At 48.1% G+C, this 142367-nt stretch overlaps 1 protein-coding gene across 1 annotated transcript; it reads left to right on the plus strand.

Annotated features, from left to right (window-relative positions):
* The first annotated feature begins 6135 nt into the window (after positions 1–6135).
* LOC149327111 (uncharacterized) lies at positions 6136–116313 on the plus strand. Its single transcript, XM_089565070.1, has 2 exons — positions 6136–7633; positions 116155–116313. Exons 1-2 carry the CDS (start codon positions 6479–6481, stop codon positions 116263–116265), a joined length of 1266 nt encoding a protein of 421 aa, XP_089421196.1. The 5' UTR covers positions 6136–6478; the 3' UTR covers positions 116266–116313.
* The last annotated feature ends 26054 nt before the right edge of the window (positions 116314–142367 follow it).

A 142367-nucleotide genomic window follows, 5' to 3' on the forward strand; every position in this document is an offset into this window, starting at 1 on the left:
TAAAAACTGGGTGGTCGCAGGAGCCTTACTCTGCAACAAGAGCGCTTGTCTCTCACATTCTTTTTCCTAGCTGCTGCTTATTTATCGAAACCCGGGGCTGAGGCATCCGCCGAAAGGGAGGAAGCTTCTGCGCCTCCAATTTTTTTTTTCATACGAATACTGCCAGCTGTCACTGAAAATTATTTGAATCGTCGCAGACTGCAGCGTCGCAGGCTGTTGGTTGCAGGTTGTGAGCACTTAAGCCCTTAGTTGCGTGCCAACATGTGCAAGGTATTTTTTTCTTTATCCTGCGTCATAGTGCCCCCTTTGTATGCTCTAGCTTTTAAAAGGAACGATTATTAGTTTAAAAATCCGTTTGCACCTGTAAAATTAAGAAAAAAAAACATGCGCTGGCACAGTGAAAAACTGATTATCCCAGTAAATGCCTGCATTAAGTAAAGCAAACTAAACATTTTGAAGACGATTACGATAATAAATAAAGCAAAGTTTGAGCCCGGCTGTGTAAAGTTTTGATCTTGCAATATACTCAGCTCCCCTTTAGACGCACCCTTTAGAAGCACGTGTAGGAGTTTACAGTTCCAAAAGTTTCTTTATTTTCAGCACAAACTCTTTTGGTAAAAAGGCAAAGGTCCTCTGTTTGGGATGCTTTTATTGCTGATTATTTTTAACACGAACAGCCAGAAGATGGAATTCAGAATGATTTTCAGGTGGCAGCTGTTTCTTACCTAAATCGAAACTCAATGACGGAGGACACAACACGCAGCTTGTATCTCCTGTGCAGTGTGGTTATTTCAAGCAGTATAATATGCGTTCGTGACATAATTACAGGTTACTACACCTACGACGTGAACTCCGGTGCACTTCTGAACGCAGGGTCACAGCAAGTGCAGGCTTGGCGTAGCTGGAAAATAGTTGAAAAGGAAGCGCTGCGCAACATGTGTGATGGACAGTATCCAACGCCAGTATACGCTTCTGTAATATGGGAACGATAAATGTTTTTATGTCAAATTGATAAACAATGGTGCGTAAATATGGCGCGTGGTTCCCGTGAAAAAACAAATTAAGTACGGGAGGGCAGAATAAACTGATTATTATTTACTTCTCTGTTTCGGTGTAGAGGCTATGCAATGATTCTCGGCATGAAGATCTCGATAGGCGTTGTCCAGCAAGAGCTGCAGCTGATAATGCGCAGCCGAGCACATACAATACAAAGTAGAAGACAAACAGTTCATGCTCATCGTTGTTGCCTGCTTCCTGCGGCATGGACGTGATACAATGAGGAACAGCTAGTCCATGTTCAGCGATAGCAAGCAGTAGGTGGCGGTGTTGCTCTCTGTCAGGAAAATGACGATAAATATTGATAGGAGCAAAGTATAGAGAAACCATTTCAATTCGCAGTAATAGAAATTCTGGTCACGAATGATTCACACAGTTCTTGCGTTTGAATTCCTATGCTGCATTCATAACGGCTTCATTTGTTGTCTCTAAATTAGGCAGAAATTTACGATTTTATTTCCTGCAGTGTGAAGCCCATCGTCCCGTTAGGAACGGCCAGTCATAGGGAGAAAACAGCTGACTTCTTATGTATGGCTGCGTCGGCCCCTTCGTAGGGTGCTAAATGAATTTGGAAAAATAGATTGACATGCTCCACCGACAGTAAACCCTGCCGCTTGCTCGAGCAGCAGATACGAGGGCACAACTAGACAAGGAGAAGTACTTACCACAGTGGGTTCAAAACATGCATAGCTGGTACTTGATGCCCTGTGGTGAAATTATCGCCCGGAGCCAAATTCCACTGCGCAGCCGCACGCACTTCCTCCTCGTTACACGTCAAAAATGCGACACATAAACTCTCCCATACCTTCTTGTAGCACACGGACATCTCGGTTTCATAGGTGCAACTGCTAATGCACTGATGTATAGCCTTAAAAATGACTTGAAAGAAATCTTTCAGATTATTATCTTCGAATTCTTCTTTATTGAACCCAATCCAGTGCATGCACAAGCAAGGCCAAGTGTAGCCTGCCTTAATTCGAGACTGAATTGCCCGGAAGGATTTCACACTGCCTGAAACAATCGGAACGCTTCGGGTGGCTGTAATGCTGGACTGTATGTTATTGTTGAGAACGAGCATGCCTAGGGCCCAGAAAGCAGTTGCCAGGCGTCGATGTATTAAAGAGTCAGCCGCAGACGTCGGAGGACTCCTTCCCAGAAGTGCGCATGAAAGCAGCAACAAACAGCTTCCCGCGTGGAAGGTTCGTTGCGTTCCAAAAAGCAGGTGACAGCGGGTAAATGAAAAGACGCCTATTGTACACGCGGCTTCAACTAAAGCGAAGCATAAGTAGGCGCATGATGTCGAGGTATCCATAAAGGTGATCCTGTTCTTTACCCTACGCCTGCTGAAGAAGCACAGCGGAACAGGGGAATATTGCGCGTATGGGTAAACGTCTCCACTTGATAAAATGGTGCTACTAGTAGGAAGGAGGACTAAATCAATAACCTTGTATTTGAAATCTCGCCAAAGCCCCATTTTCTCTATGTTCAAGGTATTGTTCAGGCTTCCGTATCCTTCAATCAAAGCCAAAGCTTCAGATATTTTCTTAACGTCTCCATGCACCTTGCCATAAATTGCCTTTACAGCGCGGATCGTCTCTCGTCTTGGGAACCTGGTTATGCTTGCCGAATTGCGATAAAAGACCTCAGACTCACTCACTCTCCGGTAATTCTTACACCTTTGGTAGCGGTGTTCATGAACGTTAATGTCGCTTTCACTAACGCTGATAACTTCGCAGAGGGGAGAATTTAAATATTCATATAGCTCACTGTTGAGATCAGTGTCGATCACCCACCGATGTCTCACCTCCGTGAATATTAGGCCATAAAAGTCTATATTAGTCATATCTGGTTTACTGCTGAAAAACGGTAGAAAGATTTTCCTTCCCTGAATTCTAAGCAGTAGACGCGTTTTTGATAAATGACCACAACCTGCTACAAATCCCTTCGTACTGATCTTTAAATTCAAAATATACCTGTGAAGTTGTAGCTTTCACAAACTTAACCGCAACGGGAAGCTGCTTCGCTGTTTGGTAAAGCCTTTCTGTATCTGACGAGAAATAAAGGAGGACGGGTCTCACCGGGAATCCACGCGAAACTTCCGTGATATCAATCCTGGGAGGGCATAGCTCAGAAGAGGACCAGTAAAACAGGAGGGAGTGGGGAATAAATACGTAAATCCAAAGAAATTTCCTCACACAATAATTAGTCATGTCTTTCGGAACCTTCCGCAGGAATGCCTAGCGTATACTACAAAACTTTAAAGGTATTCTGCACCCAACTCACGTGCTAGGTGCACATCAATATATTTTATACAAGACGTGAAACTATAGACTAAGCTTATATCAATTAGTAGAAAAAGTATCTCTCGTGGAGCACGTCTTGCTGTGACAACGTGGCGACCTGCGCGCGCGTCTGGAAGGCCAAACCTTTGTGGCTGCATTGCGCCCACTCGGGAGTGATGCACATTGGGCTGAGAATTCAAGTGCAGATATACAACATTGGAAGCAGAGACTTCGGTGGTAATGAGTTCACTCCTTAAAAAGAGATCAGTTCTGCTCTCGCAGCCAATTCACGCCAATGTATACCTGATTTCATCGACAGCAGAGCCTAGACGCGAGTTACCCGTTGAACTTCATGGGAGGCAGTATATGCGCGATAAACCTCAGCAAAGGAGAAAGTTCAGCAGGGAAGCCATTCGCCCAAGTCATGCCCCTCACGAACTTGTTGCTAGGCGACCAGTAAGAAACAAAACAATCTAGCTTTGCTGTTTCTGCAGTGGCATGGTACCGCCGTCGCTTACAAAATGTTAATTGGCTTGAATTATTCCATGACCGACGGTGTGGTAATTTACTGACAAAAACTGTAGGTGCGCAAAAATAAAAACAATGCGAATGTGGAATTGCGTCCAGTGCACTTCCGCCGGTGTTGCCTCCTATCGCACTACCTCCAGTTCTGGAAGAATTTGTTTTTTTTTTAATTCAAAGAAGGACTAAGGTGTTTCAAGAATGCCTTGATAGCCTACTCCTGATTGACTTCGACCCTATAGCGTACACGAAGAACCGCAAACATTCAGCGCACAGCACTTTTCGCATTCAACCCGATCGATATCCGGCCCTCATGTCGTAGATCAAAATCAGGAAAACTTTTATTTATGTGTGCGTCCATAAGCTATGTATTCTAAAAATAGAAATATACTGAAATTAAAAAAAAAGTGAGCTGCTTCTTTTCGGACGCGACCAGTCAAATTTTTGTACCTGAAAAAATAAGGGTGTTCATTACTTTTTATTCATTCTTTTAATTCCAAGATAGCAAACATCTCCCTTCGGTCAGAAGAATTAACCGAACAATCTTTTTTAATGATATTTGTAGAGAAATCTCTGGGAATGGTTTTCTCTCTGAAGCAGATCTGATCATTAATGATGTCAGCTGTTGCGACCAAAACAGGGCGCCATTCACAATTATCTGATTAGTGCATTTTATTCATTAAAAACACATTCGAATAAAAATTCTTTTAAGCCAGCTTATTCAAAATCATTTGTTCGAGTTTATATTTGGGGTGGAGTCAGAGGCCCGGAGAAAATTCCTTATGAAAACAAACTTGCGAGCCACACCATGTGCGCGGATAATGAAGGAGGACGGATTTTTTGGTGGAGCTATTATATACTGCGAAAGCATTATTCCAAAGTATAAACCTTGGCGTCTTGCAATGCTGCAGGGTCTTGCGATATAAGACCTGGGAGGACTGGGAGACCATACTGCGCTCCGAGGACCCGTCCGTGCAGACCATCGCCACCGGCCGGGCTTCCAGTGCCTTAGGAACATAAACACTTGAGTGCAGTGCCGTCGTGAAGGGACTAACGGGAGTACCCCGAACTCCTTCAATTTTTTCTCTCTCCGTTTTTCTCTCTGTGTGTGGGTTCGTGCTGTTTCTGCATTCGTTCCAAGTGAAATAAGTAAATAAATTATAAATGGCGGGCGATTTAGCATTGCCAGGCACAAAAACTTCTGCGGAAGCACAGTTCTTGCAGGTGTACAGTACCGCCACGTACTTGAAAGCTCAAATGAGTGGTCCACTGACCCAGATAGACAGTATGCGTGTCTTCAACACGTTCATCGTCAATTTCACCGCACCTAATTTACGACGGCGGCCTGTGCTCGAATGCCGCGTTTCTCCAGCAATGTTGTCAACGCCAACGCGTTTTCTCCATTGAGATATTTCCGCCACGACGTTCGCGGTTCGAATCGGTGGAGGAGGCCGGAGGCGTAGATTTTATGTGCAAATGCTGCATAATAGGTGCGCGCCTGGACTGTGCTGAACAGGCGAACAGCAAACCAGTGCTGTGTATGGATGCTCTAGAAAGAGAGTTACAGGTAGAAAGGGCAGAGAAGCGCAAAATTCAAGAACAGCTTGGTCAGTTGGGGTAAAAAATGGCTGACACCGCCACTGGAAGCCACATTATCGGACATTCCGGCGCCAGCCACGTGGATGGAGCACCCCGGTCCCCGGAGTGCGAGTCGAGCACGCTGCCACTCCGCCATGCCAGCTCGATGGTTTGGAATGAACAAAGGTGCGTCTAGTGAATACGGTGTCTTCGTTCACTCCCATCTTCCTCCCTTCCCGTTACGGCGAGGTTCAGGTGTGCACCGAGACATGCGAGACAGAGGCATTTCCTTTCCTCAAAAACCAATTTACTGATGAGCAAGGCGTATTTGTCCACGTTTCAGATTGGTCCAAATTGTCGTGATGTCACCACGCGCGAAGTTTGACGGGTGTCCACCGAAATATGTGAGACAGTTACTGCGCAACTTTCTTTCGTCAAATACAATCTTCGACTAGTGTCTACTGAGATATGCGAGACAGTTAATGCGTAATTTCCTTTCCTCAAATACAATTTTCATTTTCTTCATTACGGCCCCTCTTTCTTCTTTCACTCCACTTCCTCCCTTTCTGTACAGTGCGGCTCAGGTGTCCACCGAGATGACAGAGAATTACTGCTCCATTTCCTTTCCTCAAAAAGCGTCACGTTCAAAGGGCAAGGCATCGCGCCGAACGGGTGATGGCGTTCAATGGACTCCGTGGCAGCGCTACAACACGCTGTCGCGTTCCAGAGGAACGCGGCAGCGTATCGCGTCTGTCAGACGGGTGGCGCTTCGGCTCCGTCATTTTTTGACAGGAGCCACGACTCAAGTCGTTGGACCTCATCAATTTTGCTCACTTTGGATTCGGCAAGCTGATCGGCATCCGTGGACACCAATTTCATTCAGGTGGGCCCAGGTTTTCAAATTTTAAAGCGGGTTTTCCTTTCCGCCTCCGACGCCGACGCTAAGCCTAACGGCTGCGCCGGCGTTCGGCTGCGAGGGAACTCCTGCTTTCAGCAAGTTGACGGAGACGCCCGTTCAACGCGGTTATGACCCGGACGCCATGTCTTGGTCGACCGTTCCCGTCAGTGTGGAACCCAAATCGGCACCCGCGGGCCCGATCCGCAATGAATCTCTCCTCCGTCCACTTGAGTGTCGCTCCAGACGAGAGGCCAAAATAGCGGCGGACGCCTCGGCAACCGCCGAAAATGCTACCCACCAAGCTCCCGCCTCGCAAGCGGCGAAGGACTCCGGCCGTAAGGGCCGCAACCCAGTGACCAAGTGGAGGCCCAAGCCTTTACCAAAGTTTCAAAAGAACGACTTTGTCATCGTGATCAAGCCCCGGAAATCGTTGGCCATCCGGGACGCCTTTCAACACGGCGAGCTCGGTGCCGCGTTCGGCGCTTTCCTCGGGGCGCCTCAGGCAGCCGAGTTAAGCCTCCTTTTAAGCAAGGAACAAAATTTTATCCTCGCCAGCACCCGGAAAGCTCACGTCGCAGACCGTCTGCTAGTCGACTTTTCTATCAAATCGACCATAGGAGATGTGCCTCTCGCCGGCCATCTCAAAGAACACGAAGCGGACGTCTGCTATGGGGTCATTACGGTGGCCAACCAAGAGACGTCTGAGTCTCTCCAACCTTGCGTGCAGTGGAGGAGCGGCACTTTACTCGATATCCGCAAATTCGGCTCCTCAAACAAGGCTCGGCTCGCTTTTGCCGGCACGGTGAGGCCTCGATACGTACACTACAACTACGAGTTTGTCACAGTGCACCAATATTTGCGCACTATTCCGGCCTGCAGTTTGTGTGGAACTGTCGGCCATCGGGCGGACTCTTGCCCCAACCCAACACAAGACAAGTGTGGCCTGTGTGGACAGCAGGCACCCATAAAAGAGGGGGTGCGGGTCTCTCACCAGTGTATGCCAAAATGTGAGGTTTGTGGTGGTGGCCATGCCACGAACTCGCGGGACTGTAGTGCTAAATATCGGCATACCAAGCCAGCCGCCCCTAAGGGCGGGAAATCCAGCGGGACGGGCAGGCAGCCACGTCACCCAAGCAGCGATGCTTCAAAACGAGAGACGCCTACTAGCGGGAAGGACGTCAAGAGCTGTCCAGTGCAACCACCGCCTCCACACGGCGGCCAGGAGAAGCAAGCCCGCTCTCAGGACAAGAATGGCGCGGCCGGTTCCTGGACCAGCGTCGTCAAAAATGGCAAACAGGTGAGCGGTTCAGGCAGGGTTGCCTCCTCCTCCCACCCCCTCTCCCCTCCCCCTCGCTCGGCGGCTGACGCTGAGCTCCACAACCTTGTAGCTTCTCTCCGGGCATAAAACGAGATGCTACTTGCCAAAATTGAAGCCTTAGAAGCTAAAACAACTCCCCCTCCCCCTAGTACCCCCGGCGCGGACGCTATGGAGAGCGAGACGGTGGTGGCGCCGGCTCTGGAACCTTCCCTTGCCGAACTCGAAGCCCGTCTTAATGCGAAATTTGACACCCTGTTGGAAACTGCGATGGAACGCCTCATCGCTAGAGTCATGGAGGCCATCCCCTCTATGATCGCTCAACACGTCGCGACTAATACCCGCCTTTCTCGCAGAACCGGTCCTCTTAAGGACGTATCTGGTCGGCCCTCCAGATTGTCCCGCCGAGTAAATGACCTTGACGATGACGAAGACAGCTGCCTCCTTCCAGTTGCTGAGCTTCAGCCCCTGGTATCTGGCTCGGGGGCAACCTCACTTCATCCTCTCACCTCTAAATCTGATCATGGCGGGACACCACCGGTGTAGGCGCTCCCCTCTTTCCAAATCGGCTTCCCCCATTACGATTACTCAATGGAACTGTCGGGGGCTCTGGTCCCATTCCAATCGGGCCGACCTCTGACTTTTCCTTTCAACCTTTCAGCATTTGCCTGCCGTAGTTGCCCTCCAAGAGCCAGGGAAAGGCGCCGTACTAACAAATTATACGACGTTCCAGCAGGATCCCTCGTCTTGTCTATTAGTCCATAGAAATTATACACCCAACCAGGTCGACTTAGACATGCAACTTGAATACTCCTATGTAATGGTGACCCTCCTCCCACTCCGCAAACAGGACCCACCGCTACACATACTCAATGTATACTGCAATCAGAAATTGCCGATTGTATCATTTGCGGACCTCTTTAGCCGCGCACTGAGAGTTGCGGGTCGGGAGCCCCTCCTGATTGTGGGCGATTTCAACGCTCCCGCTCGGATGTGGGGTTACTACCGTGAAGAGAAGCGGGGACGCAAGTTGGCGGAGCTTGTGTCAACGCTGGGCCTCACTCTTCACACTGACGCAGTCCACCCAACTCGTATAGGCAACTCCGTGACTAGGGATACATGTCCGGACTTGAACTTCACCCGCAACATTCAATATGCAGACTGGGTCAACACCGAGGAAACCCTCGGCAGCCACCACTGCCTCCTGAATACTACGATTAGGACCCTTCCTTTCGCGCGACCAACAACACAAGCCCGACTCCCAGATTGGACCAAGTTCAGGCAGAATTATAACAATGTCACACCCATACATGAGCAGAGCTACCAGTCTTTGTCACAACAATTGGTCTCTGGCCTTCGCTCCTCCGAAACTCAAATTCAGCTCTCAGAGGCGGTCTCGGACGTGGACAACCACCTGCTCCATCTCTGGGAGGCCCGGCATTGCCTCGTCCGTCGGTGGCGCCGGCAGAAGCACAACCGGAAACTTAAAGCTCGCATCGCCGAGCTCACTCAACGAGCGGCTGAGTATGCGGCCCAACTCGCCGACTCCAACTGGGTGGCCCGATGCAATACGGCCGCGCGGCAAATGTCCAGCCGGAACACATGGCGACTCTTTCGCGCCCTAATTGACCCAACGCAAACACGCACGGAAACTCAAAAACACCTCCAAAGAGCAATACACAGCTTTCAGGGCAACACAAATCAATTAGCGCACAAGCTCCGGGACCAGTACTTGTGCACCACCCAGGACTCCCGCGGGCCGGCGTACTCTTATGCAGGTTCTGAGAACGTTGAGCTGGATCAACCGTTCCAGCTCCATGACCTGAGGGCGGCCCTGGCAAAAATGAAACGTGGCACCGCTCCGGGTCGGGAAAAATTACAGTCAAATTGTTAGCTAACCTCCCCGACCCAGCATACCTGTCTTTATTGAATTACATTAACTCAATCTGGCTTGGGGAAGTGCCACTACCCATCCAGTGGAAGACCGCCCTGGTCACCTTCATTCCTAAAGCTGGGAAGGCCATCAACACGGACAACCTCCGCCCCATCTCTCTGACTTCCTGTGTGGGCAAACTCATGGAGACGATGGTACTTGACAGGTTGTCCGAGTTCATGGAATCCAAACACCTTTTCGCAGACACCATGTTCGGGTTTCGCCCACACAGATCTGCACAAGATGTCCTGCTACAACTCAATCGGGCTGTCCTCGACCCCGTGGAATACCCTCACAATGACAAGGTCGTACTCGCCTTGGATTTGAAGGGTGCATTCGACAACGTTACCCACGAGATCATTCTCACCCACCTCTCTCAAACTAACTGCCGCAGAAATGCCTTTCAACACATTCAGCAATTTTTAACCGACAGACAATCTTACATTCGGATCCAGGACAAAGAACATGGCCCTTTTCATTTAGGAACTCGGGGTACACCCCTGGGCGTGGTGCTCTCTCCCCTCTTATTCAATTTGGCTATGATACGCCTACCGGCCCAGCTAGACGCTGTCGCCGGTGTGCAGCATGCGCTGTATGCTGATGAAATCACCCTGTGGGCCACGCAGGGTTCCCTTGCAGACATTGAGGCTAACCTGCAGGAGGCGGCGACCATAGTGGACCGTTATGCTCGCCGCTGCGGCCTCCAATGCTCCACCCAAAAGTCTGAATTTGTGCACATACGCCCCTCCCCAAAGTGGACAGCCAAAATTTCATTGTCTCTCGAGACAGGTCCAATCCCTGAAAATATCGAAGTCCGGGTACTGGGGCTCTTTATACATCAAGACAGACGGTCAGAAACAACATTGGCCAAACTCCGTCAGGTGGGGGACCAGGTGGGCCGCTTGGTCCGCCGGGTTTCTAACAAGCGCGGGGGGTAACGATGTAAGGACGCCTTGCGGCTGGCGCATGCATTTGTAACCAGTCGAATTCTATATTCGACTCCATACCTCCACCTGCGGAAGCAAGACGAGGATTCACTCGAAGTCATCCTCCGCAAAATTATTAAGCGGGCTCTAGGCCTCCCCGTGACCACCTCCAACAAGCGCCTCCTGGGGCTAGGCATGGTGAACACATTTCGGGAGCTCCGGGAAGCCCACTTGACTAACCAATACACACGTCTCTCGAAGACATCGTCGGGTCGCCGCCTCCTTGCCCGACTACACATCCAAAATACCACTCTCATGGAAGAGCGCGTACGTATTCCATCCCAGTGGAGATGCGCCCTCCACGTGCGCCCTCTTCCCGCGAACATGAACCGTGAGGACCATAATGGCCGGCGCCTGGCGCGAGCGGCAGCCCTGGCCCGCCACTATGGATCGAAACCCGGCGTATTCTACGTGGATGCCTCCGGCCCCAGCCACGTGGGATGGTACACAGCCGCAGTCATCCACCAATCCAAAACAGTGAACGGCCTTACTTTCCGAGCCCGTGACATAACACACGCGGAGGAGGTCGCCATTGCGTTGGCTGCATCTGATTCCAATTCAAAAACAATTATTTCCGACTCGCGAGGGGCATGTCGGAACGTCGAGCAGGGCTGGGTACCGTATCTAGCCTACCGCATTCTTCAAAACAGCGTCTACACCGGTGACCCCGCGCACCGGCGTATTGTTTGGGCTCCCGCTCATATGGGCCTTGAGGGAAATGAGGCAGCTGACGCCGCCGCCCGCGTACTCTCTCACCGGACATTCCCCTCCGACCCTGACGATCAGGCACTCGAATTTATTCCAGCTTACACCTTCAAAGACATCCTTTTACTCTATCAATCTGGCCATGGTCTTTATCCCTGCCCGTGTAAAGGTCGGTCAAAGGCGGAGGAGCGGCTTCTGCTCCGCCTGTATACTAATACTTTGCTGTGCCCGGCAGCTCTGAAACACTTCGACCCTTCTTTCTCGGGCAGCTGTCCGCACTGTGCGGAGAAGTCTTCGGACATCTACCACATGGTGTGGGCCTGCCCCTCCAACCCTGCTATCCTTCCTCACCCCAACCCAACCCGGGAGGACTGGGAGGCGACCCTGCTCGGCTGCTCTGACCTGCAGGCCCAACGGGCCTTGGTCGGGCGAGCCTGGGCGGCGGCCGATGCCACTGGGGTCCCGAACTAGGGACCTCCACCTAGTATTTGTAAGGGCTGGCCCCCTCTGGGTCACCTCATGCATAACCTCCTGTATTATACCTGTACATAAATGTTTTCCACGACCACCACCATCGCGTTCCACTTCTAAAAGCTAAGCTTAAGCGTCATTAATTGGCAGTTAATTAATGCACCGAGAAAATGTGAAGTGAACAATCGCGTAGCAGAATGCAGCACTCAGGCTTTCGCCTTTCTGTCCTTTAGCCGGTAAAGTTCCTCGTAATTTTTTTTAACCACCCAGGTAAAAGCGCCATGAAAGGAAATTCAAAGCGCGGAAAGCGTAGGCGTCGCGTTATCCGCATCTCTTTCTGTCGCGATAGTACACACAGCGTAATTGCGGACTGGGGCACACACATTTTTTTGCTTCCATGCGCGGAAATTTCCTGCCGTGTAATAAATACATTTTTGTAGATAGAATTTCATTCCTCATGGTTGTACTGTCGAATACGTCGGACACCGTTTTTAAGGGCACAAGGTTTTAAGGGCACAAGCGCCATTACCGTCAGCCTAAATATCACTAACATATGTTATTGCGCTTGAGCCTTGTAAAGGTGACCTGCGTAGGTTGGAAAATGAATCCATGAACTCATATCGGCGTACTGTTAGGTCTTTTTTTTTCTTTCTTTTTATTTTACAAATGATCGCTTGGAAAAAGACATCAGCACAGAAGACTTTACACGTGTCGGTTTCTGACTCACGTTTTGTTGAATACGAACGAGTCACTGCCTCGTTAATTTTAACATAAAACCAATTGACCCTGATCATGCCCTTACATGCTCATGCTGTTGTTTTGAACGCTATAGTTATTAAGCAATCTTGGCGGAGGCTTTAACAAATTTCAAAGGCTGTGAAAAACTATTCACAAATACAAAGATAAACGGGAAAAAAGAGCGAAGGCAACGAAGGGCAGGTGGCGCAAGAAAAACGTTTCGAGCAAGAGTTACTATCAAGCGATCAATTTTCGACCCGAGAAAAGGGGAGTGTCGTGTGAAAGCTAAAAGCTATGCAGATAATTTACTGCGTTTAAAGTGTCAGCGCAAGGAAAACTTACGTTGAGCTTGCATTTATTGCTCAAAATTACTTGCACGGCAAAAATGAAAAAAAAAAAAGAACAGTACGCGCGCTACATCATTTTATAAATGCCGGAAAGAAAAGAACTTCACCTACCGGAGCCCTCCTAGGAAAACGGTCGGTGCTGCCAGTTCATGCTCTTGGTATGTAGGAATGCGCAGGATAAAACTGATACACAGACAAACAAAAATCGCAAGACGCAAACAGCTCTGCACTGCAGCTAGACCAAGCCGCAAGCCGTGCATTCAGGCCATTCAGGCCAAGAGACTCGTTCGCCAAGTGCGGCAGCCAGTGACTCAGCTTCGCTTAGAAAGCAAGACAGCAGTAGACGGGCGGGACACAGTAAGCCACGTGACTGCCCCTTGAGTGACGCGAGCATGTGGGTGCGGCTGTAGGCCCGCATCGGTCCCGTAGTTTCGATTTCACGCGCCCCGAAGACCCAGGATATCTTGCCGCGTAGCAACAAGCAGATTCACATTTTCGAAATACTAAAAATGGATATGGATATTGCTAACGGTCGGCTACTAATCAGTAAATGCAAGCGGCCGCCTATCGACAATAGTTAATCGGTTAACTATCAAAATTCAATTAAAACGTTACTAATTAACATGACTCGCCAGTTTTCTGACGTCCGTCAGCACTGCAATTGCTATGCCGCAAATAGCTTCCCTTTACCTCAAAAACCCTATTTTGAAAATTACTGATCGCCTTCCCTGAAACACGTGGTATATTGCGCATAGCTGTTTAAGACAGAACACGAGCCACATCAGTGCTTTCATGGCTTAACGAAGAAGGGCTCAGGGGTGTACTCGCATAGGACTTTTCAATTTCTTTTTATACATAATTGCGGGAGAAGCGGAAGTTCTCTGTTCGATCCTGAATGATGGTAGACCCTTTAAGACACACAGTTCTATGTCCTACACATGCTGACAAGTTATCCAGGTCATGAAGTATCGGTAAAAGAAAAATAACAAATTTTGTTCCAAGGAAGCTCTTGCTGTTGAAGCTTTTCAAATTGTTTGCCCGGCCATTCTGTTTCGCCGTTGTCGACGCAGTTTCGTCTCTTCGGGGAAAAGGAGATTCCGGCAAAAATACTTCCAGAAGAATACGGAGGCCATGCATCCCCTGTCGACTTTGATGGCTTCTGGAGTAACCTGGAGGCCTACGACGACGAGTACAGAGAAAACAACAGCTACGGCTATGTCAGGACTAACAATGGAGACTTCGCTACCGATGCCGAAATCGAAAAGGGGCTCAGTTTTCTGTAACTATGAAAAAAAAACTATAGCCTTTCCTTTAGTCTTAAAAAAGAACTAACCGAAATTTTCTAAATCGTATGAACTGTATTTGCAGTGGTGACAAAGTTCCGTGTTTGCCCAATGCCATTTTCTGCTTCGGCATAGCTCCGAATTTCGGGACGGTCCTTTGTCCCGCCGACTCTGCCTTATGAAGGCAGCAGCGGTCTGTCTATTCTGAAATGCCCGCTCGCAACACAGGGAGCCACCACTCGGTCATGACCATTGTCAGCACGACGTAGAAGCCAACCAAATGGGACGCGATTAGAGCAAATAAAGCCCCCCAATCTTCGTAAAGTAGTGGACCACTGCTCCAGCGCAAATCTACTCTCCTAGCGCATCTTGTCGTTGACTGGCTGTGGTTTTGGTTGCCGCAGTGTTTCAAGACTGCATGATTAATTAAAAAACCCTTCCCTCTAAGATTAAATGTTTTCACTTTGTGGGTTTCTAAGTGGACACAGGCCACTACCCACCGCGGGTTCGAGCTTCGCGCGAGCCAAGGGCCCCGATCAGCCGTCACCACACACACACTGGGACACCGTTGCAGCGCACTCAACCTCCGCTGGGAGGAGAGCGATTCGCCGCAAAGAAATGGCCTCCAAGTTCACAAAGGCGACGTTTATTCACGTCGTCCTCCAGCTGATACACACACACTCAATAGTCACCCCGTCCCGGGGGCGCGCGAGGAGCAAGGCTCCGCTGCGCGCACGAAGCGACTCGAGTAATGCGCACCGCTAGCACGCCGCTGCAGGAGAATGTCCCCGCGGCAATGCTGTGATCTGTCTCTCGTGTCGACCGTTGGGCCGTTTGCGAGAGAGAGTGGGCATTCAACGCAAGGTACGCCTGTCAGAGGTCGCTGGACCCCGCTGGACAGGCTCGAGCCGCTGCAGGTCAGAGGACACGTGCGGGCGAGCTCGAGTAAGCACTGGTCCGAACGGCAAAGGCCGGCACGGACAAACAGTAACGTACGCACCTTACGCTGTCTCGGAGGGATCTCTCTCTCTGGGCCCCGCTCGGACGGTCGCGCGGCGCGCGGCCGCCCAAAGCGGGGTCCCGAATTCCCGCCAAAAGGCGCCAATGGCAAAGGCCCTTGGGGAGCCGGGGCGGAGCTGTGGCTAAATGACAGTGATTAGTCACCCAGCCGCCTCTCCACCGCCTGAGGCGGGGGCAAGGGAAAGAGGAGAAGCAACGCGGGAGGCCGGCTAGCCGCGCAAAGGCGACGGCGGAAAGCCAGATTCCCACAACTTTATGCTTAATCAACGTTTCAAGAACAACAGTCTTAAGAACTCGGCAACCAGCGCGCGACCAGAAGTTATTCTGAGTTGGTAGTGTTCGGTGTCTAAGATTCGGAGGTAATTATAAATGGCCATAGAAGCGAACATAATGAGTAGCACAGTTAAATCCTCGAGAAAAACGGCACCTGGATGCAAAGCAGCGTTTTTAGTGACCATCGAAAGCCTATTCAAACCGGTCTAGCCCGACTGACGCTGCTGAAGACTGTGGACTATTTGAACTGCGGAGCAGAAGGCAGTCTATAAACTCATACACTTTGTAATAATATCATTGGCCTGACATTTATCTGCCTAATCTGTCGTCGACTCTTCCGCCCAAAACGAGCGTGCGTTGTAACAGGCATTCTAAATGTGTATTCATGTCACTCTTAGTGCTGTGCAGCGGAAAATGTTTTCTGAAACACCGAGGAGCATCTCAGTCTTAACACGAATACGCCTATATGGGTGTATAGGCGCAAGCGTCGCAAGAATAGTGACCGCTGCCAAAGATGCTGGCTGCTGCTGCTGCTGGGTTGCAACACGTAGCGTAACTGGTAGCAGTGAAGTCATATAACTCGGACAGAGGAGGCACGATCGCTGGCTGGCGTCTTTAGAGGCTCATTCTTGATTAGTGGCCGCTCATGAGTACACATATGGCGAATTTCACACGCCCGGCACGCAACAGTTACCCACCGCTGCCGCGGTATTGACTTGGGGAAGTGAGACAGCGGCTGCTTGTAGTCCCCCTGATATCCGGAGGTGCACGATAGGTGCTTAATCGAACTTTCCTCCGCACATGACAGCGCGCTGCGTATCACGCTTTCTAGGCGGCGATAAGCTAAGGCGATACGAGCAGGTTCCAGTACAGGGGCGGCGCGCTTCACGACACACGGTGCATGTATTGGTGCTGCGTCGGCGCATCGCAGAGAAAAAGGCGAATCATTCAGTGATAACTACAGTAAATTAACCCGAAACTCCGGTAGCGCGTAGTATTTCGAGCACATTTGGTTGCTAGCAAGACGCAGATGAGTCCCAGGCTCAACAAAAGCTTGAAACACGTGGGTTATTCGCGGCGTAAACGCACCTCCAGCTGTCTCATCGAGACGAAGAGGCTTAATGGCACAGCCGTCCCCGCGGACTCTGCCTTATGAAGGCAGCAGCGGTCTGTCTATTCTGAAATGCCCGCTCGCAACACAGGGAGCCACCAGCCGGTCATGAACATTGTGAGCACGACGTAGAAGCCAACCGAATGCGCCGCAATTAGAGCAAATAAAGCCCCAATCTTCGTAAAGTCATCATCATCATCAGCCTGACTACACCCACTGCAGGGAAAAGGCCTCTCCCATGTCTCTCCAATAGACGATATGCGAAATTGCTTGGCGGTCTGGCAACACCGCGCCCGCAACTTCCGGTTTCCATCTTGGCGCGGTCGAGCTCGTCGAGCTGGTGCATCGTTTGCTGTGCGTACTTTCTTCTTGCGAGTGGAATTTCAACAGGCAAGCTTCAGCTGCTGCGTTGTTTTTACAGCTGATCTTCGACCAAATGTAGGTGCTTTCAATAAGCGCCAGCTTACTCCTGCCGCATCCTCAGCTTCGCTTGAAGTCTGGCGCTGATGATCGCAATAATCCGCACTCGAAAGTGGGTTGGAAAGTCGAACCGTGACCGTGTGCTGTTGTCGTTTTAATGCTCGCATTAAAGCACCAGTTCAAGCATCACGCATTATCATGGCTATTTTATTCCCAGGTGGACGCGAATCATCTGGTAGGGTAGCGAGCGGTTATTTTGCGGTGAGTGCGCACGTGTGTTGACAAACTTCTGTGACAGTGCAAACTTTCGTTCGCGCCGACGCCAGGAGCTTCGTGCATTGCAGTATAATCACACAAGACCCTCGACCAGCTGCGTAATTCGATTCCTTTACTGTAATGTGCAATGCGCATCCGCGGTTTTCAACGTCACCGTTTCAGAGCCCGGCGTCGGTTGATTTTCGCCACAATTCGTTGAAACCGCGTCCTGCTTAAGACGCAGTCAGTCGACATTAACAAGAAGAAAGTAGGCATGCACATATAATTCAAAATATTGTAAGCAAAGACGCAGCTTTTTTTTTTTTCAGATAAGCACTGAGCCACCACGGCGGTTTGATTAGAGAAAGATGTTACAGCTGTAGGTGCATGCACGGACTCGATACGCTGGTCAAGTTGTGTGTACAGGGGCGAAATTAGCATGTTCGGTTGCTTCCGAAACTTAATTAGCTTACTCCCAAACTTGGACAAATGGCTTTGTTGCGAAGCAAGCTGTTGGAGCTTGCCACAACGATAATAAAATCTGATGGCCTGAAGCGTTTTCAGAACACTATTGCACATACTTTCTAGCTTAGACATGCATCCCTCCTTCATAATAAAGTAGCTATATTATTCGCTTCTTTTTTTTAGATTTTCGTCGCCGCAGATATCGAAGGTATAGGAATCCTCAAGAAATAAACCATTAGCACCTCAGTTTTTATACGTAGGGTGTATTGCTTCACAAAGACTCCTTAACGCGCATAACATATGCGTATATGGTCCAGAGAGTTTGCTCGCCCTTCTAAAACTAATTGAACACGGGAAAAACTTAACTGAACACGTAGCAAACTAAGCAGTAATCGGCATATGGTTCTTCGAGTGAACTTATTTCGCCACGGCACAAGCGATTGGCCCGCTCAAAAAAATTACCTTCTCTATTACGTTGTTCAAGTATGCGTCTGTATATATTCACGCCCGACCGGAGAGTTGATAAATGCAAGAAATCGGCTTCTAATTTTGATCAGAGACAACAAAGGCTGTGGTCCTTATTTTAATTTAAACGCGAATCACCTCGAGAGATTTGTCAAAAATCAGCGCAGAAAGCGAAAGCTGCGCACTGATCCGCGTGCTGACACATGATACCTCCCATGGCGTTTTGTGTTACTAAAACGTTGGGACGGAGTAAAAAAATAGAAAAGTGAAAAGCTTGAACGCACCTAGTTCTGGCACGCATCGTAGTGTCTTTTCACAGTGGAGAGGGTAGCACAACACTGCATCGACATTTTACTTTTCAAACGAAGCGCAGCCGTTTTAACCCAACGCTGGGCAGCGGTTTCGTTTTCTATACCGTGCCAACATGGAGGACTTAGTTCTCGGAGCGCCGAGAGATGGCGCTGCGCATTTCGCATATCGTCTATTAACCCTGTCCTTTGTCAGTTGCCGCCACTGTATCCCCGCAGACTTGTTAATCTCATCCGCCCACATTACTTTCTGCCGTCCCCTGCTACGCTTGCTTTCTCTTGGAATCCACTCCGTTACCCTTAAGGACCAGCGGTTATCTTGCCTTCGCATTACAGAAAACTACGAAAAAGAAATTTTACGCCAGAATCAGTTACATCAACATTCCAGGGGGTAGAAACAGAGCGCAATGGCTAGAAATAGAACAGCAGTTAAAGGAAGAAAAAATAGATATGTACGCTTTATGCGAGACATATCTGAGGGATCTAGAAGATCCACCTTTAATCGATGGCTATGTCTGGGAAGGCTGCAACAGAACAGCAACGTAGAAGAAGGGAGGAGGAGTAGGTATGCTGATACACACACCACAGAAACACGCACAGGCAATGAGTAATCTTGGCGCCTAGCAGTCGCGGACTGCGTGGTTTCTCGCGCGCCGACCAGGTTCAAGGGCCGTTGGCTTCTGTGCGGCAATCCTGCCGTTGGAAACACGAGATGTGATGGCTCGCACCGGAGGACTCTTCAGGAGGGAGGGACAAATTCGCCGCGTCGTTGCTCAGGGGCAAGCGGGCGATGGGTTGGCGCCGCCGCCACTCGCAGTCTCCCCCGCGACCACGGGAGAGCACAGTTCGGGAGGAACGTCGCATTCCACATCACAGACGAGGAGGATTGATGCCTTTGTTCATGGCGACGCCATCGCCAGAAGCCGCCCCCGGGCCAGTTTATCTTTGCTTTTTCTTCGAAAAACAGCGTCTTTGATCAGCGTAGCCCGAAGGCGCCAGCCCGGCTCGCCTGTCTCCGCTGGCTGGGCCCCCGATCACAACAGTCCGTCTGCCGCCAAGAAGACGCCACGAAGTTGTTGGAGCTGATCGGTGCACCACGAATGTGCGTCAGTGTCCGAGTCCTTCTGCTCGGCAGGTCTGCCAGGAAGCCCTGCACAGCGTGCAATGGTCCTCGAAACAGAGCATTAGTGATCACGCCTACGCTAAGCCCATACCTCAAGCCGGGCAGCACACGGCCAACCTCAAAGAACTGCCAGGTTTTAGGATAAGGTTAAACAAATGCTGTAAATTTTGATACCCAACACAGCCTTCGCCTCGAAGCGCATGCCTGGAAAGCTGGCCTACCGGACCAGTTGAGCAAATTTTTGTTTACTTCTGTACTGGAAGCCACTCGCTTCCGAATTTTGGCCACAGAAAACCGCTCAAACTAGACGACAAAGAGAACAAAACGGTGACGCTTCATAGATGCAAATGAAAAGGATAAAAACCAAATAGTTTCCCTCGGGTACCGTAAGCACTCCCCACGGGGCCACTCAGAAAAACATGTTTTCAGGTCGTTACCTTTTCAATTTTCTCGCCCTTTTGTAGAGGAGTTCAGATCGTAATGATCACGAGAAGTACGAGCGTGCTTGGTTCCCTTCACTTAGAATGACCGCATACTGCCGTCACCTTTGCACAACCTGCCAAAGCTTCGCTCAATATCGAAGCCGAAGTCATTAATCTCTTTAATGCCTTACAAGAAAGCTACCCAAGGCACTGGTGCTAGTGACGTACAATGACCTATCTTGCTAACACTTCCGCGAGTCAGCGTACGCTGCTAGACATAGGCACCTCCAGTGAATGGTGCAAAACACGCTATACCACTGCTGCCAAAGTTAGCAAAGGTCATCCAAAGACTATACAATGCTCAAAACTTTTTTCCTTTTCTGCAGGAGCAAAAAAAAGAAAAAGAAAACAGCAGACACTTTTTCTCGGAATCTCCTAACTACCCTCGTCGCGACCCGAAGGGGTTGCCCATTCCTCGGCCTAGACCTGCGGGGTCGCAGACCGACAGTGGCTTCAGCCGCCGAGACCGGACAAAAGACGAAGGGCTTAAGTGCGCGTTGACAACTTCGAGCTCCAGACGTCACGCGACAATGATTTGTTCCGCACCCAGACAGTGCCACTTTAACGCCTGAGCAGGACTGGAAAAGAATGCGGGAGGGGAACGATCTATGAAAGCAATGCCTACGAGCATTGCCCCCTCGATTCAAGAATGGCTTTAGTCTGAAACGCGTTCTGCTGCGTTCTTTTGCGTGGTAGCTATGCATGCGTCTTTGTGTCCTGCTGCAAGTTTTATCGGACGATTACACTGTTGGCCAGACTTTAAGCTTACAATATACTCGGCCCGTACTTTCTCGGTTCTCTCGATACCACACCTTGGCTTGGCTCTCCTTTCGCGCGGCCGCCCTCTGAAAACTGCCTAGCAGATCGGCCCTGCGCGCCTCCCTTTCGCGCGGTGTCCTCACTCTCCGCATGTGCTCTCTGACGGAGCACCGAGCCGCATTTCCCACTTGAATCCACACTATCGGCTCGTGCCTTTGGTGAGTCACTGCACATCGCAGTGTCTAACTGTCCCGATTGCAGTTTACTTCGTGCTGAGCATAACTGGCTCTTCCCAGGCTTGCTATTGGATCCTACGACTTTAACGCTCTGGCCCGCAACTTGACCTGAAGCACACTCTGTAGCTAACGCTGCGTTCTGGCTTGGGGTTCCTGAGGCGCACTCAGGTGGCTCATTGACACTATGATTACAGTCAAGCGTCTGTGCAACTTGGCTACTACGGTTCGCCAGCCCCATCGAAGGAGAGGCCCCTTTGATGCCCTCACTGCGCTGGCCTGCGAGCTCACTACTGTCTTCCTGAGGGAAAGCATCAGCCTCAGTTATCAAAGCAGCCTCTGTCTCAGAGCTGGAGACGGTCGCTTCTCCTTTGTTAGCGCTGTCAGTGCTCGCTAACGAAGCAGGTCGCTCTGCGTTGTTATCGGCGGGGTTGCTGCCACCTCGGCCGCAGAAATCCGCCTCCTTCCCGGAAAGTGCATGCTCTTCTGGGCTCAAAACCACAGTTTTGCACCTTTCCTCATTCCTCGCTGTAGTGCCTACACCATCCCCCGAGCCCTTATGGCTTCCGGATCTGCACTGTTCGCTAGATTTTTGACGTAAATGATCGGTCCTTGCTGCCGAAGTGGCCTTTCTTTCTGCGACCAAATCTGCCCGATCCCGGCACTTCTTAGCAGCCGTCGTGTCTTCCGGCGACTGAGCGGAGCTCCTAAGTCGGTTTCTGAAACTCTGATGGTATACCTGACCACAGTCAATTTGGCTTTCGAAATTGGCCTCTGCGGAAACTCGAAATTGTCGGAGGAGCGCACTTTTAGCCTTAGCGTAGTTTTTCGCAGGCGCGCTAATATGTTCGCGACTTCATACGGGAGGATATTCAGCAGCATAATTGACCAGTAACCCCGGTCTAGCTGCTCCTCCGTACAAATTCTCTCAAAAGTTTGAAGAAAAGTTCTGAAATTTTCGCCTGTCCGGAAAACACTTAACCCAGATCGCGTTGCTTGCATTCTGATCAAGTTATGTTCACGCGTGAGTTCCCGCAGCTCTCTTTCGAGGTCCATCTCCCGCTCTTTCATAGCTGTTTCATCCCACTTTGGCGTGTTTTGATCGAGCCGTTTTTTCTCGATCTCTCTTTTTGGCACCTCTCGCACTTCTTCCGTTCCCTGTTTAGCGACTCTTGAATGTCCTCCCAACACTCGACCAACTCCTCCGCGTCTGAACCGCTTGCCTCAATTGCCTCAATTAAGAGCGGTTTCCTACGGATCGACCCACAATCCATGCCCTATTTCCTGCATATCAGACCCAGATCCGGTTTGCGCAGCTTTTTCCAGTCCATGCCTGCTCCCAAGCGACGGCTATTCTCTACACTACGTGGTCAGAGAAGATTCCCAAGCAATCTCTAGAGCCACATTACATTACCTAGGTTTGCAAATCCCAAAGATGTACAACCTGGCAAAACTCAAAGACGAGGCCGTGCACTTACCCATTCCAGAGCCTGGACGCCGCGCGGACCATCCCACCGCTGCCACCAGTTGATGTGCTCGGTGATCGGGACCGTGGGGTTCACCGCATTGCGATGAGGTGGGCAGACTGCGGAGGGAAGCCTTCAGGAGGAGCAGTAAACTTGACGGGTTTATTTACATTATTTACAATATAAACCGAGAGACCCAAGAATCAGGGAAGACGCTCTCGACAAACGACAGTTCGCGGATTCAATACAGTTTATACTCCCCAGGCCCTCAGCTAGGGAATCCGAACACTGGTCGAGTGTCCAATGGGCCTTGAGCCTCCACATAAGCTCCGCCCTACCCACGTGACCACGCACACACGACAGAAACACGCACAGGCAAGGAGTAATATTGGCGCCTTGCAGTCGCGGACTGCGTGGTTTCTCGCGGGCTGACCAGGCCCAAGGGTCGTTGGCTTCTGTGCGGCGATCCTGCCGTTGGAAACACGAGATGTGAAGGCTCGCACCGGAGGACTCTTCAGGAGGGAGGGACAAATTCGCCGTGTCGTTGCTCAGGGGCAAACGGGCGTTGGGTTGGCGCCGCCGCCGCTCGCAGTCTCCCTCGAGACCACGGGAGAGCACAGTTCGGGAGGAACGTCGCATTCCACATCACAGACGAGGAGGATTGATGCCTTTCTTCACGGCGACGCCGTCGCCAGAAGCCGCCCCCAGGCCAGTTTTTATGCGAAGCATATTACTAGAGGTACACTACAGCCCTTCGCCGTGGTTACGCGCCGTGCACACCACGTGGTACAGTGACGTCACACCACGTGAAATACCACGTGACACATGACGTCACGACAGAGGAAGACGGAGGTACACTACAGCCCTTCGCCGTGGTTATGTGCCGTGCACACCACGTGGTACAGTGACGCTACACCACCTGACATACCACGTGACACATGACGTCACGACAGAGGAAGACGTAGGTACACTACAGCCCTTCGCCGTGGTTACACGCCGTGCACACCTCGTGGTACAGTGACGTCACACCACGTGACATACCACGTGACACATGACGTCACGACAGAGGAAGATGAGGGTCCACCTCGCGCCGTCGCTGTGGTTGCACTCCGTGCAGACCACGTGGTACAGTGACGACACACCACGTGACACATGACGTCACGACAGATCGCCGTCACGCGCTGGGAGAGGGAGAACGATGCCATCGCACAGACACCGGAATGTCCTCGAGCGGCATTCCCGCGCATTTCGAACGGGCGATGAAGAGCGTGATGAACGGCAACCAAGGGAAGCCATGTATTACCAAGCCTAGCCGTCAATATGCTTCGCATCTGACTAGGCTTAACCTTAGCTAAGCCTCAGCCATTATTTCCTTGCTTTTTCTCCGAAAAACAGCGTCTTTGATCAGCGTAGCCCGAAGGCGCCAGCCCGGCTCGCCTGTCTCCGCTGGCTGGGCCCGCGACCACAACAGCCTCCAGGAACGCATAGACCGGAATGCTGTTTAGCTCCCTCGTCATGGCCTGTTGAACCACCTCTACCGGTCCGTGACGTTTCCCCTTGAGCGTTGATTTGTTCTCAATAACAGAAAAAAGTATTATGAGGCCAAGTCTCGATTGTATGGGGCCTGAGGCAGCGTTGCCGCCTCGTGCTGGGCAAAAAACTGGGGTCCTCATTCACTTGATGAAGATCCTGGCAGATTTCCGGTTGGCCTTTTGCTCCCCTGACCGGTCTCTCGGCACCAACTTCGCGAACACTTTCCTCATGGCTAAGCTTTCTGTGAGGATCTCAAAAACTTGGGTTTGAGGAACGCTCATGTCATCAGCAATCATTCTGATACTCCTCCTACGATCACTGTTCAGTAAATTTCTCACTCGCTACATATTTTCGTTGGTCTTGCTAGTCGAAGGGCGTCCAAACCATCCTTCAGTTTTTTTTTTTTTTCTCTCTCTCTCTCTGGTTTTCTCTCTGTGCGTGGGTTCACGATGCTTCTAGATTTGTGCCTGAAAAATTCTGCGGAAGCACAGTTTTTGCAGGTGTACACTACCGCCACGTTCTTGAAAGGTCAAATGAGTGGTCCACTGACCCATATAGACAGTATGCGTGTCTTCAACATTTTCATCGTCAATTTCACCGTACCTAATTTACGACGGCGGCCTATGCTCGAGTGCCGCGTTTCTCCAGAAATGTTGTCAACGCGAACGCGTTTTGCTCCAGGGAGATGTTTCTCAAAGCATTCAAGGCGGAAAGCAGGGCTAGTTGGTGTGTCATCATTAATTAAAAGACTACCGCATAAAACAAGGACACAGACATAGAAGGAGATAGGACGAGCGCTAAACATCAACTGAGGATTTGCTGCGACAAACGGGTACATAAGAGCGCTTCGGTGGCACACGCGCGCACTGAATCAGAAGGAGCGCAAACTAATAAATTGGGTAAACTGCTCTGAGAAATATTTCTTCCTTGCCCACTTGCCCACATCATCCTTGCCCACATCACTTGCCCTGTTCAAGAAGGAAGAAATGTATTTCATGAGCAGTTTGCACATTTTTATCAGTTTGTGCTCGTTCTGACTCAGTGTGCGCATGTGTCGCCGATGTGCTTTTATGTGCCCGTTTGTCGCAGTAAATCCTCAGTTGATGTTTAGGGCTCGTCCAGTCTCCTTCTGTGTCTGTGTTCTTGTAACGACACGTTTCTGACGCAGCCTTGTCCATTGCAACACATGGAGCACTTACCTCACGGTCACTACCACCACATAGCTCAAAGCGGGCTTATTAGTTTGGTACTATTGTTAGCTGACGAAGATTAACATGTGCAATACACCGCGCGAGAGTCTCTCGCAGATTACCAAGTGGCGTGTTCCGCTTCTGCGGTAGCCTAGTGCTCTCAAGCGGTGGCCAGCGAAGCAGATCTGATCATGCCGTCGCGGGTTCGAATCTCATTAACGGATACTCGATTTATTTTTATTCTTTCTTTCAATTTACCCAAACCCAAAACATTGCGAGGTCCTGCTCAGGATTAACCAATCGGAATATTACCTCCGCACTAAAAGAAATGAAATAAATATCCACGACTGGGTTTCGAACCCGCGGCGGCGCCCAGAGATAAGCTTCCTTGGTCACTGTGCGAGAGCACCAGGTTATCGTCGCAACCGAAGTCACCTGAGGTTAAGCTGCAACACACTCTCGCGCTGTGCATAGCACATAGACTTTGTCGTTAAATAATACTACTATAAAACTAATTATCACGGTTTGAGTTCTGTGGTAGTAGCGACAGACAGATGTACGCTGCATGCGTTGGCGGGAAGCGCTGTGACAGAAACACGGCACTTCAGCAAAAATTCCGGGGGGCATTTTGTTGATTTAAAGTGTGGTGAGGCGAAAGCTTTTAGCGCGGTGTTGCTGCTTGTGTCACTGATGTGTGGTTAAGATGTTAATTAAGCAAACAAGTCTTTGTGGATCTTAAATGCTGGAGAAACTGGAGGGCGTTTGGGAGGCATCCGTCTGATCCGTCTGCGGAACGGAAGTGTGGTGGTTCGAATCCCATCTTGCACAAAGATTTTTTTCCTGGTCTGACTAGAAAAGCCTGGCACTTCTGCTGACAACCTTCTGTGGACAATGATGAGGCATTAAAGGCTTTAGCCTTATTGTGTGTTGGCATCGACAACACTACTGCAGAAACGCAGCAGTGGACCATAGTCGCGACGAAAAAAGAAAGATCAGCACTGTGACCTGCCAAGGGAGCGGCACATGCCAACGCTCGGCGCTGCGAATAGGAACACGCCGATAACAAAAGTTCCAGGCTTGTTCGCGAAGTTCAGCGTCGTGCCAGCCGAACGGCGAGGTTTTGTTCGCTGCGGTGACGTCATTGTGCTAATCTTTATCGCCCCTGTACACTGGCACTGACGTTGAAAAGTTTAAGACGTGCATAGCTGGCTTCCTCGTCCTGTGGTTCTCAATTGCGATTTCAGGTACGCGTAGGTGGTGTCTCTCTCCAACAAACAGTGCTTCCGCACAATATTTCGTGCTTGTAGGTGCTAAATCGGCAGCCGCTTTTTTTTTCCGTGCACAGTATTAGTCAGTAGGACAGGCTGATTTCGCCACTTCCAACTTTTCTAACGAATGACGCAATATAGTTTTATTTCGCTAATGAGATGCGAAACCGCAGCCGTGGCCATGTGTTTGAGCGCTCGCCTCGGCTTCGGGAGGTCGGGGGTTCCATCCCCGCGGCCGCCGGTCTACCCAGCCGGTCAAAACCAATGGGAACAGGCGGTGCCCCGGCCATAGCGCTCGGCCTTCCAGGGGTGCACCGCATGGGAAAGGTAGCCTGCGCCTCAAAATCCCGTCGAACGTGGGCAAGTAACGACTGAAGTGGTGGAACCCCACAGTCGGAGCTCAAATCCCGTCGGTTTTACTGAAAGGCTGAGAGTTCCGGACATAGCATAATTGCTGGTTATTTCCTCAAAGTTTGTTATTGCCAGCTTTTCTGTTCTGTGAAATACAGCTGGCTTAGTGCTTACGGCAATTCTCTCTTTGCGCATTTTAGTTGTGGACTCTAACAGAATTATTCTTCTTTGTCCGAACTTAATTTGCAGTACCTGTTATTTGCATCCCTTTTCGCTAGTATTTTTAAGGATACAAGTTCTGTCACTACAGTTCCCAATTTAGCCTGGAATTAAGATAAGTGAAGAAATAAAACTGCAGCTTCTGTCCTTGAAAAAATTGTACGCAAAGACATTCAGTTTTCAATTCAATTCAATTTATTTATTTCGGATGTACACATGGAGAGGGTCAAGGGAAAAAAGCCAGATAAAGCCAGAAACGCCAGAAAAGACCAGAAAGGGCCTTTAAGCAAATAAAACTAAACTTAGCTGTACAGAAATAAAATTTTATAATAAAAACCTTCATTAGATCCGACTGGCTTTGATTAACCTGAGCAATAGTTGAGGGGAACAATTAGAGCGCATTGAGCCGCAACTTGAAGTTTTTAAAAAAGTTGGTGTATAATTCGAGATAAATTGTGACCCCGAATAGACCGCTTCCTAACAAGGCAGTCAGATTGGTGCCGACTAAGATGTTCGTTTTTGATACCTCTCTGCAAACTTTTAGGAACCTGGCATATAAAAGGGCGTCACCATCTGGAAGATATTGAAGTGACAAGTGTTAGCTGTTTTTTTAGTAGAATTTATATGAATGAGATTAAAGGCAGGTACACCAATAGAAATACGAATTTGTACGTTTATTTCCCGATGTGATGAACACACTCAAAAACATTTCACTTGTACATATTCCAACCAACTTTCGCAGAAATCACTGCTTAACGTCTTCACTGACACCTTCATCAAATTCTTCATTTAATTGGTTAGACGAACTGTCTTCTTCCATAACACTTCCGTAGTCAGCCATGGATTCACATTCTTCTTCTCGGCTCTTCTTAATTAGCACAAACACAATCGTATGATCTGCGAAGTAGTTAGCTACGGAACACATCCAGCCCACGACGAATTCCGCCCTCCTTCCAACGAAGTCACAGAAAACCAAGTCCAACCCAATTCCCCACTGCGTGGTCGGTTCGTTACCGTTTTATACTGGTTTCAGCCCAAATGAGTCTTCCATTCTTGCGTAAAACTTTGTGATTGAAATGAGCCACGAGTATCGCGGGCAAACTTTCATTCGTGGAAACACACCTGGATACCACGGCGACGGTATCTTGAATGCTCGTGATCATCATTGCATGCGGCAGCTGGTTGTTTCTACAATGCTATTGTAGACGGCGCTACAAGTCTCAACGCGAGATGTGCTGTTTTCTAGATGGTGCCACAGATGGTGCTGCAGTCTCAGGGTGCTAGCAGTCCCCACAAAATCTCGAAACGTGATGATTAAGAGATAGTGCTCTTAAAATCGCCCTCTGTCAACTTCTGACGTTTAACAGTCACTGTTCCAACCTGCGATACTGCGGACACAGTAGTTACCCTACGGCCTTAAAGGCTAATCCGTCCTCAAAACCGCTCCGTCGCGGTTAACAAATCGTCAAAGAATTCCTCAAATTCCACCAGCCGTTCAAGCATTAAACACATATCAACGTCCACAGTGTCGGCCAATGCAAAGTGTCCACTTTCAAAGGACAGCTGGGAAGGAGGATCGCTGCTACTGCTGACACAACGTCCCTGCAATGCTGACACTGATGCATTGCAATTGCATTGCAATGCAGGCTTGTGTTCACTTTTGAAACACTATGCATCCATCCCTGCTGATACTTTATAAAGACTGAAACGAAAAGAACGGGTAATTTGGGGATAAGTATTCTGCAGTAAAGATGCTAGAACGACCGTTTGGTTGAGATTTACTTTGAGACGCACCATAAAACGTTAATTTACTAAAAATCCAAACTTTAATGCTTATAGAAGTATTGGCGTACTGAAAGCTCGCAAGTTAAAGGCCCCAACCCTTCAGCGATGTTCATGTAGAGAAGAATAGCGTGAGGAGACCACTGGCTTTGATGGTTTTTACGTTGTGAACTATTTACCGGAGCCCTTCCTTGCTGGTGCACCAGTGAAGAACGTCCGTTGCGGGTCCCACGAGTCGCGCTAACTTCGCGGTTGTCAAGTGGGGCTTGCTGTCGAAAAAAGACACCACAAAAATGCCGTGAAACGCAATCATATGCTCCTCCAGTCCACTTAGCCTGACCCTGGCTCCTCACGGGAACCCCGCGTAATTAGCTGAAAAGAACAGCGCCTAACGCCTTGAAACGGTTGTCATGAAAGCATCCTGCAATGACTTGATGGCGTGGCGTGCTGCATGTGAGCCTGAGTAGCACTAGTACTCGCACTTATTACCGCCATCGATGACGAGGAATGAAAATGGTTTTAAGGAATATGTTTCCCGACAGGCGCTGTCTCTGCATTGACAGACGCTCTCACGGTACCTACGGCATCAAGACTGCCAGAAACGCGGCCTTCGTTAAGCTATTCAGCCCACAAGGGAACGAACTTCGGGGCACCGCTTCCTTGGGGCACCCTCGGGGGTGCCCCAAGGAAGCGTCTTGGGGCCTTTGCTTTTTCAGATCTACATCAATGATATTGTTAATGTGGTTACTCCAGGAACTCATATTTGCTTGTTTGCTGATGATTGTGTCGTTGTCCGTCAAATTACGTGTACTAACGATCACAATGAACTTTACCAGTTCCTTCGGAATGTTCTTGATTGGTGCAGTGAGTTTTCCATGGTTCTTAACACTGAAAAAACAGTTTCGATGCAAATAACACATAAAAAGAACCCGATTAACCACGTGTACACCCTCGGATCATCATCACTAAAGCAGGTTAATAGCTACAAAATCTAGGTGTAACAATCTCAAGCAATCTTTCCTGGAACTTACATATAGATAACATACTCTCCTCTGCATTTAAAAGCTGTGTTTTCTGAGGCACTAAGACATTCACCTTCTCACGTAAAACTGCTGACCTATAAAGCTGACATCAAGCCAAAGCTTGAGTATTGTTCGGTTGTTTGGGACCCATTTACTAAACTTAACATATATAAATTAGAAAGGGTTCAGAGAAAAGCTGTTAGGTTTATCTATTCCAAATTTAAAATCGTCGGCTCCCCCACTGACCTCATGGCAGCTAACAATATTGAAACACTTGAAACGCGAAGAGGAAAATATCGCCTTGAGTTTCTTTATTTTTTACTTAACCATAAGTTTGCTTTGAATCATTCACAGTACATATCCCCTCTAACCACACGTTATATCCGACATCATCACATTCACTCATTGACACCGAATTTTGCGAAAACTGACTGTTTTAAATATTCGTTTTTTCCGCGGACAATATCCGATTGGAACCATGCTATGCCATCGTAATAGTTTCGCAAAATTTGTCTGCTCATTTTTTGTTTATTTCTTTTTATTGCGTTCTGTATCTTTTGAGTTTTAACAATATATGCCTGTCCTGCTTGGATCCTGAAAATGGTCTGCAGCATGTACTAAATAAAAAATTTAAAAATAGAAAAGAGGGGCTCGTTATCACATGGCTGAAGGAAGCAAACAGTTACCGAAAACGACGAAACATAGTGTTCCTTTCAAATTATTTTCATTCTACAGTGTTGATGAATAGGAATTAAATATAATGATTATTCTATCACCAAAAGGTAATTGATTGGAACGCAAACGACAATGCACCATATGCTTTGGTTGGGATGCGAACCCATGCTTGTAAAATTTCTTTTTCCAATATTTCATTTTCAAAGGGGGAGGGAAGCGCGAGGAACTTCCGTCTCTTCTAATTAGACAAACACTCGATTAAGCAGTAACTGTGCCTCCACCGCTGTGATATTAGCTCAAGAAGTAATTGGCTTTAGTGCCTATAATAAAAGACAAGATCGAACCGCAAGAAGTTCCTGAAAAGAGAAAATATCTCTCTCCCTCTGTACCTTTTAATTTCTGAAACGCGCAGCGCTTTCAACCGTCCCGCATCCTTTTCGTGTTTCGCGAACTTCTTCAGCCGTTTTATCTCGGGCGCTGTTGCCTGCTTTCCGGCGCTGGTCACAAACAATGGCGTCGTGCTCCTCCCTGTGTTAACAATATCGGTGCTGCGACAGCTACGGCCGTTTTCTGTTTTTGAAATTGCAAAGGGCGCAGTGATGCCCTCTCGGATAAGAAGCGAACGTCTGCCTGCGCTCGCCTACTCGGAAGCCACCGCTAATTTCGGCTCTGTGGATCATTAACTATACCTTATTCACTACTGCTGACGAAACCGTCATCGTGCTTGCTCCGCAGAAGAGTTGGCAAACTGTAGGAACCTATTATGCGCTTGTATGTTAATATAATACTATTCACATCTGTCAGCACTTCGCGCACTTAAGTGTGCGTTCCCAGACAGCCTTATAGCGTGGGGGGTAGCGGTCTCCGTCACAATGCGGATGGCCACTGCTGAGCGTAGCAGTCTCAACCAGAGAACAGCAACCGAGTGACGAGTTGATTGGCCGTTTGGTGCCCAGCTGTCGCCGGCCGCAAGACAGAGAATGGGTTGGAGCCAAAGGTTCACAAACAAAACATACTTTATACAGCAAAGAGATGATACAGAGGATTTCGATATCGCTCGTTCGAGCACATACAAAGTAATTGACAGAACAGTGCAACTCGTGCAAAGGAACACTCGAGAGAGAACACACAAATGAATTATTGCACTTAGAGTGCATGAACACAAGAGATAGACAAACAAACGAACAAAATTTGTTCACCGGGCACTGCGACATAGCCTTATTTGCTTTGCGACGTTAAAACCCATAAACTAACCAACCAACCAGTCCGACGAACAGAGTTTCACGACGGTGCGTCCCGCAGACTGGCGCGCGCTGCCTCGTAGGGCCGTGGCTGTGCGAGTGGTGTTGTCCCGGGAGTCGAGCGGGCGCGCTTCTAAGAAGCTATTAGGCGCATCTCCATGGGCCTATCAGAGGCACAAGAGCGCAACGCCTACGCGAAAAAACGTACGCCGTAGCTGGTCTGCGCATGGGCCACGCGCAGACGCGAGCTGGCACTAGCCCTTGGCAAATATCTGTCTATGTTAGATATTTGCGCCTCGCTCGCGCCGGCGCCGGAAGTGGCTCGCTGGTTTGCGGTCGGTGTAACCGATCAGAGAACGCATTCTCTTGGCATCCGGTACGGCACTTCGCGTCGTTTTCTTCGCTCAGCTGAGCTGAGCGCGAGTACCAGCAACAGGAGATGACAGGCCATGCAGTTGCGTATGTTTCCCGACGCTTGTCGCGGCGTGACGCTGGGCGCGTAGGCGCTGCGCTCGTGCGCCTCAGATGTGTCCATAGAGACGAGAATTTATTAAACGGCGGCATGGGCTGATAGACAGCCATCAACGTCCTTCATATATAGGTAAGCTCCCTGTCTGTTCGTTCTTCGCTCCGAGACAGGCGCGCACATATACACAGTATCATCTGTGCAATTACCTTCCTCTCTCGCGCCGAGCGCGCGACCCCAATGGTCAGGCGCGAAGACTGGCTTCAATATGCTTCGAGATCATTCTTGTGTGCCGCCGCCGTAGGGGCGCCAGTGAAGCGAGATAGGGCATCGTTTAGCACACTCAAGGCTGAGCCATCTCCGTCAGCATTGAGTAGAAACTACTCCGACATTCTGGAAGAATCGCCGATATGCGCTGACGTAATTCCTTGGAGCCGCCCTGGCGAGCGATGGTGTAGAGGGCAGCAACACACACAAGGCTAGGCATTCTCCGAAGTTTTTCTCCGCTGTTCTAGCTGCGCGGGCTGTCGAGATCGCTTTCGCGCTGCTCTGTTTTTTTTTTTTTTCATAAATTCAGCGTCGTAGTGGTTTGCTTTCACGCGTTTACGTAAGTATTAAACAATTTTTTTTTGCAATTGTCTAAGACTGCAAGGTACATCGTGCATCCATTAAATTGCGTGAACTCACTGAGCACAGAATTATCGTTCTGAATTGAGTGAACAGTATGCGCGCAATGACTGCAGATGTACTACATGAATGATGCCCAAACTGATGTGCTTAGAATGTCAGGTGCGCCGTTTGCGATAAACTTAACACAGCTGGTTTGTCAACACGGAATATCTGTATTGTGTGGAATGCTGTAACCGAGACATAGTGTATTTTGAGAAATATCTCTTTCAGATTGAATGTACCGACAAGGATATATGTGTAAATAAAATCATGAAGGAATGTGTTCTCTGCCCTTTCCTACATTAGGCGAAAGCCCCGGTGTCTAGGGTCGACTAGCAGTGTATTCAATTTTAGCATGCCACGGCAGCAAAGAAGCGATGTTGAAAAACCCATGTAAAGCGCGGCACACGGCCACGCGCAGAGCAGGCGGACTATACATCCACCAACCTCCCTTAGCAGGCCCGATTTTTACCACTCCGTGCCTAAAGCAGATGCCTTGCCAGCAACTCCCCCCGATCACGTGTTCCGGCCGTCCGTTGCCAGATTTCGGCCTCCAACGGCTATGAACGCAAGTGAAAGAGTAATTGGCGCAGCGTCTGTAATTCGTGGCTGCTGCTGCTGCTGGGGGATATAGGAACTTTCACCTTCATGGTTGCAATGCCTTGCATAACAACCCCTGATTTCCCTTTTCTTGTCTGCTTACTCACAACACGAAAGCTTTACAGAAATCCTTAACAAGCAGGTGCGTCGGGGCCAAGGCGAAAGAGCAGTTTGATGTGCCGAAGTTGCAACGTATTCCTTCCAGGGCCTTCTGATGTCACGACAACTAACTTGCGGTGCGGTTTAGTTTCCTATGTGCGCAAAGAAAAATATACGCTTCGCCGTTGCCGAATGGCATTTACATTAACTTGCTCTCATAACACACGGCTGTTATATTGGTCCCGTGCCTGTATTCGCAAGAAAAAAAATTTACAACAGTCTCAGGAATTTTTAAGATGGCAAATAACTGCTTGAGGATATTCAAGAGGGTTGAGAAAAAAGTAAATTCTAATCGTCCACCCAATGTTGATTCTTGAAGAAATAACACTAATATCAGCCCTCCTCGTTAAGGTACTCCAGCAGGAATTTCATTGCGCCTAGGAACACTGATAGCTGTGCCACGGCCGGTCCTCATTCCTTCGACTAGCATTCTGAGGCTACGATCGGGCACAATGAGGCCGCGGCGCTATGACAGACCATGTTCGTTCGCTGCACGCACTTTTTATGTTCGCATGCTGCTGGCGCCACTTGCGTCCATCGCTTCGCGGGCGGGAGAATGCGTGAAGATACGGCTGCACGAAGAGCCAGCGATTTTCAGCGGTGGTCAGTTTAGTGATGACTGACTCGGCGCCACGGCTCCCTAAATACGAGGAAGCGACTGACTTCTCGGGCGTTCAACAAATGACTCTTGCCCTTAGTTGATCTGTGTTATCACCAGAATCTACGCAGGTGTCCGCAATAGTTTACTGCAGGTTAAGTGTCAGTGCAGTAATGCAGAGCGCTGCGGTATCGAATAAAAGTTAATAGGAGGGGTTCACAACCTGCCACAACAGGAGAGAACACGCCCGGAGAACCTGCAATATGTGTGCGCTTACAAAGCTTACGACGTGCAAATTGCGAGAGCGCACAACTGCGAATCGGTTGAGTTCATGGTAAGCGTAGCGGGGGGCGCCAGAAAAGTAGTTGGGCGGATAAAATTAAGAAGTTTGCGGAGACATGGCTCTGGGCTGTTTTGATTGAAGAGATATGGGAGAAGTCTTTGCCCTGCAATGTGCGTAGCCAGGCTGATGATGATCATGATGACAACTGTGAAGTCGACTACGGCTGACGCATTTCTACATAAGAACGTGCCTTGTGGTCGTACTCACACACTTGCAGTCAATCAACGCATTATATACTACGGACTTTATAGACTCGGGCACGGCTGCACAATAGCGGTACGTGCCCCACTGAAGCTCTGGAGTGGTAGGTTTTTGCGTGTTTAGCACACCGAGGCTGTACGTAAGGTATGGACTGTACTGTATTGAAGGGCTCTCGGTTAAGCGTGATTAAATGTCTTGGCCATAATAAATACGATATCAGCGTTAACTACGACTGTACAGGCGTAGCGCCTGGTTAAGCACGGCAGTGCAAGGCTGTGTTGTATTAAACGCACCAGCCCTACGCCCATGCTAACCCATATTTTTTATGCACCTGGGCTACATTAGTGTTACGTTCTACCGGCCAAAGGCCGGCAGCAACGTGATGAAAACAGGCCGGTTCGCAGAGCAGAAAAGACGCCCCTTTATTTCCAGCTCGGAAATATATAGAGAAAAGAAAAGAGAGAAAGAAGGAAAGAAGGACCATCGACGCATGCGCGGAAAGGCGCATGTGGTCCCGATTGTGTTATCTGCAGCATTCCTTTCTCCTAGTAGCCGTAGCGCTCCACTGGCTTTTTGGTTCTTGTGGACCGACGTAGCTCAGGAACAGACGCCCCGGGAAGGTCTTGAGGCTCGTAATTCGGTGTTCCTAAGGTCGTAGGAGGAGATTCTTCAGGACTCGACGTTTCCCTGCTTCCGTCTGTGTCTGATGAGCGTTTTCGGATCTGGTCGACATGGCGTCGAACGACTCCGTCCTCAGTTGCTACAGTGACTAGACGGGCACCACTCGTAGATTTCACTTTTCCTGGTGTCCACTTTTCTCCTACGCCGTAGTTGCGCACATAAACGGCATCTCCCGGGACGAAGTACCAACTGGCGGAATCAGCCGCTGGATTTTTGGGCATTTCGTGGCTCCTAGGAGGAAAACACATGTCTAGTCTTGTACGCAAACGGTACCCAAGAAGAAGTTCGGACGGTGCAAACCCTGAAGCCTGTGGCGAATTCCTGTAGTTACAAAGAATTCTCGCCAGAGCAGTTGCCAACTCCACACCAGGCATTCTCTTCAAACCGTCCTTGATAGTTCTCACGGCCCGTTCTGCGAAACCATTGCTTTGAGGGTGATAAGGTGGGGTCCGGATATGCTCGATTCCATTTTTCTGCAGAAATACAGCAAACTCGGACCCGGTAAAGGGGGTACCGTTATCCGTAACTATGGTACGGGGCAATCCAAACCTGCTAAACAAGGTTCGCATGCAGTCGGCAGTGGCAGTAGCGGTTGCTCGAGATACTGGAATGGCTTCTATCCAATTGCTGTGAGCGTCGACGATTACCAACAACATCTTGTTACCAATAGGCCCTGCGTAGTCGGCATGCAGCCGTGACCACCTCTCGTGCGAAATCGGCCAGCTGACGGGGTTCCGTGCAGGTGGCATGGGCTGCGCCTGCACACAAGTTCGACACTTTGAGACCATCCTACAAATGTCTTGATCTAGCCCGGGCCACCAAAAACTAGCCCTCGCCTTTATCTTCATGGTAGACGCACCCTGATGAGACTCGTGTAGCATCTTCAACAGTTTCTCACGCGCAGCACTTGGTATCACGACACGATGGCCCCAGTACAACAGCCCCTTCTCCACAGACAACTCATGTCGCCTTTTCCGGAATTCCACCATTTCCCGGTTGTCACCGTCCACGACGGAGGGCCATCCTTCTGTCACGTACCTGCATATCGCTTGCAAAATCCCGTCAGCTGCTGCAAGTGCTTGAATCTCTTGGTGGGAAACGGCTGGCTGGTCCCATTCGTCCATGATAAGCACCATTTCCAACAAATCTTCGGTTTCCGCTTGCGGCTCCTGCAGCGATTGAGGCAAACGGCTTAAAGCGTCAAAAATTAGCATCTGTTTGCCAGGTTTGCAGACGAGCTTGTACTTGTATGCCCCGAGCAAAAGCGCCCAGCGCTGAATTCGGGCGGCAGCCATGACAGAAGTTTGACGATCCTGTCCGAGAAGACCCAACAAGGGGCGGTGGTCCGTTACAAGCGTGAACTCACGTCCCAACAGGTAATCGCGGAACCGTGTCACGCCAAACACCAGGGCTAAAGCTTCTCGCTCAATTTGGGAGTATTTTCTCTCAGCTGAGGTAAGGATCCGTGATCGGAAACCAATTGGCCTGTCTTCTCCATTTACTCGGTGGAAAAGGGCAGCTCCGACACCGTAAGGCGAAGCGTCGCATTCCAACATCAACTCCAGCTGCGGATTAAAGTACGTTAGCACTGTGGCTGAACACAAAGCTTCCTTAGCCTTCTGAAATGCCGAGTCTTCTTTTTCTTGCCAAGCCCATTTTGCACCTTTTTCAAGACGGCTGTACAACGGTGCCAGCATAGTGGAAAGATTTGGCAAAAACTTGTTGTAAAATGTAACCAGTCCCAAAAAGGACCGCAACTCGGCAACATTTCGCGGTAAAGGGGCTAGCCTGATTGCATCCACGTGCTTCTCGAGCGGGTGTAATCCTTCAGCATCAATAAGATGGCCAAGATACGTCACTGATTGTTGACCGAACTTGCACTTGTCGCAACGAAGTTTGATACCGTTCTCGCGGAAACGCTGTAGCACCGCTTGCAGGTTTACATTTTCAGCCTCGCTGCTCTCGGCTATCAGGACATCGTCTAGATAAGCCTGAGTCCCTTTTAGTCCTTGCAACACCGATTCAATTTTCCGTTGAAATATCGCTGGCGCTGATGCGATGCCAAACGGTAACCTGTTGTAGCAAAAGAGCCCCTTTTGTGTGCTTACCACCGCTAATTTCCGCGAGTCTTCATCTAGCTCGACCTGATTGTAAGCATCGCGAAGATCTAGCACACTGAATTTTTTTCCTCCACATAGGTTTGCAAAAATGTCGTCGGTGACAGGCAAGGGGTACTGCTCAACATCGCACACAGGGTTTAGTGTCACCTTGAAGTCCCGACAAATGCGCACTGTTCCGTCCTTCTTCAAAACTGGCACGATGGGCGTTGCCCATTCAGAATGAGAGACTGGCGATATTATTCCTGCTGAGACTAATCTGTCAAGCTCCTTAGACACTTGATCACGCAGCGCAAAAGGAACTTTCCTTGCCTTGAAGAACTTTGGGTTTGCTCCAGCCTTGATGTGCAGTCGGGCTGGCGGGCCTTTCATGAGACCAACGCCCTCAGTGAAGAGGTCGGAGTGTTGCTGGAGCAGCGTCGGCACGTCCTCCAAGGATTGTCTTGCCACGGGAGCCTTCGAATAGACGCTCAGCACTTGAATGCGTTCGTCTGTTAATTTTTTCAGCAGGTCCCGACCGCAAAGACTGGGGCCATTGCAGTCTAAAACAGTCAGACTGCACTGCACTGTTGCACCTTCATATGAAACTAGCATTGTCAATGCACCCAGGAGCGGCAACTTTCCCAGATAGCATGAAAGCTGTACTTCAGACTTCTGTAGCTGCGGCCATCAATGAGAGTGCATTTCGTAAATGCTCTTGGGAATTACGCAAACAGGGGAGCCGGTATCGATGTCCATCATTATTTCGATGCCATTCCACGCAAACGGTTTCCTGATGGGGGGTATGAGAGAGCGCTGAGTGGTCAAGGACCAAATTTGTGACGCGCTGCTATCACTCTCATCGGTTTCTGTCGTCTGTGCCGTTACTGCTAGCATTCTACTTCGCTCATTTGCCGGACACATTTTAGCTAAATGCCCTGGCCGTGCACACTTGTAACATTTGCGCTTGATTAGGCGACAAGCCTTGGTCTTATGACCGTGCTTACCGCAACATTTGCATTGTTGTACGCCCTGCGACTTCGCGCGCGACTCGTATTGACCAGAGAGCTTTAGCAATCTCGCTTGTTCTTGGTCTATAACAATACCTTGCGAATCGCGCTCAGCGCTCTCTGAGGCAAGGACAAGAGCCTCGGCTTCCTCAAGAGTCAGATTTTTCGTCGCTAGCAGCTGCTTCTGCACATTCTTGGACCGGACGCCGCACACAATACGGTCCCTTATCATTCTGTCCAGCGCAGTTCCAAAATTGCAATTGTGTGCCAACTGCCGTATTGCCACTATGAATGCATGTACAGATTCTCCTTCTTGCTGGCAGCGATGGAAGAACTTGAAACTTTCAGAAATTTCATTCGGTACCGGGTCGTAGTAGCTGTTTAGGGCCTGCACAACTTCTTTGTAGGTCAGGGCGCTAGGCTTTCGCGGTGCTACCTTCCCGTTCAAAATTTCTATCGTTCTTGTTGCAAGCGCAGCTACCAGCAAGGCTCTTTTCTTAGCATCGTCCTTCACATCATTCGCTTCGAAATAGGCTTCCACCTTGACTAGGTACGCCTGCCACTTATCTTTTTCGTCTTCAAATTCCGGTAGCCTGTGTGCCATGGCTGGTGGTGGGCTCCTTCTGCTTCGCTGTCGTGCTTGGGCGTATATGCTGGCTTCCTTGCTGCAGCAGAATCCTCGTCGCCACTGTTACGTTCTACCGGCCAAAGGCCGGCAGCAACGTGATGAAAACAGGCCGGTTCGCAGAGCAGAAAAGACGCCCCTTTATTTCCAGCTCGGAAATATATAGAGAAAAGAAAAGAGAGAAAGAAGGAAAGAAGGACCATCGACGCATGCGCGGAGAGGCGCATGTGGTCCCGATTGTGTTATCTGCAGCAATTAGCGAACACATACAATGCGAAACGGGTTTCCATAATTTGCCTGAATCGAAATGGGTGAAGATTCGACCCGCGACCATGGAGTCAGAACCGTAACCCTAAATCCGCTGAAAAGCCGCGGAAAGAGAAAAGAAAAAAGTATGAGAAAGAGCTGAGAAAGTACAGTACGGTGAGACGAAGCAAACCTGAAGCGCATTTGTGCCGCAGTTGCGTTTGAAGACAGCTTTTAATTTGAGTTTTTATTTGAGACACCGCGTGGTTATTTCATCTCGATAAAAAAAATAGGCTTAGCAAAAATAGCGCGCTTTTGCACTCTTTTATGGAAGCAGCGAACACGAGCTGCACTTTCTCTAACGAAATAACGCGCAGAAAGCAAGACATTTACGACTAGCACGAAAGTTAGTCGTCCATCCCGATAAAATGTGTAGAGTCTCCCAGAGAAGGCGCTGTTCAATGCCGTCCGCAGCGTCCTCTAGCGTGGTTCTCTGCCGCCTACATTTCCTGAAGTGGGCAAGGCCTAGAAGACAACCACATGACGTTACTCGTTAAGTGTGGCGCCAATTTTATCGGGGTAGTGTGATGGTTCGTTCCGAATCTAACTGATATTGCCATGTGCGCCTGTGCCAGCGCCACAACCGTGTAGATACGACGCCCTAGATATCAAAGGAAATTTCTTGGTCCGGCCAAGCTGCTGTTGGCTACCTCCAGTACGATTGTGTGATATGGTCCGTAAATTCTATACATTATTCAAAGACGAAATACGCATGGATGGTGCAGTAAATAAAAATCTTGTGGAAATCATTTGTGGTGGAGCCGATTTGCGGGGAGGCAATAATTGTGATTGGTATCTACACAAATGGAGCCTGGCGGCTTGAAAGGAAAGTAATACAAATGCTCCAGAATCACCATAATCGAAGGCAACGTCGTCCTCTTCGAGCGACAAAACCTAGGGCAATCGCTGTACCGACTGAGATAACCTGGGCGCCTAAAGGCGTTACGACGGAGGGAGTTGATCGAAAATTGGAAGCGGGAAAAGTCCTTGTTCAAATCGACGGGGGGCCGCATGCAAGGTGGAGTACAGTATTGTAAAGCAAGTTTCATCATCGATTTCATTTTGACGCCCTCATTGGCAGCATTATCCTAAATATTTCTTTTTGCAGCCCTCCTTTGTCAGGATGGTTTAAAATTAGATATAAAACCGCAGAGACAAGCGTGAACAGGCGGTGGAAGAAAGGGACTGCAAATTTGTGTCTGTTAATTATCCGATTTGCGCTCGTTTCTTTTTTGGAATGAAGTATGTAGTGTAATTTAAGCCGATTATTTCCCACCTTTCTGAGTCAGCGTTCATTCCGCATTGCTGCTCAGCGTTGCTATCGTGTTGTATTGCAAGTGTGGCGTGTGCCTAAGTGTAATGGCCTCTCCAAAGCTGCGCGGTGGACGAGCAGACGGGAAGAATGTGGCGAGGGGGTTTGACGAGTGGATTATTTTATAATTTACGATCAATAATTATTGCTATCACTGCCGTGGTACTACACATCGCTAGGTGCGACCCTGTCTGCACTGCAGCGTAGAAATAGCCACGGCGATCCACGCATCGGTGATGACACTCTTGAAGGGCACTTTGGCGTTTTGCATGCATGGCATGCCCTTTGTTTAATACGCGAAAGGTGCTCTGTATGAGGTTCCCTTAACACGTGGGAAGGCCTATATTGGCCAGACATGACGCTGCGTGATCGTGCAGGGGAGTATGAGTGCACGTTGAGGTATAAGGAATGTTCCACGAATTTGACCGAACATTGCCGAAAATTATAATTCTGGTCGCGACAGAATGAGATCAAGATTCTTGGCCAGGGCAGCAACGCCATGTCGCGAGAAATAAAGGAATCTTTCTTAATAAAAAATGCACACAATTGCGTTAGCGATACGTTTCTTACATTGCACGGAAGCCAGTCAGCTTTGTTAAGATCTGTCTTGCACGGTATGATGGTGTTATCACGTTTGCCACGCATGCTCTGGGTGCATCCGCAGCGCGTGCACCTGCTTTTCTTATATTTAAAGTTGTCAGCGTTTGAATAAACTAGTAGTAAGTTTGCGCTCTTTCTGTCGTGTCTTCTGGCTTCGTGTAGTCTTTTTTGCGCATGACCTTTCATGGCATTACAAGATAACTTTGACTTCTTTGCTCCCCTGTGTTCCCTTGAAGCCAAACGTCGTTGTTCGATGGCCACCTTAATTTCCATATTCTCGCCAGCTTTGACTTCTTTGCTCCCCTGTGTTCCCTTGAAGCCAAACGTCGTTGTTCGATGGCCACCTTAATTTCCATATTCTCGCCAGCTTTGACTTCTTTGCTCCCCTGTGTTTCCTTGAAGCCAAACGTCGTTGTTCGATGGCCACCTTAATTTCCATATTCTCGCCAGCTTTGACTTCTTTGCTCCCCTGTGTTTCCTTGAAGCCAAACGTCGTTGTTCGATGGCCACCTTAATTTCCATATTCTCGCCAGCTTTGACTTCTTTGCTCCCCTGTGTTTCCTTGAAGCCAAACGTCGTTGTTCGATGGCCACCTTAATTTCCATATTCTCGCCAGCTTTGACTTCTTTGCTCCCCTGTGTTCCCTTGAAGCCAAGCGTCGTTGTTCGATGGTCACCTTAATTTCCATATTCTCGCCAGCTTTGACTTCTTTGCTCCCCTGTGTTCCCTTGAAGCCAAACGTCGTTGTTCGATGGCCACCTTAATTTCCATATTCTCGCCAGCTTTGACTTTGCTCCCCTGTGTTCCCTTGAAGCCAGACGTCGTTGTTCGATGGCCACCTTAATTTCCATATTCTCGCCAGCTTTGACTTCTTTGCTCCCCTGTGTTCCCTTGAAGCCAGACGTCGTTGTTCGATGGCCACCTTAATTTCCATATTCTCGCCAGCTTTGACTTCTTTGCTCCCCTGTGTTCCCTTGAAGCCAAACGTCGTTGTTCGATGGCCACCTTAATTTCCATATTCTCGCCAGCTTTGACTTCTTTGCTCCCCTGTGTTCCCTTGAAGCCAAACGTCGTTGTTCGATGGCCACCTTAATTTCCATATTCTCGCCAGCTTTGACTTCTTTGCTCCCCTGTGTTCCCTTGAAGCCAAACGTCGTTGTTCGATGGCCACCTTAATTTCCATATTCTCGCCAGCTTTGACTTCTTTGCTCCCCTGTGTTCCCTTGAAGCCAAACGTCGTTGTTCGATGGCCACCTTAATTTCCATATTCTCGCCAGCTTTGACTTCTTTGCTCCCCTGTGTTCCCTTGAAGCCAAACGTCGTTGTTCGATGGCCACCTTAATTTCCATATTCTCGCCAGCTTTGACTTCTTTGCTCCCCTGTGTTCCCTTGAAGCCAAACGTCGTTGTTCGATGGCCACCTTAATTTCCATATTCTCGCCAGCTTTGACTTCTTTGCTCCCCTGTGTTCCCTTGAAGCCAAACGTCGTTGTTCGATGGCCACCTTAATTTCCATATTCTCGCCAGCTTTGACTTCTTTGCTCCCCTGTGTTCCCTTGAAGCCAAACGTCGTTGTTCGATGGCCACCTTAACTTCCATATTCTCGCCAGCTTCGTGGCTTCTTCTTTCCTCTCCAGTGCTTTACTCCTTTTACTTGATTCATTTTTGAACTGATGGGTAATTCTAACTGATTATAATCCCATTTTTTCATTCCACTTTTTACCACCGGAAGGCCAAGTTTCTTCAACCTCACTACCACCTTAACCTATCTGTTGTGATAGTGAAACGAACAGGGGCAGCTAACGCGTATCCAGCCAAGGAATTATGTAACCTGCAACTAACTTGTAGACTGATTTATGTCATCCACAGGCGTTCGTGGATAGCTTAAGTCCACTTTTACTGGTAGTGGGTGCCGAATGCCTCGCTAAACATTCTTGAGGCCGTGCTTATTTGCAATTCTGAAGACATAAAACTACGCAGGAGACAGGACACAGAAAAGATGCAGACAAGACGAGCGTAGTTTTATGTCTTCAGAATGTCTTACCAACTAGCCTCTCATCACACACTTCTAGAATCCAATTTGCACGCCCGTTTCTGGGCAGATGGCATGATATTGTCCTCAAGTCATTTACTTTATTCGCCTCAAAATCATGGCCAAAACATCTGATGTATGCTGATTTCCGTTATCGATTACTTTATTTAGGCGAAAGCCTTTAATGCCTCATACTGTCGTGACAAAGGAATGTTAGCAAATGTGTCCGCGTTTCGGTGTCACTACTTAAAACTCTGTCGAGGCTGGGAATCGAACCAGGGCCCTTGGCATATGAAATGATGACGCTACCACTCCTCCACGAAGACTACGGGTTTGAGCATGAATTAAGGCGCATGTAGTGAATGCTTGGGTTTCATAAATAAAATAAAAAATACAAAAAATAAATAAATAACAAAATGAAAAAAAAATAATAAAAAAAATAAAAATTGGAAAAGAAACGAAAATAAAAATAAGATAAAAATATTGAAAAATATACAGTGCGCCAGGAAACGCTTTCGCCTTGCAGCACTTTAGAAAGACAAAGTGCCCCCTGAATTTTTCAGGACGTGCCTAGTCCGGAAACAAAATAGCTGGGGTGTAACCGTTGTTGAACCTGGTAACAGAGCGAAAGCTGTGGTGTATCGGGCAACTAGACGAGGCTTGGCGTCTGTCACATTGACTGCGTTCCGAACAATTTGGCTGCTGGCCTAATTGGAGTATCTGTAATGTGTGCGCTAATATTTAAGTTGTTCAGGCCTTCTCCACGACGTCGATGCCATCAGCTGCCAATCAACCTTTTAAGGCGGAAGCCTTTAATGTCTCATCGTTGTAAGCAGCAGTTGTCGACAGAAATGTCACGCTATTTAAAAAAATTGGTCGAAACGGTCATGACGTCACAGTGCGCGAATTTTAAAACGGGGCCAATTGTACTTTGGCTAGTAACCATGCAACCAATTGAAGGGATCGTATAGTAATGCTCCAAGTAAGTGGGACTGAGTTTAGTGAATTTCTTAATTACCCATTTAGCCTAATTAACTTCTCTAGTCAGGCCATATAAATAAATAAAACCGAGTAGGAAATTGGTCGAGCTCGGGAATCGAACCCCGGTCTTCGGTGTGCGAGACGAGCATGCTATCCACTCCGCCATGCCACCCTTTTTTTTTCTTTATTGCCTGACTTTTACACAGAAAATTGGACAAACCAAACAATTAACAAAACACAATAAACGCTATGTACATACTCGTGGTCAGCCAGCATGAATCTGGCTTCATCTAATTAAAATTCAGGCAATGTACAGAGCGGCTCTAGTTTTGAGAGCCACTCCGGAGGGTCCGCAGCGGCCTTCTGAATGGCCAGAAATATGTCCATATTTTCGCGAAAGTAAATCCTGGCAGGTCTTGCGTCTCGGTCACAATGGTAGCCTGCCATTCTGGAGCGCCATATACAGTGGAGGCCTGTCAGCATTATTAAGTCGAAAGGCACCCCATCCTCATTTTCAACAGATAAGTACCGAATGCCGTACGGGTCTAGCGGAAATTCTTTCTTTGAGGTTCGCTGCAACACATCCCAAAAATAAACCCCTTCCCAGCAGTGTAAAAAAACATGGTCTATTGTTTCCGGCTTCCTGCAAATTAAACAGTGAGATCCCCAGGGTAAAAATAATTCCTTTCCCTCTAAAAATTGTTTAACCGGTAAGGTTCCGGTGTGCAGCTTGAAAAAGAATGTTTTTGTTCCTGGCGGCACCTGCATTTTTTCACTCTCTTTAAAACATCTTTGCCTGGGCCTCCACTGTACAAGGCCCTGTACAATGGCACGGGGAAAACTACATCGCACAAAGCACGGTACAGTTTCTTTCTTTTCACAGTGGACAGAAAGTCATTCGAAAACCGCGCGGAAAGAAACCTTACACTGGCAACGATTTCCCGGTAAAAACCGCTGACCCTACTGTAAACCTCAGCAGTCGCCTGGACCCGACGGTTCAGCGCGGCTTTCTACAAAGAATTTAAACAGGTAATCTCCCCGGTCTTGAAGGTTATCTTTAATGAAGCCTTTAAAATAAAAGCATTGCCTCCATCCTATAGTTCGTCCCATACTGTGCTGATTCCCAAAACGGACGACATTGACAGATTACGATTGGCAACAGCATACCGACCAATAGCACTCACGAACGTCGAGTACAAAATTTACATGAAGGTTCTGGTGCGAAGGTTGCAGACCGTGATTCATTACTTAGTTGGTCCGCATCAGACCTGCGGGATTAAAGGGCGGTCTACTTTTACAAATATTCACGTGGCGCGCAGTGTCTTAGAATGCTGTGATGACACTAGTGGCCAGGTGGCATTTCTCCAGATCGATTTAGAAAAGGCATTTGACTGCGTCGCCCACGAACTTTTGTTTGCAATATTGGGCAATGTTAATATTGGTTCTGTTATTCGCGAGGGTGTGGCCCTGGCGTACCAGAACTGCACGACGAGATTGATCGTTAACAAGAGTCTGGGGGCCCCCATTAGCGTGCAGCGTTCGGTGCGCCAGGGCTGTCCCCTCAGCCCCCTTTTATTTTGTATTTATGTGGAGACCCTTTGCTTGAAGATACTGAAAAACAGGAGTATAAACGGATTCAGTTTGCAAGCAACCGAAGTTAAGCTCTTAGCGTACGCTGATGACATTGCAGTGTTTGCCGTGGACGAGGGAGGCATAAGCGAGGCAGTTAAATGTGTACGCGATTTCAGCCAAGCTACGGGAAGCGGGGTTAACTGGTCAAAGTGCCTCGGGCTGAGGCATGGCGGGTGGGCGTCTACGCCTGAACGGTTCGCCAGTGTGCCTTGAACGACGACACCATGCAAGTACTTGGGCGTTCCGCTCGATGCGTACCGTGACAGCGAACAGTATTGGACAGGGCAGGTCAAAGAGATACGGGAGAGAGCGGATAAGTGGAAAGGGACGACCTTGTCAATTTTTGCCAGAGCCACTGTTTGCAACCTGTTCTTCATCAGCAGGCTCTGGTATGTCATGCAGGTGTTGCACTGTTCACGGTTAAGCATTCAAAAGCTGCACAGGATTTTCGCCGTCTTCATCTGGTCGTCTCACTGGGAGCGCTGCAGCCGGACCCACCTGTTCAGGCGGGTACAGGAAGGTGGGCTGGGACTGGGCCATTTGTTTCTTCGGCAGCTGGTGAATCGTTTCTTGTTTTTTCGGGACACAAGAGACCCGTTTTTGCGCACCGTATGCCAGTTCGGCTGCGGCGCCTGCTGCCGGAGTACGTAGTCGGGTCCGCCATGCCACCTCGATAGTTTGGAATGAACAAAGGCGCGTCTAGTCAACACGGTGTCTTCGCTCACTCCCATCTTCCTCCCTTCCCTTCCGGCGAGGTTTAGGTGTCCGCCGAGCCCACTTCTTCAGTGGGCTTGGCGGGACCACGGGGATCATGTCGCCAACCGAGAAATTCCTATTTTCTGTCCAGGTTGGTGATGTTTTGTCATGCAGAAATGATGAAAGGTTTCTCATCCATCCATCTCCATCTATCCATCCATCTCCATCCATCCATCTCCATCCATCCATCCACCCACCCACCCACCCTTCCATCCACACATCCACCCATCCACCCACCCATCCATCCATCCATCCATCCACCCTTCCACCCACCCTTCCATCCATCCATCCTTCCACCCTTCCACCCACCCACCCATCCATCCATCCATTCATCCATTCATCCATCCATCCACCCACCCACCCACCCAACCCACCCACCCACCCATCCACCCACCCACCCACCCACCCACCCATCCATCCATCCATCCATCCATCCATCCATCCGTCCATCCGTCCGTCCGTCCGTCCGTACGTCCACCCATCCATCCATCCATCCATGCATCCACGCATCCACGCATCCACCCACCCACCCACCCATCCGTACGTCCGTCCGTCCGTCAGTCCGTCCGTCCATTTATGCACGACGCTTTGAAACAGTTGTCATGAAATCATCCTGCAGTGACTTGATGGCGTGGCATCCTGCATGTGAGCTTGAGTAGCACTAGTACCCGCACTTATAGCCGCCAAGGATGACGTGGAACGGAAGTGGTTTTAAGGTATCTGTCGCCCGATAAACGCAGCCTCTGCATCGACAGATGCTCTTATGGTACGTACGGCATCAAGACTGCCAGAACCGAGGCCTTCGTTAAGCTATTGAGCCCACAAGGGAAGGAAAAAGAGGGGCTCGTTATTACATGCCTGAAAGAAGGGAACCGTTACCAAAAACGACGAAACATAGTGGACCTTTCTATTTCTTTTCATTCTATGGTGTTGATGAATGGGAATTTAATAGTGCAATTATTCTATCACCAAAATGTAATTGATTGGAACGCAAACGGCAATACCCCACATGGTTGCGTTGGGATGCGAAACCATGGCGCTTAAATTTCCTTTCCCAATACTTCACTTTGAGATGTATATATGTTGCACGTAACCTAATCCTGAAATAATTCACACAGGGCGACGAAAGCGCGAGGAACTCCAGATTCGGCTAATTCGACAAACATTCGCTTAAGCAGAAACTGTGCCTCCAGCCGCCGTGATCCTAACTCAAGAAGTAATTGGCTCTAACGGTTATACCTTATTCACTACTGCTGACGAAACAATCATCGTGCTTGCTCTGCAGAAGGGTTGGCAAATTGTGGGAACCAATTATGCGCCAGTATGTTAATATAATCCTATTCACATCTGTAAGCACTTCGCGCACTTCAGCGTGCGTTCCCGACACCCTTATTTATTTATTTATTTTACCCTCAGGGCTTACAAAAGCATTGTAGAGGGGAGGGGCAGGAATACAAGGGACACTATGCAATTTGGTTAATAAAAGGAAACAGAAAAAAAATATAAAGGCAACAACAACAACAACGACGAAAAAAGAACAAAAACGGCACGTATTGAAAGCACACGGGTCGGTTACAAATGTGCAAAAGTTTGGTTGAACAGAATGCAGCAGAGTACAGCATCAACGTAAAAAAAAAATACAATGAAGGAACAGTCATACAGATCATGATAAGCGCTAGCGCAAGTTTTAAAAAGAAAATAAAAAGGGCTTCAAAATATGTTCGTAAGCCAAGTACGAAATCGGTGGTTGTCGGTGATAGCGACCAGGTCACTAGGTAGATGGTTCCAGTCACGGGATGTTTTTGGTAGAAATGAATGTGCATATGTCATGGTGTTGTGGCGAGGTATGGCAACTTTGTAGCAGTGATCTACACGGGCAGAAACATGCGCAGCATCTGTGATCAGGCGCGTCCTGAGTTGCTGGTTATGATGATAAATTTTATGGAAGAGGCAAATACGTGAAATCTTACGACAGACAGTGAGAGGGGGCAAATTTAGACTTAGTTTCTTGTTAGTGACGCTTGCTGTGCGGTGGTAATTATTGAGAATAAAACGAGCAGAGCGATTTTGTACGTTCTCCAAGGTTTTATTCAGTGATACATGGCCAGGGTCCCATATGGATGATGCGTACTCGAGATTGGGTCGTACGTAGGTAGTATATAGCTGTTTTTTAAGTGAAGACGGAGCTAGTGAAAAGTTACGTTTCAAATACCCAAGCATGCGATTGGCTTTGGCTGTTGTGTAGTTAATATGAAACTTCAAGGAAAGGTTATTCGCAATGTGTACTCCAAGGTACTTATAAGTTGAAACGGAGTCGAGTGGAGAATCATTAATACAGTAGCTTGGACAGGATGATTGACTGCGGGAAATTCGCATTGTTTTGCATTTTGCAGCATTCAGTTTCATCTGCCAAAGGGAGCACCAAGAAGCGATATTATTTAAGTCAGTCTGGAGTAATGTCACATCAGAAGCGTTAGTTATTTTACGGTAAGTTAAGCAGTCATCAGCGAAAAGACAAATAGAGCTAGATACGCAGTTGGGTAAGTCATTAATATAAATAAGAAAAAGCAATGCAGCCAAGACAGATCCCTGAGGCACTCCTGATTGGACGGGTACCTCAAGGGAGTCAGTCTCGTTAGCTGTGACATACTGGGTGCGGGGTGCGGTTTGAAAGAAATGAAATTATCCAGTCAAGTACTACAGGATCGATGTTAAGGTGACTAAGTTTTAGTATAAGAAGTTGATGATTAATCTTATCAAAGGCCTTGGAAAAATCTAGAAACGCACAATCAGTAATAGACCCCGAGTCTAAAAATGAATGTAGATCATTGGTGAACATAAGTAACTGTGTTTCGCATGAGTATAATTTACAGAATCCATGCTGGGAGGGATGAAAAAACTGGTTTGATTCGAGAAAGTTGACTACGTTGGTGAAGATTATGTGCTATAGTTAGACGGTTTGTGTGAATGGCCAAATTTGTAAATAGGAACAACTTTCCCTGTTTTCCAGTCTTTGGGTAGACAGCTCTCGCTAAGTGATTTGGTAAAAATAAAGCTTAATAAAATAGAGCAGTATTCAGTAGCGTTCTGAAGGAGTTTTGATGTGATTCCATCGACACCACAAGACGATGATCGTTTCAGTTTACTAATGATGGTTCTGATTCCGGCGGGATCAAAAACAATGGGGTCCTTTGGATAAAAATGAACATGAGGGAAAAGCGGGAATTGAGTGACTGAGGGGCTAGTGAACGAGAGAGAAAAGGTGTTATTCAATAAGGCAGCACATACATTTTCAGGGACCTGTTTGCCAGATTCGTCAACCAGGGTGATTGTTCGATCGTTGGAGCTCTTTACAATGTTCCAAAATTGTTTCGGATTCATACTTATTATGGAAGGAAGTGTGGTGTTAAAGAAATTGAATTTAGCTGTTTTCAGAGCGTTTATGTAGTTTTGTGCTGCCTGATTGTATATTGACCATCGGTTAAGGCTACATCTCATTTTTGCTTTTGCGAAAGAGCCTTTCTTTCTTACTGGATAAGCGTTTTAGATAGGTGTTATACCAGGGGGCACTAGATGAGTGATGGATCGTTCTTAGTGGAATATACTTGTCACTGAGATGGAGAAGTTTACTTCTAAAAGATGACCAGAGTTCGGAAACCGAAAGCCTCGAGTGGATTAGTAAAATGTCATCGAGAAATGAGGAGAGCTCCATATTAATAGCGTCAAAGTTGCCTTTGTTGTAATCTCAGATACGTTCTTTTTGTCGCTTTGCTCGCGTAGATGGCACTGAAAAAGAGAAGTGTAATATGTCATGGTCGCTGAGGCCTGGTACGTGTAACACTGCAGAACTGATGTCAGGAGCTGATGTAAGTATTAGATCAATCAAAGAAGATGACGAAGGTGTTACACGTGTTGGTAGATTGACAAGCTGAGATAAACTGAAGCCAGAACAAACAGTTACAGTTAGAAGCTTCAGCGGTAGTAGAACTAGCGCAAAGATTGGACCAGTCAATGCTTGGGAAGTTAAAATCCCAAGCAAAAAAATAGGTATCGTGTGGTCTCGGCTGTCTCGGTCACAAAGCGGATGGCCACAGCGTAGCAGGCTCAGTCAGTGACCAGCTACCAAGTGACAAGAGGTTTTAAGGCGAAAGCCTTTAATGTCTCATCGTTGTAAGCAGCAGTTGTCGACAGAAATGTCACGCTTTTCAATTGGTCGAAACGGCCGTGACGTAGCAGTGCGCGAATTTCAAACGGGGCCAATTGTACTTTGGCTATAGTCGGATACAACTTAAGTCTGCAGTGAAGCTCCACCCACATTCAGTCTCAGCGCACAGAATTCCTCCACGACGAAAAAGTAGTCCGCTGCCTAAACGTTTCTTGTTACCTAAACAAGGAGCTTATCATGAGGAAAAAATTATCAGCTCTATAATTTTGATACGTGGTTTGTGTGGTATAGTCAAACATTAAAAAGGTGATTTCGTTTACTGTTGCAATTGGCCAGCGGAGTAATACAAAACGCCGCGGACCGCGGCCCAGTGTTAACAACTGCTGTTTTTTTAAGTTGTATTCTACTATAGTAAGCATGCAACCAACTGAGGGGTTCGTATAATGATGCTTTAAGTAAGTGGGACTGCGCTTAGTTAATTGCTTAATTACCCAATTAGCCTACTTAACTTTTCTAGTCAGACCATATAAATAAATAAAACCGAGTAGGAATTTAGTCGAGCGCGGGAAACGAACCCCGGTCTTCGGCGTGCGAGACGAGCATGCTATCCACTCCGCCATGCCAGCTTTTTTTTCTTTATTGTACTCCGCCATGCCAGCTCGATGGTTTCGAATGAACAAAGGCGCGTCTAGTGAATACGGTGTCTTCGCTCAATCCCATCCTCCTCCCTTCCCTTCCGGTGAGATTTAGGTGTCCACCGATATATGAGAGACAGATACATCTCCTTTCCTCAAAAACCAATTTACCGACGAGCGAGGTGTAGAACCGAATGGGCGATGGCGTTCTATGGTCCCTGGCAGCGTTGCAAGATGTCGCGTTCCACTCTTAGAGGCGAGGCTTAACATCTTAACTACACATCAGTGACCACACTTTAGGTCAAAAAAGTGCCCCCCTGAATCTTGACGGGTGTTCACCGAGATATGTGAGACAGTTACAGCGTAATTTCCTTTCCTGAAATATAATTCTCATTTTCTTCATTACGGGCCCTCTTTGTATTCTTTCACTCCCACTTCCTCCCTTCCTCTGCGGTGCGGTTCAGGTGTCCACCGAGATGACAGAGAATTACTGCGCCATTTCCTTTCCTAAAAAAGCGTTGCGTTCAAAGGGCAAGGCATCGCGCCGAACGGGTGGTGGCGTTCCGTGGACACCCTGGCAGCGCTACAACACGCTGTCGCGTTCCACTCCTATAGGCGAAGCTTAAGCGTCATTAATTAGCAGTTAACTAGTATTCAGGCATTAATCAGTAATTAACCATTAATTAGTGATTTGTCATCACTTAGTAATTAGTACTCAATTATATGTGAGGCCACCAGTGCCACAGAAGCAGCGAAAGTGGTTCGGAAAACGCTTTCGTCTCTACGCACTTTAGAGAGTCAAAGTGCACCCTGAATTTTTTGGCCGTTTGGTGCCCAGCTTGGCCGGCCGCAAGCCATAGAATGGGCCCAGCTTGGCCGGCCGCAAGCCATAGAATGGGTCCGAGCCAAAGGTTCAAAAACAAAATATTGTCACGTTGTAGTGACGGCAGTCCAGCGGGCAATAGGACACTAACAAGACTTGGAAACGAAGCTCTTTATTTGGGCTGACTTGCGCCCGCAAAAGAACTGAATCACTCGGCGGCGGCGTAAGCAACAAACGTGTTCGTCAGTCGTCGAACTACGAATGCCCGCCGCTCGCGGCATCGCTCAAATTAAAGCCAGCAAGGAAATTTCGAGATAATCGGTCAAGATCATCTACAGTAATCTAGAAAAACGTAGATGAAGCTCTTCATGGCTGTAATCAATCGAGGTTAGTCCGGTCGCTTCTCGCGTCACAATCAAAAATGATAACACCCCCTTTCCTGCGGCCTTGAGCCCGAACGAACGGACAATAAAATGATACGTGGCATTACCCCGCTCTCAAAGAAGCATCGCCTCGATGCTTTAAAATGAAAATAAACACGGAGAATGTAATCTTCGAATCCTTTAGCGTTCATAATAGGGCTTGAGGCGTACTACATGTACGACTTCCGGGAGTGTGCGTCGTCGCTGAGATGTTGCCGTGCCGTCAGGGATGACTTGATAGTCTAGGTCACCAATGCGGCACAGGACCCTATACGGGCTAAAGTAGCGTCACAGCAACTTTTCGCTCAATCTATGGCGGCGAATTGGTGTACGTATCCAAACACGATCACCTGGCTTGAAATGCGTGTCTCGTCGGCGCAGATTGCAGCGTCGGGCGTCGGTGTGCTGCTGGTCTTTAATGCGAAGCCGCGCAAGTCTTCGTGCTTCCTCGGCGCGATTAAGGTAGGCGGCGACGTCGAGGTTGTCTTCGTCTGAAACGTGCGGCAGCATTGCGTCGAGTGTTGTCGTGGGCTTCCTGCCGTATAAAAGCTCGAATGGGGCAGACCTGTTTATCTCCTGGACGGCAGTGTTATAGGCGAAGATCACGTAGGGCAGAATGGCGTCCCACGACTTGTGTTCGGCATCGATGTACATGGAGAGCATGTCTGCAATTGTTTTGTTCAAACGCTCTGTGAGTCCGTCGGTTTGCGGATCATAGGCAGTTGTTCTCCGGTGGCTTGTCTGACTGTAGTGTAAGATGGCTTCTGTCAGCTCCGCTGTGAACGCCGTTCCTCCGTCTGTGATGAGCACTACGGGGGCGCCGCGTCGCAGGAGAATTCGTTCCACGAAAATTTTGCGACTTCTGCTGCGGTACCATTAGGCAATGCTTTTGCTTCGGCGTAGCGGGTCATGTAGTCGGTGGCCACGATGATCCACTTGTTACCTGATGATGAAGTCGGAAAGGGGCCGAGGCGGTCAATCCCTATTTGCTGGAAGGGCTTAGTTGGAGGTGGTATGGGGTTCAGGAGCCCGGCTGGTCTAATCGGAGGCGTTTTGCGTCGCTGACACTCACGGCACATTTTCACGTAATGAGAAACGTCGGCAGCTAGCCGTGGCCAATAGTTATTCACCTGGATGCGGTGCAACGTGCGAGCAATGCCGAGATGCCCTGCAGTCGGCTCATCATGACATGCTTGCATAATTTCTTGCCTGAGATTTTTGAGCACGACAAGAAGATGCACTGTCCTGTTGGGCGCAAAGTTCTTCTTCAGGAGGACATTACTCTGAAAGACGAAGGACGACAGTTGGCGCTTGAACCCTCGGGGAGGCGACGCGGTCTTGCCTTTCAAATAATCAACTAAGCTTTGCAACTCAGGATCCGAGCGCTGCTGCCGCGCGAAACTGCTGGCATTTACTGGTCCTAAGAAAGCGTCACCGTCTTCATCTTCCGGTGCTGTGTCTACGGGGGCTCGCGACAATCAGTCTGCGTCGGAATGCTTGCGGCCACATTTGTAGACCACAGTTATGTCGAACTCTTGAAGACGAAGGCTTCAACGAGCAACGCGGACGGAGGGATCTTTCAAATTGGCCAGTCAGCACAGAGCATGGTGATCGCTCACAACTTTGAATGGTCGTCCGTATAGGTAGGGGCGAAATTTGGACGTGGCCCAAATAATGGCGAGACATTCCTTCTCTGTCGTCGAATAGTTGGCTTCGGCTCTCGACAGTGAACGGATAGCGTACGCGATAACTTTCTCCTGTGTGCCATTTTTCTGAACGTTGACCGCTCCTAAGCCCACACTACTTGCATCGGTAGGAATTTCGGTTTCGGCGTTTTCATCAAAGTGCCCGAGCACAGGAGGGGACCGCAAGTGGTGCTTCAGCTCTTTGAAAGCTTCTACTTGCGGCGTTTCCCATTTAAAAGGCACGTCAGCCTTGGTAAGTTGGGTCAAAGATTCAGCGATGCGCGTAAAGTTCTTGACGAATCGCCGGTAATAAGAGCACAATCCAAGGAATCTGCGTATAGCTTTCTTGTCATTAGGCTGGGGAAACTCTGCGATCGCAGCCGTCTTCGGAGGGTCTGGGCGAACTCCATCCTTGCTTACGACCTGACCAAGGAACAGCAGCTCCTCGTAGGCGAAGTGGCACTTCTCTGGTTTCAGTGTTAGGTCTGAAGACTTTATTCTTTCCAGCACTCTCCGAAGCCTTCTGAGGTGGTCTTCGAATCTTGAGGAGAAGACAACGTCGTCTAAGTAGACTAGGCAAATTTGCCACTTAAAGCCTGCGAGCACCGTATCCATTACACGCTGGAACGTCGCTGGGGCAGAGCAGAGGCCGAATGCCATCACCTTGAACTCGAAGAGTCCGTCTGGTGTGATGAACGCAGTCTTCTCGCGATCTCTTTCGTCGACTTCAATTTTTCAGTAGCCGCTCTTCAGGTCCATCGATGAGAAGTACTTAGCGTTGCGCAGCCGATAAAATGAGTCGTCGATGCGGGGGACGGGGTAGACATCCTTATTCGTAATGCTGTTCAGGCGGCGGTAATCGACGCAAAAGCGACGGGTGCCTTCTTTCTTTTTCACTAGGAAGACTGGTGCTGCCCAGGGGCTTCTCGATGGCAGGATGACGTCGTCACGAAGCATTTCCTCAACTTGCTTGCGGATAGCTTGGCGTTCTAGCGGCGATATGCGGTGGGGGCTTTGTCGCAGTGGTCGGGCGCGTTCGTCTGTGGCAATGTGGTGCTCGGCAAGTCCGGTTCGTCGCACATTCGATGCTGATGAGAAGCAGTCGCTGTACCGGTTGAGACATGCACTGCACAAATTCTCAGGTGTTCAAACTGCAACGGTCCCCATGACGCCTCATCTAGAGACTGCCCGCGGCAAAAGAAGAGCGTGCTGTCCTAAGAAAAATGGTCCGATACAATTCGACGCATCGCGAAGCCGCCGCGATCGTTCGCAAGAGACGTGCCCGACGCAAGAGGAAATCCAGACAGGCTGCTGCCAATGACAGCCGCAACGACGCGCTGTTGGCGCCTCCTGCTCACCCTCCTCCACCTCCTGTTCCACCTCGCCCCAGTGTGCAACGTCCACCCTCTGTCGACAAGGGTGGCCAGATGTCATCTGGTTCCGATCCTTGGCCAGCGCTTCCGCCATTATGTCTTCCTGAGGCCCCTCCACGTAAGCTCCCATCGCTGAACACGTCGGCCGCTGCAGACTGACTCCCGGAGCTGCAGACGGAACAGGGACGTGAACAATGCGACGAAGCAAACTCACAGTTTCGATGCGTCGATCCGCATTGCCAGCTCTTTGGTGTCGGAGTCCACCGTCACTTTCACCGCAGGCTGCGATGAGCTGGTGCACGCCGCTCGTCCTGTGCACGTTGAAGTCACTTGCTTCGACTCGCAGGTGACCGTCCAGTTTCCGTCTCGACGTGTTGCTTCCCCTGGCTGAATGCACTCACGCGTCGCTCGACTACGGCCGTCGCCCTTGTTGCCGTCCCTCCGCAAGTCTTTTCTCGAACGCTGATATGTTGCCTGGTCGTCGCCTTTTTCCCTGCCTTCAGTCTTCTTACTGCGCCGTCTTCCGATGGCCGCAGGATCCTGTCGACTGCGCCAGTAAATTTCAGGTTCTCCTCCTTCCTTGCACCAGGGGTGCCCCGTCAGAGACGGTTTGTTTAACAGGAAGACTGAAGCTTTTCCTCGCACTAGGGGTGCAGCGTCAGAGACGGTCTTGCGATGAGTTGGGATACACGGATAAAGGGAGTACTTGAAGTTTATGTACAGAAATTTACATCCCATACAAGTTTAGGCACTGGAGACACGGCAGAAAGAGAAAACAACAAAAGGCGAAACTGGCTAACACTAGGGGAGGCCCCTACTCGGCATAGCCGAAGATGCATAGCATTTGACCACAGCTCAGAACCCTTTTTCCGGCTCCGGAGATGGTTTTAAAGACCTAAGGCCCGGCCCACATTCGGTAGCATCCAATCATGTTGCGGTACTAACATGATTGGCTCATCAAGGACATGTCCGGCCCTCCAGCTTCCGTATGTCAGATCACCCTCTCCACCGGAAAATAAAAGTAAAAACAAACACAAACACAAAGTCGTGCCAGCACGTGCCAGGAGAAACAACCTTTCTTTCACAAAGATAACAGAAAAACCAAATGCAAACACACAGTGGTGCCACCACGTGAGATCGGTTTCCTCCGATGACCCTCGACTTTGGCGTCGTCCCAGAATTCGGGATTATCGAGCTTAAACGGGCAGTTACCGCTGTACCTGTCACTGCGAGCTTGGACGCGCTATCCAAGGCTACTTAGCTTTCCCAAGGCTGTTAGCTATCCGGCGCCTCACCGACACCCGGTCAGTCGGGCCACCAAACTCAGGCCTTCGCTGTTCCCGGCTGGCCGCGCTGTCGCCAGCTGTCCGTCATTTTTATTTCCCCTCCCTCCCCCCCCCCCCCTCTCGTCAAAAGCGCCCTGACACCGTTCCGTCCGGCAGTGCTTAAACTTCAGAAGGCCTGCAACTTTTCGAACCAGACTTACGTCGCGAGTTTTTGTCCCATACCTGGTGTGCGCCAAGACAAGGAGGCGATCAGCGGGCGGCGGGCGGCGGCTCTCACCGCTCCCTGAACAGCAGGTGCGAATCGACCCAAAGGGCGATGGACACCCGCCTGGCCCGGCGCCTTCGTGCGCAGTCGGATCGTTCCGAGAAAGGTGACACAAAGGTCAAGCGCACCGAGCCGCCCCCTCCCGCCTGGAGGGGGGCATTGAAGACGGCAGCGGCGGGCCGCTGAGAAAGAATTAGCGGTACTAATGACCCAATGACCCCGCACGCACTACCGATCCCTTACAGTTTCCTTCCCCCCTGTTCTAACTGCGCGCGCTGTCGAGATCGTTTTCGCACGGCTCTGTTTTTTTTTTCTTAAATGCGCCGCATTTTTTGACAATGTTACATATATTAGAATGGACACTGAAGGCCTTAGCGGAATAGTGGTTTTCTTTCACGTGTTTACGGAAGTACTAACAATCTTTTGCAATAATATACGATTGCAAGGTACATCGTGCATGCATTAAATTGCGTGAACTCACTGTGCACAGAATGATCCTTCTCAATTGAGTGAACAGTATGCGCGAAATGACTGCAGATGTACTGCATGAATGATGCCCAAACTGATGTACTTAGAGTGTCAGGTGCGCCGTTTGCGATAAACTAACAGCTCTGGTCTGTGGACACGGAATATCTCTATTGTGTGGAATGCTGTAACCGAGACATAGTGTATTTTGAGAAATTTCTCTTTCATACTGAATGTACCGACAAGGATCATACGTGCCAATAAAACCATGGAGGAATATGTTCTCTGCTCTTCGTACATTAGGCCAGAGGCCCCGTTACTATGGTCGACTAGCAGCGCATCCAATTTTACCATGCCAAAGCAGCGAAAAAACGGCGCAGAAAAACCCATGTACAGCGCGGCGCACGGCCACGCGCCGAGCCGGCGGTCAACTATACATGCGGCGACCTCCCTTAGCAGGCCCGATTTTTATATCTCCGTGCCTAAAGCAGATGCCTTGCCAGCAACTACCCCGCCCACGTGCTTCGGGCGTCCGTTGCCAGATTTCGGCCTCCAACGGCGATGAACACAAGTGAAAGAGGATTGGCGTAGCGTCAGTAATTCGTAGCTGCTGGCTCATAGAGGAAGTTCCACCCCCTTGGTTGCAATGCCTTACATAACACACTCCTGATTTACCTTTTCTTGCCTGCTTACACATAAGACGCAAGCTTCACAGAAATTCCTAACAAGCACGTACATCGGGACCAAGGCAAAACAGCAGTTTGATGTGGCGAAGTTGCAACGTATTCCTTCCCGGGCCTTCTGATGTCACGACGACTAACTTGCGGGGTTGCACAAGGTATGGTTTAGTTTCTAAGGTGCGCAAAGAAAAATATACGCTTCGCCATTGCCTAACGCCATTTAAATTTACTTGCTCTCAGAGCACACGGGTGTTATATGAGACTCGTGCCTGTATTCGCAAGGAAGAAAACATTAGAATAGTCTCAGTAATTTTTAAGAAGGCAAATAACTGCTTGAGGATATTCAAGAAGGTTCAGAAGAAAGTAAATTCTAATCGTCCACCCAATGTTGATTCTTCAAGAAATAACACTAATATCAGGCCTCCACATAAGGAACTCGAGCAGGAATTTCAGTGCGCCTAGAAACACTGATAGCTGTGCCACGGGCGGTCCCCTTTCCTTCGACTAGCATTCTGAGGCTTCGATCGGGCACGATGACACCGCGGCGCTGTGACTGACCACGTTCGTTAGCTGGACGCACTTTCTATGTTCGCATGCTGCTGGCGCATCTTGCGTCCGTCTCTTCGCGGGCGCGAGAATGCGTGAAGATATGGCTGCGCGAAGAGCCAGTGATTTCCAGCGGTGGTCAGTTTAGTGATGAATGACCCGGCGTCACGGCTCCATAAAGACGAGGAAGTGACTGACTTCTTGGGCGATCAACAAATGACACTCGCGTTTAGTTTATCTGTGTTATCACCTAAATCTACGCAGGTGGCCACAGTCATTTACAGCAGGTGAAGTGTCAGTGCAGTAATGCAGAGCGCTGCGGTATCGAATAAAAATCAATAGGAGTGGTTCACAACCTGCCACAACAGGAGGGAGCACGCCGGAGAGCCTCCAATATGTGTGCGCTCACTAAGCTTACGACGTGTAAATTGCGAGCACGCACAACTGCGAATCGGTTGAGTTCATGGTAAGCGTAGCGGGGGGGGGGGGGGGGGGGGGGGGGGGGGGGCGCCAGAAAAGTAGTTGGGCGGATAAGATTAAGAAGTTTGCGGAGACATCGCTCTGGGCTGTCTTGATTGGAGAGATATGGGAGAAGTGTTTGCCCTGCAATGTGCGTAGCCAGGCTGATGATGATCATGATGACAACTGTGAAGTCGACTACGGCTGACGCATTTCTACGTAAGAACGTGCCTTGTGGTCGTACTCACGCACTTGCAGTCAATCACCGCATTATATACTATGGACTTTCTAGACTCGGGCACGGCTGCACAATAGCGGTACGTGCCCCACTGAAGCGCATCGAAGCTCTGGAGTGGTAGGTTTTTGCGTGTTTAGCACACCGAGGCTGTTCGTAAGGTGTGGACTGTACTGTATTGAAGGGCTCTCGGTTAAGCGTGATTAAATTTATTTGCCATAATAAATACAATATCAGTGTTAACTACGACTGTACAGGCGTAGCGCCTGGTTAATCACGGCAGTGCAAGGCCGTGTTATCGTACTGAACGCACCAGCCCTACGCCCATGCTAACCCATATTTTTTATGCACCTGGGCTCCATTAGCGAACACATACAATGCGAAACGGGTTTTCATAATTTGCCTCAATCGAAATGGGTGAAGATTCGACCCGCGACCATGGAGTCAGAACCGTGGCCCTAAATCGGCTGAAAAGCTGCGGAAAGAGAAAAGAAATAAGTATGAGAACGAGCTGAGAGAGTACAGTACGGTGAGACGAAGCAAACCTGAAGCGCATTTGTGCCGCAGTTGCGTTTGAAGACAGCTTTTAATTTGAGTTTTTATTTGAGACACCGCGTGGTTATTTCATCTCGATAAAAAGAATGGGTTGAGCAAAAATAGCGCGCTTTTGCACTCTTTTATGGAAGCAGCGAACACGAGCTGCACTTTCTCTAACGAAATAACGCGCACAAAGCAAGACATTTACGACTAGCACGAAAGTTAGTCGTCCTTCGCGATAAAATGTGTAGAGTCGCTCAGAGAAGGCGCTGTTCAATGCCGTCCGCAGCGTCCTTTAGCGTGGTTCTCTGCCGCCTACATTTCCTGAAGTGGGCAAGGCCTAGAAGACAACCACATTACGTTACTCGTTAAGTGTAGCGCCAATTTTATCGGGGTAGTGTGATGGTTCGTTCCGAATCTAACTGATATTGCCATGTGCGCCTGTGCCACCGCCAAATCCGTATAGATACGACGCCCTAGATATCAAAGCAAATTTCTTGGTCCGGCCAAGATGCTGTTGGCTACCTCCAGTACGATCTGATGCACAAGCTATCACGAGTAATACGGGGAAAAGTTAATACATGGATAGCCGTTGGTGCTTTGAGAGATGTTATCAGGAATCTATAGATACGAGCCAAAAATATATAGTCGTCAGCATTGCGACCCATTATATTCTATGGGATCAACTTGTGGACAGCAATGCAGGAACAGGCGAAAACTGGGTCGCTTTTCGATGCATTGTAGATGTAAATCAAATCAAATCAAATCTTTATTTCAGCACCGCAAAAATGCTGAGGGTCGTGGACAAAAAGCCTCTTTATGGGCTTGACTAGGCCCACGGCCCCTTTCTACATGGCAGCATGGCATACAGCAAGAGAAAACTGTTCTAAGTTAATTGTACACAGCTCTCAGAAAAAAAGAGAAAAAAGAGAAAAGAAAGAAAAGGAACACAAATGAAAGTTCACAGAAGGTAAGCGACTTGGTACAGTTGTTAGGAATATAAATACAGGCATGTATGAAACAAATCTACTATGAAGGCAGTTCTTAATAGCATAGAATATTGCATGAAATGTCAACAAGAGAATGACTGCAATAAAAACTAAACAATGACTAAAGAAATAGAAAATTCGTAACAAAAAGAAAACCAAAAAAAAAGAAACTTCTACCTACATTTGTTTAAGTATGAGGGAAGGAGATGACGCAACATTTGAAGTCCATAATTTGTTCGTGAGTATGGAATTTCCCTGGTTTCAGCTTGTCGTGTAGTACGAATACTAGTTTTTTAGCTTTAGGTTTGCAATCTTAACTAATGCGGTATTATTCTTTTTTATGCCAGCTTCATAGCGCCTGAACAAGTGATCATCGTACATGTCCGGGATAGGAAGCAAGTTTAATTCAGCAAAAAGTGGTTGTGTGTGACTGTCAAATGGATTGTTCATGATGGCGCGAATTGCTTTCTTTTGAGGAATGTAGAGTTTATTTTTATTTGAAACAGTAGTAGTGCCCCATACCAGGTGACAGTAGTTTAGACTTGATAGAAATAATGAATTATATATTAGAAGTTTAATGCATTTTGGTAAATATGATCGTAATTTTAAAAGAATACCAGACACGAGAGAGACCTTTGTAGCAACTGATTCCACTTGCAAGTTCCATGACATGTGTTCATCGAAGAATACTCCTAGACACTTGACTGCAGGCACGATGTCAATTACTGAATCATTAAGCTTTAAAGCAGGTAACTTGCCCAATATACGGTTTTTTGATCTGTTGAAGACAGCTTTAGTTTTTTTTGTATTTATATTTAGTGTATTTGAACAACTCCAGGATGATAATTCTACGAGTGCTTGGTTGGCGTCTTTAATTATGTCAGCGGGGTTTGATCCGGTAAGAAGCATGGTGGTGTCGTCAGCATACATGACAAACTTTACTACACTGCTAATGTTGATGAGGTCATTAATGTAAATGCAAAATAATAGAGGCCCCAGGATACTTCCTTGTGGTACACCTGCAGTAATTAACTTCAAATCAGAATTTTTATTATTAATGACCACCATCTGTTTACGGTTCTGCAGGTAAGACTTCAACAGTTGTAGAAAAGTGCCACGAAAGCCATAATGACCTAGTTTTTCCAAGAGAGTGATATGATTAATATGGTCAAATGCTTTAGAGTAATCAATAAATACGCCTAATGTGCACAATTGTTTGTCAAATGAATCTAGAATAATTTCCTTTTGTGTTAAAAGAGCAGTTTCTGTCGACAAGCCTTTTATAAAACCAAACTGAGCGCTAGTAATGATATTATGTTTTGTCACGAAAGATGTCATCCGGCAATGTATTAGTTTTTCTAAGCCCTTTGAGAAAACCGGGAGTATTGAGATCGGCCTGTAATTCGAAAGATCATTTAGATCCACACCTTTGTATAAAACTGTGACTTTTGCAATTTTAAGTTTCGTTGGAAAGGTCCCGCAGCTGATGATAAGATTAAACAGATGTTCTAGTACAGAGGAAATTATATCTAACACGTGTTTTACTGGCGCAATCTGCAGACCGTATGCATCGCAACAGTTGCTGTTTTTTATAGATGCAAAAATGCTGATTACTTCGTTTGCCGTAGTGGGAGAACAAAACGCGCTTTTGGATGTAGTTTCATGTATCAAGTAACGCATGCAGTTTTGATTATGAGTGCTATTTGTTAGGGACACAAAGTGTTCATTGAAGCAGTTTGCTAATTTTGTATCGGAAATGATTTCGCCTGCCACAGTTATTTCATTTATTCGAGACTGGTCATTTAGCCCCCGACCCAAAATGAAATTTATACGCTTCCAAGTTAATTCTGATTTCTTAATAACACTGTCATTGAACAATTGCTGCAGATACCGCTTTTTTTCATACCGCATGAGGCTATTAACTTTGTTTCTTTGTGTTTTAAATTGTTTGTGTTTTAAATAGACGAATCTATCCTGGCGCCCAGCTCAAATGCAGGATTACTGTCTAATCGGGGGAGTCGCTCTGTTGTCTGCCTTGAAAAAGATGTCTCGTATGTTCTACACGCAGCTAGAGACGAGCACGGGACTGAAGCGAAATAATATTATTCTGAATCAGTGGAAGAACCAGCCAGGATGGAGTGAAATCGATATACAGGAGTAAATATTCCTTCGGACAAATATTTCGCCCTGTTACAAAAAGTACTGCTTAACTGCTCTATCATTATTAACTACTGTGTGTGACAGAACAGAGGCTGAATCTAAAAGTACTTTTAAAATAGAGGTGTTTATACATGCACAAAACTCATTTATCATCCACTAGAAATACAGTTTCGTCGCAGGCACTCCGTTTGCTTCAGGTGCATCATCTGCCTGTGACTTCCATCATGGTGACAGCATAGCGTTGATCTGATTTCTAATGAGTGGGATCTCGCTTACATCCAGTCGTGCATCGACGACCGCAAGCAGGCACAAGTTCTCTAGTGTCGGTTCCAAGTGCAACACGTGAAGATCGGTCAGAGCCGCTTCCTCCTCCTCCTCCTCTCCTTCCTCCGGGTCCTGTACCGGACCATAACCGCCAAACACAAACACTCTTTCGCCAGTAATGCAGCAGCCTGCTAACCACCTGGCAGACGGGCCTAAGCCCCGCGGCCTCACCTCACTCCAGCACGATGTCTCAGGGTCGTACTTGTGCATGTCTGCACAGTAAGTGTCCCGAAGTTGGTTGAACCCACCAAAGATGTACAGCTCGCCCCTGTAGACAAAGGCTGAATGCCCGTACCGAGCCACGGGGGGAACGCCCTGTACGTGTGGACGCACCCAGGTCGAGGTGGTTGTTTCCAGGTAGAATAATGAGTTCACGTTTTTAAAGCGACCTGCGCGAAAAGTCGAAGCTAAGCCGCCACCCCACACGTACATGCGCGTCCCGATTGCAGAGGCCGTGTGGAAGGATCGCGGAGGAGGGACGTCTCCACTGGTGGGGACGCGATGCCACTTCATGGTATCCAGGTCAAGCGCGCTGACGTCTTGGGAAACATGTGGGTCACCAAAAATATACATGCGATGACCGACCATGCAAGCTGAGGCGCCGTAATGCGGTGTCGGCGCCTCACCGTTCACTTGAGGGCAGCTCCATGACATGGTGTTGGTGTCGAAACGGTAAAGAACGCTGTCCAACTCCCAGCCGTTCCATAAGCCCCAAAGGTACGCGCAGTGACCGTAGGCGACAACGGTGCGACGGCATATGTTATTCGGCTGGCCATTGGACGGTGAATGTGTTAGCACAATATCCCACCGCAACGTTGCAGGGTCGAAGATGGACACGACGACGAGGTTCCTTAAGGGGTGAGGCCCGTCCTCGTGAAAGGAGCCGAACGAGTATACCTTGCAGTTGATGGAAACGGCACCGTGGTTGACTTGCTCTGGAACACCACTCAGTCGCACCGTCCACATCTTGACGGGGCAGCTAGTGCTCTGAGAAACACGGCGCGATCGTTCCAGCGATTCTGCCGACCTCACGTGGCCTTTCCTGAAACAGCGATATGGTGGCCGGTTTCCGCAGCGCGTGCGGCAGCGAGGATTTCAAGGGTGACTATGTTTGCCATATATTAGAATATTTAGGTTATTTCATGATGCGCAAGTGTATTAACGTTGCACGAAGAAACTGCATACTGTAAAGTTGCTGCCGCCGAGAAAAAGAACGAAAACCGTAAGAGCTATCACAAAGGCGCTTCAACGATTTTTCCAGCCTGTTCCTGACCGAAAACTTTCTGGACGCTACGACCCACGTCGTTAATGCTCCCCAGTTGATTCTTTATTAGACACTTTTAGCTGAGCTGACCGGTTTTGCGGCCCGCTACCCAGCTGAGCGGGGCGGACGCTGAAGTGCCCATGCGCAGTACGCTCACACGCTAGCGGGTCAGCGGAGCGGCGCCTCCGTTCTGCAAGCGCGCCGGTTTAGTGCAGCGTCGTATCGTATGGAAATGCCTCCAGTTTACCGGTTAGTTCAAGATGTTTGCTTTTGGCTCGACGGTCGCGTCTGAGAGCGCTTTCCAGTTTCACTGTCTCATGGGCTCATTTTCTACTCTACACTCGTTTAAAGCGCTTCAAAATTGATAAAGATCGCTCTTTGCACTGCGGCTTAGTCAGGGTCAATCCTTGCGAGCGACTGTGAGCGCATGTGTTAGCGGGTGTCTGAAAATGCCGCAGTCGGAACCCAGCGCGATTGGACGTTGCGAGCTGCGAAAAACGGTGTGGACCTCCGTACGGGCTACACCAGCAAAATGCAGAGCAAATATGGGAAAGTCGCCCTCTTCACGCACGTCTCAATTTATTTTGCTAATGAGCAGACGTTCCTGCAATCATATCCAGAAGTGTTCACCCCGGCAAACTGCAAACGTTTCCAAATGAAGTGATCGTCTATTTACCTCCAGTTTAGTAGTGCCAAAGGGAACATGCACTGCCGCAGTCTGAATTCTTGTTTTGCGCAGCGTAGAAAAAAGGAAAAACACTAATATAGCGGTTCACAGCGGCGCCTCGCATGAACAGTGTGGCATTGGTTGGTGTGGATCAAACTACCAATGCAAGTCGCGTTTTCTTTCACTGACCTGCCCGATCAGGTGCTCTTTAAGTACGCTTGTTCACCTAACACTTGTTAAGTTTCAGGCAAACAAAAATAAAGAGATATGAACTGATCATCATCACCACTCTGACTACTCCCATTGCAGGGCAAAGGCCTCTCCCATGTCTCTCCAATTAACCCTGTCCTTTGCCAGTTGCGGCCACCGTATCCCCGCAAACCTCTTTATCTCATCCGCCCACCTAACTTTCTGCCGCCCCCTGATACGTTTGCCTCTTCTTGGAATCCACAGAGTGGATATGAACTAGAAGCACAAGTTTCGATTTTGTTCATCAAATCGGTTCTATTTATCACCGCTAGATGGCGTCACAAGCCAAACTATTCTGCTTAGCCTTACCAGCGGAACAATTTGCTTTTATAAACTTGCTCGCCGCACGTCCGCTATGCTTATGTTGGGCGGGGCAGCGTAATCGGAGGGGACCGTAAAATCGGTCAGCTAAAACTGCCTTATGGAATCCTTCATAGCGAGCGCAAGTTATAGGGGCTAAATTTTAGGCGACCTTGTAAAATTATGTGAACGATATATTGGTGATATTGTGCTGCCAATGGTTTCAGAAATAACGCTTCCTTTTTTAGTTTCGCATCCTAACCATGAAGCAACCTTACTATGTACCAGTCCCTATTACAGTTCTCATAAAGCGCCAGCCCAAACACATTGTGATCAACAACCCACCTGTCCGGCTCTGCCACAATAAAAGAATGGACGTGAATGGCGGCTAATAAAGAATTGCGTTTCTGCTTCTTGCATGCAGAGCCCGAATGGCTGAATAACCGCGCATGTTTCTTGAAAAATAACGTCGTGTCTCTCAATCGCTGTGCTTCTCATTGTACTGCTAGTGAAATAAAAAAAAGCATATCAATGCAAACTATTGCTTTACCGTGAAGCTCGCGTGCAGTTCTTTAGCAGCTGCTTCGAACAGTAAGACATATTTCCTTTTTTAATACAGCTCACCTGGCAAACGTAGGCTCGAGACAAGCTATCACCTATGCTTGGTACAACAACCGTGAGCTCCAAATTAAATTCATTCACGCATGCAGAGCAGCCTGAAAAGAAAAAGGAAAATAAGGCTAGGTTTTGTTTCTCTTCAACAGCTACGGTGCTGACTGTAATTCGTATGTAAACATCGCAAAAGTTTTTCGAGATGTGAGGGCGAGAGCTTTTACGTACATCGAATCTCAAGCACGCGGTAACTTCCAGCCTTACTAAGGAATCCACCAGAGCGTCAAGAAGCCGCTTTTTCTTTTCAAAGACGTGCGCATTAGAACCGGCGTTAACACCACCTCCTCCCGCATGCCCTACTGCTGCAGCACCACGTGAACAACTGGGAAGGACCGAACAACGTGCATCGAGTTTCCCTGCACTCCGCCATACAACACCTTTTTCAGGAGGTAGAGTTAAAAAACTTGCAAAGATATGATAAGACCTGCTAGTCGTTCCGTTTATTTTAATCATCCCCACTATAGTGCTGTAACACCTATAGTGTGGATTCCCCGTCTGTAGCCGATGCGTTTTTGTTTGGCTGTTCCCTGAGATTATGAAACGCAGTTCACCACGATCCTGCGAGAGAAAAGTATATAACAGCTTTTGCTTACCGGTACTAACCCATTAGGCTGGAACGTGCTCGGTAGCGATCAGGATTCAAATTTAATTGAGGACAAGAGAGCGAGCTAGAGGAAGAGGGCAGAGTGGGTCAGAAAAGAAACCGAGGTGAATGGTATTCTAGACGAAGTGAAGAAGAAGAAATAGCCTTGGTCAGGACAGGCAATGCGACGGTGAGATAACCCGTGGTCATCAGTTAACGGCGTGGACAGCAAGGGAAGGCAGGCGTAGCAGGGGACGGCAGAAAATTGCGAAGGCGAGTGAAATAAAGAAGTTTGAGGGGACAAGGCGGCACCAGCTGCCAAAGCACCATGTTAATTGTACAGGTATGGGCGAGGCCTTTGTCCTGCAGTGAACGTAGTCAGGTTGATAATTATGATTCGTTTGTTTGGGTATCTGTTTGTCTGGAGCCTGCCTTGTGTTTTATTGATTTATGGGGGATGAACGTCCCGAAGCAACTCAGCTTATACGGGACGCCGTACTGAAGGGCTCCGGAAATTTCGACCACCTGGGGTTCTTACCGTGCACAGACATCGCACAGCACACGCACCTCTTGAATTTCGCCTTCACCCAAATTCGGCCGCCGCGGCCGGGATCGAACCCGCGCCTTTCGGGTCAGCAGCCGAGCGCCGTAACCACTGAGCAGCCGTGCCGGGTACCTGCCTTCTTTGTCTCAGGCTGCCAGCCGTACCTCCGAGTTGTGGGCCACCCGCCAGGCTGTATATAGGGGGTGTTTCAGGGAACACTTTAAAAAATTTTCAAAACAACTCTTTTTGGGTGAAAATATGGCTTTTGAGGCATAGTATTATGAGAGTTGGCGGACTCCAGAAAACCGGTCAATATTCTGAAGTAGTAAGGTGGTTAACTAATTAATAATAATAAACTTTTCAAGTAGTAAAATTGGGCACCTGGTCGAAACTGTAGCCGGTCGTTTTCTAGACGATCGTTGGTATTAGCCCTATCATAGTTTAGAATTTCCAAAACGCGATTACCCTTGGCGCTCAGGCTCGAGAAAATTTGGCTTTTTTACCTGCACTGGAGGGGTTGCTTTGCATGCATGCTTTCGAAAGCGCGTGTATTTTTGCACTGTGCAGCGAAATTGGCGCTCTTTCTCAATCAAAAAACACCGGCGGAGTGCGGACACAATCGTCCACTGTCTCAGCAATTTCAGAAGCTCCCACTATCTAACTCGCCACTTTGTTCACGTATTTCTGAACTATCGTGGTTCTTTCTAAGAAGAGCGCCAATTGTGTTGGGAATGTAACCTGCCGTGAGTCACGAATGTGGGGATTTAATTCTGGCCCTCTTGGGCTGGTGCGTGATAGTTTTTTAGCCCGCATTTTGCTTGCCTTTTGATTGGAGAGTGGGTCCTGGTGCAATGAGATGCCGGTGCGAGATAAAGCGTGACATCTTCCCTTTTTTCCCTTCGTTTCTGCGCATGCGCGCGATAGGGAACATGTATACCCTGAGCGCAGCAATAAAGTTTTGGTGAAGTCAGCGGTCTGTGGTGTTTCCGTACTTGTCCGTGTTTGACTTTGCGCCGTGTAGTTGTAAGCATAATTTTCCAGCACGCCCAGCAAGTGGTGTTAAACTGGCAATAGTATGCCACAAAAGGTGTATGTTTACACCAAAAAGCCTTTTTTTAGAACCTTTTAAGTAGTCCCTAAACATCTGGTATATATTGTAAAAGAATACGCAAATTTGCGGGATAGAAGAAGGTGAACCTCCGCTTGAGCGGCACTGCCATCGCAGCATGTTTCTGTGCTTGTCCTGGCTTCGTTGCTTTCTTTATTCTTTACATTTATCTGCCTGCTAGAGCAGACACCATTCTCCCTTACCAACCCGGTGTCTCCGAAATATACTCCTGTTTCTGAACTCGCGCAAGATGCCGATCACTGCCGCCAGATGTCCCGCTGAACCATGACTGACACCCAGCATCGCAAGAAATGCTTCTCCACTGCCCCCCTTGTGTGACTCTGTACGCTGTCAAGCACGCTTGGACTGTCCCATACGCAGTGCCCACCATGGCGGGTGGCAGTTCAGTTATTGAGTGCTCCTGAGGGGTGCTCGGGAAGAGCAGCCTTCGTTTCTCAAATTCCACCGTTGCCACACCTGCCACCGAGCGGCCGTGCCGCATCGCTTAACCAGTAGACCCAGTGCAATCATTCCAGTGTCACTTCCACGAAACATACACTTATTCTGCCTGACTTTTCTCTGTGTCTCAGGAACTTGCGCCTGTCTTTTTTTGTAAAATGTGCTACTTTATTCCATTCCTGAAAGATAATCTTTTCACCGCACCCAGCTACACCTCATCTCGCATCCATCATCAACACAAAGTTGGAAAGCCAACTTGCCGCGCTGATTCGAACCATTCTGCATTTTGGCCAAGAACAGCGAGTGAGCGGAAGCGCCTTCTCGCCTCCACAGTCTCCATTTGTGATGCCATTCACTTCAAGGTCGCGGTTGAAGGTGCCTTAAAGTTTTCTGCTGTGGTTGTTCGGCGACTAATGTTACAAACTTACCACTCCTTTCTGTAGTGTCTACGCGTCTTGAATGTATACGTAATAAATAAGTAAACTAATTAACAAGCTGCTCTATTTATTCGTCGCCTGTAAACTGACCGGAGCAATGTCTGTCGATAGCGCTTTAGCGGTCGCCTAGTACTGCCCCCGAAGCCTTTCCGATTTGTATAATCGAGCCACCTCTCGCAGCGATGCATCGGCAATAAGGCGATTGAAATAGAAAAGAAATTCAGCCACTTTCTCCTAACGTTTTCAAATGACAAGAAAGAATATCGGCCTGCCCACCAACACATAGCTTAAGCTAAGATTTCCCAATCTTTGGAAGAGTTCCTTTTTCCGGAGCTCCTCCCCGATGTTCACCAGCTTAGGCATCACCATATTGTGATCAATGCGAGATACATGAAAAAAAAAATATTTCCGTTCTGCTCTGAAAACGATTTGGATGTTCACCACGCACTGCAGAGACGGCCAAGCAAGTCTACAGTAGTATATAAGTGATTTGCACAACAGCTTAGACACGACACAGAAAGGAACACATACAACAGTTCACGAGCGCAACTACCAACTGTTTAATGTGGTGACACAACAACAGCATATATTCAGAAAAGCAGAGCATGCGTAAAGGTAGAGCAGGCACACACATCACAAAGTCCGCAATTTTATACAAACGAATCAAGATATGAAACTTCAGCATCATAGATCTGCAACGAAGCATCACTTACGCAGCGATCAGATAGTTTTCTACATGGAAGGCCTATAAGACAAGCAGGGCTTTTACATTGGTACCCCTGCCTAGAATTTTTGTCATCTCAAATCTTGCCTTACACGTGCAGGAAGAAATGTGCCTTACAAGGTTTGAATTTTGATCATTATTGTTAACATTTTTTGCATGCTCCCATAGCCGCTCATTAACGCAACGGCCAGTTTGGCCTACATAGGAAGAGCCACAAGAAAGGGGAAAGCCGTATACCACTCCTGTGTCGCACTTAACATAGGATGTGCCATGTCTTTTTTTACAACCCCTTTCACAAACGCCAGAAATGCGGCAGCAAAGCTTTGATAGCTTGTTGGGGGCTGAGAACACCAAATGTGCATGGTGTCTACCGGCCACTTTCTTCAGTTTATGAGACACCTGGTGCACATAGGGGACCACAACCGGCTTTGAAGCCGAGTAGTCAGGTATTTTTTGGGCGTCTTTTTTTTCTGCAGGAGGGTTTCAGCGACGGCACATATGACCGGACCAGGGAAGCCTACCGCCAAGAGGCGGGAAACCTGATAGTCGAGACTTTCCTGCATGCTATGAGGGCACGACTTGTGAAGCGCCGACTCCAAACAGAGAGGCGCAATGGCTCTTTCTAGAACCTTGGAGTGTGAGGAGTCGTATCTCAGTAGCTCCTTGTTAGCACAGGGGAATACATATGGGAAACGTGGCTGCCAGAGAACATAAGTTTGAGGTCCAAAAAACGTAACTCATGATTATCTGGTTGTTCATGTGTAAAACCCAAACCTCGTCCTAATTGATTAAAAGCAGTTAAAATCTGTGAAACAACCTGGTCAAGGGATGTAAAGGTCCCAAACTTTAAAAGCATTAAAAAATCGTCAACATATCTAAAAAACTTTTAAAACCGGGCCGTCACTTAGGGTTAGTTGCAATGAGTGGTCAATATAAGATAGAAAGATGTCGCATAAAATGGGTGCAACATATCCACCTATGCACATGCCTTTGCGCTGCAGATAAAACTGGTTGTCATGAAAGATGAAGGTAACATGCAAGTAATACTCTAAAAGCTTTAAAACATTATCTGTAGAGATGGCGGCTATGTTCTGGAATGCCACCGCCCCCGAGCTTTCGATACAACCTCTTACATAGGCCAACAAGTCAGCATGTGGGACAGAATAAAACAAATCTTGAATATCTACAGAGAAGGCAGAACCTATCTGATCGCTATTTTGCAGAAACTCGGCAACATCAGCTGACTCTTTTTACCAAGAACGGATCGTTAATGGAAAGGCATTTAAGCTTAGCAAGAAGGAATCGGCTGACTTGGTGTTGCCAGGATCCCTTCTCACTTACAATGGTCCTAAACGGAAGATCAGGTTTGTGCGTTTTTGCTGTAAAATTACTGTTAAAGAATTCTTAGAACTGGCATCGATTGCATTGGCTAAAGACATTAGTTGTAAGCTCTTACAAAATGCAATAAATTTTGTTTTTACTCTCACTTCGCTTTTTCTAACGGGTGCAAAGTTTTTGCGAACCGCCTCGAGTGCTTTTCCTTGATATAAGTCATTAGGTAAAACTACAAATCTGCCATCTTTGTCGGATTGCAGTAAGCTCAAATCATGACTTTTGAAATGGTGCACAATATCGAACAACAATGGAGAGCGGACCTTGCCTACCTTCTTGCCTTCTGCAGTAAGAATAGAAGCCATAACAATAAGGAACGCGTGGTTTTCGCTGGAGGCTCTTCAGTCCCAGAGAAGATTTCTTCTTTCCTGGAAAAAAGCCCCAAGTTAGGCATCCAATCCCAGGTACCTGCGCATGAGTTCCTCGCCATAAACAGGAATATCGCCTCAAAGACCAACGATGAGGACAAGGAGCGGTGCCTCCTAGAAGGTGTGCACAGCCTAAAAAGGTGTGCTAGTTATCGTACTTGTAAGAAGGGCTGTTTGGACGTTAATTCTGTCGTGCACCATTTCAAAAGTCATGATTTGCGTTTACAATACGACAAAGATGGCCGATTTGTAGTTTTACGTAATGACTTCTATCAAGAAAAAGCACTCGAGGCGGTTCGTAAAAACTTTGCACCCGTTAGAAAAAGCGGAGTGAGAGTAAAAACAAAATTTATTGACTTTTGTAAGAGCTTGCAACTGATGTCTTTAGCCAATGCAATCGATGCCAGTCCTGAGAATTCTTTGTCAGTATTTTTTACAACAAAAACGCCACAAACCTGATCTTCCGTTTAGGACTATTGTAAGTGAGAAGGGATCCTGGCAACACCAAGTCAGCCGATTCCTTCTTGCTAAGCTTAAATGCCTTTCCATTAACGATCCGTTCTTGGTAAAAAAAGTCAGCTGATGTTGCCGAGTTTCTGCAAAATAGCGATCAGATAGGTTCTGCCTTCTCTGTAGATATTCAAGATTTGTTTTATTCTGTCCCCTATGCTGACTTGTTGGCCTATGTTAGAGATTGCATCGAAAGCTCGAGGGCGGTGGCATTCCAGAACATAGCCGGCATCTCTACAGATAATTTTTTTAAGCTTTTAGAGTAATACCTGCATGTTCAAATTCAAATTCAAATTTATTTAGCATCAACAATGATGTTAGAAAAGTGCAAGATCAGAAGTGCCAAACTAGTGATGCTACGGGGTGCTAGCAAAAACCCTGTAACGGGTTGACAAAGGCCAGCACCCCGTTCACAGAGCAATACAGCAGTGGACAAAAAGAGATAGCGATATAAAGAAAAGCAATATATATATGGCGACGGCTTTACATAATCATAAAAACACGTTAAGTGATCGGGCTAACATTGCGGGTTCATAATTGCAAGTGTTAATGTCTTCAGTAATTGCACATACACTGATTGATAGATCACTTGGACGTGTTATCAGAAGAGTTAAGAGCGTGTGGTAGTGTGTACATCAGCATTTGGCGGACATAGTTAGTACGCGTGTGAGGAATCTTCCATGTCTGACTGCTTCGTGTGCTATATGCTTTCGCAAATGGAGACAGGGTCGCAAGGTTTTCAAGGAAAGGGTCATTATTTAGATGAAAGGCATGATGACGTTTTAACAAGAGTGCATTGAACAGGTTCGGTAATGGTTGTAATCTAAGGTCAACAAAAAGAGGTTTTGTGAGTGCGCCATTGGGTTCATTTGAAATAATTCTTACAGCTTTTTTCTGCAGTCGATAGATTTTGGACAAATTTGTGTACGTTGTTGTGCCCCATATCAGGTAGCAATACGATAATGTGGATGCGAAAAGGGAGTTATACAAAAGTAATTTAATGTGCTTAGGCAGAAAGTAACGAAAACGTGCAAGAATACCGGCTATTTGGGATATTTTGGAGTGAACGAGGTCAGTGTGTGCGTTCCACTGCATATTCCCATGAAAAAAAACGCCTAAGGTTTTTATTACTGGTACCACCTCTATGACTGAAAGACCAAGTTCAAGGACAATAATTGAATTAACTGGTTTATTTTGAGGGCGAGAAAGAACTGATTTTGTCTTCGAGACGTTTATAGTTAAGGAATTATTTAGACACCAAGTGTTCAATACATCAAGCACTGCATTCGCTTTCTTTACAAGCAGGCGTAAACTATGATGGGAGAAAAATAAGCTTGTGTCATCGGCATAAATAATAAATGATGTATTTAAATCTATGTTAACAAGGTCATTAGTATATAGGTTGAAAAGTAGTGGCCCGAGAATACTTCCCTGCGGAACGCCATGTAGCAATGGTTTGAAGCTGGAGCAAGAGTTATGTATGTGCCCCCTTTGTTGGCGGTATTGTAGGTAGGATTTAATAATAGAAAGGAAACAGCCTCTGAAACCATAATATTCCAATTTTGTTAATAGTGTAACGTGATTTATTTTGTCAAATGCCTTTGAATAGTGTCTGAAAATTTCAAGTGAATACAGTTGGTGTTCAAAGGCGTTAAGAATGATTTCTTTTTGCACTAGCAAGCCGCTTTCTGTAGAGCGTTTTTGGTGATCCCAAACTGATACGGTGTCATAATCTGATGCTTGGTTAAGAATGAGGTCATTCGTACGTGTATTAGCTTCTCAACGACCTTGGAGAATAGAGGGAGTATTCAAAAATTGGCCTGTAGTTAGACACGTTACATTTCTCACCACCTTTAAAAATGGCAGTAACTTTGGCCACTTGGAGCCGGCGAGGAAATTGGCCGCATGAAAATATTTGATTAATGATGTACTCTAAAATAGGGGCTATAATAGTAGCAACATGTTTAAGTGGCCGAATCTCCAAACCATCTACATCAGTACTGGTAGTATTGTTTAGAGATAAAATTGTAGGCACAACCTCATCTGTTATTACTGGGAATAAAAATGCAGTCTCTTCTGTTGGTTGGTGCATAAAGTTCATGCAGCTTGATCATGATCGCTATTTCCCACAGATATGAAGTAATCATTAAAAGCTTTAGCTAATTCTCCTGCAAGAGTTGTGCCATTCATACTTATCTCCATCTGGCTATGAATTGCACCAGTGTGCCGATTTAGGAGTGCATTTAATCTTTTCGAAATTATTTCCGGAGTTTGCTTCGTGTCCTGCATGAAAAGGTTTTCAAAGTGCTCTTTTTTAATTCTCCGTAATAGGCTGTTCGTCCTGTTTCTGCGTTTTTTGAAGTTATCTAAATCGTTTTCGTTTCTAGATTTTGAAAACTTTTGATAAAGAACATTTTTCTGCTTTATAGCTTTTACACCTTCAGCTGTAATCCAAGGTTTGCGTGCTTTGCGTGGCGGCTTGCGAGCTTTGAAGAGAAAGCAATCATTATATACCTTTATAAATTTGTCTATGAAGATGTTATACGCTTCCTCCGCATCAATGCTTGGAGGAATACTCTCCCATGATATCTCAAACTAAATTATAAAAAGACCCCAGGGTATCTTCATTTATCTCCCGGAATATACTTACAGTCGGTCTCGCGTCTCTTAATTGGAACTTTTTATGACTAAGCACTAAATATATAAATAAATGGTCACTAATGTGTGTTTGAAGAACACCTGAACTGATGGGCACATTTGTAGCATTGGGGATAAAAATGTAAATGAGTGTAGATGTACCCCACACTATACGAGTTGGTTGTTCCAAGATATTAATAAAAGCATTAGTTTCTAAAGTGCAGCACAATTCTTCACTTTGTGGGGACGAGTGTAGGAGGTCAGTGTTCAAGTCTCCAACTTAAAGTTAGCACCTAGAATTAGTTTGTAGTCGTTTTTGTTAATCCAACCTAAAGAAATATCATGAAATGAAAAAAAAGCTATATTGCTACCTTTGGGCGGACGGTATGCCACAGAAAAAATGGTCATATTACATTGCAAAGTTAGCATTTCATAATCATCAGTTATTACAGAAAAAATGTCAACAATGTCGCATACAAATGTATCTTTCACTAATAACATTACGCCGCCACCTGTCTTAGCACTTCGATTCAAGTGGTAGGTTCGATAGCCGTGCACACGATCCACTTTCAAGTCATCCCGGTACCAAGTTTCTAATATCATCACTGCATGAAACTTAAAACCGACCTTTATCTTTCATGACAACCAGTTTTATCTGCAGCGCAAAGGCATTCGCATAGGTTGATCTGTTGCACCCATTTTATGCGACATCTTTTTATCTTATATTGACCACTCATTGCAACTAACCCTAAGTGACGGCCCGGTTTTAAAAGTTTTTAGATCTGTTGACGATTTTGAAATCCTTTTAAAGTCTGGGACCTTTGCATCCCTTGACCAGGTTGTTTCACAGATTTTAACTGATTTTAATCAATTAGGAGGAGGGTTGGTTTTTACACATGAACAACCAGATAATCATGAGTTACGTTTTTTGGACCTCAAACTTATGTTCCGTGGCAGCCACGTTTGCCACATGTATTCCCCCCGTGCTAACAAGGAGCTACTGAGATACGACTCCTCACACTCCAAGGTTCTAAAAAGAGCCATTGCGCCTCTCTGTTTGGAGTCGGCGCTTCACAAGTCGTGCCCTCATAGCATGCAGGAAAGTCTCGACTATCAGGTTTCCCGCCTCTTGGCGGTAGGCTTCCCTGGTTCGGTCATATCTGCCGTCGCTGAAACCCTCCTGCAGAAGCAAAAAGGCGCCCAAAAAGACCTGACTACTCGGCTTCAAAGCCGGTTGTGGTCCCCTATGTGCACCAGGTGTCTCATAACCTGAAGAAAGTGGCCGGTAAACACCATGTACCTTTGGTGTTCTCAGCCCCCAACAAGCTATTAAAGCTTTGCTGCCGCATTTCTGGCGTTTGTGAAAGGGGTTGTAAAAAAAGGCATGGCACATCCTATGTTAAGTGCGCCACAGGAGTGGTATACAGCTTTCCCCTTTCTTGTGGCTCTTCCTATGTAGGCCAAACTGGCCGTTGCGTTAATGACCGGCTACGGGAGCATCCAAAAAATGTTGACAATAATGATCAAAATTCAAACCTTGTAAGGCACATTTCTTCCTGCATATGTACGGCAAGATTTGCGATGACGACGATTCTAGGCAGGAGTACCAATGTAAAAGCCCGGCTTGTCTTAGAGGCCTTCCATGTTAAAAAACTTTCTGATCGCTGCGTAAGTGATGCTTCGTTGCAGATCTAGGTTGCTGAAGTTTCATATCTTGATTCGTTTGTATAAAAGTGCGGTCTTTGTGATGTGTGCGCCTGCTCTACCTTTACGCATGCTCTGCTTCTCTGTATATATGCTGTTGTTGTGTCACCCCATTAAACAGTTGGTAGTTGCGCTCGTGAACTGTTGTATGTGTTTCGTTCTGTGTCCTGTCTAAGTTGTTGCGCAATTCACTTATATACTATGCAGAACCAACTAGCCCGACAACACGCTCTTCAAGTCTAGAATATTCCGTCCATCCGCAATCATGCACGATGCTGAAAGAGCCTAAGAAGCTAGTCCTTTATTAACAACACAATTGAAGAAAAGCGAGGATGGTCCGGCCAAGCACTTTCACCCGCATTGTCCGGTGGCCAGAGGCACGCGCAATGGGTCACACTGACGCGAAGAACACGCCTCACGTAATTATTTACCATCAGTCACCAGCGAGGAGTACGAAGCACTTTAGGGCTCACTGCCGCTTCGCGAAAAGTGAGCGTTCGTGCTCTGAAAGGCGAGGATCTGAAACCTAATATGACCACTTCATCCACTCCGATAGATGATTGGTTGTGCTAATCGCTGCCTATTCCTGACAACGTTATGTTTTTGTGAATTTTGATTACAGCTCCCGTTGTTCCTACGATAGCATCACCTTTTGCAGTCGGCTTGCGAATGTCTGTGGTTCATCCCGGCAGATCAGGGCTGTTGGTGCTTCCCAGCTTGTCTGAAGTTACCTCGAGTACAGAACTCAAGTTATAAAGTTTGCTAGGTGTCTCCCGGCGACAGCCATCGGCTGATCCTGGTTCATATAGTGCCATATACTGTCCTTGCCTGTAAACATAATGATGCAGGTCAATGCAATAATAGTTGTAATGCTTTAACGGAACATCAAAAGGCACTGTCCATGCCATCGTCTTGGATGTGGCGCGTGTGGCTGCCAGGGGAAAATCTATATCAGCACGCCTGCTCACGGAATTGCTCTCCATTCACATGGCAGATCATACGAGCAACCAACACGACACAATCTTCCAGAGATATACATGTCATCTTGCTGAAAAATTTTTAGCAACTTAAGGCAGTGGCCCATTTTTTCATTATAGTGCGATCAAGGTACCGGTGGGGGTGCTTAAACATGAATAGTTTTTTTTTCTTTGAAACGGTTGAAACGGTTGTCATGAAAGCATCCTGCCGTGACTTGACCTCGTCGCGTACTAGATGTGTGCCTCTGTAGCACTAGCCCTCGCACTTATGATACAGCCGCCAGAGGTGACGTTGAACGCAAACAGTTTTAAGGGATATGTCGAATGACAGGCGCTACCTATGATGTCTACAGATGCTCTGGTAGTACCTACGGCATCAAGACTGCCAGAACGAGGCCTTCGTTAAGCAAGTGAGCCCACAAGGAAAGAAGAAAGAGGGGCTCGTTATGCCATACTTGAAGGAAGCCAACAGTTACCGAAAACGAGGGGACATAGAGGACCTGCCATTTTTTTATTCTGTGGTGTTGGTGTTTATGAAAGTAAAATTATTAGTGCAGTTATTTTTTCGCCAAAAGATACTTGTCTGAAATGCAGAAGACAAAAAACGACATGCTACCGGTGGGTTGGGAACCCACGAGCTTCAGTTTTTCTCTTTTTCTATCTTTTGCTTTCAGAGGTATTTATGTTGCGCGTACCCAAACCCTAAAAGGATTCATACAGATGGAGTAAAGAGCGACAAATTTCCTTCGCGGCTTATTGGAGGAACATTCGCTTAAGCTACATAAGCCGTGTTATATTGCGCTAAAAATGCAAAACATAATAGCAGAACACAGGCACAGGACGAGCGCAAACCATCAACTGCTTTATTCAGGGGTCGAGCCCCTAAATATAGAAAAAACCCGCGCATGTGCGCAAGGTACCTTCATGACAAGTCCTGATACATGTGTGCACTCATCGAACCCTAAAACATAGAGCTGAAAAATGCCAGCTCTTTTTTGTACAAGCCTACTGACACACCACTTACCAATTGCTATCGTTCCTTATCAGAAACGCTTCCAAATTATCGCGTGCAATGACACTACTGCCCCTGACAAGAATCTTTGTCTCATGTGGACATGGTTGATTTCTGCAGTCTCTGCGATGTTGAGAAATTTGTCCTGCTACCGTTATCTCGTAACGAACGCCCATGTTCACCTGTACGATAATTTACGCAGCGAACTGAGTGGCTTATATAGGTCTTTTCACATGTCAGTGGTATTTTGTAGCGAAAGCTACATTGGGCACGAACCTGCGATTACGCTATAATGGTGCTTTGAGAAGGCACAGAGACAAACCTTGAGCCGTTGCCTAGCAACCGCCAGCCGCTGGCGGCCGCCGCGCGCTCGCCCCGCCATCTGGCATGAACTTGCACTGCGCGCCTCACCGCGAAGCCGCCGCCGCCGTTTGGTGTGACGTCACTCCGCTTGCTTCGCCATGGTCGATATACTATGGTAGCGAAGGCTCCATAGACGTCCATTAGTCCAAAAAATGGCGGCTCATGGGGGCACCCCAGCGCCCTTATTTTGGGGGGCAACCTACGTATGAGTGACGTTGAATGATGTCACGCATACGTATGCTTTTGGCGCGAATTATAAAGTGGTATTTTTATAGAACCCGCATTTTCGAGCCGGTACCACTTGAAGGTTGCCTTTCAGTGCGCACCAACCTTTGCTCGTCAAATGTGCTCGACTTCCTGCTAGTTATGGCCTTGTTAATGCGCAGTTGAAAACCCAATGAAAGCGACTGGCAAAGAAGGCAGCATTGGGCTTCTTCGATTATCCGCCTCTGGCAGCCCGCGGGTTGCTTGCGGGCTGCCCGAGCGCGCTTGATTTTCTCGGGTTGCTCCGCCCACTTCCGGTGGCTGCCCGGAACGCGTTCGTTTTTCTCTGGCTGGGCGGTTTCGGGCTGCCAGCCGGCGGCCAGACTCGCCAGGACGATTTTGTGCTGCAGCGCTCGGGCAGCTAGCAGACGACAGAGAGGTGTATGGTAGCGGGAAGCTCGCACGGCCATTTTTATAAGGACTAGAAGGACCGCGGTTCTTCATGCGATGTTTTGCGCGATGCAGGCGCTTGTTTCGACTTGGCCACGGTGCATATTGACTGTGTCGCCTGCAATGGCACCTTTTGCGGTAGTTCTCGCTGTTTATTGATATGTTTTGCGTGGGTATGCGCGATCATATTTCGATCGTCTCACCACCTCGCAAGCGCAATTGCTCGCTTCATACTTCTGATTCACAAAATATTTCGGCTGTTAATTTCGTGCGCCCGGCGGATATTGCGATGGTGTTCGAGGCCTTTCACGAGAGCAGCCGGATTCCATTTCCGAGTACGCGTTCAGACGCGCGCATATATGCATGTGCTGAACGTATTTTGCGAAGTGTTGGTTGAGCTCGATACGGGAGCGTATGGTCTTCATTGCGTTTGGCGCAGTGCAAAAGTGGATATGCTTTGAAAAACGCTTGACTGAAACATGTCCTTTATTAATAGCCCTCACGAGCACATTGCTCCAGACATCTCTGCGGGCATATATGTGGCCACAGAGAATTGTCGCGCCGACCAAGTGCTGATTCTGTCGTCGCCAACTGTTGTACAGCTTCATGCTCGGGCCTTCTGCCACATATGCTCAAAATATCTGAGAAGTACCGCAGGCATGCACCTCCTCGCGTTTGGTTCATTTTAAAAAAATAGATAAAAATGAGTTCTAGCGCTGATCGTCATGCAAACGCACGCGGAACGTGAGGCGCCGACACGCAGTGCTAGTTCTCTGCTATAAAGCTGTATTATTACAGAAACGATACGCAGCTAAATTTATACAGTGCACCCGTTTGTTCTAGGTGGACGTTCAACAAGTGCGCTTTAGCCGAGATTATACGTTCCTTTCCCGCAGCAAAAGCCGGCGGCCGACAGACTACAGTTGAACGAACGTATCCCGATTATTTTATGCTTACAGCTTACAGGAAGCAGGTTACGAGCGTAGAAATCGCAACGACCACAGCAGAGTCCACCACGGTCGATCGTCGGCGGTCATACCAGTCATATATACTTACTGCATAGTAAGCAAACACGCAATAATCCTAGAGTACGGCTTGTCGTTTGATAAACAACGCACGGGCAGCTTTTCCGTCCTATGTGGTGTCGACTGAAACACGTTAGATTGCGATTGCCCATCGCATGCTTTTGAGGATTTCTTGAAGCTTACACAGTGCACCGAAGGCACACGCTCGCGAGCGCGAGCTTGATCAGCTGCATGTTCTGCAGTCTGCGGCACGCAGCCCTCAATAACTGCAAGTTGTTGTTTTCGATACCAGGCAGCCTATTTCTACCGTACGCATGCGTAGCAATGAGACGCAGAACGCGAAGCTAGAGAGAGCATCTGCCCTCCGTGATTCGCGACTTGCTTGCCGCCGTGATTGCCGGCTGGTTCCGGTGGCCGCCAGCCCACGTGACCATGATGCGCTCTCCTGTCAGAGACGAACTTGCGGGCCGCCAGCGGGCTGCCCGAGCGCGGTTAATCGAAGAGGCCCATTGAAAGGCTGCAACACTTTCAGACCCTAGCTAAGCATGCATGATTTGTAGTGGATACCTTGGTGGAAATACTGGTGCTAGTACTTTTGAGTACATCAAGGTATGATGCACAAAACACAGGCTTAACGGCACAGTTTGTTATACAGTGCACGGCAAGTAACGTATTCATATTCATGGTTTATTACAGCAACCAAACAAATACAGTGATAAAGCACACCGACAAAAAATGCGCGTCACAGGCAGCTCAAGCAGTAGTTTTTTTTAAGCTGGCTATTCATCTCAATGGCCACAGTGTGGATAGGAAAAAACCCTGGAAGTTCCATGAATGTTGCCAGGTAGGAAATTGAAAAGTATAAAAAACAATGCAACGACAGCTTCCATTGAGGCAAACATGACATGACATAAGTAGGCACATCAACAGATAGACCATGCAGCACACAGGGATTACGATTACTCTACACATTTCATTTTCTCAACTGAAAGAATATAGCAGCTATATTTACAACTGCATGACAATATCAAAAACAAGTTTTAGCATCAACAAACCTGCTCAACGCTACAGCACTACACCATACATAGGGCCTGCGCACAACTTCGAAACCTCCTTGTCGCTAACCGAAGTAATTTGAAGCAATTCTAATCAAACTAAAACATACATGAAGTGCAGTTTAAAGTGAAGTGCAAGGACATTCAATACAGCCACTCCTTCCTCGAGTAGGCACAACATCGAGACGCAGCCATCCTGGCCGCAGATACGCAGACAGTTCTAAGTGCTTGGAAGAAACCCTCAGGTTTCGCAGCTGGCAAGGCGTCTCCTCTATACTTCGTCTCACAAGATGTTTGCAGCACTACGGAAGGTAGAGCTCTCTCGTCCAATCAGGGCTGCAGAAACGCAGAAAATAGTCCCTCGAATATTTGAGGAGTGTATGACTATTAATCAAAACAATAAGCATTGCAACTAAAAACATGACTTGGACAGGTATATTTAAATGGTAGGGAGTGTTTCAATCACTGGTGAAATTACCAGACAAAGCCCGTACGGACACAGCTCTGCGGAGGCCTGCTGCGAGGTAGTGATGCGTCGCCACTTTCCAACATGGCGTCGGTCGAGTCTGTTGTGTCTCCTGTGTGCTCTACACCGACAGTGCACTGTTTCCCCATGCAGGCGAAGCAGGTGGCTTTAAATGTTCTTGAAGCGCTTCGCGTTCTCGAAGCGGGGGCAGTTGGAGTACAAATGCGCTCATCAAGATGACGGCAAAACTCACGCAGGTGAGCGAGCGAACGCTTTACAAGTGGACAACGGAGACTTGAACGCGGGCCGTTTAACGTGCGTTGCCTCTCGCGCAGCACATGGGCTTGTTTTGCATTTCGCCACCATCGACACTCGGCTGCCTCGGCACGCTGGAGTAAATAAATTTATATGCACATGACACGATTACTGAAATTGACTGCGACGCGACAACAGAGGAACTGATAACAGGTTGCGACAAAAAAAAAGTGGGGCTAGTCCCTTTGGAACGGGTGTCCGCCTGTCCAAAAACAAACCAAAAAAAGAATAAAAAGACCTCAAGCGCCACCTGCTATAGGTAGAAAGAAGCCACCTGGACATCACGTGGATCGAACCACAGGCGCGTAGGAACACACTAATGTAGTGCGCGCCATCCTGATTGGACGAGAGAGCTGTACCTTTCGTAGTGCTGCAAACAGCTTGTGAGACGGAGTATAGGCTGAGGTGGCGGCAGAACTGCACCCACGTTTTGCACGTGCCCCACATGATGCATCGTCCATGTTACACAACTGCACCCAAATGAATACCATATACTCCAAACGTCAATACGCCAATATTCTTTTCACCTAATTGCAGCATGTTATAACTATGGCAGAAAATGCTCGCGCCAAGCCTCTGCGCCTCAGAGTGCGGTTACGCTCGCCTGATACCACGCGACTAGCTGCTTTTCTGTGAGCGATGCAGCGAAATGAGTTTAAAACTACATTGACGGTCATGTGTACGCAGAACGGCAATAACTACTGCTGGCCCAATTCAGTTAAGGCACAGTCAATGCGGCGCACATACACAAGGTAGAGTTTCGATACTGTCAGTTGCGAGGGGATCCTCAAATTGGCTTCACGGTGCTGCAAAACCTATTAATGTCATGCTCAGAGCGGTTAGGCAGCGCAGTTGGTTTTAAATTGGCCATGTGGCAAGCAGAGGGCACGTGGTTGCTCATGACAGCCCGGTATCAAGTTCACGTTGGTGACAGTCAGCTGCACGAAACTAGCTATAAATAAGACAAATGATAGGTGTATTTTGCACACCTTATGACTGCAAGTGCGTGCCCTGCAATTTACTTAAATATCCCGATAACATGAAGCCAAGTGCGTAGGAAATGGTTATAGCTACGAATAGGCGCTTAAAGCCCGACAAGAGCATATCTAGAGCAGACGACAACGGGAAGAGCTCACCTGCGAAAGTCCAGAGGGAAGCGGTGTAGTCTTGGTAAGACACCCACGGTACAACCCACGCTGTCACAACGTGCCACGGGGCAAGGTTTCTTCACATGCCGCAACCTCATCTTGAAATACAGAGCTAAGCGCTTGAAACAATGAGCCCGAAGCCTCGGGAAAAGGTTTCGAACTGGCCGTACACCGAAGGAAACGCTGCAGAGGTGCAGATCTTGCCAAACGGTGACAGAGAAGCGGCGGGCAAGGACGACAAAACTTCTTAAAGGGGCCATTTCTAGATCGGCGAGCTTAATTTGCACTCTTTCGAAGGCGCGCCACAGCAGGCACCTGATGAAAAGAGATCGCTTCGTATGCTCCAGCAGCCACTGTGGCCGGGTACCGAAACAAGGCCTGCAAAGTCGCGCTGCAAACGTGCCGCACACTCATCAACAGAGGGTGCAACAAGAGCGTTGCAAAAAATTACAAAATTCGGCGTAATGTTTTGCTGAAATAGTTAACCTTTTTTATAAAACGTGGCATTAAAATTTTCATTTCTTTTTGTTCTTTTATAGCATTTTTATCTGTGCTTTTGAATTCCATTATATAAGTGTTTCGGTCCCCCAAAGTGGCTGTGCGGCACTCGCGCTAAACCGTTTTGGGCCCAGCCTTCGCCACCATTCTACTTGCACCTTGGCTTCGCCAGCTGTGTTGCATGCCTCATAACATGTAGGAGGATTGAAAAGGAGAGCTTGCGTGCGCCGCAACCACAGTTGAGGCGGCTTAGCTTTCGCTACATATATCCTCGTATAGCCGAGCTAAGCCACTGCCAATATTTGTAAACCACACCTGTCGCAAATTCTTCAAAGTGCTTCAGGTGCCTTTTTCCAGAACCTCTTCTCCTCTCCGTATGCTTTGCTGTGCGTGAGCACAGCTCTCCGAGCCTTCTTTGGCGCTGAGAATTCCATCGGTACTTCGCATCTTTGAGGGGAATAATGCGCTACACACGAAAAAAAACAGCAACTGAAACGATGGACCCTCAAATGTACAACCAACTAGCCCACATTGCCGCCTTTTTTACTTTGTGCCTGCTGGCCACTTTCTTCAGTTTCTGCGCGAAGCTGAGTACGTAAGGCATCACAACAGGTTTCGTAGCAATGTTAGTAGCCCTTTTGCGCGATTTTCCTTTGAACATCTGGAACTTCTGGAGAACGGATTCATATAGACGGGAGAAGGGATTCACTGCCTACAGCGTCGAATCTTTAACTTAGGTTTCCCAAGCTCTCACTCATTCTGTGCTTGCACGACCTAATGAGCGCTGACTTCAGACAGAGGGCTGCAATGCCTCTCTTGGCAGTGTTCGAGTGAGCTGAATCAAATGGCAGTAATTCCTTCGCTACCGTGGAGTGGAACATTAAAAATAGGTGAAAATAATGCAGGATCAGTTGCATGTATAAATACTCCAAAGTGTTCTCAGTAGGGACTTCGTGCGTGAAGGTCAAACCCTCATCAAGTCTTCTGAACTGGTCTAAAATATCAGTTTTCATGTTAATCCCAGCCGCGGCGGCTGAATTTCGAGGAAGGCGAAATTTTAGAGGCCCGTGTACTGTGCGATGTCAGTACACGTTCTTTAACGTGTACTGACTCAGGTGGTCGAAATTTCCCGAGCCATTCACTACGGCATCCCTCATAGCCTGAGTCGCTTTGGGACATTAAACCCCAACAAACCAAACCAATCTTCAAGTCATCACACTGCACATCATTCTTCCTTGCTAAAAGGATTAAAAAGTCATCTACAAACCTGAATACTTTCAAAATTTGCAGCAATCTAAAGCTGTCGTCAAGGGTTGCCCTTACAAAAATTTTTAGTAACATTCTCTAGAAAGTCTTTCGACAATTGTTAATAGAACCTATCAACATTGAACAGAAAGTTTTTAAACGCCTTTGTACATTGTAGTAACAACCTATCAACCGTCTTCCGACAATCGGCCACCGTTATCCAAAAGACTCAAGTACATAGAAAGTCTTTACACTTCTTGTCAACCACATACCGACAATGTCTACCAACACCCTATCAACGGTCTTCCGACAATTGGCCACCGTTATTCAAAAGACTCAAGTACGAAGAAAGTATAATTCCTACATCAACTTTTGGAAAAGTGTGTGCTAACTACACAGTACAACACTTTTACCAACATAGTTTTATCACTTCAAAATCATTTTGTGAACACTGTATCATGGAGTGCTTAAAGAATAATAGAAGCAAAATGCAAATTATTACATTTATTGTGCACAAATGTACATACGCGCTACAACACATGCATGATGCATCAAAATATTTTATGGAGAACAATAGAGGACCAGAATATTGCCTTCGGCACACTTCCCTTCACTTCCCTCTTAGTAACAATGACTGACACACAGAAATTGAAAAACATAACAGGTTTTAATTCATGATGTTTCGGCTGCAGGACCAGCCTTTTTCGAGTATACACCATTTTACGAGGAGCGGGCAGGGGAGGGGGAAATACTCTCAAACACGTGCGCTGCGCGACACCCCACTGTTGCCGTCCTCCTCTGGGCTGATAATCCGGCGCGCGGAGCAACGTCCGCGGCTGCTTAGCTACCGGTCAAGCGCGTGTTTGCGTCTGTACAACAAAAGCAGCAATGTTGTACGGAACACCAACGTCTTCTAGACATCACTGTTTTATTGTCGGTTGCGGAAATTGTCGACGAAAATAGAGAAAAAACTATATTCTAGGCACTATAAAAAAACAAACGCCGCCAGTATGTACGCGCACCATGTTATGCGAAGGTCTCAGCACGTCTGCGGTGTCCATTTATTTACCGCTTTTCCGCCGGTCCCGAGTTGCATTGACAATGGGCCTAGTTGTGGAACAAAAAATACTTGCGCCAACAAAAAGCTTAAACGTTAGCGCACCTTTTGAACGGAATGCAGACAGAAACAAACCCACTGCCTGTGCGTAATATCCCGCGCGTAACGAAGCACAGCGCCTGGGTTACCAAACTATAATCTGTGCATAATTTTAAGAGACCAAGTATTTGGGCGGCCTTGGCAGAGCTCTTTTAATTCAGCAGTACACTGTGTGAGGACTTCACAAATTTGGCCACAACTTCGTTTCGCCGCCCCACATGATCGTCAATATCGGGAGGGTGTGGGGATCGCCACCTGAAAAAAATAAACATGTCGTTAGTGCAAAAATACTAATTTAATTTGCACAGTATGGCATGAATACAAGCGGCGACATGAACTTTTACCCAACTGCAAAGTGAGAAAAAATGCAGCCATGGCAACGTAAGATGAAAAAATACACGGCATGCACAGGACGGTAAATTCTGCCATGCATTGGAATAAATTATTCGACTGAAATCGCATCGAATGCACTGTAAAAAAAAAAGACACACTATGCATAACCGTGCCAGAGATGCAACAAACTCAGCGACTTGAGCAGTGCCCCTACCCGATTGAGATTGAAATTCTCAACACAGGTGCGGCGATTCTGCCTCCCAGTAAGTGGTAATAGCGTTCCATTAACGTACCAACCTATTAGATCGTGTAATTGCACATTTTCTGGTATTTGTGCACCAGTGAGTACCGGCGGGAGCGGAGAAGGCGAGAATGCGAATTGCTTTCAGTCAACTGGCTTGTATTGCTCGCAGTACGAACAGCCCTACGCAAGCGGCAGGAGGGGCCGAATTTCAATTTCATCGCGCGTATCTCCGCAAACAAACATTCCAATCGTCAGAAGTGAATTCGTTTCGGCCATGTACTCGTTGTTTCCAAAATGTTCAGTTTGTAAACGGGGTACTCTGTCGCAATTGCTCAGCATCTAAACTGTCACACTTGCCATGTCCAAGCAGGCAGCGAAAGCGTTTATGAAAAACTGCGCTCCAAGAAAAACTAGGTATTCATCGCTCTCCGCGATCTTGTGTTTCAACACAATTTGCTTTCGTTTTTCTAACATGCAACACCGTGCCGCTTTTGCCCTATAGGTAACCGGCGACAAAAACTACACGTGTGAACTGCGAGCATAGCACCCACCGATGCTGATCGTTCGCTGCGTCGAGGAATGGTCGCTTGCTCCCAGTTGGTTATTGCAGCAGCTAATGGCATAGCACACACGAGGATGGACACGAGGCGAACGCCCACCCAAAATTTCTAGGCTTGGAAGGAATAAATCGGGCGAATAACACTTTCAGAGATCGCACGCTGCTTCGGCTGCAGCCCACGGCCTGCAAATTATCAGCCCAAGATGGCGTCGGCGGTAGGCGGCGCTCGAGTAAAACAAACATGGCGGCGCCCAGCTATCGAAACTAAAATCATGTATAGTACAGCATTCAAAACGAAAGCTGTGTGCTTCAAATGCCATGGCAACACTTGAAAACGGCTGGCCCTCCAACCAAAACGTCGTGAATTAAATCCCGGTAGGTTTTTCTTACATATATACGAGGTGTTTCCGGGAAGACTAAGTAATTTTCAAAAAACAGGTATTTGCAGATGAATGTATGGCTTTTTCAGCATAGTATTACCAGTGTTGGCAGGCACCAGAAAACTTGCGAAGAGTCTTACGTATTAAGCTGGTTAGTTAATTTTTATTAATGAACCTTTTCACTATCAGAAACTTCGTTAAAACATTAAGTTGGGCTAGTTGGTGACAGCTTGAAGGAATCATATTCTTAGCGGTAAGAACACACACAACACCAAGACACACACACACAGGACACCCGCTAGACTTCAACTATCTTTACTGGACACTTGTACGACATAAATATGTATCACTGAGCACACGCAGGTGCCTCGTCATCCGCAACAGGTCTAACTACGCCCTCCCCTCTCCTCCAAGGCATACGGTTGCGCCGATAAACAATCTCTTTTTCTGCCAATGCCAGGGAGGGAGTGCTTACACACATGTCACCCGCCTCCTGCCTTGCAGGCGCCAGAATACTGATGGTGAGCCGAGAAGTTTTTACAGTAAAAGTGTTTATTCACGAGATAGGTATCTAGGTCGAAAACTGATTTATCGTCGGCGAGAAATATAGATTTGCCGAAGGCGCTCCATTTGCTTGAAGTGCAACATGTGCCCAGCGACTTCGATTAGGGTGAGAGGATAGCGTTGACCTGCTTTCTAATGAGTGGGATTTTGCTTACATCCAGTCGTGCATCGATGACTGCAAGCAGGCATAAATTCTTTAGTGTCGGTTCCAAGTGCAACACGTGAAGATCGGTCAGCGTCGCTTCCTTCTCGATAATCTTCCCTTCCTGCATGTTCGCTACCGGGCCATAGCCGGCGAAGAGAAACACTCTTTCGCCAGTAATTCAGCAACCTTAAAATGCCCTGGCAGACGGTCCCGAGCCCCACGGCTTCACCTTAGTCCAGCACGATGTCTCAGGGTCATACTTGTGCATGTCTGCACAGAAAGTGTACATAAGTTCGTCGTACCCTCCAAAGATGTACAGCTTGCCTCTGTAGACAAACGCTGAATTCCCGTGCCGACCCACGGGGGGAACGCCCTGTACTTGTGGGCGCACCCAAGTCGAGGTGGTTGTTTCCAGGTAGAACAATGAGTTGACATTTTCAAAGCGACCAGCGAGAAAAGTGCCAGCTAAGCCGCCACCCCACACGTACATGCGGGTCCCGATTGCAGAGGCCGTGTGGAAGGATCGCGGAGGAAGGACCTCTCCTGTGGTGGGGACGCGATGCCACTCCATGGTATCCAGGTCGAGTGCGCTGACAACTTGAGAATCATGTGGGTCACCAAAGACATACATGCGCTGACCGATTATGCAAGCTGTGGCGCCGTAATGCGGTGTCGGTGCCTCAACACTCACTTGAGGCCAGCTCCATGTCATGGTGTTGGTGTCGAAACGATAAAGGACGATTTCCGACTGCCAGCCGTTCCGTAAGCCCCAAAAGTACGCACAGTGACCGTAGACGACAACGGTGCGGCGGAAAATGTTATACGGCTGGCCACGGAGCTGTGAATATGTTTGCACGATATCCCATCTCGACGTTGCAGGGTCAAAGATGGACACATCGACGATGTTCCTTAAGGGGTGAGGCCCGTCCACTTCAAAGGAGCCGAACGAGTAGACCTTGCCATTGATGGAAACGGCACGGTGGTTGACTTTCTCTGGAACACCACTCAATCGCACCGTCCACATCTTGGCGCGGCAGCTAGTGCTCTCAGAAACGCTGCGCCATCGTTCCAGCGATGCTGCCGGCCTCACGTGGCCTATTCCTGACGCTGCGATACGGCGACCGGTTTCGGCAACGCGTGCGACAGGGATGACTTGAAGGGCGACTATGCTTGTCATATATTAGAATATTTTCGTCGTGTAATGATGCGCAAGTGGATGAACGTTCCAGGAAAAAATTGTGAAGTTGCGGTCGCTAAAAAAAAAGTTCTAAAACCGTCTGATCATTTATGGGAGCTGAGGAAGGTGTTTCAGTGATTTTGCGAGCCTATTTCTGAGCGAACTGTCTTGACGCTACGAGCCGGGTGGTTAATGTTTCCCGATTGACTCTATTAGACACTTTTAGCTAGCCGGTTTTGTGGTCCGCTACATGGCTGAGCGGGCGCTGAATTGCGCATGCGCAGTACTCAGCCGCCAGCGGAGCGGCGCCTCCGTTCTGCAGGCTCGCCGGCTTAGTGGAGCGTCGTATCCTATGGAAATGCTTAAAGTTTTCCGGTTAGTTCAAGATGTCTGCCTTTGGCTCGACGGTTGCGTCTGAGAGCGTTTCCCAGTTTCACTGTCTCAAGGGCTTATTTTCTATACTACACTCGTTTAAAGCGCTTCAAAATTGACAAAGATCGCTGTTTGCACTGCGGCGTAGTCAGGGTGAATCCTTTAGAGCGCCGGTGAGCGCATGTGTAAGCGGGTGTCTGAAAATGCCGCAGTCGTAACCAAGCGCGATTGGACGTTGCGAGCTGCGAAAAACCGCGTGGGCCTCCGTACGGGCTACGCCAGCAAAATGCAGAGGAAATTTGGGAAATTTGGCCCCTTCACGCATGTCTCAATTTATTTTGCTAATGAGCAGACGTTTGTGCCTTCATATCCAGAAGTGTTCACACCGACAAACTGTAAGTGTTTCCAAATGAAGTGATCGTCTATTTATCTCCACTTTAGTAGCGCCAAAGGGAACATACACTGCCGCAGTCTGAATTCTTGTTGTGCGCAGCGTAGAAAAAAGGAAAAATACTAATATAGCGGTTGACAGCGGCGCCTCGCACGAACAGTGTGGCATTGCTCGGTGTGGATCAAACTACCAACGCAAGTCACGTTTTCTTTCACTGAGCTGCCCGATCAGGTGCCCTTTAAATACGCTTGTTCACTTAACTCTTGTTAAGTTCCAGGCAAACAAAAACTAAGAGATATGAACTGATCATCATCATCGCCCTGACTACTCCGAATAGAGAGCAAAGGCCTCCCCCATGTCTGTCCAATTAACCCTATCCTTTGCAGTTGCGGCCACCGTATCCCAGCAAACTTCTTAATCTCATCCGCCCACCTATCTTTCTGCCGCCCCCTGGCAGGTTTGCCTTCTCTTGGAATCCACGGAGTGGATATGAACTAGAAGCACAAGTTTCGATTTTGTCCATCAAATCGGGTCTATTTATCAGCGCTAGAGGGCGTCACAAGCCAAACCACTCTGCTGAGCCTTACCAGCGTAACAATTTGCTTTTATATAGCTTGCTCGCCGCACGTCCGCTATGCTTATGATGAGCAGGCCAGCGTAAGCGGAGGGGACTGTAAAACCGGTCAACAAAAACTGTCGTATGGCATCCTTCACAGCAAACCCCAGTGACAGGGGATACATTTTAGGCGGCCTTATAAAGTTATGTGAACGATATATTAGTGACATTCCGCTGCCGATCTTTTCAGAAATAACGCTTCTTCTTTTAGTTTCGCATGCTCACCATGAAGCAACCTTACTATGTACCAGTTCCGCTTACTGTTCTCATAAAGCGCCAGCCCAATCACATTGTGATCAATGACCAATCTGTCCGGCACTGCCACAATAAAAGAAAGGACGTGAATGGCGGCTAATTAACAATTGCGTTTCTGCTTCTTGCATGCAGAGCCCGAATGGCTGAATAACCGCGCATGTTTCTTGAAAAATAACGTCGTGTCTCTCGATCGCTGTGCTTCTCATTGTACTGCTAGTGAAATAAAAAAAAGCATATCAATGCAAACTATTGCTTTACCGTGAAGCTCGCGTGCAGTTCTTTAGCAGCTGCTTCGAACAGTAAGACATATTTCCTTTTTTAATACAGCTCACCTGGCAAACGTAGGCTCGAGACAAGCTATCACCTATGCTTGGTACAACAACCGTGAGCTCCAAATTAAATTCATTCCCGCATGCAGAGCAGCCTGAAAAGAAAAAGGAAAATAAGGCTAGGTTTTGTTTCTCTTCAACAGCTACGGTGCTGACTGTAATTCGTATGTAAACATCGCAAAAGTTTTTCGAGATGTGAGGGCGAGAGCTTTTACGTACATCGAATCTCAAGCAAGCGGTAACTTCCAGCCTTACTAAGGAATCCACCAGAGCGTCAAGAAGCCGCTTTTCGTTTTCAAAGACGTGCGCTTTAGAACCGGCGTTACCACCACCTCCTCCCCCATGCCCTACTTCTGCAGCACCACGTGCAGAGCTGGGAAGGACCAAACAACGTGCAACGCTGGAGCGATAAGCAACAAGTTTTCCTGCACTCCTCGCATAGAACACCTGTTACAGAAGGTACAGTTGAAAAACTTGCCATGGTATGAAAAGAAATGCTAGTCATTCCATTTATTGGGATCATACCCACTAACGTGCGGTAACGCCTATAGTGTGGATTCCCCGTCTTTAGCCGATGTGTTTTTGTTTGGCTGTTCCCTCAGATTATGAAAAGCAGTTCACCACGATCCTGCGAGAGAAAAGGATATAACAGCTTTTTCTTACCCGTACTAACCCATGAGGCAGGAACATGCTTTGTAACGAATAGGATTCATACTTAGTTGAGGACAAGAGAGCTAGCTAGCGGAAGAGGGCGGAGTAGGTCGTAAAACAAATCGGGGTGAATGGCATTCTAGCCGAAGTAAAGAAGGAGAAATGGCCTTGGTCAGGATATGCAATGCGACGACGAGATAACCCGTGGTCATCAGGCAACGCCCTGGATAGCAAGAGAAGGCGGGCGTAGCAGGGGACGGCAGAAAGTTAAGAAGGCGAGTGAAATAAAGAGGTTTGATGGGATAAGGCGGCACCAGCTGCCAAAGGACAGGGTTAATTGTACAGGTATTCTAGATGCCTTTGTCCTAATGTGAACGTAGTCCGGTTGATAATCACGATTTGTTTGTTTGCTTGTCTGTTTTTCTGGAGTCTATCTTGTGCCCGGCTGCCAATCGTCCCTACGAGTTGTGGATCACCCGGCAGGAGTGTAGATAGCGGGTGCTTCAGGGAACACTTTAAAATGTTTTGAAAAATAGGCATTTTGGGGTAAATATATGGCTTTTGTGGAAGTATTATCTGAGTTGGCGGACACCATAAAACCGGTGAATATTCTTAAGTAGTTAGCTGGTTAACCAACTGTAGCCGGTCGGTTTGTAGGCGCTTGTTGGTAATAGCCCTATCAGAGTTTGTAATTTCGAAAACGCGATTACCGTTGGCGCTGTGCCTAGAGAAAATTAGCCTTTTTCTACTAGTTACCTACACTGGAGGGGTGCTTTGCATGCGTCCTTTTGAAACACATGTGTTTTCGCACTATGCAGCGAAATTGGCGCTCTTTCTCATTCAAAAACATCGGTGGAGTGCTGGCACAATGGTTCGTCCTCTCAGCATTTTCAGAAACTTGCGCTATCTCTCTCGCCACTTTGTTCACGTATTTGTGAATTATCTTCGTTCTTTCGAAGAATAGCGCCAATTTTTTATGAATGTAACCTGCAGTGAGTCACGAATGTGGGGATTCAATTGTGGCCCTCTTGGGTTGGTGCGTGATAGCTTTTTAGCCTGTGTTCTGCTTGCTTGTCCGTGGGAGGGTGGGTCCTGGTGCAAGGCGATGACGGTGCCAGATAAAGCGTGACATGTTCCCTTTTGTCTTTCGTTTCTGCGCATGCGCGCTATACGGTATATGTATACGCTGCGCGAAGCAATAAAGTTTTTATTTTATTTATTTATTTATTTATTTATTCAATACTGCCAGCCTCCATTTGGTGGCCAAGGCAGGAGAGGTACAAGGACACATCGTACATCGCGACAAAACAAAGCAAGTAAAAATGCGAATAAAGAAGCAAGAGCTAACACACAGGGTTTTATAGAAAGACAAAGAGCAAGATTAAATGCACTCGGTTACCTAAAAATACAAAAGAAAGCAAACAAAAGAGCATGAATGAATACACTGCGCTTAAAATGACGATATGACAGCAGATAAAAAAGACTCCTGATCTGTTAAACGGACCACGTCACACGGAAGCCCGTTCCATTCCAATATCGTTCTTGGAAAAAAAGAAAACTGATACGCTTTCGTTCGGCACCGTGGCACCATAATTGTCAAGTTGGGCTTATTGCGCGTTGGTCGTGAAGTGTTGTATGTCATGTAGGTCTCAAAATTAATGTTTGTTAAGTTATTAACAATCCCATGCAACATTTTTAGACGGTGCAACTTGCGACGAGATTGAAGTGTCTGCAGTTCAGATTGCCTCAATACATTAGTAACCGAAACGTGCCTTCCATATGCGTTCTAGATAAATCTAAGTGCCTTCGTTTGAACGCCTTCAATGCGCTGTACATCTACTTGGGTGTGCGGATCCCAAACCACATCTGCGTATTCCAGTAATGGCCGTACGAGTGCAGTGTAAGCTGCAAACTTAGTTTTAGATGTGCAGTGCCTTAGACGATTTCTTAACAGCCAAAGTCTGTTGGACGCCTTTGGAACTATATGCCCGATGTACGAACTCCAACTCAAGTTACTATTGAATACAACCCCCAAGTATTTGTATTCGTTTACAGGAGAGACAGGTGCACCGTTAATTGTGTATGTGTAATTAAGAGCGCACTTTTTACGCGTAAATGTCATTTTTGAGCACTTAGACATGTTTAGTGATATTTGCCAGAATAGGCACCACCTTGAGACCTCTGACAGGTAGTCATTCAGCACACGGTGATCCTCCACATTTTGAATAGGCAGATATACAACGCAGTCGTCAGCGAAAAAACGGCACCGTACAGTGGAGTAGAAGTTTAAGTCTTTTAAGTAAATAAGGAACAATGTTGAACCGAAAACGGAGCCCTGGGGTACTCCTGAGAGAACTGGAGCTGGCATAGAACTGGAACCTGAGATCTGGACGCACTGCTGCCGTTCAGAGAGGTAGGAATCGAGCCATTGAACAAGACACTGAATTTGTAATAGATGTTTGAAGTCAGCGCTTTGTGGTGTTTCGGTACTTGGCCGTGTTTGTCTTTGCGCTGTGTAGTTGCAAGCAAGACTTCCAACACGCCCAACAAGTGGTGTTAAACTGGTAATACTATGCCACAAAAGGTGTATCCGTACCCCAAAAAGCCTTTTTAAAGAAAACTCTAAGTCGTCCCTGAAACACCTGGTATACATTGTAAAAAGAAGACACAGATTTGTGCGAAAGATGAAGATTAACTTGAGCATGAGCGGCATTGCCATCGCCGCGTGTTTCTGTGCCTGACCTGGCTTCTCTCCTTTCTTTCTTCTTTGCGACTTTATCTTCCTGCTAAAGTAGATACCGTTTTCTCTTACCAACTAGGCATCTCCGAAATATTTTCCTCTTTTTGAACTCGAGCAAGGTGCCGATCACTCTCGCCAGATCTCCCGCTGAACCAACACTGACACCCAGCACCGCCAGAAATGCTTCTCCACTGGCCCCCTTGTGTGACTCTGGATGCTGTAAAGCACCCTTGGACACAGATGTACAGTGCCCACCATGGCCGGTGGCAGCTCAGTTAATGAATGCTTGTGAGAGGTCCTCGGCAAGAGCAACCCCATTCTGATAATTTCCATCGTTACCATACCTGCCACCGCAGAGCAGTGCCGCATCGCTTAACCAGTGCACCATTGCAACCAGTGCAATTATTCCAGCGTCATATCCACGAAACATGCACTTATCCTACCTGACCTTTCTCTGTGTCTCAAGAACTTGCGCTTGTGTCTTTTTCATAAAATGTGCTCCTTTAATCCATTCCTGAAATAAAATCTTTTCGCCGCATCCAGCTACACCTCATCTCGCATTGACCAACAACCAACAACCCAAAGTTGGACAGACAACTTCTCATACTAATGCGCACCATTCTCCCTTTTGGCTAAGAACAGATACTGAATGGCACTGCCTTCAAGCCTCCACAGTCTTTATTTGTGACGCCATTCACTTCAAGATCGCGGTTGAAAGTGTCTTAAAAGTTTGTGTTGTTGTTGTTATTGTTGCTCGGCAACTAATGTTACAGACTAACCACTCATTTCTGTAGTGCCTACGTGCCGTCGAAGTATGCAGAATAAATAAATAAATAAAAAATTATCTGGTCAGTATAGTCGTCGCTTGTGAACTGACCGGAGCAATGTCTCTCGATAGCCCTTTGGCCGTCGCCTAGTATTGCCCACGAAGCCTTTGCGATTGGCATAATGGAGCCACCTGTCGCACCATCGGCGTAAGGCGCTTGAAATAGAAAAGAAAATGGGCCACATTCTCCCAATTTTTTCAAATGACGCGTCAGGAATATCGGCCTACCTACAAACACAAAGCTTAAGCAAGCATTTCCTGATATTAGGAAGAGTTTATTTTTCCAGAGCTCCTCCCCGATTTCCACCAGCTTAGGCATTACCATGTTGTGGCCCATGCGAGATACATTAAAAAATCATTTCTGTTCTGCTCTGGAAACGACTTGAATGTTCACCACACACTGCAGAGACGGCCAGGAAAGTCTAGAATATTCCGTCAATTCGCAATCATGCATGATGCTGAAAGAGCTTTAGTAGCTAGTCCTTGATTAACTACACCGTAGAAAAGCGAGGACGGTCAGGCCAAGTCCTTCCTCCGCATTGTCCGGTGTCCAGAGGCACGCACAATGAGGCACAGTGACGCGAAGAACAAGTCTCACGTAATTATTTGCCATCGATCACCAGCGTGGAGTACGAAGCACTTCTAGGGCCCCCAGCTATAGCTCGCTACCACATCACGAAATGTGAGCTTTCGGACTGTGAATTGCGCGGATCTGAAACCTAATATTGGACTTGCTCGGCCCATTCCCCATATCAAACTCCGGAAAGCGGTGGATAATAGTCGCCACAGACTATCTCACGCGTTACCCGGAGACAGCCGCTCTTTCGAGTGGAACCGCTATCGATGTGGCCAAATTTTTTGTGCTTCAGATCGTCCTGCACCACGGCGCACCCCGGGTTCTCATTACTGACCGAGGAGCTGCCTTTACTGCTGAGCTCATGCAGCATATCCTTGCTTTCAGCCACACGAGCCACCGCAGGTCGACCTCATACCACCCCCAGACGAACGGCCTGACCGAACGTCTGAACAAGACTCTCGCGGATATGCTTTCGATGTACGTGGACGTGGAGCACAAAACGTGGGATGAAGTCCTGCCTTATGTCACGTTCGCCTATAATACCGCCGGCCTTAGACAATATGACCACTTTATCCACACCGATAGAATATTGGTTGTGCTAATCGCAAACTATTTCTGACAACCTAATATTATCGTGGGTATTGAATACAGATCCCGGAGTTTCTGCGGTGGCAGCTCCTTTTGCAGTCGGCTTGCGAATGTGTGTGGTTTATCCCAGCACATCAAGGTTGTTGGTCCTTCCTAGCTTGTCCAAAGTTACCTCGTGTACAGAACTCAAGGTATAAAGTTTGCTACAGCTTGGGCGTCTCCCGGCGACACCCATCGGCTGATCCTGGTTCATATCTGTCAATGCAATAATAGTTCAAATGCTTTAACAAAGCATCAAATGACGCTGGCCAAGCTATCGTGTGGTACGTGGTCCGTGTGGCTGCTAAGGGAATATTTATATCAGCACGCTTGCTCATGGAATTACTCTGCATTCACACGACACAACTTGCGATCAACCAACACGGCACAATCTTCCAGGGATACACATGTTCCACAAAATTTGTCTCAACTTAAGGCAGTGGCGCTTTTTCTCATCATAGTGTGATCAAGGTACCGGGAGGGGTGCTGAAGCGACAATAGTTTTTTCTTTTTTTCTCAACCTTTTTCGAGTGTATGTCTTTTGCCAAACGCTATGTTTTTTTTTCCCACGTGTAGGATTCCGGGGAACACTGTGTTTCACCGTGTCTTCTGTCTTCGTCCACGTGTCGCGTGCAGCGCTGAAGGCTGAAACGTTCATGCATTTATTTTTTGCGAACGTGACGATGTATGTTACACCACAGCGTAAGCTTTAAGAAATATGTACACTATTACGTAATTCTTTCTTCATATTGATGGCCTCACTTACTTCGCCACTCACATCTGAGATTGTGCTGCTGTGTGCCCTCAAGCCGGCATGTTTTGAACTTATGGCCGTCTGCGAAAGATACGCTACCACTGTATACCTATCCTGCGCGGGCTCGTGTATATTTTTAAGTTTTTTTAGTCTTAGCATAATCTATGTATATCTCTTTTGTGGCACAGGCTGGTACTCTTTATTCTTAAATCTTTTTCTTAGTGCCAAAATAATTTTATATCAATCTTTTGGTGTTCTTCACCGAAAGCAGCTGCCCAATTGTTGCGTCACGGCAAGCCGATGAAAACACAATGACCTCACGGATAGCGATGGCATGAACTAATGGCCGCGGGTATAGCACGTCCCTCAGTTGTCACAAACCTGGAGGAGATCGTCCCCACATAATTGGGCCTACAGAAAGCCTGAACACGACGCTGGCAGATACAATTTCCATTTGGGTGGATGCGGAACACAAAACATTGGGCAAAATACTCTAGTACGTTTCCTTCGCATTTAACCCCACAATTCAGGAAATGACCTGCTTTACCGCGTTCCGTATTGTCAACGGGAGAAAAGTGTGAATGATGCCGGACGAGGAGCTCTCGAGCGCGGATGACGACGACACCACCAGACGCGGGCACAACAGTTGCCCAAGCCGAACAAGTGCGTCCGCGGTCTCGCTTGCACATGAACAAGCCGCAAAAGATGGACTCCCGACGTTACAGCCTCTGTCAGAGAGGAGCTTCTATAGCCCAGGTGACCGTATATGCGTGTCGACCCCTGTCCGCCGAAAAGGGTTACCTGAAGATGTCCTGCACCGATTATTCACACTGTAAGAATTCGTCGGCCGCGTCGACAACATGAATTATGAAGTCGTTCCTTGCGGAACTGTGGCTGTCAGGAAGCACGAATTAATATTGTGCATGTGGTCCACTTGATCACGCAACTCTCACGCGACTGCACACTTCCTAAGGCTGTTGACTAAATACCTCTCCTGCCTTCTGCGCGTTATTCTTACCTTTGTTTCTCTCAGCTTCTCATCCTTATGAAATATGTGTCTGCTTTATCCTCTAGCTTTCTTGTCTACATTTCATTTTTTTGTTTTTTTATTCTTTTGTAACTACTCCGTTCCGCATCGGGATGACGCTTTTCCTTCACGGGGGTAGACTAATGGCACGGGCCTGGGCCGTGCCACTTCCGCTCTGAGAAGCGAGGATGACGATGCGGGCACAATGGCATCAGGAGCGCGGGCTATCTAGGTTAGTGCGATTGAACTCGACCGCTCTGGGGTCTCCCACTACGTCTGCGGCCTCTCTCCTTCTTGTTCGTGACAGCAATTTTGCCCTCGCTTTTATATTCCCGTCTCAGAACGCGCTGGCTTCATTCCACAAGCCACTATGTTTTGAACGCATGGCCTTCTATGAAGGGCACGTTTCCACTATATACCTTCTCCTGTCCTTTGCAAAAGCAGCAGCTCAGAACGGCTGCCATAGGAAACAGGAACACGTGCGTCAACCAATACAGCGAAGGAAGGCATCTACACTGAAAGAAAGCATCTGCCGTCGTGAACACGTACCACTTGTTCCGCTACTATCCGTTTAGCAGAGAAGCAAGAGCTACAGCCCTCAATTACTTTCTCTTTGTGCCCGGCCAAGAAGTGTAATTGCGTAACACGGCAGGTGCTTAGCTTGGTAGCTAGAAAGCACCTAGGGATATGCGTACAACCAGCTAGGAACTTTTTCTGCAGAGGCTCGTCAGCTAAGATATGCTTCTAGGAATTGCGTTGCACGTATTAATCATACTTGATAACATTGCTGGACGCATTTCTTCTTTTATTTCGGAAACGCTTGAAAATGTTTCTTATGAGATAAATACTTTCTTATCCTCAGAAAATTAGCGCAGAATCGCAAGATATAAAATGATAAAACATCTTTGCGTTACGTCTTCAGGACATAGCGCCCTGCCAAGGGTTTGAAGTGAGTCATTAGGTAAAACGATTTGTACGTGCTACAAAAATAGAATAAGATTTATCAGCAGCAGCTATCAGGAGCGCTTGGAGAGCTCCTCCAATAGAAGCACGTGAAGCCTTGTGTATATATGTATGTAATGAAAAAAAGAAATGGTGCCAGTGAACTGATAACGTTTCTTACCTCACCGAGAAGAGTGCGAACTTGCAAACACAGACGAATGCTGGCTAAGGATCGGCGCATAAGCATCGAAAAGCGACTCTTCAAAGGCGGCTTTCCACATGTCAAATCTGCAATTTATGCTGCGTAGTTTCAATGCAGCGCACCTCTCCCTTCTGGACGAAGAGAACTTGTGGCGGCTGCCGCGGCTCCGGGAACTGCCGCCGTCCCACATTCACCATGCGTTTTGAGAACGTGTCCAATCTGCTGAGAGCGACGAATTCCGTCTCCGGCGGATAGCATGGCTGCGCGGCTGGATGGCGCATCGCCAGTGCATAGATGTGTGGCGGGTGCACTGCCTTGGGATTTCACCTGCTTACACTGAGTGTCCCGCACTGCTGATGCGCATTGCTGCTGCCTTGGGAATTGGCCAACGCGAAGCAACACTTGGCTGGACAGTGCACAGGACTGTGGTCACCGCCTGCTTTCTGACCGAAGAGCCGGAGAACCCGGCCCAGACACACAGTGCCGTGTATGTAGCTCTGTGGCCGGGGCAGCCCTTACTGGCCGTCGACTACTCCGGCAACAACATCCAGCAGCGAGTGATGGTAGCTCTGCGCACTGCAATAGGTTACACTCCTTGGATGTTGTTCTTCGTGCATAAGAACAACATCAAGAACGTATACCGCGTCGCCTACCGTGCCCTGCGCGAGTGCCTATCGCAACCAGGCATCGGCCTGCCACTTCAAGAACGGCGTAATTCAACGGTGGATTGCCGCACTGGTAATTCTGCAGCCTCTTCGGCTGATCAAGGCAAGTATACGCCACCATTCAGGATGTTTTTCTTCCAAATAATATTTATAGCTTTAAAATATATTTGTAAAATTGATATTGTGCTTGATATATTTGTATCAGCCTAACAATTACAATAGAAAGTCTATATACAAATTATGAGCTGCTTAGGGACGGTTCGCAGTAAATTATCGTGGAATATAAAAAAAAATGGAGGCGACACCAAAGCTACGACTTAAGGGTATGAACTGACAGCATAATGGGTTAAACGACGTATATTCAGGTCCTTCAAAAGTTTGCATTCATTGATCCCTGAGAGTCATCATACCCCTCCTGGAGAAGTGGTGCAGTGTTTAAGCGATGCGCCACGGCCCTTTCATGGCGATGCTCCAATCAATGGGCACTGTGCGAGTGAGGTTTTTCTTCTGCTGCTTCAATCTGCTGCTTCAGACCAAACCAAATGCAGAGACCTGCTTGTGAGGAATAGCACGCGCAGTGCGTAATAGATGTGGCAGGGAGTCATGTTAAAGCTGGAAGTTAACGAGAAAGTACAATGACGATCAGCCCCAAAAATAAACGGCTGCCAGGAGATTTGTTTAAAAAAATTACATTTACCTTTACATTTCCGACGGAGCTTAAACGCTTTCAATAGCTGTCACTATTTTTTATGTTCTGTGGTCTGAACATCGACCTTAATACTTGGTTCCCATTTCAAAAATAACGATGCCTGTAGGAACTGCAGGCCCTGCCGACTTATCTTCGTTGAACTTTTTCAGACTTTACATAAAATAACTAAATTTACTTTGCCATAAAAAGTCGATCACGGATTGATATTCACAAAACCATTATATTGTAATTCCTCAGTTAACAATTTTCCGAACGGCAACTTGCTTTGCAAATTTCAGAAGATCAAAAGAGCGCCTCTGCTTAGATATCTGCCGCTGTGATTGGGCGCACAAGCTTTGCCGGCCAGCGGTGTATAAATCATGGCACACAGAGATTGGTACAGGTTATGAACAGCAGGAACCGCAAAGCACCACAAATGCCACCGGGAAGTGCGCCACACCCGCCGCGGTGGCTCAGTTAGGGCGCTTGGCTACTGATTCGGTGTGCCTGTCTCCAAACCCGACCTCGGCGGCCGGGTTTTGATGGAGGCGAAACGCAAAAAGACGCCTATGTGTTATGCGATGTGAGTCGACGTAAAAGATCCCAAGACGGTCGAAATTATTCCGGAGCCTTCCACTGCGGTACCTTCCTTTATTCTTTCACCGATTTCTTGTTCTGTTCCTTCCCGCTGTGGTTCTCGTGTCAAAGGAGATACGCGGGATTTATTGCACCATTTCCTTTCCCCAAAACCAATTTTTTTTTTATCGGTGCCGCAAATCCACAGAATCCGTGGCTTTCTCTCCCGATTCAAGCTTTTAGTGAGGGGCGGAGCAAAAAAAAAGTGCGCACTAAAGAACAAGTTCTGATAGTTTCCGCGAACATATCTTTACGGAACGGCCCATTTATCACCCAGTCATGCTCCATGCGAAGTATAGGTGTGCTGTTGTTTGAATGTGGTGTGTGCTTGGTTATGGTACACACATTTTTGCATTTTATGTTTAACCTGCGCGTACTGATATGCGCCTTGTGTGCAAGACCCCTCCGTATTTTCCCCAACATTACGTAATAATCTACTGTTCGCTTCATCATTGTCCTACGACGGAGTCAATAGGCCAAAGGGGCCAGAGTTGCCTAGAGCGCGTAACGCACCGGCCAGGCTGGTAATCAAGTGCTAAGGTGTTCCTAACGCTGCTCGCATCCCCAATTCCTTTTATTACCTACCGCATTATTTTCCATATCCGGCACCGAAAGCTCGATATTACCGGATGCATTTCCTTGAGTTCATATAGTGAATAAATTTGTTATTTTCGTTTATATTCACGGTGAACACAAATGCAGGTTTGCCTAATCCGCTGCCGTAATCGTCTGAAAACGTACACGCGCTCTGCGTTTGCTCAGACACAACGGCGAAGTGGCAGAGGTGCGTCTTGAAAAAGACAGGCGCAAAGTCAACATAGAAGGCAGCTATATTACTCCTTTTCCATACCTTCCCTTTTTCATTAGTCCTTTTTCGCTGACGTTGTAGCGCGGGTGATCTCTGCCATTACGCACGGCGAAAAAACGTTTCCAGACTCCGGCGGATACAGATTTAATTCGTTTGATTGAGACTCTGCAGAACGTGAGTTGAACATTAAGAGACATGAAGATTGGTTGCAACTGCCCGAGTTACAGATGGTACCCAACCGCCGTGAGGGGAAAGTAGCAACACAATGAGGCCCTCTTAGCAGAAGTGAGCGCTCGGAAAATGCCAGCCGAATGTTGTAGCGCCCGATTTAGACCAACATGACGTGCTAGCTGGCGTGTCTCACAGTGCACAAAGCCCTCTGATATGAACGGTCTAAGAAAAAAAGCCTCTGTAATATAATAATAGGCACAAAGTTGACTGTGAAATTCGCCAGATATGATGCCCATGCTCCAAGTATTAAATGCCACGTGACTAGCCCTAAACGTGCCACACAATGCGATTGTTCAATAATGGATCTCGGGATGCGCCCAGCATAAGGAAGATGCTATGAGGCGACGGGCGCCCAGCCGTGTGCTTCGTTCGCATTCACCTACTCTCGCTGAGTTTGCCGATTCGCTCTATTGCAGAGCACTGGTGAAGCAAACAGTCGAAGCTCGAGTGATATTACTAAAGAACAGGAATCGCGTACAGCTTCTTGATCCCTGCAAACCGATGAAACACGAGATAGGTTTCCATTTCACCGTCTTCACCATTCACCGTTTACCGTGCGTGATCACTGTCACAGGAAAAAAAAATCACCGAGGCGCCCCATGAACAAGCATTTAGTAGCCCGACTTCACATTTGCGCGTGTCTAGTGAGCGGAACAGCGTATGGTATCAGCACTGAGGTGTAACTCGTGCTGTGGTAACTGGAATAGACTGGCACTTTGGTCACCTGTCTTCCGGCGCGACGAGTGCGCCCTGTGTCATCCCGTGCACCTACACCCCGAGCTTCTGCTGGTCTACTTTCTTTTCGCTAGCACTGCACTTCGCGCAACACACGAATAGCTTGACTAATCTTATGCCACAACTGGAACTGCTCGCCTGGAACGGTGTTCGCCACGCAAAAATTAACGGTGATTTAGCTTTGGTTAAACCGATTGAGGAGCGCTAATTTCACGACTGTTTAGCGTGGCAACGTCTTGTTGAGCTGTTTGTTGAGTTTTTCTTTGATATTTTCCAGGATAAACCATCGTGAAGCTAGCGCTTCTCACTCGGTTTAACCAAAGCTAAAGCACCGTTATTTTTTTATATACTCGCCTGAACGCGTGACGTTACAGCGTGAACAACACATGTGCACTTCGTGCAAGGCACGCCGGTGCTACTGCCGTTATGTACTTCTCCCGTACTCCCGTTACGTACTACATCTGGCGAGCAACCAGTCGGTCATGCGCTATTCCGCAGCCTGCACGCGCAGCTAGATGAGTGGAAGAAAGAGCGCGAAGTTTAAATTATAAAAAGGGTCCCGTATCGCCCTACAAGGTATACAGATGATTATGGCGTGTTAGCATTCTGGTGTGATAGCAAAATTGAAAGCAAGATAACGTATCGGCCACTGGTCTTGGAAATAATCCAGGCCTCCATGCGCTCCCTCACACGCTTTTAGGACGGCGGCCGTGCAGCGGCATTTTTTGGCACCTTTGTTACATTGGAGCGGCAAGCTAGGCTGGTTCATGTGTTTGGTTTTAAAATTGGGTTAATGCTTATGAAAACACGCAGAACAGAAACAGAAGTGCACAGCAGGCACACAGACTCACAACTGAATTTTATTGAACGAAAGATGACTTATATAGTGAACAAAAACCACAAACTCAGAGCTTTCCGTTCGCTACTGTCACAATCTCGCGTCCAGAAACAACTCACAATCAGTAAATACAACAAAAGGATCGCTTGCGTATACAGGTGTTTTTTTAATTGTTCTTTTTTTTGTAAATTGTTCTTTTTATGAGCAAAGGAGATGTCGCAGCATCTGTATCGCATAACTCGGTGGACACCTGAACCACGCCGTAGGGGAAGAGAGGAAGGTGGGAGTGCAAGAAGAAAGAGTGGAATAGGTGTCGTAGTGGGGGTCTCCGGAAAAATTTCGGCCATCTGGAGATCTTTAACCTATACTGACATCGCACAGCACACGGGCGTCTATTCTGTTTTACCTCCATCGAAACGTGGCCGCCGCAGTCGGGTTCGAACCCTGGTACTCCGGCTCAGTAGACGAGCTCCTTAACCACTGACCCACCGAGGTGGGTAATTTTTTTTTTCTTTATATTATACGCCTCGAAAAACGGCCTTGTACTACGGTCCCTATGCCTGCATAAAATTGGTAGTCTTGTCTAGAAGCGGAAAGCGCAGCAGCTTCTTTTTTTTCCACAGGCACTGCAAATGTATTGTAACTTGAGATACTCATTGCAAGAGAGATTAGTGAAATGTTCCATTATCATCTTTCATCCAAAAAAATTCTGCGGTCAGTCTCCGCGCATCCTGTGCGCTCTGTTTCTGTTTTCAAGATGAACTACGCCTCCTGCTTTTTTATCTCATTGAAAGACCACTGTAGATTAACTATTATAAGAACTGAAGCATGACAAAATCTTCTTGCACTACGACATCTGCGTGTTTCTTGGTCTGCACGGTGCGTCATCAGCTGTATTTGGCGCTTTCTTTTTCAGCACGATGCAGCAGAATGTTGATAGCTAGCGCGGTGCACAGGACAGCATTTGTGCGATGTGTCGCGCAGCCACCTTTGTTACATTAACCGAAAGCTTCTGACGGTGTGGGATCCTACCGGGCGTTTTTTTTTAGAAGGTCCAAAATTTTTCAAGAAATATAAATTCCTTTAGATTTATTTTAGCCCTGGGGCTATGCTGAGGGCTGCGGCGGACGCCAGGTAAGAGGCAAACTACTTTAACTAGTTCGCTGATTAACTGAATACGTTAATTAACTTTCAAAATTTTTATTTTAGGGGATATGTTGTACTAGCAGAATTGGAGATCGTCTTCCAAAGAGTCCAGCCAAGAAAAAAAAATTTAATGAAACTTTTTTCCGCGCGTTGCGAAGCGAGAAAAAGTCACCTTGGTAGGCAGGTTCACACTGTAACACAGCGTCTGGGAGCGCCTGTGACGTAGCTCGCTCCGCCCTGCGCTTTGTGTCAGTGCGTTTTGGTTCCAACGCGGCATTCCGTGAGGCCGCGGAGCGAAGCGAAACAAGCAGCGATAGCGCAGGCCGCCCGTCCGGGCTTCAGGTGATATCAGCCGTGTGACGCAAAGTGCAGGGCGGAGCGAACTACGTCAGAGGCGCTCACCGCCGCTGAGTTACGGTGTGGAGATGCCTACCAGGGTGACTTTTTTGCGTCTCGTAATGTGCGTGAAAAATTTTTAATCAAAATTATTTTTTGTCAGTTGGACTGTTTGGAGGACGATCTCCACTTCTTAGAATACAACATAACCCCTAAAACAAAAGTTAGAAAAGTTCATTAATATATTTAGTTAATCAGTGAACTAATTAAAGCAGTTTTCCTCTTGTCTGGCGCCCGCCGTAGCCTCCAGTATAGCCCCAGTGCTGAAGTAAATCTAAAGCAATGTACCTTTTTTTTTAAATGTTGGACCTCCTAAAACAAAACACCAGGTATAGACGCTGGCGTTTCAGTCGGCAGGAACTGTTTATTTTTCGTTTTGTTTGATTTTCAGTACTTTCTCCAAAAGAGTGGATATCACATTTGGTATGCAGCTGGCTTTATTCGAATGCTTAGCATGTGCCTCAGAGCTGAACACCATGCACTAATGACAGGTTTTACTCAAGCAGCTTCAATACTGCTTCATCATGCCGCGTTGCAAAAGCTCACAACTCACATAGACAATAAGAATATAAAGTTTTGTTCTGACGTCCTATAGCTTTGAAAATAACAACGTAGATGTATGCGCAAGATAAATGATTTCAGAAAGGGTAAAGTTTAGTATCGAAGCGTTTGTAATGTCACGCGCACCTACTCTGTTTCGTGCATAGTTTTCTACATACGCTGTTTATTTCATGTAGTGCAGCGTACCGCTACACCGTCCCAATAAAAACGAGCTGTAATGTTTTCGTAACTTCCCCTTCCTAGATGCAAGAAAGAACAGGTGGTCGAATAACTCTGCATCCTTCAACTAAAGCGCCTGTCCCTCACCATGTTTAACTCCCTCCTCCTTATTTACGTAAAACCGGAGCTGAGGTATACACACCCAGTGAGGCTAATCCTCCACTTCCTTTTGTTGTTGTTTTTTCCATAGGGAACTGCTGCTAGCCGTCACTGCAAAATAATGGAAGCGTAGCTGCATAGAGTAGCTTGCTTTCGTCAAAGCAAATTCGTCGCAGGTTGGCAAAGCTAGGCCCCTCAGTTCTAAGCCCACAGTTGTGTGCAACCGTATGCAACATATTTTTATTTTTTGTCGTCGTAGATTCCTCTTTCGTGTATCGTGACTTTTAAAATGAATTATTTGGCGTTTCAAAAGTTCTGTTTCATGCGTAAAAAATTAAACCATAAGCAGACACAGTGAGAAGTTAATTGTCACAGAACATGCCTCATTAAATAAGCTGAAATAATAAACTTGCTCTTTTTTGCAATCTGCGAGCATATGCACATCTCAAAACTATAGGTGGTGAAATTCTTGGAGTGCGTCATTATTATAGAATTTTATCCGTGGGGCTGTCTTCCCCACACCCTTCTACAAATATCTGCGTCAATTCATTCTACTCTTGCCTCCATGACAATGAAGATTGGCCCTCAACACGTCCCCGGTATACAGTATAGCAGCCGCGTACCAGCCGCCGCGGTGGCTGAGGTTATTATGACGCTCGGCTCCTGACCCGAAAGACGCCTTTGGATCCCGGCTGCTGCAGTAGAATTTCGGTGGAGGCGAAATTCTAGAGGCACGTGTACTTTGCGACGTCAGCGCACGTTAAACAACTGTGGTGGTCGAAATTTCCGGAGCCATTCATTACGGCGTCCCCCATAGCCCGAGTCGTTCTGGGACGTAAAATCCCCATATGCAAAACCGTATTTTTGCACGGTGATGTAAGGGCCCGCCCATACCGAGTGGAATATTTTCGAGACGCGCTCGCTCAGCTATCGCTCTTGCCGGAAGTGGTCGCCCTAGGGGCGTATCGCATGAATCATGTCTGGGCAGTGACTTTCAAAGACGATGAAACGCTGAAGAAGATTGTCAGCGCCGGGGAGTTGAAAATGAAAAGTGCCCGCTGTCTTGTAATCGACCCCGCTAACATGGACGTACGAATGAAGCTGCACTGCTGCTTCACAGCGTTCCGGACGAAGATGTGCAGCTTGCCTTCGCACCATTTGGAAAGGCGACGGACGTGTCGAGGGAGCGGTGGCGCGTACAGGGAGTGTCTGACAAGGGCTCAACGACGAGGCTCGTGACTTTGAAGTTGAACGCCGGCGTGAAGCTGGACGACCTGCCGCATCAAGTGAGCGTCTCTGGCGAGCTGGCGCTCGTGTCCGTCCCAGGCAGGGCTCCACTCTGCCTTCGATGCCGTGGCACAGGACATATCCGCCGGGAGTGCCGGATCCCGCGGTGCGGTTCCTGCCGTCGGTACGGGCATGAGAAGGTGCAGTGTGCTCGTACTTACGCCAACGTCACCGGACGGGTGAGCAACGTGGACTGCTCGGTGCTGCTAATGGACGAAGCCGACGCGGAGGAGGCATCGAAAGCGGCAAGTGAGCCAGCGGCGCAAGAACCCAGGTTGACGCCTCCCCAGACGGATCAGAGGGGCTACCCAACGTCACTGCAGCACCTAGAAAGCTGCTAGGAGCTCCCGTAGCTCCTGCACCAGTCCCCGCCACGCCGAAGGGTGGGACAGAAACATACGTGGACTCTTTGGAGCGTGGCACCCAACCTTCGGTGGAGCCCATGGACGCTCTCTCGGCCGCAACCGGGAAACGCACGCATGATGAAGCCGGTTGTAGTGCGTCTCAACTGGACGCCAGCGGTAGCGACGAGCCTCCGTCCAAAGCGCCAGGTACGAGGCGTTCGACTTTAAAGCGGCGGCCAAACGTGCCGGCCGACTCACGGCAGGCGGGTAAACCACCTCCTTAGGTTTTGTTTTGCTGCTGAGCTTCCTTCGGGTTGTGGGGGGGTGAGAGATGTGTGTCACGAAGGTAGATACCACATAATAAGGCGTCCTTTGTTTTCGACATGGCAGCTAACCTACGCGAAGTGCTATGTGTAGCCACTTTAAACGTTAGAGGCCTCGGAGCGGGAAGGCGGCAATGTCAGCTAAGTCGGCTTCTTCTTGAGAGCGACCTTCACGTAGTTGCAATCCAGGAAACAAAAATCGAAAGCCAAGAAGCGACAGATAGAATGGTGTCTACCTTTCGTACGCACTTTGATGTGTGTGTGTGTCATTCTGTCGGTGCGTTAGGCGGCTGTGTTCTCGGTGCGTCAGGCGGCTGTGTGTCGGTGCGTCAGGCGGCCGTTTAATTGGGCTTTATGGAAACTCAGTGTAAAGTTATTGGAGCAAGAACGCTTTGTCAGTACAATAGGAAAAGAGGTAGAAAAGCTGCTCATGGACCAACCGTCAAGTTACGCTGTTCAGTCAGAAGAATTTAAGCAGTTCGTCAAAATGAGGGCAATTGAAACAAGCAGTGTTATAAGATTTGAAGAAAAGCAGAAGGAAATCCAGCTCCGTGAGCAGCTTGCGCTGCTCATTAATGTAGAAAGCACTCAGCCAGGAACTTGTTTTAAAGAAATAAGAAATACAAAACTGCAGTTGGAAAAATAGACACAGATAAGTACAGAGCAGCGGTGGTGCGCGCACGCGCCGAGAAGCTGTGGGCAGGGGAGTCGCCAACAAAACGAGCATTAGGCGATGAAAAAAGATACGCTTGTCAAAAAGAAGTACGTCAGGTACAAAACGGCGACGAGGTATCGGCCGATAGAGTCATTATCAAGGGCGTAATCAGAGACCATTTCAGTGACTTGCTGGATCACACGCGAAGGGCGGAGGGCAGTTTCCATAATGATTTTCTACCGTTCTTGCCAAGGCTCGACAATGAAGTCAGAATTCGTCTTGAACAGCCAATAACCGTTAAAGAGCTAGAGGAAGCAATAGATCAACTGCCATTGGGTAAAGCACGCGGTCCTGATGGTTTAGGAGCCACCTTTTGCAAATATTTGAAGTCAGAAATCGCCGAAATTCTGCTGAAAGTTATTGTCGAAGCTTACGAGAAAAAGCGGACGCCATTGTCATTCACAACATCGCACACTGTACTCATACCGAAGTTTGCCGAGCCAGAAAAACGTCTGTTGGTGGTGTGTTATCGACCGATAAGCCTCACCAACGTAGATTATAAGATATTCATGAAGATTCTGGCGAAGCGAATTGAGGGCGTCATAACCATGCTAGTGGGGAGTCATCAAACTTGCGGTGTCAAGGGTCGGAGCATCGCCACTAATATACACATAGCGCGAAGTGCGCTTGAATGCTGCGATGCACTAGGCGACAGGGTGGAAATGATGCAGCTAGATCTCGCAAAAGGCCTTTTACCGTGTATATCATGAGGTTCAGTTCAGCTTGCTAGATAAGGCTAATGTGGGCTGTGTAATAACAGAGGGCGTACGAATGGCGTACGCGAACTGCACAACGCGCGGCATTGTTAAAGGGGTAGAGACATCAAATTCCAAGGTTGTACAAAAGACTGCCATACGTTTCCTTTGTATGTGAGGACCATAAGAGCGAAGTATTAAATTTAAGGGAGGTCTAGAACATATTTTAATTTCATTTTAAAGTTTGTGAAAATGCTCACTCTTGAAGTCTGAGCCATCGCTAGTGCATCAATGTGACGTAGGAACAGAGAAGAAAACACAAGCAAGTATTTCCTACGTCACTACACAGTTTTCTGACGTACGGGACCAAGTTTTGCGGTTTCGCGGCCTAGCAACCTTGGTTACGAGTGCTCACGGGTTTTTTCTGCACGCTCGCGAGTGCGATGGTGCTTTACGCCCGGCGTTGCCGCAGGCGATGTCGTTGCCGAAAGATCCACTTTTGCAGAGTCATATTGCTCTAATGTAGGAAGCAATTCTCTAGTATCATGGATGTTATGTATTTTCTTGTGCGAACGTGAAGTACGTCGAGCATGCCGGCCGGCCGGCCAGCCTGGATCCCGTCTGCCGGCGTCATAAAAAGGAGCTAAAGTGTGTTCTTGACGTAAATAATAAACCCTGGGATAAGAAATGTGAAAAATGTGTCATTTTTGAGGATCGCTGACGAATACTGAGCTGCTGGCAAAGGTAACGACTGTGATACGAGCAAACTTTTTGCCACAACCGCCTCGCAGCTGCCGCTGGCCCGACGTTGCGGTCTGGCTCGCCTGGCGCCCGCTCGCTTCGCTGCTGAAGACGTCGTGGAGATTTACCATACTATTATTTTATTGTGAGATGATGCTGTTGACAGTAAAGCGATGTGTAGAGTAGGCCTTTTATTATAGCGCAGGCGACTTCCGAAGCGCCGGCCGCTGCGACTTCCGAAGCGCCGGCCGCTGCGACTTCGATGCGGAAGAGGCTATAGGCCTAGCGACGACCACGGCAACCAGGCAGCAGAAGAGCTCGTCGCCCGGAGCGCCCGCGAGCGATGTCGTTGCCGAAAGCTCGAAACATAAGCAGGCATGCTTTGTCGCTGCTCGAGCAGTCTTTCTGAGGTACTGCTGTACGGCGGCGAAGTGCGACACCGGTTGCGGGCGGAGCTTGGGTAGAGCGGCGCAGCGATGCTCACCGCTCCGTGTCCCTGCTTGCAGTGGGGCGGCAGTTCGCAAGCGACGATCAGTGCGGCGCGTCGGCCAAGTGGCCATATGGCTTGATGAATGTTGCTGCGCGTGCATTATTTGTCTAAATAATGATTGCACTTCGCGCTCGGAGCTCGCTACTTGTTTGTTTTTGGTCGGCGAATGTTTTCGCTCGGCCACCGATATGCCCAAGGCACGTCGGCCAGCGGGTCTCGTTTTGGTCGGCGGCGTTCTCACACTAGGACGACGCTTGGTCGTTGGGGCGTCGTCGTCGTCGTCGGTGCAGTGTGACTGGCTAGTCGGGGAACGACCAGGTTGTCCGACGCGACCGTCGGCGTCGCTGTCGCGTCGACCTCGGGGTCCCGTCGGCCTAGTGTGAACGCGCCTGAACTGCGCGCTGGTCCCAGGCTGCCCTAGTCGTCGCTAGGCCTAGGTGGTCTCGCTTCCGCAGTTGACGGCGCTTTGGAAGTCGACTGTGCTATAATGAAAGGCCTACTATTCACATCGCTTTAGTGCGAACTCGTCCCATAATAGAAGATAAGTTCGATTTCCACGACGCCTTCATCAACGGAGCTAGCAGACGAGCAGCGCGCACGAAGAAGCAGCGTCGAGCTGTCGGGATGGGACAACGTCGGCGTGAGGTCGGCGCTGTTGTCGGCAGAGTGTGACACACGGGTCGGCCGACGGCTGCTATCTCGGCGACGCGACGGCGATGCGCTCGTCAGGCGACGACCGGTGCTCGGTCGGCGTCTGCGCAGTGTGACAGACGCGCCGACGGCACGAAAATCGCTGCCGCCGACCATCGCCAGACTGAAATCGGCCGATCGTCGGCGTAGTGTGAACGCGCCTTTACCATTTGACGTTGCCTACACGCTCGGCGTTCGCTGGCACAATCTGAGCTGCGTCGGGCCTGACGCCTGCCTCCTCTTCGGAATCGCTGGCCAGCGGATCAAAACGAAGTGGTTGTCGGGGTTCGAACCGCGGCGTCTTCTTCCTCGTCTGCGTCATCCCACGATTCCTCATAATCGGTGTCTTCGCCGAAATAAAACTCTTCTTTCCGACTCGGAGCTGTACGACTTGCCCTCCGCCCGGCTCTCCGTGTTTACGCGCACCGCGTGCGTGTCAAGCAGACGACATGCCTACACGACGTCACGGCTTTCCGGACCCACGTGACAACGCATTGTCTGGTTTTTGTGGTCATGAAAGAGCCTGGCAAAACCTGGCAACTACGAACTGAAACCGAAACTGCTGGGTACAAATAATACGATTATTAATTATATAATGCGAGTTCATGCTTCTAAGATGGTGTTCCATGCTCACTGAATCGCTACGCATTATTTACAACCCAGAGATACAACACAAAAATTTGGTGTCTCTACCCCTTTAATGGGGACCTGACTGAAAGCATACACGTACGATTTTCAGTGAGGCAGGGATGTCCTTTGTCACTCCTCTTGTTCGCAACCTATCTTGAGCCCCTTTGTCTTTCTATACTAAACTCTTAGTGTATAACTGGCTTCAGGTTACTGTCAGCGCATGTAAAAATCTTAGCTTATGCTGACCACATCGCCGTGCTCTGCTCAAGTAAACAGAGTATCGTTGAAGCCACGGCTGTTGTTGAGAAGTTTTGCAAATGCACCGGGGCGCAAATAAATTGGGAGAAGAGTTATGGATTCTGGCATGGTGACTGGGAGGAAACGCCAGACTATTACTCCCGACTTCGGTGGGCCACAACTCCGACGACGTATCTTGGAGTACCGCTGAACTCTTATAGCAACCCCGAACCATACTGGAATGAACAGGTGGCAATGGCAAAGGAAAAGGCCAGTGGGTGGCAGGGACGACCACTGTCAATGTTCTCGCGCGCCACTGTGTGTAACCTGTTCCTTGTCTCCAGGATATGGTATGTCATGAATGTGTTGAGCGCCTCGCGGATCAATATTGAAAGGATTCATCGGGTTTTCGCTGTATTTATTTGGGCGTCGACATGGGAAAGAACTAGTGTAACAAACTTATACTTGCCCGTGAAGAGAGGAGGTCTCGGTCTTGTTCAATTATTTGTACGACAAATCGTGTCCCGCTTTATGTTTCTTCGCGACCAGAACGATATTTTTCTTCGCACAGTTATGCAAGTTCGGTTATGTCGATTGCTACCAGGAGTTGTAGTATGCTGTGTTGAAAACATGCGTGGTACAGTGAGAGGTTATCTGCGTGAGGTTGTGCTTGCGTGCAGAATGTTACAAGTGCGATTTTCAATGCAGTACCTCTCCAATGTCACTAAAAAAATCTGTATAAAGATTTAATTGAATCAATGCTCCCTGTACCCATTTACCGATTGTCAAACTGCGGAGGCCCAGAAGCAGATGTGCTCAAAAGGGTTAAAAGAATGCCAGTTTACCCATCTTTGAAAACTTTCTTCTTCAAACTTCACACCGGAGCACTGTCGGTCAAAACATGGATGCATGACAAAGGACTCTTGGTCCCTTGGTCAACAGATTGTTTTCTATGTAAAAAACCTGAAACAATAGATGAAGTGTTTTTAGATTGTTGGGATGCGTTTTTCTTCTGGGATGTGCTTCAAAGAACCTTAAAGAAAGATTTACCGCTACACCCGCATGGCACCAGGTTCTTACCGATAGGAAAACAGGACATCCCTTATGACACTATTAAGCTCCTTGGCCTCCATAGTTTATGAAAAACAAAGACACAATTCAATCATGCAGAAGTAGTTGTGAGATCTCCACGCGAGCATTTCATTGAAGGTGTCATACGTCTGAGGGAAGTGTATCAGGCACTGCCTGATCAGCCAACCTGGTTAAATGTATTGGATGACTTGGTTGAACAGAAAAAATTTTAACCTGCCGTGTCAGTGCAAGTGTTGCTGACATGTTTTACTTCTTTGTACCCGTTAGAAAATGCAATAAAGAAAAAAAAGCAAAACCAGCTACCTGATGCGCTCCATCCGCAAACGGTGTTAGCCGCCACCTGGAGCTCATATTTCCTTTCCCTTTCTGCTTGATCGCATGACAAGTCCGATAAATTTAATGAAACGAAGGCAATCCTCAGGGAAGAGCTGCGTTAAACATAACAGCAGTTTTACGCAGATCGTTACCGCTTGAAAAAGTCACTACAAAGAAAAGTTCCGAATTTTTTATTTTTGATCAGCCTCTGAAAGACGTTAACACACAGCACCCTCGCTGTATTGGCTACCTAGCGATTTGAAATAAACGTGCGATCTGCTGGAGCGTAGTCTGCCTTCAGCCACCCACTACTACCATTCTAAAGCCGAGGTGAAGCGGCACTAACACATCTAGATTGTCATCTTCAAAGATTGCTATGACAGAATGTTTGTTACTTTATCTCTGAAGGTTTCTTTTTGTTGTTCCTTTTCTAATTGCAGCGGGTGCTGTTCAACGCGTGCGGTTTACCTGTGACAAGTGCGGGGGTAGCTTCCCTTCCAGGGAGCATCGGGAGTGGCACTGGTGGAACCAGCACCCTGATTAACCTGTGATGCAGCAATGCAACGCGGATCAGAAACATGGATTCCTGTAGCGCAACACTCTGGAAAAGGACCTACAACATTAGTAGTGATGCTAGTATTATTTTAGCTTGACCTGCTCTGCCACCAGTGTTGCTTTCTGGTGAGGTGATGAAGAAGTTCATGAAATAAATGTGTTTTTTTCTTTATTTGTTCCTCGGACAGTGTTTAAGAGAATACTAAGGCTAAAGGCCAAGAGCGGGACGAGGCCTTGGCTCCTTGTACAGGTTCTTGCATCAATGGACAAAACTGCAGAGATAACACTTCGGTCAGTAGTACGGATACAATGTAAACAACTCCTTAAAAAGCAGGATTGCACCGTCTTGTACAACAATCTGAAGCGATCAAACGTTGTAATCGCACTAAAGAAACCGCAGCTTCTGTTAGCACCTCCAGGTTTGTATACAAAGGGCACAGGCAAAAGGAAACAAACTGCGAAACCGGCACTACGAACATCAAAACCAGTACACGAGGAAAGCAAAACTACCACACCTGAACAATTTTGCCCCGAATGGCAAGCATTACATACATTTTCCATGTGTAAACAACGGAAGTCGGATGCACAATTCAACCGATTTGGTAACAGTGCATATTGCAACCGCGCAAAACGACTAGGGACGAAGCAAGGAAAGCACAGGACAAAACTCGTTTTGAACTGTGCTTTCCTCTCCTCGCCCCTCGTCGTTTTGCGCGGTTGCAATATACACTCCATTGTCAACCACCAACAGCCCGCCTTCGCCTGTTACTTGATAACAGTCTAGTTACGAAACATCACTGAGTCGTGTATGAAATTACTGATTTAAACAATAAGTGTCTGCATTCATAAATAAAAATGTTAGATTTGTTGAAATCAATGCCCATTCAAGAAGTATTCAACAGTTTTCTAGGCTGAGAAGTTAGCACGTGGCGACCATGATTAACACGTTTTGGCGGGCTAGTTGGTTGAGCATCTTGAGCGCTGTGTCGTCCATTTTCTTGTCTTTTGTGCTCGTCTTCGTTCGCGCTGTTTATTCAAGACCATGATTAGTTCGTACCATAGGCGCTCTCCGTTTAGCATCACGGATCAGGTATGTACTGATATGTTCTCTCGGATCAATAAGCAGTTTGCTTTTCCTGGTTTGCTTTTAGCATGCTGTTTTGAAGCGAGAAGCTTCACTACGAGGGTTGGAAGCGAGCTTCGCGTATGCCGTGAAACCGAGTGACGCCATGCGCGGCGCAGGTGGCCGCAGCCGTCGCCGCCGACTCGTCACTACTTAAAAAAAAGAAACTCCGTCGAGACTGGGAATCGAGCCAGCGCATTTGGCAGTTGAGGCGGAGACGCTACCACTCCGCCACAAAGGCTCAAACTTTGAGCATGAATAAAGGCACATCTAGCGAATGCATGGGTTCAATAAATGAAATAAAATGAATGAAAAAATCAAAATAAGTAAAAAATTAAAAAGCATTAAAAAAGAGGCAAAAGAAATCAAACTGAAAGATGTTTAATGGGAAGCAAAAAAACGAATAAACAAAAAAAGAAAATGAAAAATCTATGAACAATGAAAAAAATCAATAAATATTAAGAAAAACTACACAAAAACAATAAAAATACGCAAAACAAACAAACATTATGAATGAAATGAAAGAAATATTATATATAAAAATAGAGCACAGAGTGCCAGGAAATGCTTTCGCCTTGCAGCACTTCAGAGAGCCAAAGTGCCCCCTGAATTTTAACCGCGCCGACTTCCGTCTCCTCCTCCGCCTCCTAACAGGCAGTGTGTGGATGGTCGAACGCCTCCACCGTTATTGTGGTGCCCCCAGTGCATTGTGCGCGAACTGCGACTGTCATGACGTCAAAGCAAGCGTAACTGAAGCTTTTCGCTTGTATATCCAGGCTTAACCACAACTACGCCACTGCCTAATTTTTTTAATGAAGAGTGGCCCGGTCCGTAAGTTGCGTTTATCGCCTTTATAGTTCTCACACAAGCGTAGCACGTTTTTTGTGCGAAAATTATTTTTATAGTTATAGGCTGTCATCGTTCCGCAAATTAATATTTCATAACTTAACCTAGAGCAAAGAAAATAATCATAAATACATGTTTCATAGCGCTGGGTATCAGATTCGTGATTTTGTAGATGCTCCCAGTTATTAGCGCTAAATCAGGTTTTAAATTATTAACATGCGTAGTCCATGAAAGCTCTTCGCTGAACTATACGCCGTAAAATCTTCGTTCTTTTACCTGTTCTATGAGAATTTCATTACAGGTTATGTTTTTGGTTTTATAGTCATGCCATTTTAGAGCTGCAACATTATGCACTTTGTTTACTTGTATTTAACCTCAAGTTGCACACATTGTGTCAGGGACGCCTGACGTTACATCATCAACATCAGATTCAGCTCCATGCACAATTTCAAATTGTCGTCTCGGGTGCAGATATTCACTTACCCAGGCAATTTGCGGCAATCAATATTATAAGAGTACAATTTCTCTATAAGCAAATCATGTGGAACGGTGTCAAAAGCTTTACGTAAGTCTAAAAAAATACAGTCGACAGTAGTGCTGGCCTCTAAGGCTTTGGCAATGTCATGGGCGAATTCGTTCAACTGCGTGACGCACGACAATAGTTTTCTAAAACCGTGCTGGTAGGGGTTTAACAAGCCATGGGTCTCAAGGTGTTTTATATATCACAAGGTGTTTTTTTGTGATGCTAAGCTGTGACGTGAGATATCGGGCTTCTTGCTAGTGAAGGCATGCCTTTTTCGATTCTCTCTTATCATTTACGCAAGGCAGAATGGTCGCAATGTTCAGTTTAAGAATACCTTAGACATTGGTGCAAGGCACCCTGGTGGGAATTAATGAAAACGTGCGCATCCTGTATCTGAAGGGGTATGACCTTCTCATCACGGATAAAATGCAGTGGTGTTCCTGCCAGCTCATCTTTCAATGTGGCTATGAGAGCCATCCTGGCTCTCCTCAAATGATGTATGTGGGTGCATTACATATGTGAGCACGGATGTATTTATTCTACCGTCGAACAGTTACAAACAAAAGGCTTCAAATACAGACGGCAGCGTCTCCGCTCGCGGCTGAAGGCTCTCTCCCCGACTCGGCACTCCGAGAGGGAACGCGCGGAGACAGTCAGGGTTGCCAGGCCACTTATGAGTTTGGCTGTTCTAGGCGGTGAGTGGCTTGCACCTCACACATATAATGTGTTCATTTCTTCTGTCATGGGTTACCTGATCGCTTTTTATTTTCTTATATTAATTCCTACTTTTAGTTTCTAAAGCAGTAGTCAATTTCTTTTCTCGTCATTCAATACATTGTTACCGGAACTGACAGCTATTGGTCTGTATGTATTTATTTCCAGTTGCCAGCCGGGAGCATCTGCAGGGTCATGTGGTGCTCCCTGCCTTCAGTTTTGCCATCCCTCCTCAGCCGTTCATGGTAGTTATCTTTTTTTTTTAATGATGCTTATTTTACCTGCCTGTTTAGAGAAATATTCTCAACATAGGCTCACTGTCATGTTTAGAAAAGCATGCAGAACACTACGTGCGACTTTACAGCTGTACCTGAGCTTATAATTACATTACTATAAATTTGTACAAAATATTGTCACGGGCGCCGGTAGAACGTTCTGTCCCTGGCGAGCACACTGAGCGGAGCGCAGTCGGCCGACCCTAGCACCGAGCAGAAGAGGACGAAGTCCGGCGCGCGACAAAGGTCGAAGACAGACCGCACGGGGGCGCTGGTAGAGTGTGGCATTGCCCCTCCCCTCTGGAAAGGCATCGACTCGATGGCTGAGATTGAGGGGGAGCCACGTGTGTGCGTGAATCGAGTCCCGGGCGCGGAACGTGGTGAGAGTTGTTCTAGCGGGCATGGTATGGCTTGAGTCTTGCGACGTGCACAATTTCGGATGTCGGCGGGCGTCTTGAAGAACGAACACTCCCTTGCGGGAGCACTTCATACGTAACGTCGCTGAGTTTGCGGAGTACCTCGTAGGGACCGAAGTAACGGCGCAAAAGCTTCTCGGAGCGACCGCGCTGACGGATGGGGCTCCAAACCCACACTTGATCTCCAGGCTGGAAAATGACTTCGCGATGACGAAGGTTATAGCGGTGAGCATCGACTTCCTGCCGCACGCGGGTTCGTTGCCGAGCCAGCCGGCGGGCAGCTTCTGCATGGCGAACGAATGCATCAGCGTCGGCAACGGATGGGTGCGCAATATCGGGCAACAACATCGTGTCCAACATAGTCACGACTTCACGACCGTGTACCAAACGAAATGGCGTGAACCCCGTCGTCTCTTGAAGGGCAGTGTTGTAGGCAAACGTGACGTACGGAAGTATTGCGTCCCAGTTCTTGTGGTCATCGTCGACGTACATAGAAATCATATCAGCGATAGTCTTATTGAGGCGCTCGGTTAGGCCGTTGGTTTGAGGATGGTAAGCTGTGGTCTTACGATGACTTGTGCCACTGAGCCGCATAACTTCCTGAGTAAGGGTGGACGTGAACGCTGTGCCTCGGTCAGTTAAAACAACAGAAGGGGCGCCATGGCGGAGGACTATGCTGATGATGAAAAAGTCAGCAATTTCAGCAGCAGTACCGCGGGGAAGGGCTTTCGTCTCACAATACCGGGTGAGGTAGTCGGTGGCAACCACAATATACCGGTTACCCAATGATGACGTGGGAAATGGGCCCAGTAAGTCCATACCGACTTGGTGGAAAGGAATTCTCGGCGGAGCAATGGGTTGGAGCAAGCCAGCCGGCTTGAAAGGTGGTTTCTTCCGACGTTGACACTCGCGGCAAGTGCGCACATAACGCTTGACAGCCGCAGAAAGCCTGGGCCAGTAATAACGGTGACGAACTCGTGCCATCGTTCGAGAAAATCCGAGGTGGCCGGAAGGAAGCTCGTCGTGGCACGCCTGCAAAACGTCAGTGCGGAGCGCCGTTGGAACCACGAGCAGGTAACCAGAGTCCGTCGGGCCGTAATTTCGTTTGTAGAGGACGCTATCTCGCAAGCAAAACGACGACAAGCCACGCGCGAATAGACGAGGTGGTAACGAGGCGGTTCCCTCGAGATAATCGATGAGTGGGCGCAATTCCGTGTCGTCTCTCTGTTGTTGAGCGAGGGCGGACGTGGTCAGAGCACCAATAAATAGAGGGTCATCTTCGAGGTCATCAGAGCTGGACGGAATAGGAGCACGGGACAAGCAGTCTGCATCGCTGTGTTTGTTGCCCGACTTGTAGACAACTGTAACGTCAAATTCTTGCAAGCGAAGGCTCCAACGAGCTAGCCAGCCCGAGGGGTCTTTTAAGATTCGCGAGCCAACACAGTGAGTGGTGGTCACTCACGACCCGAAACGGGCGACCATACAAGTAGGGCCGGAACTTCGTTATCGCCCACACAACAGCTAGGCACTCCTTTTCAGTGGTTGAGTAATTTGCCTCGGACCGTGACAGCGTGCGGCTGCCGTACGCAATCACGCGTTCAACACCATCTTGCCACTGGACGAGGACTGCACCGAGGCCAATGTTGCTGGCATCGGTGTGAAGTTCCGTGTCCGCCTCCTCGTCAAAATGGGCAAGAATGGGCGTTGTTTGTAGGCGTTCGCGGAGCTTTTCGAAGGCGTCCTGCTGTTCCTGTGCCCAGACGAAAGGCTGATCGTCTTTTGTCAGCCGTGTGAGAGGCTCAGCCAGCCTGGAGAAGTCTTGCACGAAGCGTCTGTAATATGCGCAGAGGCCAAGAAACCGGCGCACAGCTCGCTTATCAGTGGGAGTCGGGAACGCAGCTACAGCGGCCGTCTTGTCAGGGTCGGGGCTGACGCCCTCAGGTGTCACAACATGGCCCAAAAACTTCAGCCGTTGGTACGCGAAGTGGCATTTTTCGGGTTTTAGAGACAGACCGGCTGATCGGATTGCCGTTAATACTGCACTCAAGCGTTTTAAATGTTCTTCGTAGGTCGCAGCGAAAATAACCACATCATCAAGATAGACGAGACACGACTGCCATTTGAGGCCAACCAGGACAGTGTCCATCATTCTTTGAAAGGTGGCAGGAGCGGTACACAGGCCAAAGGGGAGCACCTTGAACTCGTACAAACCATCGGGGGTTATGAACGCGGTCTTTTCACGGTCACGTTCATCGACTTCGATCTGCCAGTACCCACTGCGTAGATCAAGAGAGGAAAAGTAGCGGGCATGACGCAGGCGATCGAATGAGTCATCAATTCGGGGCAACGGATAAACGTCCTTTTTAGTAATCTTGTTGAGGCGACGATAGTCGACACAGAATCGGAGAGTGCCATCCTTCTTGGCGACCAGCACAACGGGCGAAGCCCACGGGCTTGTTGACGGCTGGATAACCTCGTCGCGGAGCATTTCCTCAACCTGCCTCCGAATCACCTCCCTTTCTTTCGCAGACACTCGATAGGGGTGGTGTTGTATAGGCCTCTCGCCGTCATCAACTACAATGCGGTGTTTAGCGACCGATGTTTGCCGAACTTTAGAAGTGGTCGCAAAGCAGTCACGAAAAGAGTCGAGGATCATGTGGAGGCGGTGTTTCTGATCGGCGGTTAGGTCGGGGTTCACGTCAGTCAGAACGGGGGCGTCAGACGTCGATTCATGGGTATCGTTGAGGGTCAAGGCGCAGTGGGAGACTGAGTCACTAATTTCATCGAAAAAGGCTATGGCTGTTGCTTGCGGCAAGTGGCGGTATTCGGCGCTAAAGTTGGTAACAAAAAGCTGCGTTCGCATTCCGCGGAGGGAAGCAACACCACGCGCAACGCAGACTTGTTGACTCAACAGTAACGACAGGTTACCTTCCGCAATCCCGTGAGGCGTGCGTGGGTTGGAGCATTCCACCGTAATAAACAAACTGGAGCGTGGTGGTAGCGTGACATTGTCATCACACACGCGAAAAACAGGCCTGTCGGGCTCGCTTCTTCCGGCTGTGGCACACTGAGGTGAGAACGTCACGACAAGTTCGCGGAGGTTGATTATCGCACCGTGTTCTCGAAGAAAATCAAACCCGAGGATGAGGTCCTTCGAGCAATGAGCCAACACAGCGAAGCAGGCAATGAAGGTTACACCGCGAATCTCCATTCTAGCGGTGCAGACACCTAGCGGTGTCACCAGATGGCCTCCAGCTGTCCGGATGTGCGTTCCAGGCCAAGGTGTCAGGACTTTCCTCAGGACAGTCGCCAGACCACGACTCATGACGGAGAAGTCGGCGCCGGTATCTACGAGAGCAGTCACGCGGCGGCCATCAACGATGATCGGGATTTCAGCCGAAGCTTGGTCACCTTCGGAAAAACGCTGTGTGGGGGTGGTCGGACTTGGGGATCGTTCTCGCGGTCGAGTTGGTGCGTCAAGCGGAGACGTCTCTATTCGTCGAAAAGTCGTCGGACGTAAGGGTCGTTCACATTGTCCAATTGAAGCGTCAAGCGAAGGCGTCTCTGGGCGTCGAAAGGTCGTAGCGGCGTGAGGTCGGAGGTCGGGTCGCATGCTAACGTCGGTGAGCGGAGGATGTTCGTCATTATGTCCAGTGACGGCGGCCCTACCTCCGGGGGTCGCCGTACTCAGTTTTCCCGGCGCGGGCTGGAGGACTGCCGGACGTAGGACTGGCGGGCTGGTGAAGACAACCGTCGAGGTGACGGTGACCTGGACTGACGTTGGGCAGTGGGTGCAGGTGGGAGGTTGGCCGCTAGGTACTGATCGATCTCGCGGGGTCGTTCACCATAGCGTGGCAGGGGTGCGTCTGGCGAAAAGCCGCGCAAGCCAATCCGGCGGTACGGGCAGTGACGACGGATGTGGCCTGCTTCGCCGCAGTGGAAGCACAAGGGCCTGTTGTTCGGCGTGCGCCACATGTTTGCCTTCGTGACGGGTGGGCGGTCGTCTGGCAGCGCTGCCGTATACGGGAATCGGCGGGACGGCGCGGTAGGGGCAGGAGAGTAGAACGCCGGCGGTGGTGGCGCAGTACTTCGCAATGCCTCGCTGTATGTCATCACATAGGGCGCTGGCGGTTGGGGAGGCGGAATGGGCTGCACCGTGCGGCGTATCTCGTCACGGACAGCATCCGAGATGGCGGTCACATTAGGAGGCTGCTCCACAGAGCGAAGCTTCTGCAGCTCTTCGCGCACGATGCTCCTGATGAGCTCTCGGAGGGAGGTGTTCTCATCCCCGGGCTTCGGAATGTGGCACTCCACAGCAGTGATGTTTGATGGACGGCCGTAGTGCGCAAACCGCTGTTGCAGGGCGCGCTCCATGCCTGCCGCTTCCTTCGCAAAATCGGCGACTGTAGCCGGAGGATCGCGCACGAGCCCAACGAACAATTGCTCCTTCACTCCCCGCATCAAATGGCGCACCTTCTTGGCTTCAGACATCGAAGGATCAGCGCGGTTGAAGAGCCGGGTCATGTCCTCCACGAACATCGCCACGCTCTCGTTTGGCTGCTGCGCCCTCGATTGCAAGGCCAATTCAGCACGCTCCCTCCGTTCGTTGCTGCTGAAGGTATGCAGCAACTGCCGCCGGAAGTCTTGCCAGGTGTGGATGGCGGACTCGTGGTTTTCGAACCACGTCTTGGCGGCGTCCTGGAGGGCAAAGTAAACGTTCCGAAGCTTGCGGTCTTCGTCCCACAGATTAAATTCAGCAACACTGTCATACCTGTCCAACCAGTCCTCCACATCCTCAAACTTGTCACCATGAAACGACGCAGGCGTGCGAGGCGTATGAAGAAGTAGCGGTGGCGAACTCACAGATGGCTGGAAGGTCTGGCTGGCCACCGTAGAGGTCATCGTGCGGGATGGCGCGGTGAGGGGTTTGTACTCGGGAGCTAAGCCTTTCAAGCGGCGGCTTGACTTGTGGACAGGTGTCGTGTCCAGGGGGTGTGGCGGAGCGCTGGAGGTTCCTGGGACCTCTTCGTACATGGATCGTACCCCGCAGCTGCACCAAAATGTCACGGGCGCCGGTAGAACGTTCTGTCCCTGGCGAGCACACTGGGCGGAGCGCAGTCGGCCGACCCTAGCACCGAGCAGAAGAGGACGAAGTCCGGCGCGCGACAAAGGTCGAAGACAGACCGCACGGGGGCGCTGGTAGAGTGTGGCAATATAGTCGCTCGCGTAGCTCTTGACACAGTGCTGTTAACGAAAATAGTTGAGCCTGCTTCAGGTGCAGTTATTATTGCACACCTGTTGCCTGTTATGCATATGGGTCCTCTAAAAGTACCAAAATGTTTGTTTACACCTCTAAAAATGTTGTGGTCTACAACAATACTTTAATGGTGTTTCAGGCACGTTCACCAAAATGTCACTCGGTATGTAACATTGCACGATGACACCAATTCTTGTATGGCATAGCATCTTTGCAGTGTACTCGGCAAGCTGCTGCCAGCACAGATGTATTGCGGGTTTATTGCCACGGCATGTGGTTATACTGTACAGTTTGTACCTCTACGTTCTGAAAACTGTATCCTTGAAAATTTTAAAATTGGTTAAAGTCACTCTATTAAAAAAGCACCGGAATAAGCTGACGCGATAAAACGGTGGTTCGCCGAGGTTTTGAGGCTCCAAGGTGAATTTATAAAAACACCCGCATTTCACTCGCGGAAAAAAGATTGTCTTTCTTTCTAGATGTGTTTGACCTAGCCCTGGTTTTGCAAACGTGTTACATGCCCTGCCTTTTCCGTGAACTTCCCTTTTCTTGCATCGTTTTAGCTTTTAGACTTCATTCTAGTTGCTGAATTTCATTCTTTGATATCTCTCGGTTTTACTGTACATCGTCTTCCACTGTTAGTCGTGTTACTTGTTCGCTTCACCTTTGTTGCTCAATTCTCGTTTGCTAACCCAATCGCCATTTTGTTTGTACCGCAAGTTTTTATTGCTATTTCACCTTTCTTTTTTCACTACGCTTGATCTGTGTTTGCTTGTATGGTTTTTAATCCTTTTTTATCGGACCAGTTCTTAAATATTCTTTCGGTCAAACCTATCCACTGTTTGACGTGTTGGCGGTCTTTTAAAAATGACTTAATTAAAATTTTTCTGTCACTTTGTCCGGGTTTTATGCTTCTTTGCTCTATCGTCTGGTTTTCGTTTGTAGTTCTTGTTGTTTTGCCACCGCTTGTCATATCACTTCTTGTTGCCACGAGCAAATAAAATCGCTGCCTGTTGGCACCTGTGTTTTCGGTATATATGCTGTGTGTCAGAGGTTCTGGAACAAAGTTGAAGTTCATCGCCTGTGCAGTCGCCTTTTCAGTTTCTGTCCCTTGTCTGTGTGTCTGAGCGCTGTCAACCACAATCGATGCATTGGGCTGACTGCTCTGCAGCTTGATTGCTTAAAATTTGCCGCTCCTTTTATGTTTTTCAGGAAAGCATTTGGCATTTAAAAGGCTAGGTGTGTGCTCTGAAAATCTAAAAAATTATGTCCTTGTGGCCTTTCGTGAAATTTCACCTCACCTCACTTTCTAGCTTGTCAGCATGAGATCCGAGCTGTTACCCAAAGTTTGCTTTTTTGCTCTTTTATTGATGGCCACCATGTGTGAGAGACAGTGTCATAGGGCTTGGGAGACAATCTGACTTCTGCGCTGGCCTGAAGCACAAGCTTTTGGATGGCGGGGGGGGGGGGGGGGGGGGCAGGTTTAGGGTGCAAACTTGTTGGCTGTAACTGCGGTTTGGCCATGATGTTTAGTCCATTTTTACTGTGACGCAGTGTCATTTACCTAATACATAAGTTGATGATGCAAGGACTGTTGCACGTAAAAAATGAGCGTTCATTATAACTACTGCCCTTATAAATGTGCTTCACTAAAATGGGTGTCTGCCAGCATTCAGTATTACAATAATTTGTTTTTTTTTCAGCAAAGACACGACCACTTTACGTGGCTCATAGGAGATGCAGCTAGGAATCTGATGCAAGGAGAGCACTGGAGAGCGTGCGTGAGGAAGTTTAAAAAAGCATATAACAATAAATAAATTTATCATTTTCCTTTCAACTAAGCTATGTGATTTCTGCGTAATTACTCTGGAATGCACAAAGATTGTGGTAATTGAGAGGTGTCTCTTAACAAGCTTTGCATCCTTGTGCATGACTTCAGAATAGACAAAGCCTGTGTTAACTGACAGGTGATGGTTAACACAAGAACTGCGCAGTAACGACCTTGGCACAGCGTACGAGGAATTGCAAAACATAGCAAGATTTAATTCACGACGTTTCGGCTGGAGAACCAGCCTTTTACGAGTGTACGTGCGTGCGTGCGTGCGTGCGTGCGTGCGTGCGTGCGTGCGTGCGTGCGTGCGTGTGTGTGTGTGTGTGTGTGTGTGTGTGTGTGTGTGTGTGTGTGTGTGTGTGTGTGTGTGTGTGTGTGTGTGTGTGTGTGTGTGTGTGTGTGTGTGTGTGTGTGTGTGTGTGTGTGTGTGTGTGTGTGTGTGTGTGTGTGTGTGTGTGTGTGTGTGTGTGTGTGTGTGTGTGTGTGTGTGTGTGTGTGTGTGTGTGTGTGTGTGTGTGTGTGTGTGTGTGTGTGTGTGTGTGTGTGTGTGTGTGTGTGTGTGTGTGTGTGTGTGTGTGTGTGTGTGTGTGTGTGTGTGTGTGTGTGTGTGTGTGTGTGTGTGTGTGTGTGTGTGTGTGTGTGTGTGTGTGTGTGTGTGTGTGTGTGTGTGTGTGTGTGTGTGTGTGTGTGTGTGTGTGTGTGTGTGTGTGTGTGTGTGTGTGTGTGTGTGTGTGTGTGTGTGTGTGTGTGTGTGTGTGTGTGTGTGTGTGTGTGTGTGTGTGTGTGTGTGTGTGTGTGTGTGTGTGTGTGTGTGTGTGTGTGTGTGTGTGTGTGTGTGTGTGTGTGTGTGTGTGTGTGTGTGTGTGTGTGTGTGTGTGTGTGTGTGTGTGTGTGTGTGTGTGTGTGTGTGTGTGTGTGTGTGTGTGTGTGTGTGTGTGTGTGTGTGTGTGTGTGTGTGTGTGTGTGTGTGTGTGTGTGTGTGTGTGTGTGTGTGTGTGTGTGTGTGTGTGTGTGTGTGTGTGTGTGTGTGTGTGTGTGTGTGTGTGTGTGTGTGTGTGTGTGTGTGTGTGTGTGTGTGTGTGTGTGTGTGTGTGTGTGTGTGTGTGTGTGTGTGTGTGTGTGTGTGTGTGTGTGTGTGTGTGTGTGTGTGTGTGTGTGTGTGTGTGTGTGTGTGTGTGTGTGTGTGTGTGTGTGTGTGTGTGTGTGTGTGTGTGTGTGTGTGTGTGTGTGTGTGTGTGTGTGTGTGTGTGTGTGTGTGTGTGTGTGTGTGTGTGTGTGTGTGTGTGTGTGTGTGTGTGTGTGTGTGTGTGTGTGTGTGTGTGTGTGTGTGTGTGTGTGTGTGTGTGTGTGTGTGTGTGTGTGTGTGTGTGTGTGTGTGTGTGTGTGTGTGTGTGTGTGTGTGTGTGTGTGTGTGTGTGTGTGTGTGTGTGTGTGTGTGTGTGTGTGTGTGTGTGTGTGTGTGTGTGTGTGTGTGTGTGTGTGTGTGTGTGTGTGTGTGTGTGTGTGTGTGTGTGTGTGTGTGTGTGTGTGTGTGTGTGTGTGTGTGTGTGTGTGTGTGTGTGTGTGTGTGTGTGTGTGTGTGTGTGTGTGTGTGTGTGTGTGTGTGTGTGTGTGTGTGTGTGTGTGTGTGTGTGTGTGTGTGTGTGTGTGTGTGTGTGTGTGTGTGTGTGTGTGTGTGTGTGTGTGTTATAGCTGCCATCCTCATCTTCACTTTATTCGAGGAGTTAGGCTAGTGGCATCGAATGCGATGAGACCTATCCCATAAGCCTACCGATACCTGCCCGTAGCGATCGACGAGCACTAATCACGAACCCCTAAGAGGTAATCTCAGAGGTAATTTTTCTTAAATATATCACAAGTGTTTACATTTTTTTAGCTAACCAGAAAGCATAGGTAAGCTGACAGCGTCTCAATAAATGATTTTAGTCACTAAGCCATGAAGTCTGCAATATATTTTTGGAGCAACTGCTAAATGCCTATCATGTGCGCGAATCACCAATGTGAATTAATTTTAATAACTCGTGAAAAAAAATTCTCACACTCTGTTTATATTTTTATAACCACCGATGGACAATTACAATAGGTCACATTGCCATCATGATGATGAAGAAGAATGATGCCTGAGATGAATACGTTTATGATACGAAAGCGTACTTGCCCTCTTTCACCGAAGAAGCCGCCGAAGTTCCAGCGTGAGAATCCGTCGCAAAATGCCTTGGCTCCTTGAAACGTCGTTCCAGTTCTCGTTGAGACAAGCGCTCGCTCTCGAGGCCGTCAATGGCGCGCAAAGTCTCGTCGATATTATCGAGATATACGTGGTCGACCTTCCGAGGCTCGTATCGCAAAACTTCATGCAGAGCGGCTAGCATTCGCTGACGAATACTGATCCCCTCGTACTGGACTGCGAGGAAATGCCGCGCCGGCCACAGGACTACGTACACGACGCTTTGATCCTGGGTCAGGTCATCTTGGTATTCGGTTAGTAAGCAGGCAATGAGTGCTCCTTTGTACACTCTCCAACCGAGCGTTGCTTCGTGGTCTCCAAGCCGAAGCGCAAATGCCATCAGCTCCAGCATCTCGAGACACTCGTCCCAGGACAGTGAAACAATGAGGGAGTGGATCCGCCACCCTGCGAGGCGGTGCAACGGTGACAGCCTGCAGCGCAGCCACGCTATGCGCCGGAGGCAGATTTCTTCTGTCTCAGCCCGTTGCACACTTAGACAGATGCAACTCAGGATGTCGTCTGGTGGTATTTGTTCCAGGCGCGGCAGCCACGACATATGCGCTGCGTCCAGGCTTTGCAGCTCGGCTGGTAGAAAATGGGTAAGCAGACGACGAAGACTGAGCGTATGTCTTGCCACTGCCGTAGATGCCATGGAGAAGCACAGATGGGACGATTTTCAACCAGCGGTCGTCGATGAGGTCGCAAATGTGAGCCGATCACGGCCGCTGCTGTTTTCTTTGCAGGCTGTTCTCCCGGAGGCTTCGGAGGTTTTATGCGAGAAAAGCTACCGCGCGCTGCTACCAAAACTGCTTCTTGCAGTTCCGCCGCATTTGGAAGCGGTGCAATTTCCAGACGCACTCGAACCCCTTTCCCGGGCCAACTATCCTAACATAATGGTGCAAACTCCCCTTGTCCTTCTTTTATAGATGAATCGGAAGTTATCTTTTGAAGGAAAGGAGCGTACTTATCTAAAGTGGAGCACTGCCCTAAACGGAGAAAATATAAAATGCACAGAGTATCGTTATCAAGCGTGATAAACATGCCTCGCTGATTTTTGTGAAGAACGTCAGAACTCAACAGGTCTCCTGTAACTAGTTCCTTGCGCGTTATGATGAAATTTTTTCGTGCATTCGTGCACCTGCGCTGTCGGGAATTACACTTGTTTTCCTGATAAGAATTAATCTTGCGTTACTTTGTTGGCAAGCGTGATACAGGAGGAATAGGCGTCATGTTTTCGGGAAGCGAAATTTTGGGCGTGAGCTGCAATATTACAAGAGCCAAAAGGGGAAGCGTTAATCTCACGCCCAAGCTTGGATGACGTCACTGCCCTTTGTTTAGGAGAAGACTGTTCTATAAATAATTTATGCCGCTTAAAGGGACACGGAACGAGTCAGACTCTTTTTTTTCCCATGTGCGAGTTCCTCCTAGCACATTTTTAACATTTATTTTGACTGTAACAGCGGCATGTTTTTTATTCATCTCCCAAAGAGATTTATTACTGCCTAGAATGCATGCATACGCAACGGATCTTGGTGGAAGGTTTCAAGCTAGAGCATTGTAAGCGGCGACAAACGTGATTATTTACTCCAATAATGGGCAAAAATGGCGAGTTGCTCTTGTGTGTGCAGAAAGCATTCAGGGAATCAAGCTTCCTATCATGAACACTGCATGAAGTCCCTAATAAGTATCATGAAATGTGTTATTGGCGGACGACCTTCCTTACCGGTACTTCATCGATTCCTCTTTGAAGAATTATGTCACTGTGCTACCGTTTAGTTAAAAACAGTACATTTAAGTATGCCCCTTCTATACCCTCATAGTATAATGCATGCATGTGTGCCTAGGTTCGACGAGTCAAAGGCTTATTGAAAGTTATGAATGCTGCATATAAAGATAAGAGTGAAAACAGCGCGAAAGAAGCCCGAAGGCGAAACGAAGAAGGGAGAGGAAAGAGCTTTCGGGCTTCTTTCGCGCTGTTTTCACTCTTATCACAATGAACCAACTAGCCCAGCAAAAAGTTCTGTTAGACTGCATATAAAGGTTGGTTATGTTCTGCGGATTATTCTTTCACTTGAATTGCAAAATGAAAGCGATCTATTGTCGTGCATCTGTTACAAAGCCAGCCGGGTCTTTTCGTGGACTGAAGACTAAAATAGGGCTTATTCTGTAAGCAGTTGACTTAGTCCTAGTATACATATACTGGTATTAATACATACCAGTATTCATTGTGTCTTGCATTATGAAGAATGATACTTTCCCGTATATTTGCAAGGTCTGTTGAAAATGTAGTGTCGCTGTGTACTTGAAATTTATACAGCTTAATCACACGATACTGATGGATGACTATTGCATCCATATTGCGGTATTATAAAAATAAAGAGCTTGTAGGTGCTAAATTTTTAGTGGCATTTATTGCTCTCACTGTATGTTTTGTAATATTAAAGCCTAAATATTGGTTTGCGTCGTTGTACCGCGAAGCTAAGTGACAATAATTAACATAAAGTAAAACAGAGCATGGTAGATTACAAGTTTTCTCCTAGTGGGTAACGCGCTCTTTAACTTTCGTAGTATGCCGACAATGCGAGCTAGTTAACCCTCTTGTTGCTCAATGTGGTTATCCCATAACATGAATTCATTAAAGTAAGCACCAGGTATTTTTATATTAGTCATTTGTATTGTATAACCACCCGATTCTAAATTTGATGAACATTCCAGATAACATTTTCGGCTCTAAAAAAATGCCTGCGTTCTACGTGTGTTTATTAGTAAAGAATTTTTCTGAGACCACGAGTAAAGCTTACCGATCACGATGTTGGCTTTTCAGACTATATCATTTGAGGTGATATTTGACAGAAATAAATTTGTCTCATGAGTGTAAATAATATTGTGACGGACTAGAAGACGACGAAGAATGCTCACACTAGAGCACTGCACGGGCCTGAATTTGAGACCCGAGCCCGGCCCGGGCCCGCGACCTGAAGCCCGAGCCCGGCCCAGGCCCACGGCTTCAAGCCCGGGCCCGGCCCGGGCCCGCTAAATTATCGCTCTAGTGAGCCCGGCCCGGCCCGTGAATCCCGGAGTGAAGCCCAGCCCGGGCCCGGCCCGGCCCAGCCCGTTTCACATTAACTGAGCAAGTAGACTGCTACTACACCGATAAGGAACTGGCCGACAAAGGTACTGAAACCGCAGTTTGGCTTAAAGAAAGTTGGTTCTTTTTAACCCAGAAGGAAGTGATGAAGAGTAGTTCTCGCCAGGCCCGTCTTTTGGAGACTGATCTCGTGTAGGTGGGCAAAGATAAACTCGGAAGTTCCGAGAGCCAAATAAAAAGAGCTGCATACACGCGTATTAGTCTACTCTGCGCTCCCCCATGATTGTAATCAGTTATATTCTGCCGCCTGCGAAGTATAAATATTAAAGCTGCCTAGCAAGCAGTAGGATGACATTTTTTTTTTACTGAACGCGATCTCACAGGTTGAGCTCATAGCCGAACTGGTCACCTTTCAGCAGAAACGAACAGCTAAAGGCTTGAGTATTTCATGGCATGTGCTTGAAAACCATAAGCGTCCTAAACTAATATGTTCTTCCCTAATGCATTTCTAATAGTGTGTGAAGGACTGTGTACGGGAGGCCTAGACATGGCCCAAAAGAACTCTCTCCACCGACTAGCACCAGAGACACTGTGTCTGGCTTCAAAATTATCGCCCTGCCCCGTCAGCGAAGGCGGTTGTGTGGAATGCGGCGGGCGCAACAGAAAGACGTGCGAAGTAGCCAGAGGGCTAAAGAGGAGAGGCCGCGCGGGGAGCCCAGCGCAACCACACACATCCCTGCAGCCCGTTTTGCAGCGCGTCCCCAACTTCCCCCCCTTTGGCGCAGAGACAGGCACGTTTGTGCGTTTGGGTGTGCGCGCATGCACGCCTGCAGACGGCCTTGTTGCGAGGTACGGGCTGTGGACTCGGTGAAGGCTAGGAGTTGGGTCTCTATTAAGGGAATTTAACCCAAAAGAAAAGAGGGCCCCAGGCCCTTAGAAGATACAGACTGGCTCCCCGAGCGGCTGCTCTCTTCCGCTGCTAGAGGAGGACTTTCTTTGTCCGTTGACGGCCAAGTTTCCGAATGCCGTGGTCACGTGTCCAAGCCGCGGTTCTTGGAAGAGACCACCCCGGGTTCCGATGCGAGAAGAGAGAGGACAGCCGTGACCCTCATAAACATGTCAAGTTCGAGAGGAGTGCGTCTTCGGCTGAGCATGAGCCCCGCGTTCGCGAAGAGGCCGGCACCCTGCGGCGCTGATGGTAGGCCGGAACTAGAGGCCGGTAGGCCGCTGATGGTAGGCCGGAACTGTATATGCGGGAGCATATACAGGAACTCTAGCCGGAACGCTCGCGGCACAAACAGTTTCCCGGAGTTCGCGGGCCCACAGGCCAGCAGTCTTGCAGTGCAACGGCCTAACGGCTCGAGGTGGCGGGGGAGGCCGGCAAGCTAGCACCAGGAGGGCTCCCAGCAGAGGAGGCGAGAGGCTGGTTTAGGGGAACCGTTGCCCTCCGAGGGACACCTGATCCCCTTCGACACATCCCCAACGGGGCCGCCGGCCTTCGCGTCCTAACGGCCGCGACTTCGTGGAAAAATCGGCGGGTGCCCTTGGTCGGCTGCATGAGCAGCGTCGGCGAAAAACCGTTGGGCGAGGAGGACACCGAAGGAAAGAAAGAGAATCCTCAGAGAGACGCGTTGGAGACAGGAGAGAGAAAGGACAGAACGAGCAGAGACGGGCGAAGTGAACGGAAGCAGATCGCGCTGGTCTGTAGTCGGCGAGGCCGGCCCTGAGGGGATCTGCAGCAAACTGACCGCCAGCCGAGACGCCCAAGAAGCCTGAGGCCTCGACCCGTCATAGAACCGCTAGCCGAGACGCGTGGGAAGATTCGACAGTGTCATGATGGAAGCCCCCGTTAGCGGTCGCCGGGCCAGTTTGCCGAAACGTGGGATCGTCACCAGGCTGAGCGCCACCCCGCCAGAGCAACCGAGAGCGAGGCACCTGTTGGCCGGACTGCACCGACGCCTAATACAAGACAGCGGTGAGCGGAACCCCCAGTTTCTCCTTCAGGCAGAGAGTGAATAAATAAGGTTGACTCGGAGGCGTTGTGTGTTGGCTCAATTCTCCTCGCTTCAGCAGAACCCGTAGATAGCAACAAATACTGTGTTGCATTGTGACTGACCCTCGACAGGCGGGAACGTCACAAGTGTATAGGTATGTTTTGGGAACGCAAATGATCAATGACCAATTAAGGCTGGTTGAATTTTACTCTTACTGCACCGCGGCGTGGAAATAAGGAAATAAATAAGTCAATGAATAAAGCTTAGTTTTTTCTCAGCGCGTACTATAACTCACAGCTCATCCGTGTCGCTGCTTCAATGCCGCAGTTCTGCACTTCACTCTGCAATATTGAATGAAAAGTCGGACACCAGCCGTTTCTGTACTGACCGAAGCCTGGCTCGGGCCCGCAGCTTTAAGCCCGAGCCCGGCCCGGGCCCGCAACTTCAGGCCGGGGCCCGGCCCAGGCTCGGCAAAATAAATCATGTCCCGGCCCGGCCCGGCCCGCGGCCCGGGCGCGGGCTTTCAGGCTGGCCCGAGCCCGTGCAGTGCACTAGCTCACACAACTGGCGACGGGATTTGTAGGCGCGGGCTCCTTTTCGCAATCGTCTCACATCCCCGAGAGAGCCGAGCGCCTGGCCGGGGAGGCGTGTTCGCCAAATGCAGCCGGTACAGCCAGCGATGAATCCGCCGCCCACCGGCAGGTAGCAGCCACATTAAGGCTGGTTATAAATATTCATTCAGAAAGACGGCTTGACATCGCCGCTATGGCGCAGTGGATTAGAGGCACGTGTTGCGTATGGAAGGTCGGCCGTTCGACTCCGCTCTCGGTACTGTAATTTTATTGTTTTTTAATTTCATTTTTTTTTCAATTTTTTCCCTTTTAGGTCGCAAATCATGATGCTTAGTGGCATATAACGCCGTTTAAGAGGATTTATTATCCCTTTTAGGTAAGCCGTTGTGACAATCTTCAGTCACCGTGATCAATTCACCGTGGTTTCAAGCCTTGTGGCTGTACAGGCTGCAGTTGGCGAATACGCGGCCGGGAGAGACGCTGGTACCCATTTGAGAAAAAAAACCGACTGGGTGGGCCGGCGGCAGCGGGAGTCGAACCCGCAACCTCCCGCAGCCGAGGCGGACGCTCTACCTCAAGGCCACGGCTGCGGTAGAGGTGCTGGTGTGAGGTGCTGGTGTGCTTGGTGTGAGGCGCTGGGGTCCCTTCATCGCCATCCTGGTCACGGAGCTTCGGCGTCCTGGGCCTGCCGTGGACGTCGGCCGTGAGTACCTGGTCAGCTCCGCACGGCCGTGCCCCAGCCCGCCCGACCTGAACCGACCTCGACGCTCACCCCAGCCCCGTCCCCCGCCCGGACCACACGACACGACGACCCAAGACCCGGCGGACCCAAGACACGACGGACCCAAGACCCCACCGACCCAAGACCCCACTGACCCAAGACCCAAACGTGAAGACACCGTCCCCCTGCCTCTGCCGTTCGGTGCGTCCAGAGACCTCGGCCGTCAGCTCCTGGCACCCTACGGCCCGGATGCTTCGTGGACCGGGACTCATTCTCTCATCTTTCTCATCGTGGTGGCCAGCACTGCACCATCTTCGACATACTGTTCAACCCTCCACTCAGGACCATCGCCATTCCGCGCGTCTGTTCGTCACCGATCGGGACGATCGCTCGGAGGCCCCGGGTAGTGTGACGAAGACGAAATTGGCAGTGGCGCGGGACGGAGCGCTCGCGCTAGGCCAGCGGCCATTAAATCGTCTCTCGTTCATGGTTCACGACGCCTCATTCTTCGGCTGGCCGCCACGTTACAATATATTCTGTTTCAGAGTAAATTTGTATTAGACCTATAATATATACATTTTATAATAAGGGGCCAAGGATATTTCCGTGAGGTATACCATTTTACTATAAGTTGAACCAAGATTATCTATGAAAACATACTGATATTGGTCACTTAAATAGCTGGTTTGAAGTTTTGAGGTTCAAAAGAAAGTTTACCAACGAATCAAAACAAAGTTACGAGCGTATACAGCGAGAGGTGCCATAGTACAACACCCGGGTGTGCCGGACACCGTATGTAGAAAATTTAATAAGTAGAGTCTTCTGAATATTACTGCGAAATTTTTGAGAAAAATCTGTTTATATTCCGTTATTTACTTGTTTACAATTTATGTTAATGAAGAATATTTGTTTTTCCCCAAGAAAGCCATTTCAGTTGACGACTTGGGTCCAAATACAAACTGTTTCATTGTTATCACATTTCATTTGTCGAGAAAATCAGAAAGACAGAAATGCATCTTTTTGTCCAAACCCTTAGAAAAATAGGCAGCGCAGATACTGGCCTATAGCTAACGATATAGTTTTTTTAACCACCTTTATAGAGAACTACGACTTTCGCTACTTTCTTGTCTGAAGGGGAAATTCTGCAGTAAGATACGAGTTACAGATATAAGTAACAATTGGCAAATACTGCCTAAGGCGTACGTAACAGGTTCCATTTCCAGCCCAGACGCATCTTCACTGTTCGTAATGTTCATGGCTTCATATGTATAAATCACCCTATTTTCATCCCATGTTAGAAAAGTACCATTGCTTGTATGGTTAGTAATGTAATCCAGTGACATATTGTTGAATAATGGAATTGATTGGGAGAGTTGGTTTCCCATTTTGACAGTGAAAGCGTTCAAAAAGACAAGGACGACAGAAAAGGAGGGACTTACAAACCGCTTACTTTCAACTGATTTTATTTTATGTGGAAAACAATTTTATACTGTTGGTAATCACCTGCGCATGCTTATAAGACCATTACCAACGAGTGATAGCTGGCACGTTCTTTCAGACAACCGGCGTGCCCGATGTAAGATAGGACATCTCTTTTTCTGACAACAGTATTGAAGGAGCGCTTACGCAATCATCGCCCGCTCGTGCTATCTCAAGAGCCTCCACAATCTCCCGCGTTATTTGCCATTCACTGTTTAAAAGTACTTTACTCCTGTGAAAATCGGGACGGCAGCTTTCCTTGCTTTTCTTGCTTTTCTCCTTGCACTTCAGACGATGGATACTCAATTGCCCACCTCTTTCATTTTCACGTTGCAGTTACCCTCTCCTAAACCCTCATTTATGCATATTCCGGTCTGCCCGATGTAATATTTGCCACATGTCAAGGGCACCTTGCACACGACGCTTTCTACGCATCTTACAAACGGCATTTGGTGCCTGATTGTGCAAGCGGCCTTTCCCTGGTTAGAGCCCCCTGTGCAGGAAAAGAACTTCCAAAAACCAGGCCGCTTGCACATTCAGGCACCAGAAGCCCTTTGTAAGATTCGTAAAAGTACTTTTTAAAAGTGATTGTCAAATAACGCGAGAGATTGTGGTGGCTCTGGAGATAGCAAGAGCGGGCAATGATTGCGTAAGCGCTCCATTAATTTTGTTGTCAGAAAAAGAGATGTCTCATCTTACATCGGGCACGCCGGTTGTCTGAAAAAACGTGGCAGCTATCACTCGCTGGTAATGGTCTTGTAAGCATGCGCAGGCAGTTGCCAACAGTATAAAAGTGTTTTTCGCATAAAATAAAATCAGTTGAAAGTAAGCGCATTGTATGTCTCTCCTGTTCTATCGTCCTTGTCTTTTTGAGTGCTTTCGCTGTCAAAATGCCATATTGTTGTGTGCACTTTCAACAAGTGTAAATTCTCAAAGTACTCTCAAAAAGAGCATTGAGATTACGCCATAAACTATAAGATTTTTGTCCGCAATGGAAGGTTCGAAGGTACCATGTGATCTTTTAGTGCTCATGAGACTCTTTAGCCTGTGGAAAAGCCGCATGACAGATCACCACGCACAGCCGCCACGTTCAACGTAGACTCTGTACAGATTACAATGTGCTATAGTGAGGAGGAATATGCTGCCCTGAATCAACCTGTCGGGCTGTATTACTCTATGCATGTGTGTATCCCGGAATTTTGATGTGTGGGCAAGATGAGAGTAGGGTGCTTGTGTGGGTTTCTTTCTCTTTTTTCTATATATACAGTCTATAGATTATCGTTCGATCAACGTCGATAAGAATTTCAATTTATTTCGCCTATTCGAGGTCTAAATAGACTACATGCAGTAAACTCGTTGGTAGGAGGCCCACGTGGCGGGATCGCTGCTCATATCTTTTTCATCTGTTTACGTGAGCAGAGGGATAAGTGACTAGATTCATTGCAAATGGTTGCATTCCTGACGAAGCAGAAAGCGCACGCTTCTGAAGGCCACCTTTTCTGCAGGATGCGTGCGTTGTCTTTCCAAGCTTTTCAAACGCGTGTTTTTCAAGCTTTAAGCTTATGTCGAGGAATTGCAGTCTGCGATTGCTTGGAATTTCTGTTTTGAAATACTGTGGTTGTGAAACTGCATAAAATGCAGTTCTTCGACATATGCTTGAAGCTTGAAAAGACAAGCGTTTGCTGGGTGGATCGGTGCATTAAACACTGGTAAAAAGAGGCATTTATTTGAATGCCCTCCGCACTGTTCTCAACAAGTCGTGCCAGCACTGCATCACCAAAAGCCTGACTTTGCAAAACCTGCGCCTAGAGGACGCCGGGTTTCCTGAGGAAACCATAACATCTGTGGAAAAAAAGCTGCTGAAAAAGTAAGAGGTGGGCAGCTACAAAACAGCGAAGATCCACGCCGACGAACTCGACTTGCGGCCATGCCATATGTGCAGAATGTGTCGCACCGTCTAAAAAAGACGGCAAAAAAAAATTTGCAGTGGCTTAGCTCTGGTTAAGCCTGGATATACAAGCGAAAAGCTGCAGTTATGCTTTGTTTGACGTCATGGCTGTCGCAGTTCGCTCACGATGCACTGGGAGCAACACGATAGCGGTGTAGATTTTGAGCCAACTCCCTCGCTACCACTTCTGGGTCTTCTTTTCTTCCTTCCATGGCGAATGTCTGCGTCTCTTCTACGGCCGCCGCCGCCACTCACGCGTGCGTTCTCGCAACGCCTTGCGAAAGAATCTTCTCTTGGGACGGCGGCGGAGACGGCGCAGCAGCGGCAAGGGGTAAACCGGTGGCGAGGAGAAGTGGCGATGGAGCGCGCGCCGCGGTGCGCGGCCTCTTTTATGTCCGCCGCCGCCACTCGGGCGTTATCCCAACGCCTTGCGATAACGCGATAAGAACGCGATAAGAACCGCTAGCAGCGGCGAAGGGTAAACAGGTGGCGAGGAGGAAAACGGAGGGGGTGGCGAGGAGGAGGAAGGGCGCGCCGTGGCGGCGCCCGGGGGTGGCCCACGCGAAGCGCGGTGTTGACGAGCCTAGTGAAGATTTTCGCTTCAGATGTATGGCGTCGGTCTTGTACTGACTGCCCCAGGAAATCTTGTGCGCCTGTGCCCTCTCGTGAACGGCGCGGCAAGGCAGCCAAGTTGCCTCCCGAACCACCAAACGCAGTTCGTTCCTTGCAGAGTAGGTGTCGTGTACAGAATTCCGCTCACTTGTGGCGTCATTCATTGGGCAGTTTAGTCGATGCCTAAATGATCGGGTTAGAGAGAACCGCTTGGCAGCGGGATCCTTATCGGCAGGGGGGAATCTCGCTGATCACTGTAATCGGTGTGTTATCGAACGATATCCTGATGACCATGACCCTATGCCTTGCACTCCTATCTTGCACAAAACGAGCGGACTATCCAAGATTAATTCTCAAGTGCTATACAAAACAAATTGGCAGTCAGATGGGGACTTTTTTGAAGCCCTATGTATTGATATCGAAGGAACAAATTGCGTCTTCACTTTTTCTGTCAATAAGCAATGTCTTTGTTCAATAAATGGCCGCCATAGGCTAGCGTCTGTCGTGTGCGTATCTGTTAGTCTGCCCTCGTGTCAAAACCAGCGCTAGCAAACACAACTGTGTAAGAGTAGATGCGGCCCAATACTTCCGAAAGGAAAAAAATGGCCCGCCAGATATCTGAACTTACTGTGATTGAGGTTGTTAGTGGGAGCGCTGACACAGGGACCCTTCCTCTTCCTCACTGTCCTTGAATTATTCCAGAATTTACCTCGCCAGGCGCTCCCTATTCCCCTGCGATGGAGTTCTGGAACACAGGCACGGACGCGCATCAGACATGTGTATCCAGGTTTCTGCCAGTGAAGCCAGAATTTTAAACGTTTATCGAATGCTTCGAACGCGGATCGTCCATGCACCTGCTGGTTTCTAAGAAAGCCGTCTATACCGCAAGTATCAGGAATGTTAACTCAGAAATATTATCTCTCAATTTATTCGTTAACCGCCGCACGTCTCACGAAGAGACTGACGACATCGTTTGGGTCGTAGGACTTCTAAGAAAGCCGTTACGTCTGGTAGGGAGGCCTCTAGCACTTCTGCATCTTGACCGCCTCCTCAACCTGCCGTACTAAATCGAGGGAGCCACAACTGACGACGCCGGACTTACTGCCTCAACCGTTACCTGGCCGTCACTCCCGAATTCTTCCACATCCACTGGGTCAGGAAAGTCGGTGCTATCTCCAATTTCGGCGCCTACTGTTGATCCGGAGGAACGCCAAGGCCTCGGCCGTGGCAATGAACTACAGGCTATAACAATGCTGAAGTCCGTGCCATCCACGCTGTGCTGCGAGGCCTGCCCACGCCAGCAGCACAGAATGCGCTGCAAGTACCGGACGCGCTAACTCCAGTCCTAGCGGTGCTACAGTAGCAGGAACAATGGAATATTAAAAGTGTATTGGAATAAAATGACGACGCACTTAGAGACAAATTTATTACAGCGTTCAAAGAATATAAGAAAGCCGAGCATGGCGGCAACTGCCACCACCCCGTTTCAAAGGAGACGATCCGTACGTACGTCCGTCCGTCCACACACACACACACACACACGGGCGGACGCACAGGCATACATACATACATACATACATACATGCATGCATGCATACACACACACACACACATACATACATACATACATACATACATACATACATACATACATACATACATACATACATACATACATACATACATACATACACACACACACACACAAACATACATACACACACACACACACATACATACATACATACATACATACATACATACATACATACATACATACATACATACATACATACATACACACACACACACACATACATACATACATACATACATACATACATACATACATACATACGTCCGTCCAGAATGGAAACTACAATTAGCTGGTACCAAGATGCGCCGTCTATCAACTAATAATAGAAAAGATAATAAAAACCAAGACGACTCGGGGTTTTGCATCATCTGCTTCCATGGCGATGTACTTCAAATTGAAATGATGCTACTTGTAGAGTGTTGACAAAACTGATTCGGTCAGTTGTCTCCGCAGGCTATATGTATTTTTGATTCATGTGCAGAACTGAGAGCTTCTTCATAAGCTAGGGAACAGAAATAATCAATAAATGCCTGTTGTGAGCAAATGTTTTGCACCGAAAAGAGCTTTAACCAGGATATTAGTTTTACAAGACCTCTCAGATTGGATAACGACACCTTCCTTTGTACAACATTACCTACAGAATGCCGAGAATGTGCAAATCACTGCTAACATAGACTGTATTACTTACTGTGCGCAAATAAGTGCCGCAAGTGCGGTTCAAAGCTGAAACACTACAAAAACTATTGTGGCGTTTTTCCGATCTCTTATTCCGCGGCAGCGTCGACGCTTGTTTAGGCTTAATGCGCAGAAGTTCATACTTAAAACAGCTCAAAAGACGGGACAAAAGATGAAGACAACACAAGCGCTGACTGACAACT

This window comes from Amblyomma mixtum, chromosome 10 (genome assembly GCF_055824585.1).
Source record: "Amblyomma mixtum isolate Tamu chromosome 10, ASM5582458v1, whole genome shotgun sequence".
Classification (NCBI taxonomy): Eukaryota; Metazoa; Arthropoda; class Arachnida; order Ixodida; family Ixodidae; genus Amblyomma; species Amblyomma mixtum.

Coding starts and splice junctions, on each gene's coding strand:
- LOC149327111 (XM_089565070.1), top strand. CDS start 6,479: ATGTCTTGGTCGACCGTTCCCGTCAGTGTGGAACCCAAATCGGCACCC. Junction 7,634..116,154: donor TCGTCAAAAATGGCAAACAG/GTGAGCGGTTCA, acceptor TTCTAATTGCAG/CGGGTGCTGTTCAACGCGTG.